The 111,408-nt window shown below is 42.7% G+C and overlaps 3 protein-coding genes across 9 annotated transcripts in view; 2 read left to right on the top strand and 1 right to left on the bottom strand.

Annotated features, from left to right (window-relative positions):
* The window catches only part of dgkza (diacylglycerol kinase, zeta a), a 92,585-nt gene extending 82,888 nt beyond the window's left edge, over nucleotides 1-9,697 (top strand). For all 6 annotated transcript variants that reach the window (XM_031852317.1, XM_031852316.1, XM_031852315.1 and 3 more), the window contains 5 exons: nucleotides 1,139-1,179; nucleotides 2,010-2,130; nucleotides 3,061-3,097; nucleotides 3,449-3,548; nucleotides 7,018-9,697. In XM_031852317.1, the coding sequence (XP_031708177.1) occupies nucleotides 1,139-1,179; nucleotides 2,010-2,130; nucleotides 3,061-3,097; nucleotides 3,449-3,548; nucleotides 7,018-7,134 (416 nt within the window). In that variant the 3' untranslated portion in view covers nucleotides 7,135-9,697. The remainder of the gene's footprint in view (nucleotides 1-1,138; nucleotides 1,180-2,009; nucleotides 2,131-3,060; nucleotides 3,098-3,448; nucleotides 3,549-7,017) is intronic.
* A 6,427-nt stretch (nucleotides 9,698-16,124) lies between these two features.
* On the top strand, nucleotides 16,125-46,583 carry mdka (midkine a). The gene is made up of 5 exons (XM_031851966.1): nucleotides 16,125-16,204; nucleotides 42,937-43,013; nucleotides 44,176-44,343; nucleotides 45,005-45,166; nucleotides 45,837-46,583. Exons 2-5 carry the CDS (start codon nucleotides 42,938-42,940, stop codon nucleotides 45,863-45,865), a joined length of 435 nt encoding a protein of 144 aa, XP_031707826.1. The 5' UTR covers nucleotides 16,125-16,204; nucleotide 42,937; the 3' UTR covers nucleotides 45,866-46,583.
* A 20,200-nt stretch (nucleotides 46,584-66,783) lies between these two features.
* chrm4a (cholinergic receptor, muscarinic 4a) lies at nucleotides 66,784-87,711 on the bottom strand. Of its 2 annotated transcripts, none has more exons than XM_031852063.1 (6): nucleotides 86,740-87,711; nucleotides 82,728-82,882; nucleotides 80,154-80,367; nucleotides 79,952-80,041; nucleotides 79,218-79,487; nucleotides 66,784-71,766 (listed from the first exon to the last, which is right to left on the bottom strand). In XM_031852063.1, exons 1-6 carry the CDS (start codon nucleotides 87,412-87,414, stop codon nucleotides 71,521-71,523), a joined length of 1,650 nt encoding a protein of 549 aa, XP_031707923.1. In that variant the 5' UTR covers nucleotides 87,415-87,711; the 3' UTR covers nucleotides 66,784-71,520. The 2 variants fall into 2 exon arrangements, with proteins under 2 accessions (XP_031707923.1, XP_031707924.1); XM_031852064.1 differs by having other exon boundaries at nucleotides 80,172-80,367; nucleotides 86,740-87,710.
* Between the last annotated feature and the right edge of the window lie 23,697 nt (nucleotides 87,712-111,408).

The following is a 111,408-nucleotide window of genomic DNA, read 5'->3' as shown; positions in this document are numbered from 1 at the left end:
CCCCCCCACACACACACACACACACACACACACACACACACACACACACACACACACACACACCCTCACACTAAGCCTAACATAACTGGATTAGGACTCAGCTATTCAGAGAGAGAGGAGTGAGAGCGAGTATTGAGGTCAACCTGATAAACATTCATCTAATATGTCAGCCTGGCTTCAGCAGTACACAGTAACTAATGGCATTAACATGCCATGTTGTCTGTGTTTGATGAGGACACTTTTATTGTCTTTCTCCAATTCACTAGCTGCTACTGTATTTACTATTTTAGTTCTGTAATGAATATTGTACATTACTTCTGGTGAGTCTCCACAAAATAATAAACTGAGCATTAAAGGTAGGATTTAGGAGACTTGTAGGACTGCAATAAATGACCATGAGCCACAGTTTCTTGTAAAAGACGATAATATCCATGATGGTAATGCACTATGCCTAAATCCCTGCTTCTGTTTGCATCTGTTTCATCAGAACGGATACTATGACTGAAAAAAAACCCATATCTAGTATAAGACTTAAAAGAGTAACTGCACGCTGACACACTGTAAAGTAAATGACATGACTGTACTGTGATGAAACGCATCAATGCTGGTGTTAATATTAACATTTCTTACCAATTGAAAATCCGTACTGAAAATGTCTCAACACAACATAGTCGGTCGGTATGTATCCAAAAATAGAATGTTAATGCCCGCTGAGCAAAAATGTGCCTCACACATCCATGTACTACCCCCCCCCCATCTCTCAGCCCCTTGCCCACTTTTTCAGCAATGTTTTCAAAATGTGCTGCATCATACTGTTGTGGGTGTGGTTTGACAGAATAGGATTGACAGTGACCAAACAAGACACCAACTGTCAATTGTGATTCAGAGGCTGCAAAATCCTGAGTGGTGCATGGAAGTACGTGACATCACCTATTTCCAAATAAAATCCCTGACAGTTGCCTGTGGCTTCTTAAAGATGCTCATTGCTGCCAGTTAGTCTGTTAAACTTGGAGAACAGAGCATTTGAAGGTTCCTCAGTGACACATGGAGCTCAGGTTACCGTTCAGTGATACTCTGAGATTTATAGAGTCCTGTGAAATAAACTCTATCTGTCTGTCTGTCTCCCTCATGATGCCAGAGATGTTGATTGAGTGTGTGAAGAACAAGGACGGCAAGAAGGTGAGCCAATCAATCAATAGAATAAATCGTATAATTATTTTATGTGATGAGTACCGTTGATTACCATTAATTGCAAATACTATAATTTGAGGAGAGTAAAGAGTTCAAGTGTAAGCATGCAGTCTGCTGTCACATATGGAAACATCTGGGTACATGTACATTTTTGTTTCTGGACGTTATCTTCCCTCAAATGAAGGTGGAATCCACAAACTGCAGACCACAGATGGCTGCCTCAATCAATTCAAATGTATTTATTGTAGAAAGGGTCCAGGATGCTTCCAAAGCGCATTGGATACATTGTGGGAAGAAGTCTGGATTTTGAGGGCGTTATCTTCACTTGATTAATCTGAAAGATGTTGCTTGTGACAAACCCACAAACTCTGCACAACGTTGAGCCTCTTCCACTGGTTTTCAATGAAAGCGCTCTGATGAACCCACTGCACTCTACCCGCTCAGGACCAAGCAGACTGGCTGGTGAACATAGAGGAACATTTAGCATCTAAAGAGCCAGATCTTTTCCTCAGGAGGTGGTAGAGACCAAAAACAGAGCTTAGAGAGACAATGTTTGACATAACTTCATCAGGTGAACTCAAACATAACTCTATGAATGCTAATGTTGCTCTGTGACTGCATGATGTATAAATAAGCAATTGTTTGGCTTTATCTGGTCATAGTGTTTGAACTTGTTCTGCTGGCCCTGAGTGGTAAAGATATACATAACAACTAGTACAGCTTTAAGTTCTTCTGTTCATTTTTGTAGTATTCAATCAAAATGTTGCTACATCTTCTTTACCTGTATAAAGCTAATTTAACTCCTATTTCACCAAAAGCTGCAGGAGCTGCACCTGAAGGGGGCGGACCTCACAGTGCTGGACTCATCCGGCTGCAGTTTGCTGCACCATGCTGCTGCTACAGGGAGCAAAGAGATGGTCCGCTACATCCTGGACAATGGTAACTGTAGCATACAACCAAATGTGTAATACTAATACACCAGGCATTTGGACCTCCATGAGAGATGTCAGAGTAAAACATGGTGTTTATTACAGTTACTTGGTGCACATCACATATTTACTTACACTCTAGATTTAGACACAATTCAACGACTGTAAATCAAGTTTCTATTGGTTTTAAAATGTGTTTGGCATTTAAAGTCATGGTAAAAGGTTCAGTGTATGGAATTCAGATCATTATTATCTCATCAAACAACTATTAAATAAAGATATAGAGGATATACCTCTGCAGAGAATAAAGTAGCTCTCCCTCTGTGTGTGTTGGTATCAGCTTCTCCTCTTTGTTGAAATACCGGTCCAGTTCTGCTTGTTCTGATGATATGAAAAGTTACTCCTCATTTTTTTTTTTATGCATTTTCCTCCCTATGAAAGTCAGAGAAGTTGGTGGTTTGGGTTAAAATAACCACAGGGTGCTGTAACTACAGTACGCTGGTTATGTGTCAAATAAATGAACGCTCTGCTCTCATACAGCGGTTACAGAACTCGACTGATAGGAAAGTAATACCAGTGGGGAAATACAAGATCAATGTTCCATGTGACAGGATCAATCAATTGTTAATGATGAGATATTTATTATACTTTCCAAATGCCAAGAACATGTATACATTTGGAAAATATAACTATGAACAGACTTTGTACAATATGTTGTTACACAGTAGGAATGAATGATTTCAGCATGATGATATTTTGTTTAGTTCAAGTTTTATTAATCACCATCTCATCATCATCAGTTGCCACCGTGGTAAGGAGAATGAATGGATTCAATTCATAGAAGAATACATTGATTGCCTTTGTAGTGTACCATTGACAGTAAGCAGCAATGGTCCGGTTGGACGTCTCTGTACAATAATCTCATCGGTCTGTTTTCCAGCTCCTAGTGACCTGCTCGATGTCACAGAAAAACTACAGTAAGTACAGTCATGGATACCTTTTATCCCCAGGCATTCAACAGTTTAAGGATGATTTAAACAAATGAGTAAAATGGTGATCATGAGGTTGTTTTGGTTTGACCATAGTTCATTTAGTTTGAATGGACACACCATAGGCTGAGAAAAACCTTGTCCTGTTACTGCAGCACCAGCTTTGATGTTGTTCCACTGGGCCCTGGTCTGTCTATATGTGCTGTGTGTACCAAATGTTAAAGAGAATAAACATAAAACACCAAACAAAAGCCGTAGGGCACCTGATCATCAATGCTCTCAGAAGGCCATGAGAGTTGCTGATATCTGATGCTCGCTCTCTCTGTCTCTGACCACCAGTGGAGAGACGGTTCTCCATCGAGCTGCATCTCTGTGTCACAGGACCATCTGTCATTATCTGGTAGAAGCAGGAGCCTCACTGATGAAAACAGACCTACAGGTAGGTTCTGATCACACTGTGTATGTGTGTGGAGTCCAATGTTTACAAGCCAAAATAATCCTTCCCTTTTTAAAGGAGGACAAGTCAGAGTCCTAAAGTTCATTGGTTGAACCCAAAGTATATGGTTTAGCAGTTTAGCTTCCTAGGTACTTTGTGTTTGGATACCTCAGCAACTTCCTTTCTTACAATTATCCAATAAATGTGATAAAACAAAAATAATCCGAGCCTTTTGCCCTCGTCTTCCGGTAACCTTTTGGAAATTGCTCCATATATGTGCTTGAGAGGATTTGAACGGCCAGCACTACTGAGTGCAGTTCATTCCATAGTGATTGAGCAGTGGTAATAGGATGATCTTTCTTTTGTAGCAGCTTTGTACCAAATAGTCCGGACTAGGGAGTTAACCTATGTCTTCACCAGCTTGTTTTATCTCTTGCCTCAGACTTGGTAACCATGTCCTCACATACCTTACATTGATAGCCCAGAATTATCATTTTAGATTGGGAAGAGAATGCCCCTCTCCTACAAGCCTAGTTTCAAGGGCAACAGATCATCCCCAGTGCTGACTTCTGGACCCAAATCTGCAAAAACATCTTCCTTATGTCTACCAACATAAATACACATTCAACACAAGATTATTCATATAGAAGATACAGTGAATGTTTAAAATGGGTTTTAAAGACTCAAAATAAAAATGACTACTACAAAATATAAATATTATATAATGGGTTCTGCACCTCGGGTTGGGAGGATTCCAGCTCTCGTGTTACACTGCTGCGATACCTGTACTTTGGGCTTGCTCCCATGATGGTTGATCTGGTGCCATCTCCATGGAGAGCCCACGTGACCTCCTCCATTTCCAAAGATACTAAAATCTTTGTCAGTTGCTAAATCCACAAAATCCAAAGCAGTGAAAGAGGCAGAACAAAGCTGAGCTGGGGCAATCACCTTTGCTGAGCATTGTAGCGATCACTTTCAATCAGGCATTCACAAACCAATAGTGTTATGTCTAAATATGTTTTTACTGCTGACTGCTGACTTACCACTTCATGGCAGTAACTGTATACGTAGGCTGGACCGGAAGATGTGCTTCTCATGGTATCTCACTACTCCACCTTCCTCAGCCTATGAGAGATGGCTGTAGTGATGTTGATTCAGGACAGATTGTGGAGCTCTTTGCAGGGTGACTGGAGAGGGAATCATGGGAGTATGTCCATCCAATCTGCATGACTTTAGAGACTGTGGCTCAGTGGTAGAGCAGGGTCGTCCTTCAATCAGAGGATCGGTGGTTCCTTCCTTCCTCCAATCCGTTTACCATTTATCATCTTAAATCCTAGATCTTAAGACCATCACGTGTTCATCATGGTATATTGTGAAGTGTGCGTCAAGAATATGGGTTGACGGGGCCATTTCTATGAGCCATCTGGTCCTAATATAACTGGAGCGGTGTCTTGTGCAATAAAAGTGCGCTCACGTTGGTCATTGGGCCTTGAGTTTGCACTGTGGGTATACTTCAACATGACTCTTAGAACCATGATGTCCAGTGAAGGTTCTGCTGCATTGGCTTTAGCCTTGCTCAGGTAAAGGTTGAGATTTCTTGCAAAGTGATATCTGGTGCATAAAATCCAGCATATGGTCTTGAAATCTCAAACATTTAGAATTCAGAATTGTTTGTTAAGAGCTCAGTGACTTTAAACGTGTCACTGTTATAGGATGCCACCTACTTATGGCAATAAGTCAGTTTGTGAAATGTCTAATAGATCAACTCTGGTTAACTGTAAGTGCTATTATTGTGACTAAGAACAACAACTCAGTCACCAAGTAGTAGACCATGTAAACTCCGAGAGCGGGGCCAACGAGGGCTGAAGCACTTATGATCTGTTGCGTCACTTACTATACAGTTCCAACCTCAGCACACACACACCGTCCATAGGGAGCTTTATGAAATGGGTATCCATGGCTGAGCAGATGCACGACAGCCTCCCATCACAATGCTCAATGTCAAGCGCCTGAAGTGATGTAAAGTCTGCCGCAACTGGACTCTGGAGCAGTTGAAATGTGTTTTTTGGAGTGAAGAATCATGTTTCACTAGTCTGATAGACGAAGCTGGGTTTGGCGGATGCCAGGAGAATGTTACCTGCCTACTGTAAAGATTGGTGGAGGTGGTCTGGGCTGACCCCCGAGTTCCAGTGAAAGGTCCTCTTAACACTACAGGATACCAAGACATTTTAGTCAATTGGACAATTACAACTTCCACCGGTATGTGGAAGACCCTTTGCAGTTCCAGCATGACTGTGCCCAAAGCAAGGGCCATGAAGAAATGGGAAGAATTAGAACGCAGATTGTCTGACCTCTCAAACGCTCTTTTGGCTGATTGGAAACAAATTCCCACCGACACACTTCAGAATCTTGTGGAACGCCTTCCCAGAAGAGTATCATAGCCAAAAAGGTGGGGGTCCAACTCCATATTAATGTCAATGGATTTAGAATTGACTGTCCAACACGCTCATATATGTGTGATGGCCAGGTCACTGACTTTGAGCCAGAAAGTCTGTGTGTGTGTTGGTCTCAAATATGCATCTTCTTTCATTCTTGTCCATTGTTAATTTTTCCATGGAGGATTCAACAGTGCAGATAAAGCTCCTAACTGGCTGGACTCAGCAATGACCTAGATACAGAGAGGGGGAGAGGGAGAGAGAGAGGGAGAGGGAGAGCTATGGTTTGGACATCGCTAAAGTACTCTGTTTTATCTTTACCTCTCCCTCCTGAAGACAAATGCGCACACACACACACACACACACTGGACTCAACTAATTAGAGTCTGTTCTAGACTCTGGAAGTGATTCAGCAACCCCTTACAGTAGAATGTGTTTGTGTGTGTGTGTCCTCTCAAGGACACAAGCTGTTCATTTCATTTTGAATGCAGTTGTTTGTCATTACCTCATTTGTATTAGTTGGAGACAATGCTACTTTAACAACAGCACTTTTCAGTCATAGAGGAGCTTAATGAAACACCACAATGTCTCTGGCTCAGAGGAGAGGAGAGGGGGAATAAGACTCTAGCAGAGACTCTAAAGCCCCGTGTTCATCGCAGCTCACAGTGCAAACGTGTTGGTACTGTATGTTGTTCATTCTGTCTATTGTTAGTCTTACGGTACCAGAGATCCGACTGTACAAACAAACATCAAGGTAACAACTGCTGTGGAAAAAGACCTTCCAGCATGGAAGCTCAAATGGGAATCAGCTGTTGTATTCTTATATTTTTGCATTAAGCAAAATGTTCTGTACAGATGATTTTGAGTTCTGCTGGGTTTTGACCTTGAATTAAAACGTTTTCAAAACAATTTCATTTTCAAAGATATGAGAAATTAAATATGTTGAGACATTTGAATGTCGGCTGTAAATGTGGCTGGCAGAATAGAAGAGCAGTTGAAATAATCTAAAAGTGTAAATCTTTGTTTGTCTTCATCAGGGTGAGACTCCTAAGAACAGGGCTGAGAAGGCTCATGACTCTGAACTGGCAGCCTATCTGGAGAACAGACAGCATTACCAGATGATCCAAAGAGAGGACCAGGAGACGGCTGTCTGAAGCTGTTGAACTCTTCACGTCTCCTTCCTCATCCTCATGAGACTCACAGAAGGCCTGGTGCACAAATACCAGTGAAGTGCATTTAATAAAGATCGAGGCTGTGACTATGATGATGGTTTAGAATCATTGTTATAAATGACACAATGATGGTATTGAGAGTGACACGGAGGGTTAATGAGGGGAAGATAAACAGTACTCGTGAAGTCATCCCTTTTCATTTTGAGTGGCACAGTAAAAAAGTGTTGGTGAAGTTGTGAAAACTGTTTCGGGAATGATCAGAATCTTGTGTCAGACTTTGAATAACAATTTAAGAGAGAAGTCCACTTGTGAGGACTTCTTCGTTCTCCAAAACTTTTTTGTATCAAACAAATTTAAAGGACTAAAAGTGATCACGCCATGTGTTGTGAGGTTGGACTCTGTCACTCGGTATCACAAAGTAAATGCTAAAGTCATGGTTGAACATACTCAGGAAATGTAATTAATGTCGTACAACCATGGAGTCTAAGGCCCAGTTACTGTGGCTACAAAGTGCATTACACACCTGTAATGCGCTAACTTTTTGTTTCCTTGACTTTATAGAATATGTTCTGTTTGGGGTTGTTGACATTTGGTATTTGAATATTTACAGTTAACGTCATGGAAACCCGACTGTTAGCTTTTGTAATAGCTTGTCACGGAGCAAAGTGTTGAACATGTTGGCCTGCTGGTGTTAAGGGCAGGGGGGGGGCATGGATATCAGGATCAGGTTTATGGTAATCCAGTAGTTGTAGAGAGATGTAGTCTAGACTGACGCTTAGACCAGAGACAAACGGGGGTTTGTTAAATGAATGAATTATTATGAATGATTATGAACCTGCTAACCCTTACCCAGCCATACCAATGCATCAATATACTGTACGTGCTTCGTTGACTTATATCAACATATTCTAGAGATAATTATTATTCATAAGTTATAGTAATAATAATAATCAAAGTGATGTATTTCTGGTGCCTGCGCTGGAGGATTGGACTTTAGACTCCACTTAAATCTTTCCTTTTGTGTCAAGTTAGATCAAATGGGTGTGTGTGCGCTTTAGAGAAAATTATATCTTCATATTTTGTTAAGATTGTTTTAGTAAAATCCAGTCTCAAATTATGGATTATTATAGTTTGTTGTGCCAAACATTACAGTGCACATAAATCATTGTGAACTGTGATGAGTTCAACATCAACACTGTGAGGAACTTTTGTGTTCGGCTCACTTTTGGACGCTACAGCTAAATTAAATATCAAACTCAAATCTCCATTTCGATCTCATTAAGTCCTCTGAAACTTCAGAGCTGTGAGAGCTTTTAAAGGCACAACCGTCAATCCAGATGGAAAGAAAAGAGTAGCCCGCCCCACCACAGAAAAGAGAAGGAACAGATGGAAAGCTGTCTTCAGGACTAAAGAATCACTCAGCACATTCACATCCATGTCTGTGTTTACGAATCATGATCTTCACCAGAGGATCACTTTCACTGCATTACTGCTGATCAGCTGATGAAGCAATCACCCTCACCTGTTCAGGTAACTCAGTCTGTAGTGAACTGCAGAGAGGCTGAGATATGGGCAACTCAAGGACACGCCTGGATCTACACGGGGCTGAACATCTGGACACCAACTCAACTAATTCAGAGAGAAATTCCTTCCTTCATGTGTGCAGCAAGAGACACCAAGAGTGGAAACAAGAGCTCAGAGACCTCCATGGAGACATGCTCCATGTGAACATCTTATGCAAATATGATCAGAACTGGTCATCAGTGCACATGTAACCACTCATTACATGACGAGGGTTTTCATACACAAAGCCTAGCATCTCTGCTCGTCTCATTCAGGAAGTCTGCATGCATTCTGCAGCTTTCACTGTCTGTCAGCTTGTAATGGCAGATCACACATTCTCTTTATTGATAATATTTGAAGAGATACATTTTTTCATTAATGTCTTTTGTTTGCATTTCCATTTGCCTGACAGCCAATTTCAGACTTAAGTGTACCAAAGAGCTTTGAAAATGTGTCCGTTCACCAGAATACACAGACTTGACCAGCTGGACGTTCAGACCTCTGCTCTGTACGAACTGTAGATTATGAGATGCTGTTTAGCAGCTGGACTAATGCACAACCCATTTCAGTCATATTGCAGGATATAAAGTTTCTGTGCAACAAGTCTTTTGAGGATTTGTGTCTTTGTTGAGTAAATGATTAGAAAGAACTCAGCACAGCCACTGCTGGAATCATTAGTAACCCAGAAAGACTTGAGACTCTGAATCATGCCTGTGATGTGATTTTCTTCAGTTTAGTTTTGAATTGACAGTAAACTCTTGCGTGTACTGTATTGCAGTGATGTAAAGCAGCTTTTTGTACATTTACACCTGTGGCCAGTCCAGTCTTTATTCTGTCATGTTCATGACTGTTGTCTGGTGAACACATGGGTGTGCAACTGTCTTTTCTGTCTTTCTATTCCTGCTTTTGTGGATTCAATTCTTTGGCATTTGTAAAATTTGTTTTTGAGATTAATATGAAGACAATAAAAGAAGAAAGTGTATTTGTTTCTTTTGTCTGTTTTTAGATTTGGGATCAAGCCAATTCAGCATTTAATGATTTCAGTTTTGAAACACATTAACATGTTTCTGAAAAATTCAGATCACAAAGCTCCTAAGATTCAGATGGTCACACTTCTGTGAACATAATTCTGTGCTGTACAACCTGAAGCCACCAGTATGGATGGACAAATGTCCTGCAGCTCTCTTTTTACATTTCAGTATCTGTACAAATACAGTGTGTTTCCAGCTGATTAGACCCATCCAGTTCAGACTAATCCAGTCTGATCCAACTGTCCTAAATCCTAGTTTCATGAAGGTCCTAATGTTGAAACAGAGAGGAGTTGATCCCACACTGTGCTTGTTTTGGAGGCTGCAGTTTGTGGGCTATTCTGTATTGTGCAGTAATGAGAGACTTCCCGTCTCAGTGTGATATCGCAATGATAACTATTCTACAGCAGGCTGCTCTCATCAGCATACAAGCTATACCTACGACAAATAGTACGCTGTCTTAGATAACATTCAAAATGATTTTGTGGGATATCTAAGGGATCATGAATGAGGAGGCATAAAGACCACTAAAGCACAAACGGGGGTCCAACAAAGACCGATGTTTGACCCAGAAGACTTGTTTGTTCCTCATGTGAAACTGGAAGTCAGCGTTGATTTATTCACATAACTTGCATTCTTCAGTAACGACACTTCAGCGGTTATTTTAACCCAAACCACCGTCTTTTCCTAAACCTAACTAAGAAGCTTCCTGTGAAGCCTGCATGGATGTAACGAGCGGCTTTCATAGAGAGGATATCATACAAGCCATTCTATGAGGATACGTTGCATACAGTACAAGGTCTTTTTCAATTTTGCCATTCCTAATTCATACTGATGATTGTAAATTCCTGTGTGTCCGTAACCTGTTGGCAATAATGTGGTAATGTGCATTCATGCTGCATAAGAAGTTACAGTAAAAAGTGCTGTTCCACTCTCAGGTGATGATAGGTGAGTCTTCTTTATCACAATCTGCTGGTGAAGACGACAATCTAATTAGTGAAGCTTTCCGTTATTTGTTTATACCTCTATTTTTTTCTAGTTATTCTTTGTTTATTTATGCCATATCTTGACGTTTTCTATCTGCCACTATGTATGTGCATTAATCCTCATAAAAACAAAATCGCCTCCAGGCCCACGTGTCTCTACTGTGGACAACTCACTGTGAGAAAACTAAATACCACTTGCCAAGAATAGCAATAGACTTCCTATTGATCTTATCCAGGATGGGGTCCACACGACACTCCCAATCAGGATAATAAGTCCAGATCGAATGCATTGATCCTGGTCTTGTTGTTAGTATACTTACATTACATTACAGTCATTTAGCAGACGCTTTTATACAAAGCGACTTACAATAAGTGTATTCAACATCGGTATTCAAGAGAACTACTCGTCACCAGAAGTCATAAGTGCATCTCCTTTTTTTAAACAAGCATCTAAGAGCATAAACCAGAGCAAACGTACAGAGACAAACCAATACGAATACAATAAGTGCAACAAACTAGTATGAATACAATAAGTGCTAAGTAGAAGGCTCAGGTAGTACTTCTTGAAGAGGTGAGTTTTCAGCCTGATGAAAGATGGGCAGCAACTCTGCTGTCCTGACGTCAGTGGGGAGTTCATTCCACCACTGTGGGGCCAGGACAGAAAACAGCCGCAACCGGGTCGATCGGCCGTAGGGACCTCTGAGCGACGGGGCAACCGATCGCCCCGAGGCAGCAGAGCGAAGTGGCCGGGCGGGGGTGTAGGGCTTGACCGTGGCCTGGAGATAGGAAGGAGCTGTTCCTTTCACTGCCCTGTAGGCTAGCACCAGAGTCTTAAACTGATTGCGAGCTCTTACAGGTAGCCAGTGTAGAGAACGGAGAAGGGAAGTTGTGTGGGAGAACTTGGGGCGATTGAACACCAGAGGAGCTGCAGCTTTCTGGACAAGCTCCAGAGGTCTGGTGGCCGACGCCGGGGCTCCAGCAAGTAGAGAGTTGCAGTAGTCCAGGCGGGAGATTACCAGAGCCTGGATGAGCACCTGCGCTGTCTCATCAGTGAGGAAGGGGCGAATCCTCCTGATGTTGTAGAGCAGGAATCTGCATGAGCGTGTAACCGATGCAATGTTTGCTGAGAATGACAATTGGTCATCCAGGGTCACACCCAGGTTCCTCGCAGTCCGAGTTGGCGTCACCACGGTATCATCGATGGTGATGGACACGTCTCGGTGCGGGCAACCCTTCCCGGGGAGGAACAGTAGCTCAGTTTTGTCCAGGTTGAGCTTGAGGTGGTGTGTCGTCATCCACTTTGAGATGTCAGCCAAGCACGCAGCGATGCGTGGCTCCACTTGAGTGTCACCGGAGGGAAATGACAAGACCAGCTGGGTGTCATCGGCATAACAATGGTAAGAGAAGTCATGCGAGCGAATAACAGAAGCCAGAGATGTTGTGTAGAGCGAGAAGAGAAGGTGGCCCAGGACTGAGCCTTGTGGAACCTCCGTAGTCAGCATACGTGGTTCCGACATGGCCCCCCTCCATGTCACCTGGTAGGATCGACCTGTCAGGTAGGATGCAAACAGGGAGAGTGCAGAACCTGAGACATCCATCCCCTCGAGGTTGGAGAGGAGGATCTGGTGGTTCACCCGCAGACAGGTCCAGGAGAATCAGGACAGAGGAGAGAGAGTTCGCTCTCGTGGCGTGAAGCGACTCTGTCACCGCAAGGAGGGCTGTCTCTGTCGAGTGACCCACCTTGAAACCAGACTGGTGGGGGTCCAAGAGGCTGTTCTGATGGGGATAGGAAGACAGTTGGTTAAAGACAGCACGTTCAAGTGTTTTGGATGGAAAGGGTAGAAGAGAAACCGGTCTGAAGTTCTTGACATCAGAGGGGTCAAGTGATGGTTTCTTCACAAGGGGGGTGACTCTGGCAGTCTTGAAAACCGTGGGAAAGCATCTTGAAACAAGAGATGTGTTGATGAGGTGGTGAGGAAAGGAAGGAGTTCAGTTGCAATAGACTGAAGAAGAGGGGAGGGGATCGGGTCAAGGGAGCACGTGGTTAGATGTAACAAGGTTGAGGACCTCGTTAGGGGAGAGGGGAGCAAGACAGGGTAAGATGGGGCATGGAGAGGGGAGGGAGAGCTGAGGGGGAAGAGCCGGAGGGGGAGAGGGTGGACAGAGAGGAGGATCTGATATCAGTGAAGAGAAAGTTTCGAAGAGTTTTTTAGGATTGGAAGCAGAGGTTAGGATTTTAGAGCGGAAGAAAGCAGCTTTAACAGTAGATAGAGAGGAAAACGTGGAAAGAAGAGAGAGGAAGTTAAGAAGGTCCTCCGGGAGTTTGCCTTTTCTCCATTTACGCTCAGCCTCTCTTAGGCTCCGTCTGTCAGTACACACTGAGTCCGACAGCCATGGGGCAGGTGGGGTTGGCTGTGCAGGCCTGGAGGTGAAGGGACAGAGGTTGTCCAAAGAAGAGGAAAGGGTGGAGAGGAGAAGGTCAGTAGCAGTATCAGGGGATAGGAGAGAGAAGGATTCAGGGTCAGGGAGAGCAGAGGTAACGGAAGAGGAAAGATCAGCGGGGGAGAGGGAGTGGAGATGACTACGGGTATAGACCATGTGGGTAGGTGGATGAAGTAAGGGGGGAGAGAAGAGGGAGAGGGAGTAGGACATGAAATAGTGGTCAGAGAGCTGGAGGGGAGTGACAGAGAGATTAGCAGTAGAACAGTGTCTAGTGAAGATAAGATCCAGCTGGTTGCCGGTCTTGTGGGTAGGAGGAGAAGAGGAGTGGTAAAGCTCAAAGGAGGAGAGGAAGGAAATGTAATGTAATGTAGTATACTTAATGAGCAGCTGTACTGTTCTCTGGGAACTCTGTACAGCTTCTGTTTTCATCTAGTGAGAAGTATTACACTGGAGTGGACTACTCCTATTCAAGCTCTCACTCTTTGTGTTTAGGACTAATTGCAGGAAAAATGTCCCGAAAACCTTTTTCTTTTTCTTTTCCAACGTAAATACAGCTTTTACGCTCCACAATCTCTTTCTGTTTGTATGGGTCAGTATGTTCCTCATAATGATCCCACTGAACAAAGCATATCAATAAGCATTAGCACTGAGAAGAAGAAAAGTAGTTCAAATGCTTCATGTCTTGATAGTGTGAAACATCTAAACCATCATGTTGTGTACATTTAAAGACAATGTTACAAACTGAGTAGATGGCAGACTATTGTGGATTTCTGAACGGTAACAGCAGCTGTTTGTACTTGTGGCAGTTCCAACTCAAAATATCTGGTTAACATTAAACATTAAAACTGATATTTATTACCAGCATGAATTCTTTTGTTTGAGTTTTTTTTTTTATCTTTTTGACCACTGATGCACCAAGGTGTAAATGTTTGGGGTCTCATCCTGCATTTACAGGCGAGTGTGCAAAGATAATCCAAGACTTTAAATTAATCAATTTAAATTAAGGGCCTGTATCCACACAGCATCTTTTTCTGAGCGCCAGCATCTTTTTTCAGTTGTTCGCAATGAGGAGAGGCCAAAGAAAAGGTGCTGCCCCCAGCATCTTCTTATGAGAGCTCCGCCTTTTTGGTGCGGCCGCTCCGAGCACTTCAAGTTGAAAATCTCTGAACTTTTCAGAAAAGCGGCAGTGACGTCGCTGTAGAAAATGGAGGAGAAGCTTGTTTGCTAGTGTCTGTCTATGCTATCTATTATATGTCACACAGACTTTGAACAAGACCAAAAATCACATTAGCGGCAGCAGACTGGCGGGGTGGAGACTGAATGTTGTGCTTTTATCACCGTAAATGTTGCCTATGATGGATCGTCTTCCTCGCTCTAATGTTACGACTCTCAGACTGAGTGGAGACAAGCTCTGCACAAAGTATGAAGCAGACAGTGAAAACAAATAGATGGTAGCCCAAATAGATAATACAAAGCTTGTTAGTACATGCAGATGTCCACTGGACATTGGGCCAATGGGTGAGCGTGGAGCTTGGAGGAAGGCCGGCACCGTTCATCTGATGTAGGGAGGTGTGTGAAGCCAGCAGCACTCTTCAGCTCTGTATCTCGCTAAACTATAAGCCCGCCCACTTTTTAGCCGTCCAATCAAATGTGAAGGCTTTGATTTAAATATTTCTTGTAACTGTGCAACGCTCAAATATTCCTATCCCTGAGAAATACGTCACTGGTCTTGTAACTCTGTTACATGTCACGATCATATAAACACAACCTTCTGTTACTTCAGTTTAAATCAGGCTGCTTTGTGCCACAGGGTTAGCCTATGCTAATGTTAGCTAGGGTTAGCTTTTGACAAAGCTGCACCCATTCACCCTTTGGTTTTTATATGATCTATACGTCTGCTCTTCAAGGCCCTTTGACCTTTGATGCTGCTTCCTCATGTCACGTAATCACTGCAGTAATTATGATAAGTAGAGAAGACCTAGAATATAAGTGTGTCTTTGTTTTTCAATTCATATGTAGAGATATACAGCATATTCTAACTTGGACTGTGACAGAGTTTTGAACGTAGATATTAGTGATGATATGAATAACTTACATGCCTTGGTTTGAGATTCAGGTTCAGTAAGGGAAGTAGCAATAGAACGTATGGCGCTCCATTCATTCCTGTGAAATCTCTATTCATTTTCTCATTGACAACTGCAAGCTAATTCCTCATGAATAATGAAGGCTTTAGTTCTGAGCTTATATTGGTGTCTTTGATCAGGGCCATGACACACTGCCAACTGCTCTTATGCTCATTTACAAAGCTTAATCAAACTCGATTATCTTGTGTGCAGCATGGAGCATCTACAGGAATAACAACCTCATGGCTCAAGGGTTATTTAGGTATTCCCAGTTTATGAACAGAATCATGACTCAGGTCACCTATTTTCCTTTGTTGGCTTTTACATTCATGTATTTAAGTGTCATCACGCAGATTTAGAATGTTTTTATTTGAGTTTGTGTTCAATTTGCCTCTTGGCTTGTTTAAATTCCATCAAAGCTTCTCTGATACATTAGAGCTTCAACATTGTTCTGCTCTCTGCTGTTATTTTTGCCTTCTGGTCTCCCTTCATCAAGATCAACTCCACATTATGGGTATAAGATGAAAGCAGAGACATGATAAGATAAGAAACACAATGATCAAAGAAACAACACAAGCTCAAGAAGAGATTCTCCTCGCTGCAGCTGTGGGGCTGATGTCGATCTGTCCAATCAGCAAATACCAACTAGAGAAAGTTTTGGTTGAGCAAATTTAAAAGTGTCTGACCTAATGACCTGCAGAGGGTCGTCTCATGACAACACATCTGTGCAGTTCTATCTCAGTGTGTGTGTGTGTGTGTGTGAGTGTGAGTATGGGGTGAATGGGGCTAATGCAACCAGAATGAACTGGTTTGAGAGACAAAGCAGGGGCTAAGGGAGGTGCATGAGTAAGAGGAGTCCAGACAGAGACACAACTTTCCCCTGAGTCTTCCTCCGACTGCCTGTTAACAAGTAAGTGAGCTCTACATTTCAGCTCATCTTCACATTACGTTTTGTAAACTATAATAACTTTTTAATGACTTCTATCAACACACAGAGAGATCCTTTGGTTTGGTCAAATTACATCGTTTGGTTTGTTCTACTCGGCGGAGTTCACCCTAAGAAAACCACATGAAACACTAGTTTTGCTAATCGCTCTTAAAGTACATTATATAAATTGAGATTTTGTTACATGCTTTTAACTTGTGCTTTCTGTGTTGGTGTATTCAAATTACATTTTTAAAAACACACACATTGTATTTATGTCTGACGTTGTACTGTACTCCACTTCTCCAACCATTTCTGTAAAGTGCTTTTCATCTGACGCTGGGTTTTATTAGTCTTTATGTAATCGTCCCATTTCTGTGCCAGATCCCGGCACTTTCCCCACATCTCAACTTTACAATAGTGCAAGAAAAGCTCTTCTATACACACTTTATGTGCTCTGTGTGTGTGTGCTCACACTGCAGGAGAGAGGCAGGGACATGTGGGGAAATGTGTGTGTGTGTGTGTGTGTGTGTGTGTGTGTGTGCTCACACTGCAGGAGAGAGGCAGGGACATGTGGGGAAATGTGTGTGTGTGTGTGTGTGTGTGCAGCAGTTAAGCTCTTGTAGCATATTTTATGGTTTGATTAAAAATGTTAGTAATGCATGTTTTTGCTTCCTGCTGATACAAGTAGCTTAGCTGTATTGTGCTGTATGTGGCACATTTCCAGTGTGTGGTGTATGTGTTTGTGTGTGTGTGTGTGAGAGAGAGAGAGAGAGAGAGAGAGAGAGAGAGAGAGAGAGAGAGAGAAGGCAGATGGGAGCAGTGTTGATTGACTTGGCTTTAACAGAACTGACTGGTGAACAGCAACCAGCAGGTGGTTAGAGAGACACACATGCAGCTCAATAAAAGCATTATTGCCCACATTGACAAGCATGCGGATCCCTGGAGCATAATCTTGCCCTCCTAGGTCTGCTGTGTAATATTATGAACATGTATATTAATTAATTGACAGGTAATAACAATATGAACTCAAATAATGAAAACAAAACAACAAGACTTTGACACTGTGTCTTCAGATCAGGTAATAAAATACGACCCAACTTGAGGCCCTCATCATGCATTTTCCATATTCACAGACACAATGATAATGATGTCCTTTGTCACACAGTAGACCTGAGGCAGACTCTCTGCAATGATGGAAGTAAAGTCTTTATTCACTCATTCCAGTCAGTTCAAAATTTCTTACACAGATGTTTCACGTTAAAAGCCTTCCAGAGGATCAAAGGGCATCATCCTAGTGCTGGGCGGTATACCAACCGGTATACCCAGAATCAGAATCTGAATCAGCTTTATTGGCCATGTATGCATGCGCATACATGGAATTTGACTCCGGTTACACATTACTCTCATCGTACATACACACATATGAAATATATACAATAAACAAGAGAAATATAAGAAAAACAAGGACATTTAACAGCTATATACAATATAAGTGGAAAAGAAAAGATGGTTATTGTAATGTTGTTTTTCCGTTCACTTGTTTTTCCGTTCACTTCCGGTTTGTCACTTCCGGTTTTGGTAGCTTCATTGGTTGAAGTCAAACAAAAGAGAGCCACATGCTCAGAGGTGTAATCTGCTCGCATCCTAGGAGCAATGCTTTTTCACCACACAACATGTTAAAGGAACAAAGTGACAGTAAAAAGGGTGAAAATTACTACGACTCTGTCTTCATTAACTGTGGTTTAGCTCGGTGTTTAAATCAGAGTTTCGACACACTGAACGAGAACACTACAGTGAAAAAGCAAGCGTTGGATGTTTCAAAGTGGTCAAGATGGCAGGCAACGACAAATCGTCTGTATCCAGTACCAGGAGTAGCAAGACAACAGCATCATCTGCAGGTGTGGCTCGCGCTCGGGCTAAAGCAGAAGCTGCTAAAGTGAGAGCAGCATATGCTAGCCAGGAGGCTAAACTGAAAATGGAAAAGGCTGCCAGAGAAGCTGAAAATCAGTTGGCAACAGCAAGAATAGACACAGATTTGGAAGTAATGATTCGACATCGAGAAGCTGAGGCGGCCATAGTGGAGGCTCAAGTGTTGGAAGACTCCGAAGGAGTGCAGGTTGCAGGTGGAGACAGAAAATCTGAAGAAGAAAGGGTTCAAATTGAACGAACCAGTAAATTTGTTCAATCACAAATTAATCTTCGGAATCTTGAGTTTTCCACTCCACTCTTGTCAGTCTTACCTGGTGCTTCCTCATTCCATGCAGAATCAAACGCCAGCTTTATAACATGGCATCCGCCTACGTCAGACATTTCACAACCTGCCAACAACAAGCCAAAGTCTGAAAAAGCTGACAGCAGGCCTGTAGCCTGCTGTCAGCTTTAGCTTTAGCATCAGCTGTAGCATACCTACACCAATTTTACCTGGTCAGACCATAGAGACTAAGCCTGATGTCAGAAGAACAAACCCTGTTGTGAATGTACATGCTCAGTCATATGTTCCAAGACAGATTCCTCCAGCTAACACAGCACCACCGTTAGAACCTTTGGCACAGTATTTAGCACGGCGAGATCTTGTCAATGCAGGACTGTACCAATTCGACGATAAGCCTGAAAATTACCTTGCATGGTGTTCCTCATCCACCAACACCACTGGCGAAGTGAACCTCACAGCAACCCAAGAAATGGACCTTATGACTAAATGGCTGGGGAGGGAATCGAGTGAACAGATGAAACGCATACGCTCCGTGCATGTAAGCAACCCCAAGCTGGCTTTACGCAAAGCATGGGAGAGACTGCGTGAGTGCTATGCCGTTCCCGAAATAATTGAGAGGTCTCTTTTTCAGCCATTGGACGCAGTCCCTAGGATTTCAGCCAAGGATCCCTCCAAATTACGTGAACTTGGGCATTTGCTCATGGAAATCCAAGGCGCTAAAGAAGATGGTTACCTCACAGGCCTGTCGTATCTGGATACTTCACGTGGAGTTGGACCAATCGTGGACAAACTTCCATTTGGACTTCAGGAGAAGTGGATGTCCACTGGGTCATGGTACAAAGAAGACAACCATGGGCAGTTCCCTCCCTTTGAGTATTTTTGTAATTTTGTGTGCCAGGAGGCAAAGAAGCGCAACGACCCCAGCTTCATGTATCAAAGTAGCATCATAACATCAATAAAGCCAGATAAATTCATTGTAAAGAATTTTAACGCCAACAAACACATCTCAGTGAACAAAACCTATGTTTCTCCACCCAATGATGACCCGAATAAGAGCTGTCCATTGCACAACAATCCTCATCTGCTCAAAAAATGCAGAACATTCAGAAACAAACTATTCTATGACAGGAAGACTTTCCTTAAGGAGAAAGGAATATGTTTCAAATGCTGTTCTTCGGTTTCACACCTTGCAAACGACTGCAAGTTCTCTGTAAAGTGCTCTGAATTTGACAGCCCCTATCATGATGCAGCCATGCATCCTGGTCCATCACCTCAAAACATCAGGGCTCCTTCACCATCACAAGAGGATGGCGGGGAGGGAGAAGATAATTCTAACACGACTGTGGTTAGAACAAGCTGCACAGAAGTTTGTGGTCCAGGTCAATGGAGTCACTCATGTTCAAAGATTTGCCTCACAAAGATATATCCAAAAGGTTCCAAGGACATGGCTGTGAAAGCTTATGTAATTCTGGATGACCAGAGCAATCGCTCACTAGCTAGACCAGAGTTTTTCAAACTTTTCAGTGTGAAGAGCAAACCATTCTCGTACGACCTTAGAACTTGCTCTGGCATTGTAGAAACATCTGGAAAGAAGGCAGAAGGATTCGCGATTGAGTCGCTGGACGGAAAGGTTCTCATCTCTCTCCCACCACTCATTGAGTGCCATGAAATACCAAACAATCGGTCCGAGATTCCAACACCAAACGCTGTTCTACATCAGCCTCATCTTCATCACATTGCCAAGCACATACCACAACTGGATCCAGAAGCACAAATACTCCTTCTATTCGGAAGAGATGTCCTTCGAGCACACAAGGTCAGGCAGCAAGTCAACGGACCACACAACGCCCCCTTTGCTCAACGGCTGGACCTGGGTTGGGTAGTAATAGGAGAGGTGTGCCTGGGTAATGCACATAAGCCAACAGTCAATGCGTTCAAAACCAACGTGCTGTACAATGGGCGTCATTCGATTCTTCAACCCTGCACAAACTTCATGCAAGTCAAGGAGACACAGCAGAGCATTAGTAGGCCTGACAAGATGACAAAGAGGATGCTGGGTGACACAGTATTCAATCGAACTGAGCACGACAACAAACTGGCTCCATCAATAGAAGACCTTATCTTCTTAAAGATGGTGGACACAAGTGTCTACAGGGACGACACTAACAGTTGGGTCGCCCCACTGCCGTTTAAAGAACCACGCCAGCTGCTACCGAACAACAGGGCGCAGGTGGTAAACAGGTTCGCATTGCTACAACGAACCTTGAGAAGGAAACCTCATGTGCAGGATCAGTATGTGGCATTCATGGAGAAAATATTTGCTAATGGACATGCCGAGGTAGCACCGCCACTGCGAGAAGATGAGGAGTGCTGGTATCTCCCTACGTTTGGGGTCTACCACACACAAAAACCCAATCAGATCAGGGTGGTCTTCGACTCCAGCGCCCAGTACTTGGGCGTCTCCCTCAATGACGTGCTGCTCACGGGTCCCGATCTCAACAACTCCCTCCTTGGTGTCCTGCTACGCTTCCAGAAAGAGAGAGTTGCAATTATTGCGGACATCCAACAGATGTTTTATTGTTTCTTGGTGCATGAAGACCACCGCAACTTTCTTCGTTTTTTATGGTACAAGGACAATAACATCAATAAGGAAGTTGTTGACTACAGGATGAAGGTCCACGTCTTTGGCAACGCACCATCTCCCGCTGTGGCTATCTACGGGCTACGAAGGGCCATCAGAGAAGGTGAGAAGGAGCATGGTGCGGATACTGTCAAATTTGTGGAAAGGCACTTTTATGTGGACGATGGCTTGGTTTCCCTACCATCTGAAGCGGAGGCAATCGACTTGCTTCAACGAACGCAAGCATCACTCGCTGAATCAAACCTCCGCTTACACAAGTTTGCATCAAACTGTCAGGCAGTTATAGAAGCCTTCCGGCCTGAAGATTGTGCCTCAGTAATCAAGCACCTAGATCTGAGCGGAGAAACAACACCCACGCAACGGAGCCTGGGTCTGATCTGGGAGATCAGGACTGACACGTTCACCTACTCTGCGTCGACTACGATTAAACCATTTACTCGATGAGGAGTTCTCTCCACAGTCAACAGTATTTTTGATCCTCTGGGTATGCTGGCACCTGTCACGATCCAGGGAAGAGCCCTCCTAAGGGAACATACTTCAGAACGGTCAGACTGGGACGCGCCTCTCCCAGAAGACAAACAAAGCAGATGGGAATCCTGGAGAGATTCGCTCCAGGACCTAAAACAGCTTCATGTTCCTCGTACATACATAACGAGCTCACCCACAAAAGCAGTGCGCAAAGAATTGTTTGTGTTTTCAGATGCATCTACCAAGGCCATCGGTGCTGTGGCGTACCTGAGAGCTGTTCAAGAAAATGGGCAAACTGAAGTAGGAGTTGTTATGGGTAAGGCAAAGCTAGCACCCCAGTCTGAGCCTACAATCCCAAGGCTTGAGCTTTGTGCTGCTGTCTTAGCAGTAGAGATGGCCGATCTCATTAAAGAGGAACTAGACCTAAAGTTGGATGCCACCAAGTTCTATACGGACAGCAAATTAGTGCTCGGCTATATCTGTAAAGAGTCGAAACGATTCTTTGCATACGTCCACAATAGAGTTCAACGCATCCGTCAATCGTCAAAGCCCGAACAATGGCGTTATGTACGTACAGAGGAAAACCCTGCCGACCATGCATCAAGATCTTTACCAGCATCCCGCCTTGTACAAACCTCTTGGTTCACTGGACCCTCCTTCCTGCATCAGCCATCTACAGAGGAAACGGAAATGAGTGAGGCATTTAAGCTATTTGCACCTGAAAGAGACTCCGAAATTCGTCCACAAGTACAAACCTGTGCTACTTGCCTGGAAGAACCAATACTAACCTCTGCCCGCTTCCAGCGCTTCTCCACCTTTGCATCTCTAGTAAGAGGAGTAGCATTTCTGGTTCACATCCTTCAAACATCCTTCAAGATCCTTCAAACACTTGAATCAAACCAGCAAATGCAAAGGTTGGCACACATGCAACTTACCTTGTACTCCAGAGGAATTGGACCAAGCAAGGAAAGTTATCCTTGAAGCCACACAAAAGGAAGTTTTTGCGAAAGACCTGACGGCTCTCCGAGTCAACAAAGCAGTATCCAAAAACAGTGCCTTGTTGAAACTCGGTCCAAACTTGGAGGACAATCTCATCTGCGTTGGAGGCCGGCTAAAGCACTCCAACCTGGCAACTGCAGAAAAATAATCCTACCCAAAGATAACCACATCTCCCTACTCCTCACCCGACATCACCATGAGCAGGTGAAACATCAGGGTCGTCACCTGACAGAAGGAGCGATCAGGGCAGCAGGACTGTGGATCTTGGGAGGCAAGCGGTTAATCAATTCAGTACTCCATAAATGCATAATCTGCCTCAAACTGCGTGGAAAACTGGAAGAACAACGCATGGCAGACCTGCCACCCGAGCGTCTCAGAACTTGTCCTCCTTTTACATATGTGGGGCTCGATGTATTTGGACCTTGGTCTGTCACAACCAGACGCACCAGAGGAGGACATGCAGAGAGTAAGCGATGGGCCATTATGCTTTGCTGTATGAGTTCAAGGGCTGTACACGTCGAAATAATCGAGTTTTAGACACGTCCAGCTGCATAAACGCTCTTAGGAGGTTCTTCGCACTGAGAGGTCCTGTGAAACAGCTCCAATCGGATTGCGGTACCAACTTTATTGGAGCGTGCAAAGAGCTTGGGATGGACAAAACGGTGCAGAAGTACGTCAGCGAGCAAGGGTGTAGCTGGGTATTTAACCCGCCACATGCCTCTCACATGGGAGGCTCTTGGGAGCGCATGATTGGCATCGCCAGAAGAATCTTCGATTCAATGTTTCTTCAGCAAAACACTCGCCTAACCCATGAAGTGATTTGCACTCTAATGGCAGAGGTCACAGCCATAATTAATGCACGACCACTCCTACCTGTGTCAACGGACCCAGACAAACCGTTCATACTCTCGCCAGCAATGCTACTTACACAAAAGATAGGAGTTCCACCTCCACCTGGAGATTTCTCAGACATGGACCTGTACACAAAGCAATGGAGACAGGTCCAGGCTCTAGCCAACCAGTTCTGGACTCGCTAGAGCCGTGAATACTTGCCTACCTTACAACACAGACAGAAGTGGACGGAGCAACGTAGAAACTTTCAAGTCGGAGATCTAGTTCTCCTCAGGGACAAGCAGACTGCCCGCAACTGCTGGCCTATGGCGAGTATCGCTGCAACATTCCCTGGAAAGGATGGACATGTAAGAAAGGTCGAGGTGAAGACAACTGACCAAGGCAGTGTCAAGACTTTTCTTAGACCAATTACAGAAGTTGTTCTACTTTTACCCAAGGACTGATTTTGAATGGTTGAATGTTCTTGAATCCTGCAAACTTGTAGTGACCTCACATAGGTCAGACGGGGAGTGTGTTGCCTTTAAAGGCGTTTTTCTATTTAGTTTAGATAATTTGTTTATGCTCATTACAAGACGAAAAGATGGTTATTGTAATGTTGTTTTTCCGTTCGCGTCATGAGATCACTTCCGGTTTGTCACTTCCGGTTTTGTCACTTCCGGATTTGGTAGCCTCATTGGTTGAAGTCAAACAAAAGAGAGCCACATGCTCAGAGGTGTAATCTGCTCGCATCCACCTGGAAGCATCCTCGGAGCAATGCTTTTTCACCACACAACATGTTAAAGGAACGAAGTGACAGTAAAAAGGGTGAAAATTACTACGACTCTGTCTTCATTAACTGTGGTTTAGCTCGGTGTTTAAATCAGAGTTTCGACACACTGAACGAGAACACTACTATATATATATATATATATATATATATATATATATATAAATATATAATACAATAGTGCAAACATAGGTAGTGCAATATTACTTATTTATTGTTCATGAAAGTGATGGCCAGTGGAAAGAAGCTGTTCCTGTGTCTGGTGGTTTTGGCGTACAGAGCTCTGTAGCTCCTACCAGAGGGGAGGAGTTGGAACAGCTTGTGTCCAGGGTGTGAAGGGTCTGCAGTGATATTTCCAGCCCGTTTCCTGACTCTGGAGGTGTACAAGTCCAGGATGGAGGGCAGGCTGGAACCAATGATCCTCTCTGCAGACCTGACAATCCGTTGTAGTCTGTTTCGGTCCTGTTTGGTGGCCGATCCAAACCACACAGTGATGGAAGAACAGAGAACAGACTGGATGATGGCTGAGTAAAACAGGATCAGCAGCTCCTGAGACAGGTTGAACTTCTTGAGCTGGCGCAGGAAGTACAACCTCTGCTTTGCCTTTTTCCTGATGGTGTTGATGTTGGGAGCCCACTTCAGGTCCTGGGAGATTGTGGATCCCAGAAACTTGATGGTCTCCACAGCGGACACTGTGTTGTTGAGTATGGTGAGGGGGGTAGTGTTGGGGGGCTCCTCCTGAAGTCCACTGTCATCTCCACAGTGTTGAGCTTGTTTAGCTCCAGGTTGTTCTGACCACACCAGAGGACCTCCCGTCTGTACGCAGACTCATCACCGTCCCTGATGAGGCCGATGACCGTTGTGTCGTCTGCGAACTTCAGGAGTTTAACAGATGGGTCCTTTGAGGTGCAGTCGTTTGTGTAGAGGGAGAAGAGCAGTGGGTGCTGGATGTGATTTTTCCCAGCCTCACCTGCTGCGTCCTGTCAGTCAGGAAGTTTGTGACCCACTGACAGGTGGAGGCTGGCACAGTGAGCTGGGAGAGTTTGGGTTGGAGTATTGCTGGGATGATGGTGTTGAACACAGAGCTGAAGTCCACAAACAGAACCCTTGCATATGACCCTGGGGAGTCGAGGTGTTGCAGCATGTAGTGCAGTCCCATGTTGACTGCATCATCCACTGACCTGTTAGTACGGTAGGCAAAGTGCAGGGGGTCCAGCAGGGGTCCTGTGATGTTCTTCAGATGGGTCAACACCAGTCTCTCAAAGGACTTCATGACCACAGACGTCAGGGCGACAGGCCTGTAGTCATTTAATCCTGTATTGGAGGATTTCTTGGGGACCGGGATGATCGTGGAGCGTTTGAAGCAGGAGGGGACTTCACATAGCTCTGGTGATCGGTTGATGGTCTCCTGTAGTTGGTGAGTACTTCCAGGCCTCTCCAAACTGACGAGGGGTCGTTGGCTGAAAACTTTTTCTCCAGCTTTTCAGTGTAGCTTCTCTTTGCTACCTTGATCTCCCTCGTCAATGTGTTTCTGGCCTGGTTGTACAGGATCCTGTACCCACCTTTGTAGGCCTCTGTAGGCCTCCTCCTTGGTTTTTCAGTAAACCAGGGTTTATTGTTGTTGAATGTGCAGGTTTTTTTCGCCACACACATGTCCTCACAAAAACTGATATATGATGTCACAGTGTCAGTGAGCCCATCCAGGTCTGTAGCAGCAGCCTCAAAAACACTCCAGTCACTGCAGACAAAGCAGGACTCTAGCTCCAGCTTTGCCTTGTTAGTCCATCTCCTCACAGTCTTCACCACAGGCTTTGCAGATTTTAGTTTCTGCCTGTAGGTCGGGAGAAGATGGACCAGACAATGATCAGAGAGTCCCAAGGCTGCACGAGGGACTGAGCGATATGCATCCTTTATTAGTGTTTTTGTCCCTGGTGCTACACTTAATATGTTGTCTGTATTTAGGTAACTGCCTAAATACAGACTTTGCTGAGGTTTGCTCTGTTGAAGTCCCCAAGACCAATGAGCAGGGAGTCTGGGTGTTTGTGCTCGGAGCTCAGTTTGTGTTTTGTGGGGCGACTGTGGCTAAGTGGCAGGGCAGTCCTTCAATCAGAGGGTCGGCGGTTCGATCCCTGGTTCCGGCTCTGCTAGTCTCATGTCGATGTGTCCTTGAGCAAGACACATAACCCCAAAATTGCTCCCGTAGCTGTGCCTACGGCGTAGAAATGTGATAGAATCTGAATTGTAAGTTGCTTTGGATAAAAGCGTCTGCTAAATGACTGTAATGTAATGTAATGCTCCATGTTGGTGATCTGCTCAGCCAGGTGTTGGAGCGCCTCACTCACACAGGCCTGTGGTGGGATGTAAACACCAACCAGAATGAACGAGGAAAACTCCCGCGGTTAATAAAAAGGTTTTCAGTCTATGAAAAGTGTTTCCAAGTGAGGGCTGCATGATTGGTTTGACACTGTGACATCAGTACACCAACCTTCATTAATGTAGAAGCAGATTCTGCCTCCCCTCGTTTTCCCCCGACAGCGCCGTTACGTGGTCCGCTCGGAGGAGTTGGAAGCCCGGCAGATGTAGTGCGCTGTCCGGGATGTGCTCACCGAGCCAGGTTTCAGTGAAGCACAGGGCGGCGGATCTGCTAAAGTCCTTTTTTAGTTTGTTGAGGAGCAGCAGCTCATCCATCTTGTTGGCCAGAGAACGAACGTTCGCCAGGTGAATTGACGGGAGCGCAGTTCTGAGTCCCCGTCGGCGCAGATTAACGAGCGCTCCTGCTCGCTTCCCTCGTCGGCGTCTCCGATAGATTCCGAGTAGAGCTGCTGCTCCCCCAACCAAAATCTCTGAAAAACTCTCTGGTTCTATGAAATCCGGCGAAAAGGTTTGTCCAGTGAATAGACAGATGTTAAAGAGTTCATCTCTACTGAATGTGATCAGAGAGGGAGAGCTGGAAACAGAAACAGAAAAAGTACGAGAGAGCGCAGTACCGAGGCTGCCATCCGCGGCGCCATCTTGATCTAATTCCGGTTTACCGGTTTTAATTTCCCGTATGATATGAATTTATCACACACCGTCATACCGGTGCACAGCCGAAACAACTGCTGTCACTCTTCACCAGGCAGCAGAATATATTGTTCGCCACTATGAGCGCAACAGTCGGAGCTAGTTGTGTTATGTGTATTGAGAGGGACCCTAATCATGGTTATAACTATATAACAACAATTAATAACCCACAACTAACGTTCTTTAACAGGGCAAACACCACGACACAACAGTTTGTGACAAATAAACAATTTGTAACACTAATAATTGTACATTTATAAAATTACACCGCCAAACGGCATGCTGGGTAAAGCTCACTAGCTAGCCAGCTAGCACAACAGTCTGCTAACAGTGGGGAGAGGCTCCGTCGCTACAGTAATGTTACATTAAAGAACAGAACAGAGCGATGCAGGATGAACAAAGACAGACCGGAGATGCACCGATCTGTGCCCAAGAGAGGAGCTGGGTCTGCTGTTTGGAAATGTTTGGTTTTATAAAAATCCAACATTTTGCGATTTTCTCGAGCCACTGCTGGTGGTAACATGAGCAACTTACTAAGCTCATGTGGTAACATGAGCAACTTACTATCACCTCAGCAGAAAACATGTGTTGGAATACCAAGAGTGTGATGACGGCTGTTGTAAAAGTGTTTGTTGTTATGAACATAAGTCAGAAGTTGCAGTTACGCTAATAAATTGTGAGTGTAGCAGCCGTTGAAGACAGCCTATTAATTAAAACTGATTCAAATCAGACGGACGCGAGACGGACAAAAGAAAGATACAAAAGGCTGTTATTTTCACTGTCTCCCTGTCTCCATTCTCTGCTGTAGTTAGTAGCTCATACCCATGAAATGTAATTTCCGCCTGGCTGCTTTTCAGAATCCCTAATTACAGAGTCAACACACACACACACACACACACACACACACACACACACACCCACACACACACACACACACACACACACTGTACACAAAGAACTGTACTGTTGTGTAGTAACTCCAGAATTGGATAACTAAGTATCTAACAAATGGTGACAAAAGGGAAAATAAAGAAAACACACATGACTAGCTGTGTTGTTTAGACACACACACACACACACACACACACACACACACGCACGCACGCACATTGAGCCCTTATGTCCAACCTCCCTCACTTCTAATAATTTGGTCAGAATCCAACTTGGGGAGGAAAATGTGTCTTTTTCACAGCAAATGGCTTTTCAGATTAAAAAGTGAACATCCCACAGAAATGTATACTGTCAGCTATTTATTATGAAGTGTGTGTGTTTTTTAAATAACCAACCATAACTCTTGGTCCAGTCAGATAAGAATACTGTGTCTGCTAATCGCCAGCTCTGCAGAAATGAAAATGAAAGGTTATGTGTTGTAATCCTAGACAGACAAAGCCCTCTAAAGCAGGCGCTGCCAGCATGGAGCAGGACATTACTAAAAGTTCTGCAAGGATGACTCGGAGGTACAGTTATCCCAGCAACGAGAGAGAAGGCCGAATCAGTAGTCATGGAAACCATTGTGCACCATCTCAGATTGAACACAGGGAAGGTTCACCTTGCTTTACTTTTACAAGTTTGACCACAGGAGTGGTTTTTCAATCAGTGTGTGTGTGTGTGTGAACATGATGTAATGTTATTGACAGGAGGCACAAAACATGCAAGTGCAAGTATTAGAAGATTGCAGAACATGATGATAAGAATATAATAGTGACAAGATGTCCCCAACTCACTGTGGAGGTTTTGAAACTCAATACAATTGAAACTGAAAGGTGTTTCTAATATTTTGTCCACCTCCGGTAACATAGCTGACCATAGATCCTTTTACAGTTTCTACACAATGATAACGTACATACAATAAGTGTGCCCACACAGTCACTGAAGTTTGGTGACGAGCCTCACAAAGACATTAACCACCACAGCTGGAGAGTGAAACCTAAAACCAAACAGTGGTAGTCAACACGTTTAGTAGCCTGCAGCCATAGATGCTGCTGGTGTTTCACTTTAAACAGGGACCATGTTAACTGGTGACTCTCAGCTGAATGCTTGCTCGCAGTGACAACAGGACATGTCGGTGTCCTCGCAAAAGAGCTTATTCAGTTTTAAATACACAGATCTTTGTTTATTATCTACAAACCATTTACAGAAGTTACTACGAGCAACCACGGACGCAAGTCACCAGGTTTTTTTTGACAAATGTTTTTTATTGTCTTTTCCACAATACACAAACAAGACAGAACAAGGCACATCAAAAGGCACACATAGGCACTTGGAGATATTTCAAATAAATATAACAATGGCATATGTTGATGTTGGGCGTTACAGCAGAAACAAAAAATAAAAATAACAGTAGAGGGTGACAAATATGTACATGCACAGATAGATACATATTATACCCCACAAATAGAATGCTCCCACATTCCCTAATGTGACCAGTGAGAGAAGAAAGAGAAAAAACCCTAAAAAAAGACGGGGAAGGGAAACAAAAACAAAAAGGAAAACGGTAGACTACAGGCTTACAACAAAATCTTCCCCCTCCAGAAACTCCATAAATGAGCCCCAAATCTTTGCAAAGATGTTATATTTCCCTTTAACTACATATGTAAGTTTCTCTAGGGCGAGGCACTGTATCAGTCCCTCTATCCAATTTCGTTAGCTCGGCCTGTGAACAGATTTCCAAGCCATTGCAATTTTATGTTCAGCTTCAAGAAGACAAAATATGACCATCTTCTTTTTGCTATTGTTAAGTGTACAGTTTACTGGGAAACACCCCAAAAGACAGAGTTTTGGACATAATGGTAGTTGTTCGTTGATACAAATAGATACAATTGTAATAATCTCTTACAATCCTGAATGAGGGTGCACTCCCAAAGGCAATGAGATAAGCTACCTTTATGTATACCACATTTGGCAGCATCCGGTGTATTGGGGTACATGCGATGCAGTAACTCTGGAGTAATGTATGTTCTCATCACCCATTCATACTGGAGAAGTTTGAACCTTGAGTTTATTGTTTGGACTTGACTCTGTAGACATATCTCCTGCCACTCTTCTGCAGTGATTTCTTCATTTAGGTCTGAACACCATGCTAGCCTTTTGTCATCTGAGGATTCTTTTGCTGCAGCTATGATAGTCTGATAAAACTTTGAGATCAGTCCAGCTGATCCATAATGGTTTAAAGCTATCTTTTCTAAAGAATTTAGAGAGGGGAGATTTACAGAATTCTGTGTCTTTGTTATGAAGCTTCTTATCTGGAGATACTTGAAAAAATGTTTTGTAGCTATGCTAAACTTTTGCTGGTCTCATTAAAACTTAAAAGAGTAAGAGTATCACAATCATATAAATCTGAAATCTTTCCGATACCTCTGTCTGCCCATAACTTAAAACCAGGGTTGTTAGTACCTGGCGTAAAGTTTCTGTTCCCCCAAATAGGTGAGTATTGGGATAGAGGAGTTTTTTTCCCCAAGATAACTTAACACCTCATGCCAAACTGTCAGCGTGTTTTTAACAAAGGGGTTTGCAGTGTATTTCTTGGCAAGTGGCTAGGTTTGCTGAATAGAGGTAGAGATACAGTATAAGGGGATTTTGGAAGTTGTGGTTTCCTCCATCCTTATCCAGTGCAGCGTTGACTGGTGTTCAAACCAATATGAGGCTGCTCGTAGTTGGGCAGCCCACTAGTATCCCTGGAGGTAAGGGAGTTTTAACCCACGTCTGTCATATGGTAAGTATAACAGGGTCATGCGCAGTCTTGAGCGTCTATCGTTCCAAATGTAATTACAAAAAAGCTGTTTCATTTTAATCAAGAAATTAGAAGGAGGAGCAAGTGAGATGGTTTGAAAAAGGTACAGGAATTTAGGAAGAATATTCATCTTCAGAATAGTAATACGCCCAATCATGGAAATTGGCAAAGATTTCCATCTATTAATAGATTCAACTACTGACTCAGTCACAGGGTTATAGTTAGTAGGTACCATGGATTCTGTTGTAGGCGTGATTTTAACACCGAGGTATGTGAAGCTGTCCACAATGTTCCTAAATGGAGTATTTAGTGGTGGAGTTTATCTCTCAGATTTAAAAAAAAATAGGATTGTAGACTTAGATGCATTAACCTTATAACCTGAGAAACTACCATATGTTCCTATTCAACTTTATAAAGAAGGTATAGATTGTTTCAAGTCTGTCAGAAAGAGCACTATATCATCAGCAAATAGTCCTATTTTATGCTCAATATCATTAATTGTGATACCAGTTATCTCACTGGTAAGTGCTGGTAAGTTTTGATTCAGTGTCTAAAGCTGTGGATGGCTAAAACTGTGGATGGCTGAGGCTAAACACATCTTCTGTTGACAATCTGCAGCAGTGAATCCAGGAAAGGTCAGCAAGAATAAAAGCTAACAAGCACTGAGTTTACTAACCAACACATGTGGCGATCCTCAAAGCCCCCCCGTGGTCTCCTTTGTATTTTTCGGCGTAAGGGAAGTGTTGAGGGCAGCAAGTCTGGGAGGTGGGACCAGCAGCAGCTGGATATGGGTTTGTACTGATTGTCTCAGCAGTGATAAGGTACAGTTACGGCGAATCCCGAGGGGAAACCATGATTAAGTCAGGCACCACCCACCATGCTTTGAGCTAAACTTCCAAACCCTTGTCACACAGCCAGTTAGTTTGGAAACATAAAAGCAGAGTAGGCGGGAAACGCAGCGACTTTTGTCATGTCGGACTTTAGAGTGCGAGCACACGGCTGTTTCCTGAGGCAGCTTGTATCAGTGCTGACCTGGAACATTTCTAAAGTCAGTCATGTGTTTCATACCGAGTAACTCATTACCAGTGGCGGGCCGTGCATTTTATACCTGGGCCTTCACTGCTGTCCTGCAGCTGAACGCATGTATTCATATTAAAAACCGTTCGGTACGAGGCTTACGAACCGAACAATACGTTTGAATAACACTGCAGTTTCCAAATGCAGAAGCTTAAATTGTAGGAAATATTATGTTTTCTGCTCTCATGTAGGAGACACCGGGCTGTGACCTCTGAACCCGGAACAAAAAAAAACTAAACAAAAAACAGCTGAGGCACCACACGTGTTCTGGGAGGCTACGCTAAACCAGCTTAACGGGAAAACAACAGCGGAACACGCATTCTGCTGCACTCAAGGGCCATTCAGATATTAGATGCAAAAAACAAACGCAGCTTCCTTAAGTTTCGTTTCAGATAGTCACACGCTCGCCCACTGACCAATCACAGCGCACGCTGTACCTCACTGCAGAGCTGCACCTGTGTAGCTCAGTTGAGCTACACGTAATGATGACGTAGTTGTAGGCCAGCTAGCAGGCTCTGACACATCAAAGAATACGCCCAACATGTCAAACTAAAGATCTGATTGGTTGAAGACTATGACAATCAACAATATCGTCCCCATTCACTTAAAGTGCAAAGGGATTCACTTGTGAGTCTGCAGGCCTCGGGCCTCCCTTCTTACCTAGAGACACAGAGGTGAAATCTGATTGGATAAAAGCTCTACTTAAAACAAGCTGCACTGGAAGCAGAGCAACTGAGGAAGACAGTAGCTGTGCAATGAGAACATAAGATAATGGGGAAAATATTTTTATAAATTATAATACATGTAGTGCAGAGGTAGCCAACACGGTGCCCACGGGCATCTGGTCGCCCGCAGGGACCACGTGAGTCGCCCGCAAGGCATGTTCTAAAAATAGTATTAGTCACCATGGAGCTCTGTCTAAAATTTTTAGTTGCTGTTCGTTTTTAATGAAAAACGCTTTCATGAATGTTGGTTTTAAAATGACAATATTTCTTGTCATAAGAGAGTTGGGTACCCAGAGGCGCACGGCGGACAGCCAGGAAGAGGCTGCCGTACCGCACTGGGTTTTCAGGTTCCGAATGCCGTGCGCTTCCCGTTGGCGCCGGATGCGCGCCGCAAGCGCACCACGTCGTCAGGTCCGTCAGTCCTCGGAACAGTCCGCGGGGCAACAACTCTTGGGTGGCAGGGGTAGAGGCGAGGCAACGCAATCCGACCCAAAAAAAGGCCCAGACTAGAGGTTTGAACGCGGGCGCCCGAAGATACTCGCGTGCCTCGGAGGGTTGGATCCAAAGGTACCATTAGAAATGGTGTCGGTAACAACAAACGGGGCTCCCGCCATGATGGGCCGGCATGCAGGCTTCATTGCGCAATGTAAAGGTGACCCAGACTTCCCAAAATGTCTACATTACCAGTGGATCATTCACCAGCAGGCGCTATGTGCAAAAGTAACCGGCTTTGATCATGTGATGACTCCTGTCGTGAAGATCATAAATGGCATCCGATCCAAAGCCAAACAACACAGGACATTCATAACTGATGATTTGTATAAACATGGGACAGAGTTGATTTGTTGATCATGATTTGTTCAAAAATGTTACAAAAGTAGTTAGTACAAACGAGACATGATTTGAAGATATGACAGTTAATGATTTCATTAAAAATGTTAGAAGTGATAATTTTTACAAAAATATAACAGGTGTGATTTTGAACCAAATGCTACAAATGTGTGTATTCATACAAAACTGTCAAGAAAGATATTTATAAAAATATCAGAGATGTGATATCTCTGACTTTCAAATGTTGAAACAGAATAACAGAAATATATGTTTAAATATATCTGTTTCCTACCATCATGTTGTGGAAATCATTGTAAATAATTATTGTGAGGAATAATTAACATTGACATGTGATCAGACAGTGTCTTCACACATATTATTATTATTATTAAAAGGTGATCTGTGCAACTTTGTTATTCAGGAAGTTTGTATCAAACAAGTAGCCCTTCGTACTACTCGGTACCCTTGAAGTAGCTCTCAGTTTCAAAAAGGTTGGTGACCCCTGATCTAGTGTATTTAAGAAGAATTATCAAATTATAAAATAGATATAACTTTGTGATTCTGTTTAGGCCAGCAGAGAAGGCCTTGAAGGCCCACCACAACTGCTCATTACTGACTGTTTGCATCCTTTCATTCACTGTGATCTCAAACAGCAGAGGGTTCACACTGTGTAATTACATGTCTGATTTCATTGACAGAGTGAAAGAACATAAAATGACCACTATTGAATCTGAGTCCTGCAGGAGGACAACACGACACAAAACTGAAGAAGAAGGAAAGCATTTCTTCATTCCACCAGAAAGTGGTTTCAGGACTGACGTACTATGTTTTTCTGTCCTGTCTTATGGACCTCTAGGCACTGACAGAGAGAATCAGAGCAGAGAGAAGACGGTCCCTGGAGGAGCTTTAGAGTCTCTGTGTTTTTGTCTCTGTGTTAGTGTAACATTCACACAGTGAGGACAGTACATTCATTCATAGAATATTCAGTCTTTAAAATCAATCACTCAGTTAATTTCTTTTTCTGTGGGAGCAAAATGGTTCTATAACCCTTTCAAACCTCAAGTATTTCACTGAGTCATTAAATATTCATTGCTAAATATGCAAAAATCAAAGAATTATTTTTATTTGTATTAAATTAAGAGTCAAACAGCATGGTTGTGATAACTGAATATAAACTAAGCCAGTACTGATACATTATATATACATGATATATAATATACAAACTAATCCTGCAGACGGTCCCCTGCAGAGGCAGCTGAAGCCCAGTCATTGAAAATCACTGTGCTTAGATACCAGGGTCCTAAAAGTCATATCTGTTTATTTAAAGAATCCAGAAGATGATGTGACCTAATGAAAAGGATGCATGGCCCAAATATCAAACCATGGTCTGGTTTAATATCTTTAATACAGATATTCAGTCTGCTTTAATATCTGGTTCACTGCAATATTTATGGAGTAATAAGTGAAATGTGCAGAATGAGCACAATCAAATCCTCCAGAAAGGAGATAAGACCTTCTGTCTGATTGTTTTTATGTTGCAGGAACACACACACACACACACACACACACACACACACACACACACACACACACACACCTGTGTGTGTGTTTGTGTGTGTGTGTGTGTGTGTGTGTTCATGGTCACTGGCTTCACTAACAATCAGACTGTGTATAATGGATTGAAGGGCTTTTTCTACATTCATTTTTCCTCACAGAATCCACTTGAATGACTTCTAAAGACTGCCTCCCTAACTTCTACTCTCTGTGGTTCATGGAAGTCATCAGCAGCATCCACAGCAGAGTGGACAGGTCATAGGTAGTGATTTCTCTCACTGTCTTCTTCTCTCTGGTCTCTTCTTGTGTTCTCCGTTCTCCTGAGCTCGCCTCAGTCTCGTGGGTGTTTTGACGCAGACTTGTCAAACTAAGAAGCAGGTTATTATTCTGCCAATTAGTTCAATTCAGGCTCTGAGATTTGTTTTTACAGTTATCAACATAAAATATTCATCATTCAATATAAGTGGTTGCATTACTCATCATGCACTGAATTTGCTCTTTTCATATGGTTTGCATTGCGTAGCATGTTTCCTCAGTAAACGCTGCAGCAAGCCAGCTAACGATGAGCCACAAGGGACGCTGCTGTAAAGGGCCCCACCAGAAACAAATACGCATGCATATTAATGAAAAGTGGCTGCTTTGGGTTTGGAAAGTTGATCATTTCACAGCTGAATACACTCTTTCCATGGATGTTTAAGGGGAGGCTCGACTAGCCAAGTCAAACTGCCAGCCAGAAACACAAAATATAAATCATAGCTGCTATCTGGACTCAATCAGAACCGTGGGGTCCGATTCAGTCGTGGCTCATAAGAGAATTGTGCTGTCACATCACGTCTTCTGGCCCAGGTGATCTTTTAATCTGCTGCGTCACTTACACTGTCTCTGAAGTGTTTACCTGTTTCACTATCTCCTTTGTGTCTCGTGGCTCATAGGGGGAGGGTTATCGGCCCTCAGCCCACCCCCCAATCAGGAGGACCAGGGGATCAACCTTAGTCTGACCTGCTCAGAGTGTCCCGACTTGGAGTACAAGACTCCAGCCGACGAGGCTGTAGGAGTCACGCAGACGATACGGTGGTGACAGCGTACTGAAACATTGATGATACAAAGAGCCAAGATCACTCGCTCTCTATGGAATGGTACCATGTGTTGCTGGAGGTGTGCTTTTTAAATGTCCATAGCTGTCTCAATGTTAATAAAATCCCACTTCAGCAAAGCTGTTAGCAGCTGTGAGATTTACTCTTGTACATCAAGACAGTCTGTGGGCACAGTCCAGTTTCACCATGCATTTCATCAGAAGCACAGGTCAAGGTGTCTTGATGTATGAGTCTGAGTCCAGAGATCTGAACTACCATTGAGAGTAGGTGATGGTTGAGTCATCAAGAAGTCAAAGAATTCATGGAGATGAAAGGGAACCTGTCAGTGATAGCAAGTTGCTAATTGCATAGTTTTAATTCAAAAACCTTCATATTGTCTTAAGGGAGGATCCCCAAACCTATATACAATACCTCCATGTATCTTTCATATGAACGAGCATCCAGACTGGAACACTGCTGCTAAAACCTGAATGAAGAGTTCACAGTCCGTCTGTCTGTCTGTCTGGTGTTGATTCCAGGCTGTTGGCATCCTATAATAAAATATATTATATAATATATTATAGAGCGATTCTATAGGCTACAAATAACACAGGAATCAGAATCAGAATCAGAATCCGTTTATTGCCAATGTACAGTATGTTGCACATACAAGGAATTTGTCATGGTGGGTGGTGCATAACATTAAACAATAACATTAAACAGTGCGATAAATAAAAACATATTAAAATTTACAATAGAATATAAAAGAATATAAAATAAAGTGCACAACAAACAGAAAATCTACTAGTACTATGATGCTTTGTTAATGAGCCCGACTGCCGATGGGAAGAAACTGTTCATGTGATGTGAGGTCTTGGTCCTGATGGACCGCAGCCTCCTGCCAGATGGAAGGGGCACGAACAGTTTGTGTCCAGGGTGAGAGGGGTCGGCTACAATCTTTCTTGCTCGCTTCAGGGACCTGGAAGCGAACAAGTCTTGGAGGGACGGCAGATTGCAGCCAATCACCCTCTCAGCAGAGCGAATGATCCGAATGATACCATACCAGACGGTGATGGAGGAGCAGAGGATGGACTCAATGATGGCTGTGTAGAAGTGCACCATCATTGTCTTTGGCAGGTTGAATTTTTTCAGCTGCCTCAGGAAGTACATCCTCTGCTGAGCCTTCTTGGTGATGGAGCTGATGAGGTCCTGGGTTTTGGTGGAGCCCAGGAAGCGGAAGGACTCCACAGCGTCGACGGGGGAGTCACACAGGGTGATAGGGGGAGGTGGGGCTGCATTCTTCCTGAAACCAGGAAGGCATGAGCCCCTGCTGAGCTGGGGGAGGGAGGCCTGGTGGTCTGGGGCTGGTTGATGGAGCCATGGGGGGTGGGGTCAGGACTGTCCCATTGTCTTTCAAATCTACACCCGTGGCCAAATGTTTTGAGAATGACACAAGTATGGGTTTTCACAAAGTTTGCTGCTTCAGTGCTTTTAGATATGTCAGTCCGATGTTACTATGGTACACTGAAGTATAATTACAAGCATTTCATAAATGTCAAAGGCTTTTATTGACAATTACATTAAGTTTATGCACAGAGTCAATATTTGCAGTGTTGACGAGAAGTTGCTCTCGGAGGATGTTTGGTACCATTCTATACTCATGGCTGTGTTCTGAGGCTACATTGTGAGTGAGCCCACTCCCTTGGCTGAGAAGCAGCCCCACACATGATGAATGGTCTCAGGGTGCTTTACTGTTGGCATGACACAGGGCTGATAGTAACGCTCACCTTTTCTTTTCCGGGCAAGCTTTTTTCCGGATGCCCCAAACAATCGAAAAGGAGATTCATCAGAGAAAATGACTTGACCCCAGTCCTCAGCAGTCCAATCCCTGTACCTTTTGCAGAATATCAGTCTGTCCCTGATGTTTTTCCTGGAGAGAAGTGGCTTCTTTGCTGCCCTTCTTGCCCCAGCAGCTGAATCAGCTTTATGAGACGTCCTGGCGCTTGCTGGACTTGCTGGGCGCCCTGAAGCCTTCTTCACAACAATTGAACCTCTCTCCTTGAAGTTCTTAACGATCCGATAAATGGTTGATTTAGGTGCAATCTTACTAGCAATTCATCTGATCACTCTTCATAACACTCTGGAGTATATGCAAATTGCCATCATAAAAACTGAGGCAGCAGACTTTGTGAAAATTTGTGTCATTCTCAAAACTTTTGGCCAAGGGTATACAGTAGAACTCATTCAGCTTGTCTGCCAGGCATTGGTCGTTCATGGAGTGGGGGGTTTTAGGTTTGTAGTTTATCTGTCTGAGACCTCTCCAGACAAGCAGAGTCACTTGCTGAGAGCTGGTGTTGCAGTTTCTCAGAGTACAGTTGTTTAGCGTCTCTCACCGCCTTACTAAACCTGTATTTATCTTTGTACAAGTCCTTGTCCCCACTCCTAAATGCCTGATCCTTTTTCAATGCCTGATCCTTGGTTTGTCATTGTTGTAACTCACCCTGGTGCTTGTTGCCACACAGCTGTCCTCACAGAAGCTGATGTATGAAGTCACAGCCTCTGTGTACTCATCCAGACTGTTGGTAGCAATCCTGAAAACGTCCCAGTCTGTACAGTCCAAGCACGCCCGAAGATACTCCAGAGCTTCACTGGTCCACTTCTTGAATGTCCTCACTACAGGTTTACAGAGCTTGAGTTTCTGCCTGTATGCAGTAATCAGATGGACCATGACGTGGTCAGAGAGACCCAGTGCAGCACGAGGGATGGCGTGATAGGCCCCGCTGATTGTGGTGTAACAGTGGTCCAGAATGTTCTCCTCTCTGGTTGAGCATTTAATAAACTGTCTGTATTCAGGGAGTTCATGACTGAGGTTTCCTTTGTTAAAGTCACCAAGGACAATGACTAGAGAGTCCAGGTTGGTCCGCTCCACACACATAAACAATAAACCCTGGAAAGAACTCAACAGTTGAGGTAACTGGTCCAACTGTTCCGGTGTTACGTCATGCTCGTAACACCCTGCGGTGGCATGTAAGAAAACAGTATTTACAACAAAAACAACACAAAACAATGAGCATCAACACACCGTAATACAATAAACAAAACAATAAGGTCACAACTGATTATGACTGGTACATTATACCATTTTTAAAGAAGGAATAAATAAATAGCAATAAGGATGATACGCATGCCAACATGTGAATAAGGGGTACTGCCACTTTTTCCACTTCAAGCTGTTTATGTAAAGATAGAGAGGAGTAATGTCCACATGAGCAGAGAATGAAGTCTCTCTCCCTGTGTGTGTTGATATCACAGCTTCTCCTCTTTTTGTTCTCAATGCCAGCCGGCCGTGTGCTTTCTTTACATGTTAGTGCATGTGAGCATGCTCTACTGGTTAGCTCATAGACGTCGCTCTGCACTGCTCTCATACGGCGGTTACAGCTGATAACGTCCAGACCGACGGCATCGTAGTTGAAGTGTAACAGCGCCCTCGGGTAAACACCGTTCTGTCAACACATTTCAGTTGTTTGTACTGCTCTGTCTGCACTGCGCTGTTTGCACCGTTAGCTGCGAGCTGTCGACATGTTGAGAGATGTTGAGAGGAAATGGAAATATTCCCAATCTGATGTTATGCACCTTTAACCTCTAACCTGAAACAAGGCTTGCTGTTGGTCATTCCTCAACATTGACTCACAATGACCTCTGACCTTCACTCTGAGCCTTAACAGGCTTCTGTTGTTTGAGGTGATGATAACAGAAGATTGATCATTCTTCTTTCATATGTATTTTTCTGTCATTGACAAAAATGTTTTAAATATGCAGTTTTAAAAAAGCAAAATACACAAAGTAAATGCTTGGCCTCATTTCGTCTTATCTTATCACAGTTATGGTATCAGCAACATAATTTAAAAACCCTTCTCTTCAGCATCTGATTACACATAAATGAGGTTGTGGTTGACCAAGGTCTTTATTTCCATGAATATGTTTTTATTCCCGCTGGTGCTATTCCGTTGATCCTGGAAAAGCTAGGAATGGTATCCTCATGGGATGCTGCTACGCTGCTGTTCAGCTACAGTCCCTGGACAGGTTATTAGAGCAGCATTGCAGAATTGCAGCCTGGCTGGTTTGTGAAACTCCCTCATGCTCCAGCTGTGCTTGCACTTTGTATTACTGAATTAAAAAGAGGAAGACCTGAGATTTTCATAAGGACACGTGTTGTTTGGAATTGTATTTTCCTTTGAAACATGTTAAACGAGTTTATACCGCTAAGCAGATAATCCCTGTATATCACTGTGTAACACTGTATAATATAGAGTGTATATTGAACCTGAATGTTCTGGACCTTGGATATAGCAGTTTGGCAAAACATTTTTATCAGGTCTGAGTTATGCTCACCTCATGTTCTCCATAATGAGAGACACAAGATGTGGTTGAAAGCTCTTGTGACAGATGAGTCATGTGTTGTTTATTTCAATTTTAATAGTCAATAGTTTATCTTTGTTAAAATGTTCTCTCTCATCTAAATAGTTTAATAATGAACAAAGAAAAAGAAAAGTAGATTGTGATCAGATCACCCGTGGGGGGAGTCAGAGAGGCAAAGCTTCAGATAGTTAATGATTTCAAGCTTGAAGTCCTCACTGGAAGATTAAAAACTTTCATGGATTGAAAAAAATGTGAAAAGCATCCATCTTCTGTTGGTCTTTATGATCTCATGTCTTACTAATGAATCCGTTCTAGAACTATGCTGCAAGACCTGAAGCTCTACAACAATGAGCCCTGGACCCTGCAGAGTGAACTTCATCTTATCGCTTTATGTCTGGTTGTTATTGGCTGCTCGCTGATGAATATGATGTTTCATGATCATTTGCTCCTGCTGTGTTTATGGCTGGTGTCTTCTTCTGTTGTATGCAGGACATTCATGTGTATAAGCTAAGTGTGGTGGAATGTCTTCACACCTATCTGTCAGGATCCAGGATCCCTGTCTGACCCGTTGTGTGTTACCTCTGTTTCCCCTGATCTCTTCTCCTCATGTGTCCTGTCATTCTCCTGTTTGTTATTGTGTGCCATGTGCTCTGTGTTTGTCCTCTGCCTCCAGACACCTCCCATGGCCACACCCCTGATTGTGCACAGCTGCGGACACTCCAGCCGATTACCTCCCGCAGGCTAACACACCAGACTCAGGTCCCACTAACGATTCCCCTGGCACTATATAAACTCTGGTCCTGCAGTCTGGGGTTGTTAGGTCGTACAGTCTTTCACCCGTTTCAACCCCGTATCACCTTCTGCCTCGAGCGCCTGCCTCCAGTGTCCGCCGGTCCGGGTATCCCCCGTGTACTCCGTTGTGTTAACTGACTACACACCGCCGCTCTGCCTGCCCTCCGGTGTCGAGCCACGACTCACCGCCGCTCTGCCTGCCCTCCGGTGTCGAGCCACGACTCACCGCCGCTCTGCCTGCCCTCCGGTGTCAAGCCACGACTCACCGCCGCTCTGCCTGCCCTCCGGTGTCGAGCCACGACTCACCGCCGCTCTGCCTGCCCTCCGGTGTCGAGCCACGGGACATCACGCCGTTGATCTGCCTGCCTTCCGGTGTCGAGCCATGGGACATCGCACCGTTGATCTGGCTGCCCTCCGGTGTCGGACCACGGGCTCCACACCTTCCTGTCTTTATTCTGGCTAAATAAAACCTGTTGGATCAACTTCTGTCTCCTGTGGTCTTGCTATTGGGTCCTAACTGTGAACTCCCGTGACACTGTCTACTTGAAACTTTGAAAAGCAGGGTGCAACTGTACAAAGACACCCCCCCCCCTTGTAAGTGAAAAAAAAAATGGTGTAGGTGTGTAATGTAATGTGAGTTATATAAAGGAAAACATCAGATAAATACCTTAAACATCTTTAGCATGTCGATAAAACCACAGAACTGCATGTCCTATTCCACCATGTAATTCTGGGCAAACACTTTCTAAAGCCGGCTGATTTCAAAGAACCGCCTCAATTCATCACCTCAAGTTAAATAAATTTGTTTAAAAAGATATTGGCAGCCTGGTATCCTAAATGTGTTGTTCCCATTCAACAAAACTACAGTGTTCATTTCATTCCAGAGGAAACATATTTGTTCCTGGATTACGTTTGTATTTGACACATCAAAAATGCGTTTAGTTAAAGTAAGTCTGCACAGAGAGGAGGTAGGGAGTGGATGGACAGGTCAAACACAGGACTATCAACCAGGACACTGGCGTTTGTGTCCCATGTGAAACTAGCAGTAACTAACTTACTTGAACCCAAACCATGATCTTTAACCAAACCTCAGCAGGTAGTTGTGTTGCCTAAACCTAACCGAACTGATGATGCAGTTTCAATGAGTGATTATTATAATATCGACATTAACTTCTCTAGAAATGGTGATATGACCTATATTTTTGTGTCGACATCAACATACCATGCCATGCCAACATTTTATTCTGGTAAGTGGGTTGTAACTGGCAATAGAAGCCTGCTGTATATGAACATAACCCGCAGCTGATGAGTGATGTGTGTGACATTTTCACTTCAAATTTAGGTTTTATAAAAGAATTGATGTTTTTATTTCTGGTAATAAGACAGCCGGTGTCGGCTTGTTCTGAGCTGTGATGGTGTGCTGAGAGGAGCAGATACAGATTTCACATGAAATAACCCCGAGGTGAGGGTCAACACTTTTGAATGTGCACTTTCCCTCTGCTGTGTGTTCAGGATGAGGGCTGCCCTGCTGCTGCTGCTAGTCACTCTCATCACGGTCAAAAGTGTAGCTGGAGGGAAAAACAAGAAAGGTAGGATTCTCTCTCCCTGTCCTGCCTGCTCTCTTCTCTTTCATATGTGTCATGTTACAATAAACTATATGTTCCTGCAAATATTGATTGCTGAAGCCCAAATCTCATTGAATGTCTCTACACAGCTGACAATATCTCCACATTTCTATTTTAGTGTGGGATGAATTTGGGATTTACAGCTATACACAGTGGAGCTGAGGGCATGGATTTTAATGTTGTACTGCATATTGCTACCTATAGGTCCATTGTTACAACATTCCATCATTCCCAAAAAGAAGAGATGAGACGATATGGCATGTGCCAAAATGTGCTAAACATTCAAGATATAGTATCCCAAACGTGTTATTAATGCAACTTTGTCTCCCTCCCTGTGAATAAGGCCGCTGTTGAAAGCAGCTTACAGTAATACTAATGCTAACTAACCCCAGCTGCCACAGGAAGCACATTCAGCAGGCAGATCAGAGTAATGAGGCGTTGTCACTGAGCAACGCTTTCTAACTGCTCACACTTTCAACTATGCTCTTCACAGAGGATTGGTTCACTTCTGCCTCAAACAGAAAGCCTAAGCAGCGCACCATTTGAAGGAATATTTCAACAATACGGTTACTTGCTTTGTTTTTGACTGAGATAATAAGATGAATATCAAAGCTGGAAGCTGGTTCCACAGGAGAGGAGCTCGGTAGCGGAAGGCTCTGGTTCCCGTTCTACAGCTCTCTAGTGGGGTAATATAGAACTAGATCACTTTAAGATATGAAGGAGCCTGTGCGGAGAAGGATTTTAAATTATATTCTGGGTTTTAGTGGGAGCCAGTAGGAATCATAGTATTTTATTAGTACCTGATTTATTCAACAAAATGAAACCTTTCGTCTATGAAAAGTTAAGAGACTAAAAGTGTAAATTAATCAAGTTTTTGGGTTAAAACGTGTTCAATCATTTCAAAGCTTATGTGACATTGCATAGTGGAGGTTGATGCATACAGTTCTTACACTTACACCATCTATCACACCACCAGTCAATAGGAGTCACAAGTGTAGTGGCAAATGTCTCTGGACACCTTGAGTGAGAAGCAGACTGGTTGAACCAGCTGGAGTAGTCATTGAATTTGTGGATTGCATGATGAAATAATATTGAACCTATGCATGTCTGATTATTCTATCCTCAGAGAAAAACAAACCCTCCCAGTCCGGGTCAGAATGCACTGACTGGCGCTATGGCAACTGTGTCCCTAGCAACGGGGACTGTGGAGCAGGGTTTAGAGAGGGGTCATGTGACCAGCAGAACAACAGGATGAAATGTAGAGTACCATGCAACTGGAAAAAAGAATTTGGAGGTAACGCACGCACGCGCACATACACACACACGCGCGCACAAACACACGCACAAACACACGCACACGCACACACACACACACACACACACAGTGCAGGTGAAATAAGGAAAGGTAGATTGTGTGTATTTCAGTAACATTTGCTGTATTTCCCAGGCCTACCACACACTGACTGCATAGTACAGAGGTAGTGGAAACAACAGCACACCACCTGGAACATATGATGCAATCCAGAACAGCAGCACTGCATGAATATAAATACCTCTGTGTAGCTATAATGATACCATTGTGTTGATAGTGTGTCAGCGAAGATTCTACTAGAAACAAATGTTTATGACATACTTTGTGGTGAGATGCCTGAAGCTTGTACTCTGAAGACAGGAAGTGTTTTTTACATGACTCTCTTAAAGGAGACCTGCACTGTTATTAGTATTAGTATTAGTCTCACATCACTATTAGTCGTATTAGTCTCACATCACTTCTGCAGTACAGTAACACTGACTATTTTACACAAGTTTGAGATGAGCTTGATCTTCAAGTTCTCAATTTTAAAACCAGAATCGGTAAAAAAGACTTGAAAGGCCTGAATCGGTGCTGCTCTATTGGAAACGTGTCTTGAGATAACTGTGATTCAGGTATCTCCTGTGTGACTTCTCTCTTCCAGCTGACTGCAAGTATCGGTTCGGTAGTTGGGGAGAGTGTGATCCAAGCTCTGGCTCGCGGACCAGAATGGGGACATTGAAGAAGGCTCTGTATAATGCGGAGTGTCAACAGACTATTTCTGTCTCCAAACCTTGCAGTGGAAAAACCAAGACAAAAAGCAAAGGTTAGACTGGCGAGTTGACGGCAGGTTGTTTCTTTACCTCTGGGAAGAAGAACAAACTGTGAGGTGATGTTGCTCCTTAGCAGCCATGTTTGAGCTTTTCTTGTCTTGGCAACATTCAGCCATCTCCACCTCTGTGGATCATGCATGAATGATTTGTTTCTACGGTGAGTCTACAGCCATGCTAGCAGCTCTGTGAGGCTGTACTGAGGCACAGTTATGCTCTGAGTCAAACAGCAACATTCTAACAGTAACATGCTGGTGTACAGCAGGTATAATATGTATCATGTTTACCATCTTAATTCAATTAACGTCTTTGCATGCTAACATTTGCTTACCAGCACTAATCACAGTAAAGTGCTGCTGAGGCCGACAGTAATGTCATCAGCTCTGCAGGTAAGCACTTTTACAGCTGAACACCACTTATAAATAGAAATATTTCAACATAGCTCTTCACTGCAACTCATTGAGCTAAATCCTGAAGATGAACCCTGAGAACCTTTGAGCAATCTTCAGTGTGTTCTGTCCAGCACTTTTGATATCTTAACTTTGGGGCCTCTCCTGAGGACCATTTGTGCAGTTTGTCACTTCTGTCATGTTCTTCTGCAATTACAGACCAGTATTTTGTGAATCAATGGTGTAATGTTTGTGCCTATGTTTCTCTTTTTTCCAGGAAAGAAGAGAAACGGCCAGGTCAACTAAAGGCAGGCTGTGGTAAAGAGTCTTCAGAGTCTAAGAAGAGTACTGGTCTAAACCAGCTGACAGCTGCACAGTGACCCCAACACTTAGAATTGTTGCCTAGACACTGTTTTGAATACAGGTTTCTTCAACCACTGAATCTCTATAGGACTAATAAAGTAAGCATGGCCTGGAGCATTATAACCAACTGCTTCCAAATCTAAGTGCATTTGGAATATTCATATTATACTTTTTTTAAACCACCATGTTATCAATTTCTTTAACTTTGAAATATTGTATAAAATGTTCCCCATCTCTATGTGACCGTCACTGCTTCCAAACCTTTTCTGGGCCTCCACTCCACCAGAGCTTCACTGGGAATGGGAGCTATTTAAACTCCCAGTTGTCTCAGCCGGTCTCAATTGTTTAGTTATTCTTGCATGTGTCAGTATCATCCACACACAAACTGTCTACTTTGTGTTTCATTGTGTCCTAATAAACGCAGCCATCCGGTTTTAATAATTCCAATCAGCACGGTTACTTGTAGATAAAAGTGCATTTGGAATATCAGTTTATAAATTTGCCTTAGGACACACAAGCCCACCGTTATACATTTCTTTCACTTCTTTCCCTTGTTCCTCCTACTAAAGAATAGCCTTTCCATTTCTCCTGTAGAAGGCTTGCTGCAACAGTAATATTTCCACTTTTCTTTTGTTTATTAAAGTTTCACAACATGGTGTGACATTGTGTCTTTTTTGTATTATTACAGACTTTTCTAGACCTGTAAGCACACTGTATCTATCTTCTTCTGAACAGGTTTTATCCATTATGGATCCCAGTACTGTGACTGGCCCAATGCACCCCTTACTTCTCATAAATAACTAGGGCCAGGGGCCATAGGGCCCCAATACCAACTTTAAGATCACAGACCCTCAGTAAGGGAGAGTAGCATTGAAATCTCCTTTTGCACTTGACACAGACTTGAAATGTTCCACATAGTGACTGTGAGATCCTTTCTTAAAAAGGTACCTGCATCACTGGTGTTAACACTGACAGAGGGTTGAGGTCCCAGGGTTGATACACATATTGTAGTTGACGAGACTAAACTAAAGATTTAGGTTTAGTCTTTATGTATAGCGTGGACTAATCTCAAGCTGGGTCTCGTCGGGTGGAGGGTAAGAAGGTCTGTGCTGTTTGGTTCAAGTGTGCCATGACCTTCTGACCTTGATATGAATTAGGTTTGTGAGCAGAGTCTCTAAAATAATAAACATTATAGTTAGATATTCATCACACAGTTGGGTTCAGAAGGACACTAAACAAACAAGAGGCTGATCTTCAGTGTATATAATGTCACAATAACATATTCCAATGCTGACATGCTGAGTCAGTTTTTTGTGATATATTTTACATGAAAAGTAGTTCGCAAGTGAGCTCAGATGTTTACCACTGTTGTACTTTGGTTTCGAACAAATTATTGAACCATATCTGCGTTGATGTAAGAATAATGTGAATAAGTTCAATATTAGATTCAACTCAACGTTTGGGATATTAGGCCAGTAGTTAAGCTCGGTTTTGCGTGCTTCGTCAAGTGTGTTGTGGTCATGGAGGTTTGTAACAGAGGTGGCGACTAACAGGATGTGTGGCAAGGAGGATTTTTTTGTTTATTCTATTAATTATATTTATTTATTTTCTGGTGGAGGAAAGCCGAGTGTTTAGACCATGTGCTGGGTTTGAGGAAGGTAGCGTGACGGTGAGTAGTCGTCTAGGACGGTGATTTTCAACCACTGTGCCCGGCACGCCAGTGTGCCGTGGGAAATATCCAATTTCACTTAATTGGTCCGAAAATATATATATACATATATAATTAATATACATATTAATTAGCTGCTGCAAATAATTTGCCATAGTTGAGCATCTGAGTCTGTGATATAGTGGCTATTAAGTACTCTTCCGTGTGCCAGTGTGTGGCGGTAGGTAGCGCAATAATGACGTTAATTTTAAGTAGAAATAAGTGATGCGCGGGAGAGGTTGCGGTGACAAGACGTTTGTTGAGATCCGGCAGAGTGCTTCGGATAAGCGATCGGAAATTTTCGGGCTGCTCTTGGACGGACGCATGGCGGAGTAATACGCACCCTTCCAAGGAAACCAAAAAGGTACCAGTAGTTGGGTTTGGTGGGAAGGACTTTGAAGGCGCTGGTGATGTCTGCCTTGGGTGACCGGCTTCTTGGCCTGCGAGGCGGATGGGGGGCGTGGCGTGATCAATTCTTATGTACTACATGGAGTAGTCCAGGCTGGGAATTAGGTGGAGCCTGGTGATGTCTGGGCAGGTGGGGAGTGGCTGTTTGAGTGCAGCAGTCGAACTTGGTTAGCAATTCCCAGGAGATGTGGGGATTGCCTGTGGATGGATCGATGATTGAGCGAGGTCGATGTAGTTACCGGTGAGAATCTGTTGCCTGAACGTGTGGCACAGGGGATGATCGAGCGGAAGCAACTGCTGTTGCTAAAGTGAAACTGGTAGGTGGGATAAGTCGGAAGGATGCTGGAACTGTCTACTGGCGGAGCTGTGTAAATGAGGAGAAGCATTTTAAGTGGGATGGGCAACGCTAGTCAGAATCAGAATCAGAATCAGAACCGTTTATTGCCAAGGAAGTTTGCACCTACAAGGAATTTGTCGTGGCGGGTGGTGCGTAACATTTAACAATAAACAATAACATTAAACTATCAACAATCAACACAGTGCAAGAAATAGAAACATATTAAAATTTACTAATAAAATATAAAATATAAAATAAAGTGCACAACAAAACAGATAACAGGACTGTAAAACAAGTGAAGTAAGTGAAATGTTAAAAGTGATGTGTGTTTAAATAAAGAAACAGGAATGTGCAGGGGAGAGACCAGAAGGAAATGTCCTGGGGATGACAGAGTCAGTGGGGGACCCGGGCTTTGTTAATGAGCCCGACTGCGGACGGGAAGAAACTGTTTGTGTGGCGTGAGGTCTTGGTCCTGATGGACCGCAGCCTCCTGCCAGATGGAAGGGGCACAAACAGATCATGTCCAGGGTGAGAGGGGTCGGCTACAATCTTTCTTGCTCGCTTCAGGGTCCTTGAAGCGAACAGGTCCTGGAGGGATGGCAGATTGCAGCCAATCACCCTCTCAGCAGAGCGAATCTCTGCAGTCTGTCCTTGGCAGTGGCTGCAGCGTACCAGACTGTGATGGAGGAGCAGAGGATGGACTCAATGATGGCTGTGTAGAAATGCACCATCTTTGTCTTTGGCAGGTTGAATTTCTTCAGCTGCCTCAGGAATTACATCCTCTGCTGGGCCTTCTTTGTGATGGAGCTGATGTTCAGCTCCCACTTGAGGTCCTGGGATATGATGGATGAAGTTTGGGGAAAAACATTGCAAGGTGAGATGTCTCTGGCACGGAGGGAGTTTGAGGTGGGTGGTATACGACCTGGCCCTCTGGAGGGACTGATATAAATGGCTGGGCTTCTTCGGTGCGTGCCTGACGTGGCGCGGGGAACCCGGAAGTATTGTGCTGCGAGAGCTTGAATAGTTTGAAAGTTGTGCTTTTTTAACAGACTGATGTAAAGGAATGCTGCGTTGGATGATTGCGTTCTTCAGTTGAGAGGCTGTCCACTCGGAGAAGTGGGATATGTAGAGACTGTCGGAGCATCGAAATGGTGAATGAGGGTCTCGGTGGTTTCACTGGTCGGTCGAGTGCCTGGATCTCCGGCGGTCGGGAGAGCGGCGTGGGGGTGTTAAGGGATGAAGGGGTGAAGGGATGAGGGGATTAGGGTCGAGGGATGGGATGCCGAAATCGGATCTCCCGGGCTGTTGGATGGCGGGCGACTTCGGAGTTGATGGAGAATGGTTATCGAGAGCCGCAGGGAACGTGGATGGCCAAACGCAGCCGAGGTTGCTGGCAATGAAGCGTGGCGAGAGAAGGAGGGAGCTCCGGGACTTCGGGATATGGCTGGTCTTCCGGAAGGTTGAGAAAGAGCCTTTGTGCAAGGCAAGCGGTTTTAAGATTTTGCTCGTCTGTCGTACGTCATGTTGAAGCTGAGTCAAAGAGCGTTTGTTAGGCTGTCGTGTTGAAGCAGAGTTGAAGTTTGTTTGTTTGTCTGTCGTACATCGTGTGAAAGCAGAGTCGAAGAGGAAGTGAACAGGAAATGAGCTGTGTTCAGGGCGTGGTCCATGTTCCGGAACTAAGTTTATAAAACTAAATTTAAACACCATCTGTGTAATGATTACAAGTACTTGCGCACGGGAACCCAAAAGCACGACACAGAGACAGAATACAAGTATAGTTTGATTCACTTGCGTTCAGGGGAGGGTCAAAACCTGGAGGTCAGTCAATAAGGCAAACAAATCCAACAAGAGGCAGGCAGAGAATCCAAGTCGAAAAAACAGGCAGGCAGGGTCGGAACAGGCAGATCAGATAAAACCAGGATAACACTGGAGAGCTTGGCAGTGACACACAAGACAATCTGGCAGGGATCAGGTGCAAGTGAGTGGACCTAAATAGTGATTGTGAAGCCCCTTGATTTCTGATATTGGGCTGTAGAAATGGACAATGGACAATGGACTTTCCTTCTACTGATTGTGATGTTGATGATATGGTGTCATGCCTCCTGTAAAACACATAGCTCATATGCACATCCAGAGCATATGAGCACAGTACATACACACACTTACACACACCTGTGTCACTCTGTCTTTGATGTAGGTTAGAGAAGAAAGCCTTCATCAATAAATAAACAGCTCCCTGCAGCAATGATTTATTGCTGCTGTCTTTATTTCATCCACAGCTTCCACACATGTAGTTTATCCTGATGTTTGTGAAGTCTGCTGAACTTTGTATTGTTTCACACATTCTCTTTTATTTCTTTAGATTTTGTATGACGTACCATCCAACTCACTCATAAAAAACCAGTCACTGTGTTTGATCCTCTTTCTGCATGCTGTGTCCCTGTTCTTTTCTTGATTCTACTTTTGATTTGTTACTATTTGGTCCTGAACTTCTAATGATCGCATTTGTCTTCCATGCATATATGTATTACATACCTTTCATTTTAACTGGTCACTACAAGTACACTCAACACAGTCTCACAGCAGTTCATGAAATAGTCACAAAATGCAACCTATTGGTTTTGTGCTGAGCCAGTCCATTTCTTTTGCGTTGCTAGGCATTACTTGTTTTTCAGGACGTCATACACTACAAAACAAAACGTAGGTTTAGGAACCGAAACCACTCAGTTTAGGAAAACCGCCAGAAACACGTCACTTCACATCGACGCTTTCAGATACCAAGTGTTGAACACCAGTCCAGTGTTTGTCGGACCCATTGGTACACTACAGATTTTCCAGTGTCTTCTTGTTGTATTGATAAGTTATTTATTCATTTTTCAAAAGGTTTGGTTGTTACAGGATGATAGGAGTTGACAAACATTTCTATGGCCTCAGTTTGAAAGTTGACCAGGTTCATAAGGTGAGGCAAGATGATGTGCTTTGTATGAAACCACCATGAAGACTGTAAGTGGAATGTTGGGCAACACCAAGAAAGTTACACACAATTACCCAAGCTCCAAAGCTCCCATGTGATTGTTCAATGATTAAACAAATGTATGTTTAATGTAAGGAAAATATCATATTATTCGATGTAAAAGTATATTTTAGTGGTGAAAAGAAAAGTATGTCCGATCACTTAGATACTGCAGAGATAAGTAGGTTCAATCTCCATAAGACGAAATGTTCATTCCTAAAATAACTGTGTGAGAACTGTAAAACAGAGCTTACTGCACTGATGAAGGAAAGAAAAGGCCGTAGGAATTAAGGAGGAAATGGGAAGAGTACAAAGGAAGATCAAAACCAAAATCAGCGAGGCAGCCCACAGGGATGAGACAGAGTCACACTCACAGAGTGACACAGAGTAACACAGAGAAAGCCTGGCAGGGTTTACACACTATTTCAGGAAAGAAACCCAAAGGACAATTTATCTCATTTACTAACGAGCAGGACCTTGTCAATGATTTAAAAAAGCTTTTGTTGTAGATTCCACACAAAGGACTTCAGATTAGAGCAAATGAGAGTAACTAGAAGAAAAGCACTGTATGTGCTTCAGTGTATATCAAACACATTAGTTGTATGGAAATCAGGGCGCTGTTTCAGAAAGCAGGTCTAACCAACTTTGAGCTGATGAAGAATACACATTGTGGCCAGACTTCCGAACCAAATGACGCCTAGGTGCTACTTCAGCCCCCCCCTGCTGTGTCGAGTGTATGTCCTTCCTGCAGGTCTGAATGTGAATGCCCCCCTTCCTGCCCTTTGTTTCCTAGTATTTACATACAGTCTGAACACTGCTGTCGCTCCCTGTATAAAATGCTTCTTTTTCATTTGTTCTGTCAACTCACCGGCTCAGATCTGCTCTGTGTCTGTGAGGTCACCAGTTTGCCAGCATGCTTTAATAACCTCACAACACCACAGCAACTTCTGAACTGGACTTGAATGATTTCTTAAACAGAGCCTAACCCTAAACTCTGAGTTGACTAACCTTGAGTTGAATAACCCTGAAATTTGAATTGAGTAACCCTGAACTCTCAGTTGACTAACCCTGAACTCTGAGTTGACTAAACCTGAACTCTGAGTTGACTAACTCTGAACTCTGAGTTGACTAACTCTGAACTCTCAGTTGACTAACTCTGAACTCTAAGTTGACTAAMYCTGAACTCTCAGTTGACTAACTCTGAACTCTGAGTTGACTAACTCTGAACTCTCAGTTGACTAACTCTGAACTCTAAGTTGACTAACTGAACTCTSAGTTGACTAACTCTRAACTCTSAGTTGACTAACTCTGAACTCTSAGTTGACTAACTCTGAACTCTSAGTTGACTAACTCTGAACTCTCAGTTGACTAACTGAACTCTCAGTTAACTAACTCTAAACTCTGAGTTGACTAACTCTGAGCTCTGAGTTGACTAACCCTAAGCTCTGAGTTGACTAACTCTAAACTCTGAGTTGACTAACTCTGAGCTCTGAGTTGACTAACCCTAAGCTCTGAGTTGATTAACTCTAAACTCTGAGTTGACTAACTCTGAACTCTGAGTTGACTAACCCTAAGCTCTGAGTTGACTAACTCTAAGCTGGCTAACCCTGGACTCTAAGGCAGTGATTTTCACCAACTGTGCACACCAGTGGTGACAAGGTGACATTGCTGTGCTTTAAACGAACAGCGATGGAGAAATATTTGAAAAGGAAAAATGCAGACTCTGAACTGAACCCTGGACAACATTGTAACCCAGATGAAAAGCCTAGTAAGGATCAACAAATTAAGTGACTTGTCATTAAATTGTCAGCATATATCAGGCATGTCAAACTCAAGGCCCGCAGGCCAAATCTGGCCCTCGGTACAATTATATCCGGCCCGCGAGAAAATATCACATGTTTATCATAACTGGCCCGCCACACCACAGACCTCTGGGACAAAAAGGGGCGATGTGAGCTGGCCTTTTTGTGCGACATAACGAAGCATCTCACTGTGCTAAACCTCCAGCTTCAGGGACGGGGACGTGTGATCACAGTGACGCCTAGGTGCTACGTGTGAGCAGCTTTTCTCTGTGATAAAGATGAACAAAAACCCACAAAGGAGTCGTCTCACTGATGCACCTTCACTCCATCGTGAGGGTTTCCACAGCACAGAACCTAACCCCTGACTTTAATGAACTGGCAGCTAAGAGAAGATGCCGGACATCTGGCTCTGGTACATATGCATAAAAGAATGTAGGCTATTTGTCCAATATCCCTTCTATCCTGTTTATTAAATGTTGACCCTGTTTGGCCCTCAACGTTGTCCCTCTCTGTGATTGAGTTTGACACCCCTGCATATCTGCTGTATTATGCTATGGTGTCATTTTGTATCTTTTTTGGTTGTTGGTGTGCCGTGGGATATTTTTAATGTCAGAATAGGTTGAAAAACACTGGTTTAAGGTGACTAACCCTGTCTGAGTTGACTAAACCTGAACACTTAATTGACTGACCCTGGACCCTGAATTGACCAGACCTGTTTAAAAAACAGTCAGTTTTCACAGGAATCACAGGAATCGTAACTGACAAGAGAAGTCGTCTATTGAAATGACTGAGACAATCTGGCAACTGGTTGGTGAACAGCTGGGATTTAAGTACTGGGGAGGTCTGATGAGCAAATGGAACACAGGTGCAGAACAAAACAGGCGGCAAACTAAACAAAGACAGGAAGTAAAGTAACCGAGGAAGCATGGATAAGTGAATGACAAAATAAAACAGGAAGTGAAATTAACTAGAGTTCATGCGAGTCGTCACAGCGTCCACAGCAGTGGTGGGCCGTCAGAATCACAAAGTTATAGCTATTTTATAATCTAATCATTTTTCTTAAATACACTACATGTATCATAATTTATAAAAATATTTTTCCCATTATCTAGCCCTAACTATAAACCTGAACCAGCCCTAACAATGAGCGTTATCAAAAAGGAAGTTCTTAAGCCTACTCTTAAATGTGGTGAGGGTGTCTGCCCCCCGGATTGAAACTGGAAGCTGGTTCCACAGAAGAGGAGCTTGATAACTGAAGGTTCTGGTTCCTGTTATACTTTTTAAGACTCTAGGAACCACAAGAAACCCTGAATGCGCCGTCTCTGAGCCGCAGCGACCTCCAGTCCAAGCCGCCGCCGCCGCCTCCATGCCGCAGCGACCTCCAGTCCCTGCCGCCTCCTCGCTGCAACGACCTCCAGCCCCTGCCGCTGCCGCCTCTGCGCTGCAACGACCTCCAGCCCCTTACCCCGCTGGGTCATCAGTCCATCCCCCTGAGCCCCACTCCTGTTACCCGAAGCCCCATCTCCGAGAGTCAGAGACCTCTTCCCCGTCTGATCTCCAGTCTCTAGAGCCCTGTTCCCCGGCTGATCTCCAGCTTCTGGAGCCCTGTTCCCCGTCTGATCTCAAGCCTCTAGAGCCCTGTTCCCCGTCTGATCTCCAGTCTCTAGAGCCCTGTTCCCCGTCTGATCTCCAGCCTCTAGAGCCCTGTTCCCCGTCTGATCTCCAGCCTCTAGAGCCCTGTTCCCCTCTTGATCCCCAGCCTCTAGAGTTCCATCCTCCGGACCCCCAGTCTATAGAGTTCCGTCCTCCGGACCCCCAGTCTCCCCAGTCTGGCAGTCCGGCCGTCCCTCTCCGGAAACCCCTCCACCCACCCGGTTGTGGTCTCTGACTCTCGGCTCTTTGGGGGGGGGGGGAGTCAACTGGCCAGTTTCTCAGATTGGAGTGAGATAAGGAGAAAAGGTGATGTCGTGATCTTCACAGTAAAACATCTCTGATGTGTCGACTCTTGGCCAATTAGCGTTAAGATGTCTACAGCGTCTTTCCCTCCGTTAAAGTTTAAGTTACGTCACGCTCCGTTCAGACTTGCTGGGTTAAGTTAACGTCCACTGCATGCGGAACTTTGTCGACTGTTAACGTTCGTCATTATCACGATTTAGGAGGAAAAAACGTAACGTGATGAAACATGCAGCCCCCCCGTCTTCCGGTTCAGTTCACTCATTAACGTTAAACCAGAACACCGGCGGATCTGGTTGCAGGTTGTTTGTTTTAACTCAAAATAGAATCAGGATGATACTGATGAGATGATGAGGTCAAAAGGCTTCAGGAAGAGGAGGCTGTCTGTAGTGCAGCTTGACGCAGGGCTGAGATGTGGTGGAGCTGGGCCTGGATAAAGGTGGAGGTCTAAACAGACGTGAGTACAGCTTCCTGCTGTCACAGTGTTTTAAATGCATTGATAAGGCAGGGTATGCTAAATGCAGCCTCTGCTCCAAGGAGATGAACTACAGCAACAAGGGCTCCCATGCCCTCTCATCACACTGTTCACTGTGATGACATTATTTGACGATTACCTCTTATCTCGTGAGCCTGGAAGTCATTCAAATCAGGGAGTAAAAACTAAAAACAAAAACCCACAATTGGGAAATAACATGTTTTTTCACAATAAACACTTGAAATGATGAAGGCACTTGCAAATCACAAGGTAGTAAATAATGTAAACCATACTTTGGTGTTTCATTTTTACCTCTTTACTTAAGATTTCATTCAACTTATTTTCTTTTTATGTGACTTGAAAAGGAGTGAGGCTTCAGACTAGTGGATCAGAGTTGACATGTCCGCTAACGTGAGTTAGCTTGTTAAAAACGCTAAGATGCCGGTTAGCCTTCTTCGAGCATGTATAGACTGAAGTTCCGTCAGCTCATGTGAGGGAACGTTGCCACGTTAAGGAAAAAAAATAAATATTTTTTACTACATTTACATCTAACTACATTTCAATCAGGAGTGACTTGTTTTATAATTTAACAATGATTTATTATACATGCATCAAATATGAAAAGTGCAAAGTCTTTGGCGATTGGACTCCATCCTGAAGTACTATCACCGAGGGTAGGGATACTGAGGTCCAATAGGCCTAATCCCCCCTGGAGTCCAGACACTGGTTGTGGTGGTGAAAGGAGTTGCTGCAATCTGATGATGAATCAGGAGCATGGCTGTGATGCTGACTGGAGGTGACTGGGTGGAGGAGGGTCGCGTCTGCTTAGCTGAAATGACAACCGACAGCAGAGAGGAGAACACTATTTAAAGTTTGACAGCAATGATATGATTGGCTTCAGGAACCGGTGTGCAGAATCTGGTTGGTTTCTTAAAAGTGCACGCCCCCAATCAGCTGATAGAGAGGAGAGACAGAGATTACTAGTGAGTGTCTTCCTGTCTGAACTTGTGCTTGAGCTACATGTTGCTGTGTGTTACATTACCGTTATCACAAAGTATCATTCAAATCCAAATGTTCTATAAATTGTTTTTACCCTAACCATGGCACGGAAGAAACACCAATGTCTCATGAACCTTCGTGATCCATGGCTCCTTAAAATGTTTTTAACATAACAATTCTCTAAAATAATTATTATGTGTATATATTGTGTCAGTTTTTTGTACTTTATTTCTTCGTTATAGCACATGAAAAAACAATATTTGAATGGGAAATGACTGTAGAAAGAATGGGTTCTTTCATAAAGTAAAAATAAATGCCCTAAATTTACAGACTTGTTTTAAAGTATTTTAGCACAGTATGTCTGTTTTCCCCTTTTAGTTAATTATCAATAATATATTGTAATTTAGTTCATTTTGGCTGTAAAACCTGCACTGTTGTCACAGGGCATGGTGGTGGACTCAAACGCAGACCAGAAGTTGAGTGAAAAGGAATTTAACACTTAACTTAGACCGTGAACACTACAAGGACACACAGGGAATCCAGGGACGAGACAAGAGGGCAAATCCAGCAGGACGAGACAGGGCAGGCAGACGTGGGAAACCGGGAACAGGACATGACAAACAGGCGGGTAACACAAACAATGATCTGGCAGTGGGTGACTGGGAGGCAGGGGTTTAAATAGTGGCAAGAACAGGTGAGGAGAGTTAGACTGGTGCTGAGGGAGTGGCTGATAGGTAGAGTGAGGAGCTACAGAAAGAAACACAAAGACACAGAAGGCAAAGCCTGATCGTGACAAGGGACGGATTCCAAATGTCCCACAGCAAACAAAAAAACATAAATTTCTTCCAAGGGAGGGCGGTGGGGGCCCAGAGGAGGGAAATAACTCCTCCGAGGCCAAGAGTCAGAGTCCACAACCGGGTGGGTGGAGGGGGTCTGGAGGAGGGACAAACGGACTGCCAGACTCCAGAGACTGGGGATCAAGAGGCGACTGCCAGACTCCAGAGACTGGGGATCAAGAGGCGACTGCCAGACTCCAGAGACTGGGGATCAAGAGGCGACTGCCAGACTCCAGAGACTGGGGATCAAGAGGCTATAGAGGGGGGCTATAGAGGCTGGAGACCAGACGGGGAACAGGGCTCTAGAGGCTGGAGACCAGACGGGGAACAGGGCTCTAGAGGCTGGAGACCAGACGGGGAACAGGGCTCTAGAGGCTGGAGACCAGGGCTCTAGAGGCTGGAGACCCGACGGGGAACAGGGCTCTAGAGGCTGGAGATCAGACGGGGAAGAGGTCTCTAGAGGCTGGAGATCAGACGGGGAAGAGGTCTCTGACTCTCGGAGATGGGGCTTCGGGTAACAGGAGTGGGGCTCAGGGGGATTGACTGATGACCCAGCGGGGTAAGGGGCTGGAAGTCGTTGCAGCGGCAGGGACTGGAGGTTGCTGCGGCACGGAGGCGGCGGTGGCTGGGACTGGAGGTCGCTGCGGCATGGAGGCGGCGGCAGCTGGGACTGGAGGTCACTGCGGCACGGAGATGGCGGCGGCCCAGCGGGAGCTCGCTGCGGCCCAGCGGGAGCTCGCTGCGGCCCAGCGGGAGCGGGGGATCTCTGCGGCCCAGCGGGTACGGGAGTCTGACCCTTCCTCTGCCTCTGTCTCCTTCGAGGGTTGAGCAGGCAGTCCCCAACACTTAACTTAGACCGTGAACACTACAAGAACACACAGGGAATCCAGGGACGAGACAAGGCAGGCAGATGTGGGAAACCGGGAGCAGGACACGACAAACAGGCGGGTAACACAAACAATGATCTGGCAGTGGGTGACTGGGAGGCAGGGGTTTAAATAGTGACTAGAACAGGTGAGGAAAGTTGTGCTGATGAGGGAGTGTTTGATTAGTGATCAGGGTCAGGTGAAGGGAGTTAGACTGGTGCTGAGGGAGTGGCTGACAGGTAGAGTGAGGAGCTACAGAAAGAAACACACAAAGACACAGAACACAGAAGGCAAAGCCTGATCGTGACATCTGTATTACAACATTACAGGCAATTACATGCAATTTTTTGGGACGGTAATTTGCTGTAATTTGCTGGTATCTGTCTGAAAAAATTGCTGTGGCAACGTTTGTGGCCAAGCATTCTCTTGCAGCAAGTACAAGTGTGATTTGCTGATACATTTACTGTACATGCAATGGAAACTTCATGCAGAGGATTTTAATCAGCCGCATTGAGGCAGGAGGCTGCGGTCCATCAGGACCAAGACCTCACGCCACATGAACAGTTTCTTCCCGTCGGCAGTCGGGTTCATCAATAAAGCCTGGGACCCCCACTGACTCTGACATCCCCAGGACAATGTCCTACCGGTCACTCCCCTGCACATCCCTTCCCTGTTCCTTCATTTAAATACACTCGACACTTCACATTACACTCCATCATACTTGTTTATAGTCCTGTTATCTGTTTGTTGTGCACTTTATTTTATATTCTTTAATATTGTATTGTAAATTTCAATATGTGTCTATTTCTTGCACTGTGTTGATTGTTGTTGATTGTTTAATGTTATGCACCCCACCCGCCATGACAAATTCCTTGCATGTGCAACATACATTGGAAATAAACGGTTTCTGAATCTGACTCTGATTGCACTTCCGTTGTTTGTGAAAAATCAACCTGTCAATCTAATATAGATTCCTACATGATTTCTGTAATAAGCAATTATTGGACTTCTGTATTACGACACCCCGATAGTAATTCATTTAAAATTGGACATACATTCTGCATAAATAATGACTTTTGTATGTAAGCACCTGCTGCTTTCAGGTCATTAGCATAACCTGCCTCATCAATACATTTAGAATATGTTAACTTACATCTATAATAATCAATGAGGAGCTCCCTCAATGCTGAAAATAGAAGAGTGTACAATACCAAACTAGCATCCTTGCTAGGCTCATGAGAGACCTGATACTAGCTGGAAAAAGCTACATTATATTAACAAATGCAGATTACAAGCCAATCTGATATTTACCAGAGTAAACAGACACAGTGTGTGTATCACACTGACAAACTGGTGGCAAATTACAGCTTCTGATTCACACACTCGCGTATGGTTTTGTTGGTACAATATTTAATTGAATAAACTGTCTCTGTGTGTGTGAGTGAGAGAGAGTTGACTCACACACAGTTTTCAAGTTACCATTTCGCATGATTATTCATCCTCATAACAAGACACAGAGTTGCTCAACTGACGATGATAATGATCACATTCTCACCATGGCAACACACCGCCTCTCCTCCTCTGTCTGCGTGAGTGACTTCTAAATACCAGAGACTTTGTTTGTTTGCTTTGTGTGCCAGTAAATAGGTGTAATGTTTCTCTCATTGTGCTCCATCAGGTTACAGAACATTTTGTCGTCTGTAGTAAACACAAGATTTCTGACCAGTACGACGATCCATGCAATTTAAATGCTTCAGCGAATGCTGAAATACTTTCTGAAGTGATCGTTTGTGAATATTGTATTTGTTTGATTTGATACATTCATTTGATTCTGACTCTCAACAACCTGCTCCTCCCAATCTAGGTCAGCTCGGATGTTCTGATCTCCGTGTTCCATTTCATGGGAATCGACGCTGGAATAACTGATGTGTGTAGTTTCTATCTGTGTTGCCATGGTTACAGTGCCAGTGGGAGGGGCTATCTGCGGTTTCCAACAGTGAGGCTTTCTTCGAAAAAAGGCAAAGAAATGTATTGAACAATAATACGTACACAACATTACACAAATTGAGCAGATACAATTCATTGATCTTAACTTGTTTAAAGTTGACTAAAGTCTTCACTGTCTTTATGTGATGTTTGAGCTTCACACTGAGCAGAATGAGTGTTTCACATTCATCATCTGTGGTCACATTAAATCCTGAATGAAGCTCACACTCGGAACCTTTAAACTGTCTCACTGAGGTGAAACCGAGAGGACTGTCTGGTGGACACATTCACATCAGAAGGATGTTTCCTTCTGTGATCAGTTGATTCATTTTTTGTCTCACTCCACTGCTGTTCAAAGCAGTAAACAAATGTCCTTCATTATCTTAAACAGACCCACTTCAGCAAATGACACATTGTATGATCCACTCACAAAAAAATTAAGAATTATTATGGGTGATTCAAGTTAAGTTAAATTGAAAAAGATGAATGTCCCTCCATCAGCTGATGCTGAGGCAGCAGTGGACACCATCCACTCCATTGTGTCTACAATACAGAGTCAACACCCTGGTGCATTTTTGGCTATTACTGGAGACTTTAACCACACCACTCTGGATAAAGCTCTGCCAACTTTTCACCAGTATGTTGACTGCCCCACAAGGAACAATACAACTCTGGACCTTCTATATGCCAATGCAATACATGCATACAGTGCTATTGCCCTTCCCCCCCTAGGCAGGTCTGATCACAACCTGGTCCTGTTAACACCAAAGTATGTTCTTCTGGTGCAGAGGCTGCCTGTGACCACCAGGACTGTGAGGAGGTGGTCTCAGGAGGTTAATGATGCCCTACAGGACTGCTTTGAGTCAACGAACTGGGATGTGCTGTGTGGACCACATGGGGAGGACATCAACAGCATGACGGACTGCACCAACAAACCACCATACCATCCCGGACTGCTTCCCCAACAACAAGCCAGTGACCTGAATGCTCTTCTTAATAAGAAGAAAGCAGCTTTCAGGTCTGGGGACAGGGATGAGCTCAGGAGAGTACAGCGTGACCTGAAGGTGAAGGTCAGGGAGTACAAGGACTCCTACAGGAGGAAGCTGCAGGTCAAACTCCCGCCTCCCTCACGTTGTTCTGGCTTCATAACTGGCTTCAAGGTTGGAGGGAGACAAGCAGGGGGCTCCCTGGAGAGGGCCAACAAGCAGGAGGAAGTCCCGGTGCTGTGGAAGACGTTGTGCCTGGTTCCTGTACCAAAGAAGACGACTCCATCTGGCCTCAATGACTACCGACCAGTTGCCCTCACATCTCATATGATGAAGGTGCTGGAGAGGCTGTCTTGGCCCACCTCCGGCCACAGGTGAAATCCTTACTGGACCCTCTGCAATTTGCATACCAGCCTCATGTGGGAGTGGACTACGCCATCATCTACCTGCTGCAACGAGCTCAGGATGGAACCGGTGGCTCTGTGAGAATCACTTTCTTTGATTTCTCCAGTGCAGTCAACACCATCCAACCACTGCTGCTGAGTGAGAAGCTGTGGGTGGTGGGAGTTAACGCGTCCGCTGTCTCCTGGATCACTGACTACCTCACAGGCAGACCACAGTTTGTCCGACTGGGCCGTGTGCTGTCTGAGGCCATATCCACACTACTCTGTTTACGTTTGGAAACACATATGTTTTGCTACGTTTACACTGAGCGGCCACACTACACCGGAGTTTTGGAGCACCCTAAACGGAGGAGTTTGAAAACACCCCCGAGATTGGAGGTGTTTGAAAACTCCAGGGTTGCGTTTGAGTGTGGACGGTCGGAAACTGATGTGTTTAGAAAAAAATGACATTTTCATGCTCGTATTTATCCCTCCTCTCTTGCCGTAGTTAGTGCCTCGTTTTTAGATTCTAATGAGAAGACACGCTGCACTAACGTTTTACTTCTTCCGTTTGGTAGCCTTGAGAGACCTTAGTCAGTAAGTATTTCTTTATGAAGCATGAAAAGATGTACGAAAATATATTCTATTCGCTCTTTTAGTATAGCATTTGTGTTGTATTAAATGCTAATCGTGGTTAGCATTTCTCCATTGGCGGTAATGTTAAAATTAGCTTGGAAGCTAGCTAGTCGGACATGTTACATGATGGCTAAGAAAGAGCAGAATAGAGTGAGGGACGAGTGAGACGTGTGTTGACCACATTTATGGACCATAATCTCGTAAATGTTTACGTGTTGATTTTAAAGTAAATTTGATGTGAGAGAGAGAGATAGAGAAAGACCCACAGTGCTGTAACTACATCTGAAAAATAAAACTTCTAAAACTTTCCACGAACTGTGTCTTTTTGAGTTTATAGAGGAATATTTTAGAGGAAGATCTTAAGTATCAAATACAACCTTTCATTATTAAAGACTACTTTATTACTCTGTCATATTTTTTAAAAGTAAGCAACCAATCTACTTCCTGTTTACACCGTCACGCGCATGCCCAGTGTACGTTAATGGTCACGTGCTGCCCGTCTTCGAAGGTTGCCGTGTGGATGCAGATCAATTCGAGAATGATGCTGAAATGGCTGTGTGGACGGAGATCGTTTCTATTTGACAAATCTGCTTCCAAATAGAAACGGAGTAATGTGGATGTAGCATAATACGGTGGTCAGTGACTGGAGCCCCACAGGGAACTGTTCTGTCTCCCTTCCTGTTCACCTTGTACACCACTGACTTCCAGTACAACTCGGGGTCATGCCATCTGCAGAAGTTCTCTGATGACTCTGCAGTGGTCGGGTGTATAAGGGACGGACGGGAGGAGTACAGGGCAGTGGATGACTTTGTGGAGTAGGCCGGTAGAAATCACCTGCTTCTGAGCGTGGTCAAGACCAGAGAGATGGTGGTTGACGGTTGACTTCAGGAGGAAGACGACAGCTCCACAACCGCTGAGAGTTCTGGGACAGGATGTGGACATGGTGGAGTACAAGTTCCTGGGTGTCTCCATCGACAACAGACTGAACTGGAAGACCAACATCAACGCTGTATACAAGAAGGGGATGAGTTGACTCTTTTTCTTGAAGAAACTTCGATCCTTCAACGTGTGCAGCAAGATGTTGGAGATGTTCTATCAGTCTGTTGTGGCCAGTGCACTGTACTTCTCCATAGTCTGATGGGGGAGCAGCATTGGAGCCGGAGACACCAACAGACTTAATAAACTGGTTAAGAAGGCCGGCTCCATCATTGGCTACAAACAAGACTATCTGGAAGAGGTGGTGGAGAGGAGGACACTGAAGAACTATTATCCATATTGGATAACCCGGACCACCCTCTCCACCACCTACTGTAGGGACAGCGGAGCACTTTCTCCAACAGACTCATCCACCTCACAAGGACCGATACAGGAGAACATTCCTGCCCACTGCTATTATACACATACATATTCTATTAAATTTTATTTCATTTTATAAATATTTACATACTGTATATACATATATAATGAGCATTGTTAGAGGGAGTCTGAGATCTTTCATTACCAACGAGTGCTTCTGTGGATCTGACTATGAATATCTTGAAAGAAAGGAGGTTGCTGAGTGAGCTGTCATTGAACAGCTGACGACTTCTCTTAACTCAAACAAGTTTGCTTTACATTGCATGCAGTTTTCAATATCATCACTGCAGGATACTGAAGAAACATCATCTTCTGAACTCTGAGAATTTTTGATTATTTTTAAATTTGTGTCCAAAATTTGAAATGACTTATTGTCCCCTCCTCCGTTACATGTCCAGAAACATGCATTTATTAGAGACTGTGGTACTCTGTTGTCCCCCTGCAGTGGGACAGTCAGCTGTCTCAATGGAACGTCCTACCAGAGGACATAACGACTGCTTTCAGTAGCTTTAAAGGGAAATAGAAACATCTGATTAAAGCTGCTCAACACATCTGGTGTGGAAACTGTTTCACATTCTCATCAATGAGAATGATGTGAAGTGTTCAATTCATTATCAATTAGTCATTAGAAAGGAACAACATGTACATATTAATAGATTCTGGGTGAAGGGTTGATGTTCTTTTAAGATTTTTAAAAAGGAGATTGAATTTGGGGAAATATATACAGTATATATATATATCATTTTTTCGAACACAATTAATTTTTTCTCTTCAAACACGTCTGGCAGGGTTCATTACAATGAGAACATTGACACTGAATGATACGGTTTGTATACAGTGTAAAGGCTGTGCCATCTTCACATCAGTTCATTGAATGTAGTTAGTGACAACACACATTATCCAACCTTTCAACAGTAGGTGTTTATTAGCATTACAGTTTTGTATCAACACAAGTTGCTTCTAATATATCTTCAATACATTTCATTTCAAAAGCTGTGTGCTGTGCATGGTGCGGCTCTATGTTGCTGTGAAAATGATGTGTATATTCCAATGCTGTTTCACATGAAAAAGTATAAGAGAAAGTACAAAGAGCCATTTAGCAATATACAGACAGAAAGAATCACCTGATGGGTTTCCCAATAGCCACCACTGGAAGCTAAGAAAAGGACCTAACTATAGTGGCACTCAATGTGTTAAAGAGTAAATCAACCGTGATTCATAGAGAGCAGCAGAATACTGTTACTCTGCGATCTGTAGGAGACAACAAATCATTTTCATGTACATGTTTAAGGTGCCATTACTTTACTGGACTACTTTCTTCCTCCCAACACAACCAAACAAAGAGTTTTATACACAGTTAAATAAGATACTACTTAGCAAGTAGTAAAACCTACTTTCATACTGCTTTACTATTTACTCCACTACATGAATCCTGAGTTACAGAGTCATTATTCATCTCACAGAGCAACCTAACTGCAGCTGAAAGTCTTTTTGTGTTTTTGTTGATCTTCAGGGGTTTAACTTCTCACTTTGCTGCTGTGATGTAAAAGTGTACCATAGGGTGTGTCAGTGCACTGTGACATGACTGGTGATACCAGTGGAAACAAAGGCAGAGCCTGGCTACACCTTAAGTTAAGGCTTGTTGAGGTCCTGAAGTTCGAAAGGCTTTTTTGTGTCCTGACAAAGAGACCCTCGTCTGAGCTCAAGGGTAGAAATGTTCAGTTGTGTGTGCACCCCTGATTCCAGAATAACCTGCTGTATTTAGTGTTGATTTACCCTTTAAAGAGTCATTCTGTTAGAGTCCCGTGGGCTGTTGGGAACCCAGTTCTTGGGGAGTTGCAGGTTCAGCATATACAGTACATATACAGATGGTTATCAACAAAGAGGAAACATTACATAGAGCTTATATTTCCTTCACTTTGACTTTTATATTACAGATTTACAGCTCTCAATATCAAACACATGTCATCTTAATGACATAAAAAAGAACGAATCAGTTGATCCTCCACAGAGTGAAAATGTGTTGTTGTCACTTAACTGATGCATTGAGCTGAAGTTTTAAAAGCAATACTCACGACTACAATTCACAATGTCTTTAGATCACTACAACATTCATGCTCTGTACATTGGGAGGTAAATATATTTCATATACTTTGAAAGAACACAAGGACCACATGTCCTCTCTTTGGAATGATTCAGTATGTGATATAGTATTATCAGTATTCATAATCATAATTATTGTGTTGTGTATTTACAGAAATGAGCTTAGAATTGACATTTGAACATACAGTAATGTTTCCTACACTAGTGACTAGTTACTACCTCTGAATATACATTACATTGACTTTAACATACAGATCTTTAACACGTGTGGACAGTGTTTCACAGTGAACTACCAAATGAAACAAAGTGTCTAATGAAGGTTTCTGTAGGCGCCTGCTTCAGTTTGGTACTTCAGTACAGTTCATCCCCAATTACATACAGACCATGTGATTTTAAATCAAACGTATATTCTGTTTTATTTTTTAAATCTTTAAGTCATCAAGTATCATCAGATAAAACATCTACTGAACAAGAGTGTGGATCCAGTGGTTCTTCAGACCTGCTGACCATGGAGACATGTGGGCCATGTGGCACCTTTGGTAAAGCATTCGTGATTCTCCACCTGCTGATTAAAGGATTTTCAATCATTTTATAATATCAGGGGTTCTCTTAGGTGGTGGCCTCAAAAATAGTGTTGCTAGTACAAGCTGCATGTACACACACAGTGTGTGCTACCATGTGGGGCTAAGGCATATGCAGCACCACGGACAGTGAGCTTCCTGTGGGGCTGCTGCATTGTTTTAACCCCAGGACAGATGAGAGAGAGAGAGGCTTGTTAATTTGCCTGTGGCGATCCTTACTTACAGTTGTTCTCCCTGCAGGGGGAGGAAGTAGGGGGGGGGGGGGGGCTGTGGCGGCCTCGTCACATTTATTATTGTTACTGTAGAGTCCTTTCTACTGCAATATTAAAAGTTAGGAGGTAAGTTGAAAAATGTACCTATATTTTTTTTAAACAAGCCTCCAGAATCACCCTTTGATTTGTACAACTTGGTTTTTATTTTGGCCCTCTGGTCATTGGTTCTATCCAGCCCATCCTCATTCCGAGGCCATCAAATACTGAAGACACTCTACAGTGTAACCCATCCACGTCTGTATTAGACGCTCAGAGAGAATGTGATGGGTCAAACAAAGCGTCAGTATGTGACGAGTTGGGATGAGAACAGCTATCATAATACTGTTCTCAGCAAAGTCATTGCTTTTCTTGGTTTTCCTTCATGCTGTAGAAAACAAGGTCACCTTTGTATGTACATTTTTACCAATGGTTTCTCCTCCTGCCAAAGGTGGCTGCTTCTCCAATCATGTTCTCCCCCGGTGCCACAGAGCTGAGATATTGTTTGCTACTTTCTAACTGTGCCTGGATGAACTGGTAAGGTAAAGGTAGACAGAGAGGAATCCAACAACTGCCTCAGCCATCAGCCGCCTCAGTAGGATTTCAAATCTTTAATATAGATTACACACACTGTGGTTGTAGGGATTTTAAAAGATAATTGCATTGTCAAAACTAACTTTGATGAATATGAACACATTTTGAGCATGACATAAGCCAAACTTAATTAACACAAGCACTTAATTGTTTCATGTTGTCTTAACACAGACAGGTAAAAAAATAAATACTGATTTATCTGGTAATATCTGATATGTTTTGGTGCAGTGAAAGCAATTTAGTTGATGTAAAGTATTGAGGGTCCAGCTATGAGCAACAACTCCTGGTAGAGGTGTACGATGGAAAACCAATCATGTGAAGTCTTTGGAGGTGGGAGGCAATTAGTTCCAATGTGATAGGAGGTGAGGGAACCTCAATCATACTTGTCAGAGCTAATGTACGCCCACAGCATCAAAGCTCTCCATGCTCCCTGTGGGTCTTCACCACTCCACCACCTCTGCTCTCTCTGCCGGGCTCAGAGGGATAAGCAGTCATGGAGCTGAAGACACCTCTACCCTGAAATACTGTGGTGTTAGAAGGCTTCTGAGCGCAGCACTAGCTCACAGACGGTAGGAGCTGACAGGACAGGAGGGCACAGACTCAAACAGGGGGGTGTGGTCAGTAGACGGTATGTGTCTTCAAACCCTAGACCATCAGGACCACCTAACGTTGTTCTGAACCAGGACAATGGTGATTCTCCAAGCTTAAGATAGTTGGTCTTCTAACCCTGATGATGAAGGTTCCTTAATCGTTCCCTAACCCAAGCTACTCATAACTGTAGTGGTCATATCGATCCTATTAAAAATGAATTTGGAATGCTTTTAGAGAGCACTGATGGAACAATGTCATCCTGCTGATTGGTGTGCCATATTATCAAGGAAATGAGAAACGCTTAGTTGAGTTTGAAGGGGCTCTGCACTGAATATAAGATTGAGGATATCAGTTCACCAGTAGTTTCATAGAGTACAAGAATTTGATAAATGTTTGGCATTCTTCTCTGTTACAGCCCAGTTTATGATGGATGGACCTCCTCATGAAAACCGTGCCTAGTGAAGCTTTCATTCTTCCAGTCAGTCTAATCTCCCTAAACTCTGCTGTCATCCTTTTGTTCTGAAATCTTGTCAGTTTAGTACGTCAGCTAATGATCCTTTCTGAAGTCTGTTGGTGATTGCCTTTGTTCACTTCCTGCAGGCTTCACTTTTCTTTCCACTTACTCTCTTTCTCCTCTATCTTCATTTTACACTGAGCAGCCATTCTCAAGTCCATTCAGGCTTTATTCTCATTGTGAGAAGACAAATAAAACGTTTTTTTATGATGAAATCTGAAGTTGAAATGGTGGTAGAACTTGAAGAAAAAAGTTTAAGGTGCAGAAAACAGAGACAGTCGGAGGAACGGGGGTTCCGATCATACATCGTAAATGTGTTTGTATCCAGGTGAACACTGGATGAAGACGGACATGGCTCCATGGAGATGAAGGCAGATGAAGGTGTTGCACTGTGGAGTAGTACTATCACTATGCAGTTATTACAACTTGGACAGCTGACATTAAGAACAAAAGTTCAGTCTATATTATCTGGAAATGTCCTGTTATTTTCGGAGAATTATTTTTCTTAAAATGTTATAATTTCAGTGTAATTGCTTGTTGTATTTGGTTATGAATGCTCCACAATAATGTTGCTAAACAAAAAAATAGAAATCCAACAAGAGAGAGAAAGCAAGTGAAAATGATCTGACTAAACGAGAGCAAAGAGCAGAATGATTCACCAAACGCTTGTGAAATGTTCCTGCTCGTCTCCAGTGTCTCACTGAGAACAACTACTGACAATAAAGGGAGATGTTTTCACTTCTTCTACTTGTTGTGATATCCATATTGTAAATGATTAGTGTTTAGAAATAAACAATGTGATGCAATACATGTCTGTACGAAAGCTGTGATTAGAACTACAGAAAATGTAATATGTGCACAATGTCGTAGAAAGCATGAAACAATGCATCCCATTGTGGCCTAATTTTCTTCCACAAGCTCATCATTCCTTTTTCCTAAATTTCTATTCCCCATCCCCTCTACCCTCTCCCTCAGTCATTTCCTCTCATCCAGATATTTTCTCTTTAGCATCTCTCCCCATGTTCTCTCCCATCCTCTTACTTTGTCTTTGGTTCCTTCCCTACCTCTATACCATGGGAGGAGAGATACATAAACGCTTCATTAAGTGTTAAAGAATGTGTGTTTAGATGGATTTAGTGACACAAATACAATAGACTATACAATACAAATCGTGTATTTATAGTTTTGAAGCTAGAAAGTGAATTTCATTAGAAGAGAAACTCATTGCATGCTTAGTGCAAAACAAACCAACTCAGTGACTGTAAAAGCTAGCTTAATGCTGTACACTAAATTCTCTAATATTATAAAACAGTAGAGGACATTCAGAGATCCAGTATGTCGGTCCTAATCTGAACCAACCATCTGATGTGACCACAGAATTAGTAAAGTCGATCTAAAACACGGAGGACCTGAACACACACATGCAGTAGCATGATGCTTCACTAACGGTCAGCTGTGGTGGAGAACAGCAGGAATACATTTCATTCATTTTTCCTCTGTCTGCCTCAAAAACATTTTTCTTTAGTTTTTCTCAAAATATGCCACATTAAGATTATCATCACAATAATCTCATTAAAGAAAAACCTCAAAGAAATCCACGTACTACTGGACTGATTTTAAAACACAATATGTGCTCCTAGTTTTAAATTAGAAATTCAGAGTATTAATATCTCATCAAACAAATATATAAAGATGTAAAGATATAGAGGAGTAATGTCTACATGAGCAGAGAAAGAAGTCTCTCTCCCTGTGTGTGTTGATATCACAGTGTCCCCTCTTTTTGTTCACAAAGACGGCCAGTCGCATGCTTTTAGTGCATGTTAGTGCACGTGAGCGTGCTCTACTGGCTAGCTCAGGGCGGTCACTCTGCACTGCTCTCATACGGAGGTTACAGGTGATAAACGTAGCATCCACCCTCTGGTTCCCCCTCAGGTAAACACTGTTAGCTCTGTTAGCGCTGTTAGGAAATCCCTCAATCATAATTTTACTCTGAATTTAGAACTTAACATCTTTAGCTATGAAACTGCAGGCGACGATAGGCAAGTAGCCTGCTTGAGGACACTGAGCTTAGCCACTACTGTTTCTAACCTCTATCGTTCTATAACATGCAAGTATGCAAATCAAATTCACTCAAAGCAAGACGTTGATAGTTGTCATACCAGATTGTTATTTGATGGTTTATGAACTGGAATGACCTAAACACAAACTGATCACATGATGTCATAGGGAAAAGCACTAATATGTCTCAAATAGGAGAAGCTCTGAGAGAGTTAAGAAGCACAATTAGCTTGTCTACAATTAGCTGCTATTGATGCGTTCCAACATGGCTGCCACAGTGTGTGGTATGCTATTTCAAACCTCTGTCCTCCACCATATCAACTGTTCCTTACTCTCCTCCCCTTTGCCTGGTCTTCAGTCGCAGTCAAAGTCTCCCAGTCATCCCTCCACTCCTCTCAGTGTAGAGCTCATCTATTTCTATTTTTTTGTCTATAATATAGAACCAATCACACAATTTGGAGTGTCAATCAGAATCGCAGTTCAAAACATTATAAAAATTATACATTTAGATAAACATCACCACCAGTTTAATTGCTTTCAAAGCCCTACACTTAAATAACAATGACCACCAAAAGGCCACAGGTTGTTGTTTTTTGCGTTCAATGGCAATACGTTTTGAGTTACCTTGCAATACTTTATGCATTCCATCTGATCCATAGAGGAGACTAACATGCATACAGCATTGATACATTATTTCATGGCATAATATTATGAATTATGTTTAGTTACAATTGAGTGTGAGTGCAAGTCTGAATCATTGCAGCTTATTTAAGATAGCCAGCAGAAAGCCTGTTATAATTACCAGGGCAGTGACACAGTGTAGACTGGAAACACATCTGTCATAGATAGATCAAATAACAGCATGGTGATTATTTCCATCAGGGATCAGGGCAGGTTAAAGAATCACTGGTTTACACTCACATTCCACTCTGAATCTATTCGTACCATGGGGATGACTGGCAATCATTTACAGAATAAACCAGAGTTGCTCACCCCCACTTCTCTTTAGATGGACCCCTTTAAGTTCTGTCATCCATTTCTCTTCTCCAGCTCCTTCAGCTCTCCTCCACTCACCTTTCAACAATATTTCCTCTCTCCTCCTCTGGCTCTTGCAGTGGTTTATGCCCTTCCCCATCCATCCCATCCTCAGTCCTCTCCTTCCATCTCATCTTGTACCAATATTTTTATACTGGCACAGAAGCAGGTTCTTGAATGTCTTTTTGAATGTGGCATTGCACAGTGCGTAGCAAGCTGGGTTGATAGTAGAGTTGACATAACACAGCCAGTAGCCAATAGCCCACACAGTGTCAGGGACACAAGACTGGCAGAAGGTTGAGATCAACACCATGACATTATACGGTGTCCATGTGATGATGAACGCCAGCAGGATGGCAAAGATAGTCTTGGTCACCTATAGCGAAGAGGAAGAAAAGAGAGAGAAGGAATATGAGAACACTGATGATCTTTTCTCGTCTCCAGGCAGCCGTTTGCTTTTATTCATTTCACTGTGGTATAAAATCAATTTGTTGAGAATTCAAACTTGTTTGAGGTAGTTATTCCATGAGAGTGAACATTTTCTCTCATGTTTTGTAGTCAAAAGGCTGAGTGTCTACTGGTTTGAAAAGTAAGCACTTCATTATAACACGGGAATGATGTTCACTCTGAAAGATTGATTACCTCAAGTCTTTTTAACACTCTGCAGGTTGATATCTAAAATAAACTGAAATTGTGGAGAGAAAATATAAGTATATCATTTAGAGAGTACTATGTGAAACAAAAAAGTGCACTTCATTACAAACCTTTTTTTCTAAAAGTACTGACTTTTTCTCTAACATTGACATAGTCATATAACATCAGTATCTAAGGCCATGTCCACACCACTACGTCTCCGTTTGAAAACGCATATCTTTTGCTACGTTTACACTGAGTGTCCACACTAGGTCGGAGTTTTAGAGCACCGAAAACGGAGGAGTTCAAAAACGCTCTGTGTGGACGGGTTTGAACGCATACGTAGACACCCGCGTTCGCTCCTTGATTGGGTCTTAAAAGTCAGTCATGACATTTTGTTATTAATGCTTATTTTGTTCTGCACAACTATTGTGAAGTCCACTCATCAACTGTAAAGGATCAAAAGCAGTAATTGCTCTACAGAGACTTCAGCCACCAGCAGAGCTACGAAGGTAAGACCAGACAACACTGAAACGAAGGACACGAGTGAGACACGTGTGTTGACCACATTTATTGACCCATAATCTAGTAAACTTTGATTTATAAGTGTTGATTTTAAAGTAAATTTGATGTGTGAGAGAGATAGAGCAAGACTTAACTAAGTCTGAAAAATAAAACTTCTAAAACTTGTCTGTTTGACTTTATAGAGGAAGATTTTAGAGGAAGATCTTAAGTATAAAGCACAACCTTTGACTATTAAAGACTATATATCTATAATATTATACCCTAATATTACTCTGTTGTATTTTCTGTAACTAAGCAACCAATCTACTGTCTGTTTAAACCTGCACCCGCATGCTCAGTGTACGTGAATAGTCACGTGATATTCGTTTTCAGGCTTGCTAGTATTGACAGAAATCTACTTGCAAACGATGCTGAAACAGCCGTGTGGACGGAGATGGTTTTTGTATTAGTGTGGATGTAGCCTGAGATCATGAACATTATTTATTGTCCAACAGGTCAATCAGAATTGAAGCTAATGTTGCTTGAAGAACATCTCTGGTTAAAAGGTGTATTATTCAGAAAATCCAGATCAGTCAAATCAGCTCCTGTATCATTTCCCTTTCTTTAGATTCTATGGTTGGACATGATTGTACCTCCTACTCTCTAAGCTGACTTTCAGGCAAAAACAATCCTGCATTAACACAATGATATTTGTTGGAGTGGGCATATTGTTTCAGTTACTGATGAGACAATGAAGTAGAAATCAGGAAAGTAGATCCATGAGCTTATCAGATGCCAAAAAACTGCACAGAGAATAGAATCTTAGATAAGATTTTGCCAAGTAATCATGGCAGCAGACATATTGTTGTAACAATTGTGAGGTAAAACATAGAAATACACTGTTCCTGTCACAAAGTAATGCTGGTAATGTTATTTATTTTGCCAATGCATGGCCTTCCAGAGGACAGGGCGTCTCAGGACATAGTCTGCTGTCAGCAGGGCTGGGGGTTTGATCCTCGGCACCTATCGATTTTTGACCATGATTGATTCATTAGCAATGAATGTTATCAGAATATATTGTAGGATTGCATTAATGCTTTGAACTCATATCTACACTGATTCTGACACACATCTACGTGATCTTTAGAGTTTCTTTAGAAGCACCAAAGCCTGCAAGAGGAATACCAAACTACATGTTTCAGTAGATGTTTCTGCAGCTTTTGTTCATTTATTTGAATCTTCAAGTCTACACTTTTATCTTTACTGCGAGTGGTGTTTGATCTTAAATGATTGAGGATGTTTAAATTGTTAAATAGGCCTAACCAATCACAAACACACAATAAACTCATTAGCAAATTATTCGTTTGCTTCAGACTGGCTGTCTATTGCAGTGTTTTTCAACCTTTTCTGAGCTGCGGCACATTTTTTACATTAAAAATTTCCCGCGGCACACCAGCAACCAAAAACGTTACAAAATGACACCTTTCAGCATAATATAGCATATACAGTATGCCAGGGGTGTCAAACTCAATCCCAGGGAGGGACAACATAAGAAATTGGGACTACGTTGAGGGCCAAATAGAGTGACCATTTAATAAACAAGATAGAAGGGATATTGGACAAATAGGCTACATTCTTTTATGCATATGTGCCAGAGCTAGATGTTTGGCATCTTTTCTTCTTGGCTGCCAGTTCATTAAAGTCTGGGGTTAGGTTCTGTGGAAACCCTCACGATGGAGTGAAGGTGCATCAGTGAGACGACTCCTGTGTGGGCTTTTGTTCATCTTCATCACAGAGAAAAGCTGCTCACACAGGTATGTGCTTCCAAATATGCAGAGCATTTGAGCAGCATGTAGGCAGAGTTGAAGCATCGTTTCGGGGATGAAGCTTGGAAACTGTGCAGCACCCTCAGAGTCATACTTTGCCTCGAGTGTGTCATTACACTGGAGGTCTATCAGCTCCATTTGGATGTGCACAGGTGCTTTTTCTACTCAACTGCAAACGGATTGCTGAGCAGTTCAAATTTAAATTTCTGAGCTACAAAGTCGGCAAATCGCAGAGTGAACTCTGTGCCAAGTGTGCCCAGTTTATCAGCAAAATGCGCAGTCGGGAACACAGCGGTGGAGACACGGTTTGGCAACACGGAAAGTGACCCAAGTTTCCTTGCTGCATCTGAGTCTCCCATAGGCGCAGCTTGTCCTGGAAAGCTCATAATGCATTATACATGTCTGTGATCATGCATGTCTGTGATCACACGTCCCCGTCCCTGAAACTGCAGGTTTAGCGCAGTGAGATGCTTCGTTATGTTGCGCAAAAAGCCAACATCACCACTTTTCGTCCCGGAGCTCTGTGGTGTGGCGGGCCGGTTATGATAAACATATGATATTTTCTGGCGGGCCGTTGTACCGAGGGCCGGATATATGCTGACAATTTAATGACAAGTCTCTAAATGTGTTGATCCTTACTTGGCTTTTCATCTCGGTTATTTTGTCCAGGGCCCAGTTCAGAGTCTGCATTTTTCCTTTTTCAAATATTTCTCCATCGCTGTTCGTCTTGTCACCGCAACCTCTCCCACACGTCATTTCATTCTACTGTCTTAAATTAACACTGTCATTACTGCGCTACCTACTGCCACCCACTGACATGGAAGAGTATTTATTACTTAGCCAGCCACTATATTGCAGCTCAGACGCTCAACAATGGCAAAGTATTTGCAACACAACTAAATAATATTTTATTGGACTCATTAAGTGAAATTGGACATTTTCCCACGGCACACCTGACGATCTCTCACGGCACACTGGTGTGCACAGCGGTTGAAAATCACTGGTCTATTGTATATCAACTGACTGATTTACATCAGTCAGTTTGTGTCACCATCATCATCATGACGGTTTGTGTCACCATCATCATCCTCTCCCTCCTGTTCTCATTTGAGGCTGCTATCATCTAGAAAGAAAGGATCACATTGATGAGTGTATAGCACTGTGATGGAGCTGAGGGTGAGGCTAAATCTGTAGCATGCTAGTCACCTAAGCCTGGTTAGTCAAACTCAATGGGTTCGACTAACCCATTGAGTTAGTAAGCCAATAATTGGCTTCCTGTGTCAAACTGTAAGCCAATTATTGGACTGACATGGGTTTTCTCTGTGGATACACTTCAAATACTTAATAATAATAATACATTTTATTTATATAGCGCTTTTCAAAATTCTCAAAGACACTTTAGAAACATTAAAATCATCGTAAAAATGCTAAACACTAAAAACATAGAACACACATTGGTCACACATTAAAAGCAGTTCTGTAAAGGTGGGTTTTGATCTGTGATTTGAATATGGAAAGGTCAGTGCTCGGATGTGTTTGAGGAGAGAGTTCCAGAGGGAGGGGGCAGCTATGGAGAAGGCTCTGTCACCCCATGTCCGGTGCTTGGTCCTGAGTGGAAGAGAGAGGAGGTTGGCATCAGAGGAGCGAAGCCGATGGGATGGAGTGTGGTGGTGAAGCAGGTCGGTGAGGTAGGAGGGGGCCTGATTATGGAGGGCTTTATGAGTGAGGAGAAGGACTTTATATTTGAAACGTTGTGGGCCAGTGGAGATTCTGGAGAACAGGGGTGATGTGATTATGGGAGCAGGAGTGGGTGAGCAGGCGGGCGGCAGAGTTCTAGATATACTGGAGTTTATTTAGGATTTTGGATGATGTGCCATGAAGAATGCTGTTGCAGTAGTCGATTCTGGAGGTGATGAAGTCGTGAATCAAAGTTTCAGCGGCAGATAAGGAGAGTGATGGGCGGAGACGGGCTATGTTTTTTAAGTGAAAAAAGGCAGTTCTGGTGATTTGGTTGACGTGGTGTTCTAAGGAGAGGTTGCTGTCGAACACGACTCCGAGGTTGCGGATGTGTGGGGAGCGAGACAGAGTCGAGTTGTCGATGGTGAGGCAGAAGTTGTGACTGGTTTTAGTGAGGGATTTGGGACCGATGATGATCATGTCAGATTGAGTTTGAGGAAGTTGGTTTGCATCCATGATTTAATGTCAGTGAGGCAGCTGGTGAGAGTGGAGTGAGTAGCAGTGGTAATGGCTTTTGTGGAGATGTAGAGCTGGACATCATCGGCGTAGCAGTGGAAGTGGAGACCATGTTGACGTATGATGTTACCAAGAGGGAGCAAGTAGAGGATGAACAGAAGAGGACCAAGCACCGAACCCTGGGGGACACCTTGAGACAGAGGAGCAGTGGAGGAGGTGCAGTTGTTGATGCTGATGAACTGTTTGTAAGATATGATATGAAGGCATCAACAAAATGTGTCAATTAGCGGCACGAGAGAAACCAAAAGTGGACGGCGAGCCCGTCTCCCCACAAAGTTCAGTCAGCCTCCCACTGCAGATTCACGCCATGCCAAGCACAGGCAGAGGCCACTACTTGGCTGTATGGGCAATATTGTCCTCCAAACAAGAGCACACATTTGCCCACTGAAAATTTGCATAAGCTTAGCTGGCAAATCAGGATCTGCTTACGCAAATACGTGCGGACCCCACAGTATATCAGGCAGCTCATATCGCTGTCTGTCAACATACACACCCACTTCAGCTAACAACGTAGGAGTCACAGGTTCCCCTCAGTGGAGAGCTCTGCCTATGCTTACAGAACTAGGGTACTAATATCGTAACCTTTGTTCCAACATCCCAGAGAGTCCGCCATCGACTGGACAAGGGATGAGGCGGAGAGGCAAAGGTGCGCAAAGCAACTTTCTTGGCCAAGGTACGTGTGCAAGTGCATCCACCCGCACGAGTGAATTGTCCTGCTGTGCAAGGGAGAACCACAGCGGGAAGTGGGTGATGAGCAGATCCACTTCCTTGTTGCCGAACCGGGTCCAAATCTGCTTCACGACCTCGGGGTGAAGCCTCCACTCGTCCGGTAGGGGTACGCCTCTTGACTTGAGATCATCACTGTTCTCCAGACTGTAGGGATGCTTTTCAAATCTCAAAAAAAATGTTCCTCTCTTATATCCAAAAAAGGTTAGTGTCTGAACTTAATCCATTCTCAGGACTTGGCCATGACAATGTGGTTGCTAACAGCCACACATGGCAAGAACCTCGAGTGGCCAGAGACATAACATGACCAGCGGCTGTTGCAACTCCCTGCGCTTCAAATTGTCAGTATGAGAAGGTGGGGCAGAGACAATAGGCTGGGAAGAGCACACCCAACACACCCAAACTGTTAGCAGATGCAACTAGCTGTGCCCACAGTTGGAATATTATACAAAATATTTGTAATGCAGCAGCGGTGGTAGAGCTTCCTGCTCTTTGAACAGCCGACTGACTATAGAAGCTTTAAGGTGCCCCGAGGTCAAATGTTACCGCGTGACCCTGCAACCTGAGAATATCCACCAAACCTGCAACCAGGGCTTTTTTTTCAATGGTGTGTCCATAGCAGCGTCGTAGCGTTGGTGGCTGTGACGTGGGGCCTATTCTGTTTTATGTTTATTCCTATAAATTCTGTGTGTGTGTGTGTATCAATAGGTTGCTGGTCCAATTGTAGTGGACATGATGTGCTTTGCTCTGTGTTGTACTGATTCCTCTCACCTGCCCAGAGACTGCAGAAATTAGCTGATAGCTATTTCTGGTACAAAACATGTGTTCTCTTTTTTGAGATAAATGTATTGTTGTACATGGTCCCTGATGTAAAAAAACCTAATAAACTAAACTCAACGATGTCGTCAATCTCGAGCTCACTCGAATCAGGGCAGTGATCAGCAGGCCGGGCAGGCTGGTTAGGGTTAACCCTAACACTCTCTGAGTGGTTTGCGCACAGGCACTCGAAGCAGGCAATGTGAAATTTGTGAATTTTGTATATGGTTCCACCACTGGTTTCTGCTATATGCAACGGACCGCATTCTGCAAAAAAATGGAATTTCTAATTTCTAACAACTTGAAGCATTCACAATACATAACAGATTTCTAATGAATTCATGAAGTTTAAAATGAGTGCTGCCATTAGAAACACTGCTGTGGGATTTTCTTAACGATAATGTTTGATCATGTATACAATAAATCTCCCAAAATGCCTACCTCACTGCTTCAATCGTGACTTGTGATAATTTAGATGGGTGCTGGACCAAAATCAGAAAAATGTGGTTTAAGATAATGCTCATTTTAAAAGCTCAGGGGAACATTTCCAAATGCCATCTGTCATTCTGATCACTAATGAAGCAAAGTGACAGACTCAACAGCAACTCATCAACAGCTGCTTCGTACCGTTTACAGGTAAACTGGGTAGTCCCACATGTAAACCAGCAAAATATTGTATGCTGCCATGCAAAACCCCAGTTTCAGCTTTGTTTGTTGTCATAATAAATGACACTGCTCTCTTCTGTGTCTGCATGATTACTGTGCTTTTTCACACATTTCAGTGAAACTGGACATTGTTATACTAACATGTTGTCCTTCGGATATTTTTGTTCCTTTGTCTGATAATCCAACCAATGAATTGACTTCATTGCAATGCAAACTATAAACATTTAACTGTAAAAATAATCTAAGATGATTTTACTGTCACTATAAACACATATCTGCCTTTGTGTTCTTCCACTATCATTCAAACAAGCTGCTTTTCATGTAATGCACATCTGTAAGTCAGCACACCGTGTATTGTTCATCCATTTTTGCTTCATGTCCGTGCAGTGTTACTTTAACATACTTTCTTTTCTCTGGCAGCCATCTGTCTTTTCCTCTTCACTTGGCTTCTAGCAATGCTTGCAAACTTTCTTGCCACAGTCCGAGGACGGCTGATTGGGATTGAATGTCTCTCGGCTCCCTCTACAGGGGGAACGATCTCTATAGCTGTGATGCATTCGTCCCCGGCCTGCTTCGTTACAATCTTTATCTTGGACCACCTTGAGGTGCAGTTGATCTTGGACACTGCAGGATTGGCAGCTGTCGTGGCAACTGGAATGGGATTTGCTGCAGCCTGTAACAAAACCAAGAGTTTTGTTAGGAACTTGTATAGCCATGGTGACCTGTAGGGTGCATGAAAGTGTATGATGTTATTGTATACCTCAACAAAAGTGCCAGAGAGTGTACAAACCATCTGGTATTCAAGTTTTTATCAGTTGCTTATTTGCAGTTTTAAAACACTAGGAGCAATCATCATTTTATACTGAGCAGTCCAACCATTATTGTCCTGCAAAAAGCCGTCACTTACAGGTAATTTCACCTGTGTCATATCGGGCCCTGCTACTTGGGTTTTCTTCTTCAATGTGTTCTTCATTAATTCATCAGTAGTTTTATTTCGAAATACTGGAGTTAAAAAAGAAACGTTGACAGCTCTTGGCTTTGGACAAAGTTGTCCAACTTTGTTGTCCAAGTAGTCATCTGTAGATATCAGTTGTATCCTTTTTGAACAAAACAAGTTATTTACTGTTGCATACCAACCTCAGATATCACCTCATTGTTGGTGTTGTCCTTTAGTTCGGTGGGGGGAATAAAAGCTGTGGACGAATCGTTGGAGCTCTCTTTTTCCTCCTAGGTAGGCAAATAGGTAGATAGGTAGGTACAGGTCGATAGAAAGAACACTAACTATGAAGCTTCAGATTAGTTACAGTTAACACTCAATAAATGTTAATGGAGATGTTACCGGTGTGCGAGTTAGCACCTGTGTGAGTCCTGGACTGGGTTGTGCTGGACCCTGAACAGGTTTTGGTTCCTCCACTCTGCCATTCTTCACAGCCTCCAGTGCAGTGGTAGTTGAATCTAGACTGAGTTTGGGAGAAGAGCGGGGACTGGCCTGAGGACTGGTCTCATTGTTATTGTTCTGCTTTAACAGGTGACTCTTCATCAAGCTGGGAGTTCTGAAAAAAAATAAACGTGACCATTTTTTTTTCAGAAAGCGTACACCATTAGAAAATCTCTGCCTATCAGGTGTGCACAGTATATACATCCAAAGATAGATATGAATCATTAATTGTGCACATAATTTGTTTTGCAACAAAATGGAGTATATGCTAATTAATGTTAATAGCGTGAGTGACACGCAACTGGTTCCAATTTTTGATTTAGTGATTCCTTTGTTTACTATTTTCATGCATCACTGAGCTTTGGAGCTTCGTGACAGGTGACAGTCACTGGTATTGTGTATTTAGCCCTTTTTTCGGGTAAACTGTTTGTTTGGAATACACAGGGCATTTGGTACTTTCTTCTGCTCTGACAATGGGTCATCATTTGAATCCCTTGATTGTGAACAGGGACAGGGTTCAGGGTAACCTGCTCCTACGAACCTGGCCACTGTCTGTATCCACAGAGGATGTGAGAAAAACCCTGATGAGAGTGAATATAAGTAAAGCGGCTGGTCCTAATAACATCCCTGGTCGTGTACTAAGAACATGTACCAACTGATGTCATTACTAACATTTTCAACATATCACTGTCACAGGAGAGAGTTCACTCCTGCTTCAAGACAGTAACCATGTCACGGTTTAGGCTTTGCCCCCTGTGTTCCTGTGTTCCTGTGTCTGTGTGGCTCCGCCCCTGGTCTCCTCCCGGCTCCCTCTGTGTCTCTGTGTCTGTGTGGCTCCGCCCCTGGTCTCCTCCCGGCTCCCTCTGTGTCTCTGTGTCTGTGTGGCTCCGCCCCTGGTCTCCTCCCAGCTCCCTCTGTGTCTCTGTGTCTGTGTGGCTCCGCCCCTGGTCTCCTCCCGGCTCCCTCCTGTGTCTGAGTGTCTCCTGATTGCTTTCATTCATTTCAACTATGCTCAATCATCTGCCACTGGCTCTTTCCTCTGCCAACCCCACACTGCACTCATTCAACTCACCTGCCTGCAACTCCCAGTTGGAGTTGTTTTGAGTTCCTGTTATTGACTGCGTGTCTGTGTCTGCGCTTGAGTCTCTGATCTGCCCCTCGGACGTGACAAACCATCGTTCATGTACCTAAAAGGTCTATCGCCCTGTGGTACTAACCCCCTTTCTGATGAAGTGCTTTGAGAAACTGGTTTTCCAGCAACATCACAGTATTGCTGGACCCTCACCAGTTTGCATACAGAACCAACAGATCCACAGAGGATGTCGTCTCCACTGCTCTCCACTCATCTGGAAAATAACAACACCTACATCAGAATGTTGTTTGTTGATTTCCACTCGCACTCTGAGCTTGAGTACCTCTGCAACTGGTTATTAGACTTCCTCACAAATAGAGCTTCCTCACATAATCGCCTCCTTCTGTTCCTGCAGAATTATTATGAGAGTAGACTCCAGTTTGCTGGGTTTTACACATTTTCTCATTCTCACAAAGACAAGGACTTGCATCCCATCTTAGACTCAAGGCAACTAATGTCCCTCACAGTCTCAGCTTCCCTCAACCTACAGAAGGTTATGAAATCTTTCTCCCTGTTAGAATAGTTTCAATTAGGCAGGTGGTTGGATGTGGCAAAGTCTCAAAGGTTGTTGGGTATATTTTCAGCAGCAGTGGGGTTGATCCCTATAGCTCTTCTCAGGTCTTGACCACTGCAGAGGTGGTTAGAGGCCTTCTATTTCCATCCAAAACAGGACAGGCGTGTGAAGCTTCAGAAGATGCAGTCTTGTACTGCAATGCACCCTTCGAAAAAAAAAGTCCCTTTAAACCCAAGGACTCCCTCTGGGGAACATTCCATCCCAATGGATTTTAGTGTCTACAGATGCCTTCCTGTCAGGTTGGGGAGCAGTCAAGAAAGGAAGGATGGTGAGGAGTGCCCACTTAGAAGGGCAAGAACATCAATGTTTTGAAGTTGAGACTAATCTACCTGGCCCTGGTAGGCCCCATCATCTTCCTAATAGGAATATATATTTCCTCCACTTTGTACCGCATAAATCAACAGAGGGGCACCAGATCCCTGAGCTGTTTCCAGGTGGCCAGGAAGCTCTTGCTGTGGGCCTTTCATCTAGGGTGGGCCCCAGTCCAGGAAAATGGAGGCTTCATTTGGTGGCTGTAACTCAACTGTCCCGATTTGGCAAACCATTGCGAGAGCTGGTTTTTGGGGTTAGGGAGCCCCACAGATGTTCTGTTTCACAATGTAATCCATTACAGGATTGCTACAAGTCAGTACAATATGCTGTTATTAGGTAATGGGTTCTAGTGCTCCTACAGTTGGCCTATGGCCATTACAGTTGATCTATGTTTCTCACATTAAGTTATTACTTGTTGTTACTTGTATACTTCCATTAATTTCATTTCATTCCTTACTTTATTCCCTTCTTCTCTTTCTTCTCTGGTTTGTGTTTGGAGACCCTACTCCTAGAGGCAAGGGAAATGTGGATGTACAGGACTGTCATAATAATGACAGGAAGATAGAATGCTGCTATAGCTGTCCCAAACGTCACTGCAGGGTTCGAAAGGAACTGTAAAAAGAAAGAAAAAAACTCTTACATGATCCATAGGGAATGTTCATACATATGCACTTTATACATACATTGATTTATTAATTTATTAGGTACATGCAATCCAATACTCCTGAAATCAATCCTGTCTTTGTTCATTTTTCGTTCACACTGTGTTGCTTGAACTGTATATTGTCATGGTGTCAGTTAGTGGTGATGTTGCATTGCACTGCATCATATTGAAAGTCTATTATTATGAATATCCATACATATACATTAGGGGTATTAGAGTAGTAGACATACTAGCACAGAGCAAAAAATGGAGGGTGGGGCTCCATCATTGAGTCAAGGATGCCGACTGGTCTTTAAAGAGTTAGATTTGCTGCTGGATGCCAGTCATTTAGCAGACACTTTTATCCAAAGCGACTTACAATTCAGATCTTATCACACCGTAGGCACAGCTACGGGAGCAATTAGGGGTTAAGTGCCTTGCTCAAGGACACATTGACATGTGACTAGCGGAACCAGAGCCGGGGATCGAACCTCCGATCCTGTGATTGAAGGAAGGCCCTGATCTCCACTTTTCCACAGTCGCCCTCAGATATGTGACATGGATGCTGGGTAACTACCATTAAATGGATGCTGGGTAACTAAAGTTAAATGGATGCCAACTTTATTATGAGATTTTTTTAGTCTTGCCAAAGGTTGTCTGGCACCTCCAGGGATGCAATCCAAGTGTTTCTGTGTTTGGTTGATATATTTGCTATATATTTGCTATATATTTAGGATCAGCCCATTTAAACAGCTAATGTAAGCATTTAAAGAAAAATAATTAGAAATATCATATAAGAGGTTTAGTGATTTAACCTTAGTGATCTAACGTTACAACTGGACTATTTTCCACTTCCCTGAAGTCAACACAATCGGATAACCAACTTGATGCAGATTTTGACCAGAATGTGTTTCTGGTGTAAGACTTGATACTAATTTACAATAACAACGGTACCGCTAGCAAAAAAAGTCTGCTAATTAAATCTATGCTGTAGTTTGCAGTTACTAGGTCTATTTAGAAATTAACTCCATTAAGGGCATTTCAACTCACACAGGCTCTGCCCGCTACTGGACTCTATGGGTAATTGTATCCTCCAGTCACGAGCATGCATTCACCCACTTAACATTTGCATAAGAGTAGCCGGCCAATCAGGATGTGCCTACCCGAATACCTGCAGACCTCACAGTACATGACGCAGGTCTGCTGTCCTTCTTATCTTTAGTGAACGGTGATTTGTCCACTGACTGCTCATCTCCACGGATGGAGCCCGTTATGTCTCAACCTCATCGCCGGGATGAATTTTCACCATGCCTGGTTTGATTGCCTCCAGGCAGACAACCCAGAGAGCATTGTTCAGAAGTAACCAGCCTGCCTGACCTGCTGAGTGCTGCCCAACATTCAACAGCAGTAGCAGTGGGATCACTTCTAGATAGCCGCAGCTGTTAATAAACTTGGGTGTGTTGTCCTCTGTCATCTGTCCAGCCTGTCCTGCCTCACAGAAGGACTGGGATAATCTTCTGGGAGCCCCTGTCATCACATATTGGCTCTTCTGATCTCCGATCTCTGATATCTGTCACTCAGCTGATGTCAGCCGCCATCAGCTGCACGCTCACCCTCGGAGGACAGCTGAGGCAAAACATACCAAGGCGACAGAGAGGAGGAGGGAGCAGTGGCAAGGCAAAGCCCCCATGCCTCTGGACTCCTTCACTTCTGCGTCAGCAGAAAGGTGCTGCTTGGAGCAGACTGACAATGACAATGGGAGGGAACGCCTCGATGGTGTGCTCCCCCACCCCTCCCTCAGGTGGTACTGCTGGGGCTCCTACACCTGTAGAGGTGGTCTGTCAGCCTTCGCTTGGATGCCAGGAAGCACAAGCAATTTTTGGTTCCCCCCCCCCCCCTTCCGTAAAAGATGACCTGTAAAACTGGGGATCCCCACAACACCTGTTGCAGCACACACTGCTAAGACATGTCTTGGTGTTCACTGATGTGCCCCTGATGGGGTGGGGAGGGACCGACAACCACACCATGGTGGGCATAGATCAAAAGGCAGGGCGGATATCAGTGCACTGCCCCGTTGAGGATGGCGGAGAGCTTCATGTTGTGGGCCTGAGAGCACCTATTGTTGTAAGTGAATCTGTTTGCCAACAAACGCAACACCCACTGTCTGCTATGCTTCTCCCTGGCACAGCAGGGCGATCCACTCACGTGCTGTCATCAAAAAAGCAGCTTGAAGCCTTTCCGCAGTTCCATGACATCCCCTTTTGAGAGAGTGAGGCAGGAGCAGTTGTTGGTCATTCTGGTAACTCCGTGTAGCCTCTCGGCCCAGTGGTATGCAGAAATGGCTCAGGTGATTGCAGCCCAGCCCTAAATGGTAAATGGTAAATGGACTGTACTTGTATAGCGCTTTTCTAGTCTTCCGACCACTCAAAGCACTTTAACACTACAACACTGAACCATCCCCAGTTCTTGGGGGCTCTGTCTAATGAGGTGGATGCCTCATTAGACACTCTAGGACCTCCTCTTCGGGCTTGGCCCCTGAAAGGGACAGGCTGAGAAGGGCAGGACTGTTTGTACAGGTTTTGCAGACAATCCAGGCAGCAAGAGAGGGATCCAACTTTATCTGTTTCAAGGCAAAATGGTCAAGTTTTCAACGTGTGTGTAAAGAAAGTAGGCTAAATCCCCTGTTCTGTGCAGTTGGGTCTATTCTCTCCTTTTTGTAGTGTTTTGTGGATAGAGGGCTGTCTCATGCCACTGTTAAAGTGTATGCAGCATCCATTTCTTCCTGTCACAAAGGTTTTTGTGACAGACCGGTCTTTTGCCACTCTCTTATGAGGCAGTTCTGGCAAGGGGTCAGGAGGCAATGTTGTACCAATAGAGTCCTGTAGAGGGTGTAGCCTGTGTACGTTTATATGAATATTACAATATTGTAACCCTAGCTCTGTAAAAACAGGCAGAGACCTCTACCTCCACTTTTTTTCTAACTATTTTCTAACTAAAACTATTAACTATTAATAGTAAAACTTTTATTACCTCACAGTGAAAGTTCTGTATATACATTTTTACTTCAAGTGAAGACAGAAAGTGATGCATTATTAGCACAATGTACCTACATTTACCAACATAACTCTGTTCAAGAAGAAGCTTTCAATTCTAATATGATGCTGGGTAAATACTGAAAAAATAAAGCATTATATTTGGTATTTATTTGAATCAATTGAGGGGCCTTTTCTAAGTTATATCGGGGTTCATTGCCTCTCAACATCATAATAAATCTATAACTCTTTGGTGCCCCTTTAGTTGGGGGCCCCAGGCAGTTGTCTATCTTGGCTAATGGTTTAGTCTGCCTCTAGTGTTTTTTCCTGTGAACCAGAGTGTTTTTCCAACATAGTCTAACGGCAGTTTGTGAAATAGTAACAAAAGTTTAATCTGTTGATTAGTTTACATGGACAAAAATGTTCAGTTTTCTTCCAATTACTCTGCATGACTTTCAAACTAATGTATTTTAATTGCAACTCTTTTTCGTTCCTGCACCACATTTTTTTTCTGGTGATTTGGGACGACATTACCCAACAAAATGGACATTGGGAAAAAAAAAAAGTTGGGCTTCAAATAAATACGTAGAGGTTTAGGCACAAAATATACGTTTTCGACATGAGCAACTTGAAAAAAAAGAAAGTTCTTGTCCATGTAAACAAATCAATAAATTTGAATGATGTGACTATTTCAACAACTGCCGTGAGACTGGATTGGTATTTCACTGCAGTTTCTGACCTTGAGTAGCTGCGACTCTGGTATGTTTTATTGGTTATAGTTTGAATTACTGTACCTGAATATAACATTCTCCAGGTGGCACTGTTCGCTGTCCAACGATGAACTGCCAGAACAAGATGGCAGGAGCCCACAAGACGAACGACAGGATCCATGCTGCTGCGATCATTAGTCCTGCCATCTTAGTTGTCCTTCTTGTCGGATACGATAGGGGTTTGGTCACGCAGAAATAGCGATCAAAGCTGATGATCAATAAATTCATCACTGAGGCGTTTGAGACAACATAATCTAAAGCTAGCCACAGGTCACAGACCACCGGACCAAGTGGCCAGTAGCCAACAATGATGTAGACTGTGTACAAGTTCATGCTGAAAGCACCAATGATCAAGTCAGCGCATGCTAATGAAAATAAGAAATAGTTATTGACAGTTTGTAGGTGGCGGTTTACTTTGATGGAAAGCATAACTAAAATATTCCCTGTGACAGTCACAAAGCTCAAAGATCCAGTAACAAGTGCAATAAAAAACATCTCCAGGGCTTTATATGAACTCCCAGCCCCCGCTTCTTCATCCACAAGAGAGCAGAATGTTGAATCATTAGAGGACATGTTGCATGAGGTGTTGGAAAACAGGTCAGCTGATTGGATGACCGATGACCCTGTAGGAAGAAAGAAAGAGATAAAAGCATGGTGAAATAAAAATACGAGGTGTACATCATCATCATAGTGGCACATGACCTGTAATTTAATTCTAATGCCGTGTTCACACCAGACGCAGTGCAAATTTTCAGCGTGAGTAGATTACATACAAAGTCAATGCACAGACGTGAGTAAACGTGAATTTGCGCCGGGCAGGGTGAATGAAGGGGCATTGAAATTTTTCAACTGCCTATTAGCGTTGAGATGCTCCTCCTGTCATCAGATCAGTGATGTCCTGCCGTTGTTAAATCAGGAAGAAAATATTGTAGCTGTAGGTGGGCACCCAGAGCTCTACGATACCTCATATTAGACCGGCTGAAACTAGGTGTATAAATGTATGTGTGTAATCCATATGGTATAAATAATGAAAAAGATCTTTACGCATATATGACGTTATGTTGAGTGTTGATGGAGCTGCTAGCATAGAATAGTACCGATCGATCCGAGCTCCATTGAGAAAACAAGTATTATAAAAGGTATTTGCTTGTCGTCTTGCGGAGAGAACTAACAAAAACAGGAATTCAGACTTTTTGCAAATCGGCATCATTATATACTTCTTTCGGCATCCATTTTTGTCCATTTATTGAAGTTAAATCACAGCAAAATCTGTTTATTTTGGGTTTATACAGCTGTAGTAAACCAGCCGACATGTGGCTTGCTAGACACCTCGATGAAATCCACTGAGCTCCTACAGATGAGGTTATGAACCCAGACAAGACGGCGTTTAGTTTCCCGGTATATCTGGGACTTCCACAACACGTACTAAGCAGAAATAGTGGTAATTTCTTCCATGGTTGATGACGGAAATAAACGGCTTAGTTGACTTCCCCAGAGATAAGCCACTCCCCCTCTCCGGCGCGTCTAGCGCGAATGACGCGAAAAACCATGAATGGTCCCGCGAGTAAACTGCCATGAGTAACGTAATGCGAAATTTCGATTCGCATTTGGTGTGAAGGCACCTTAAGGCAAGCAATATGCTGATGACATATAGATTGCATTTCCATTGGCTGCTTTACAATAAACGCCACTTGATCTTTTGCCAATGCATGACCTTTAATGTGAAGGAACAACAACAACTTATCCTTCACATTAAAACAACTCCTAACTTTTCCAATATGTTTGTAGAACAGGATAACAGTGATGCTGTTCTTGGATGATGGCATACAATGTAAAGGAAAGAAAATGTCATTACTTTTAAAAGGTGCAAAATCTGAGATTGGGAGCTTTTTTGTTGCCTCTCAGCCGCTCTCCACGTCTTCGGCTGAGCCGGCAGCTCACAGTTAACGGTGCTAACAGCACTAACGGGGCAAACAGCGTTAACGGTGCAAACAGCGCTAATGGTGCAAACAGCGCTAATGGTGCAAACAGCGCTAATGGTGCAAATTATGGCGAGAGTGCTGACAGAGTTTACATAGTTTACCTGAGGGGGAACCGGACAACAGTTAACGCCATAGACTATAGTTGTTTGTTGAAATATTAATGAACTGAAATTTAAATACAGCTCCTTTATAGTGAACTATTGCAAAGATTTCAATTGTATACACCATTTTCTCAGTAGATGGTATATACCATCAAAATGTATGTTTTAATTTCAATCTAAAGATGTTCAAAACTTTGAAGTAGATTTGAACTTGAAAATGATCCAACATTAATTGAAAATTTTATTGTGTTGCAGAAATATCCTCTACCCATCTTGTCTTGCGATACCTCTTGTGCCTCGATAGGCGATAATGAGTCACCGTAGCGTCCTGTCTTCAGTCTAGAGTACAAATAAGTACAGCTGTCCAGAGGGCTTGTCAATCACATTGAAGATACAGGGTCTGTGTGCATTTTGATAGTTTGTTTATTGGATTGAATCCAAAGTAGCAGAAACTGCTTTTTTTAATATAGCTGATGACTTTACAATACATTACAATACAATGAATCTCAATTTTTGTTGTAGACCCAGTAACAGACGTGAAAGACTGGCCTCTATTTGTTTGGAACATGTAGCCAGGTATTACACATTTGCACTTTTAAGCCAATGTGGCTTAAAGGGCGGCTCTGGCTCAGAAGTAGAGTGATCAGAAGAGTGAAGGCTCCTCCACTCTGTTATGTTGTTCATTCTGTACACATGACATCTATCACACTTCTGTCCATCCTGATAGTTTCCCTCCTCTGTTGATCTAACCTGAGGTTTCTTCCTTTTTTTTCCATGTTAAAGGTTTTTTTGGGGGAGTGTTTCCTGTTCCAATGTGAGGGTCCGAGACAGAGGATGTCGTATGTGTACAGATTGTAAAGCCCTCTGAGGAGAATTTGTGATTTTGTGCCATAGAAAATAAAACCAAATGTAATTGATTTGAACTGAACATTGTATTGTTTTCCATCTGGTCATTATGTTCAGGGATTTCAGGTATAGCTATTCAATGTTTCTAGATCTTTAAAATCTTTTTTCCTTTACTTGTTTTCCCTTTTTGTGTTTGTCCGAGTCACCGTCATTGTATAGTGGTTATATTACTTGATTAATATTCATCATACATACATGATATACAGTACATAATGTTCAGCAGTCATTCCGTTTAGCCTGGTTAAAAAAAAAAGAACCTTGTAAAAAAAACAGCTTCATATATTAGGTTTTTTTTGGCTGTCAAAAATATCAACAAAGAAAGGATCTTGTGAATTAACATGCATGTGATGAAGTCATTAACAGATAATAACAAAAATTGAGAAATAAAAAATGCCCATCACAATCTAATCTTAATGTTTATTCACACACACTCTCACACCGATGGCCCCGCCTACAGGAAACAGGGAACCACTCCTAGTGATCAGTTGGGTTGAGGGGCTGCTGGTTGTTTTAGGACAGCTTGTCTGTCTTCAGTTTTTCTCTGTAGTGTGCAGAGTACCTGCTAACTTTACCTCCAGACTGATGAGGAACTTTGCATTGGTTGAATGTGGACGTGTAGAGGGCAGGATGAGAGGCTAAACCAGCTGTGCACATTTACAGGTTGATTTGGGATTTATAAAAGGAAAATGCACAGAGCCAGGTGTCTCATTTATAAAACAGTGCGTAGGATCCACACTAAATGTTTCAAAGGAGGAAATGAGGAAACGTCAAAATATATTCAGATTTATAAAACCTTGTGTACGCTGCCAGTGAGCTATTTCCTTTTATAAATCCCAAATCAACCCGCAAATGTGTGCAGCTGGTTCAGCCTCACATCCCGCCCTCTACACAGTGTGGGCCGTCAGGGCCAGCAAGGCCTTCTTTGCTGGCCGAGACAGAATCACAGAGTTATAGCTATTTTATAATTTATAATATAACTTTTTTAATTAGACCTTGTCAACAAATAAAATCCCCAAGGACTGGAAAGCTGCTTTTGTTGTTCCCCTCTTGAAAGGAGGCTTTCCAGCGGTCCGAAACAAATATAGACCAATCTCTAAACTCTCTGTTTTGGCTCAGGTAATTGAATCTCTGGTCAGTGAACAAATAAAAGAGTACCTGGCTATCAACTCTATACGATCTACAGTCAGGATTTCACAAAAAAACATAGCACTGTCACTGCTACAATGAAGGTCATAAAGAATATAACTAAAGCCCTAGATAATGAGAAGGGCTGTCTTACTCTGTTTTGTTGACCACAATACTTAATTGGACGTTTTCAAGCTATTGTTTTTCCAAACATGCATGGGGGATCTGCCAATTATCTCATACACAGAACCCAGGCTTATTAGTTAGAGGTGTCACGATCAGGCTTTGCCTTCTGTGTTGTGTCTTTCTGTAGCTCCTCCCTCCTCACTCTACCTGTCAGCCACTCCCTCAGCACCAGTCTAACTCCCTTCACCTGCCCCTGATCAATAATCAAGCACCCTGATCAATAATCAAGCACTCCCTCATCAGCACAACTCTCCTCACCTGTTCCACTATTTAAACCCCTGCCTCTCAGTCACTCACTGCTAGATCATTGTGTTCTACCCGCCCGTTTGGCTTGTCCTGTTCCTGGTTTCCCCGTCTGCCTGCCTTGTCTCATTCCTGCTGGATTTTCCCCCTTGTCTCTTGTCTTGTGCTCCCTGTTGTGTTATGGTAACGATTCCTGTTTGTGTTTAATAAACACCTGCTTCACGCTACTCTGCCTGGTCTGCGTTTGAGTTCTCTACCACACCCCGTGACAAGAGGGTGCTACTTTGAAAGTTGCCAGGCCTCAAGGGGGTACCACAAGGTTTGGTTCTGGGCCCTTTATTATTTACTATATACTTAAATTGTCATGGGCAGAATATCCTTTCATTTCTATGCAGATGACACTGTTATTTATTTCTTTGCCCCCACTACTGCTAAGTATCTTCACTATGCATTCGAGTACAAGATCAAACTACACTTATTTTACTTTTTACTACCTCAAGAATGGTTAGGGTAACTTAACTACTTAGCTACTTGACCAACTTACAAGTGAATTCTTGTTGTACAAACAAATGAAAGAGATAAAGAACCCCTCAGCATGCAGCCACCATGCTACCAGACCGTACCGGTGCATTCCACCTTCAAGATGCATATCAGAAAGTGTTCAGCACATCAAGGCAAGGCAAGTTTATTTGTATAGCACATTTCAACAACAAGGTAATTCAAAGTGCTTCACATAAAACCATTAAAAGCATCAAAACATAAGGCAAAAGAAAAGGAGATTTAAAAACAATTAAGAACATTCATTGAAACTATAAAAACAATCATTAAAACATTAAAAAACAGTGTAAGAAATAAAATACAGTAGTAAAATGCAGAAATGCAGGAAATTGATTAATATATTAATTGAATGTGGTTCAATTAAAGGCAGCAGCAAACAGAAAAGTCTTCAATCTTGATTTAAAGGAGCTGAGGGTCTCAGCAGACCTGTAGCTTTCTGGGACTTTGTTCCAGATATGTGGAGCAGAAAAACGAAACGCTGCTTCTCCATGTTTAGTTCTGACTCTGGGAACAGAAAGTAGACAGGTCCCAGACGACCTAAGGGGTCGGGATGGTTCATAAGGTAGCAGCAGATTTTTTGGCCCTAAACCATTCAGTGCTTTATAAACCAACAGCAGGATTTTAAAGTCAATTCTTTGTTTGACAGGAAGCCAGTGCAAAGACCTCAGAACTGGAGTGATGTGATCCACCCTCCTGGTCTTAGTGAGGACTCGAGCTGCAGCGTTCTGAATCAGCTGCAGCTTTCTGACAGACTTTTTACAGAGACCTGTAAACACACCGTTAAAGTAGTCCAGTCTACTGAAGATAAATGCATGGACAAGTTTTTCCAAATCCTGTTGAGACATAAATCCTCGAATCCTTGATATATTCTTCAGGTGATAGTAGGCTGATTTTGTAATTGTCTTTATATGGCTGTTCAGGTTGAGGTCTGAATCCATAACTACACCTAGATTTCTGGCTTGGTTTGTAGGTTTTAACATCAGTGATTGAAGCTGAGCGCTGATTTTCAATCATTCGTCCTTGGTACCAAAAACAATTACTTCTGTTTTATCTTTGTTTAATTGAAGAAAATTCTGGCACATCCAGTTGTTGATTTGTTCAATGCAGTTACCCAGCCCTTGGATTATAGTCCCCTGGTGACATAGTTATGTCGATTTGTGTGTCGTCTGCATAATTATGATAACACACTTTGTTGTTTTCCATAATCTGTGCTAGTGGAAGCATGTAGATGTTGAACAGAAGAGGCCCCAGTATTGAACCTTGGGGAACACCACATGTCATTTTAGTCAGGTCTGATGTGTAATTAGCTACAGACACAAAGTATTCTCTGTCCTTCAAGTAGGATTCAAACCAGTTAAGTGCTGTGAACCAGTTAAGTGCTGACATCAGTCATTATCTGCAGTCGCAGCACGTTGGGCTGGTTTTCCTGGCTAATAACCTTGAAGTGGCCAAAGAACTGTCTAGAAAAGTCATAGAGAGAATAAAATAATAATACAACTTTCTGGTTTTCACGTGTCCATGTTCTGTGACACAGATCTTTCTATTGTGAACCAATTTTGGTTTATTTATTGCAGTTTCAACAGGTTCAATAGCTATACAGCTGTGAACTACATTTAATTTATCTATTTAGATTTTGTATGATGAAAAAGTTCATATTCCTGCTTTGCCTAACACCTGTAGAACACCAGCAGGCTGTGACTGCTAGCTGCTCACCGTAGGCCTGTGTAGTGTTATGTATTTTGTTTAGACTGTATAAGTTATCTATGAAGTTAGAAAAATGACTTTCTACTTATTCAAACTGTGACAAATAAGTCAAATGATTGTGCTGATTTACCTGTAAACGGGAACAGTAGCCCACTGTCACACTAAAGATGTGACGGGCTCCCACTCGGTTCTAGAGATAATTTTTCTGGACCTTTTCAAGGCGTTTAGTGACTATGTCGCTGGTGTGACAGACTGGGATCACACCATACACTAATGAATCCCTTTTTCGTCATCCATTATATATTGCTGCATGAACACCAATAGCTAAATAGCTTGAACACCATTTAACTTTACACTATCAAAATGCAAACCCTATACCATTAACTATTTAATAGCAGTTCATTGTCAGCTGAAGGACAATAGGAGAATTTAGCTGTTTCTGTATTTTCATTGACTAGAACATTATAGAACTGTTTTCCATGCCCCAGATGTGTGAAAACAACTTTTAAAATGGAAGGTGTCTCTCTGTTCAGAATGAAATATTGAGAGAACCAAGACGTGCACCAAAAAAGCAGAGGGTAAAATTAGAAAACGATATATATATATATATATATATATATATGTATATATATATATATATATATATCTTTACACAGTTGGTATTACAGCTGGTATCACAGCTGCCTCACCTGGCAGAAGCTGCCCCCTGTACCATCTGTGAGGCCATTGACATAAAGTCACTCTTCTGTCGATTGACCAGCGACACCTCAGCCTGACGCAGGAAGCAGCGTAAAGGAACTACCCTACTTTCTCTGGGCCCCTCTCCTCTGCCTGTCTGGTTGCACCATTGCTCACAGAGCTTTCTGAAATCTTTCTCCTCCCATCTGATGATGTCCGCGACCCATTTCTTGCAGGCCAGCCCTCTGACCCCTCTGACGCCAATGCTCTGCAGAGTGACTTCCCCCTGTTACCAACTTCATTCCCTTCCCTCTGCTGGCTGAGGAACTGGTCATTTCCAGTGAATCTCTCCAAGCTTGAGCTCAAGGTTTGATTTGTTTGTTTGAGAATAGGGAAAGATTGCGGTCATGGTTCAAATAAATTGAACATTGACTGACAGTGGTCAGAGGCCAATAATCCACTCTGACCCACACCAACAGGTTTTTCAACACATTCTCACTCCCTGCTCAGACGTCTACTACTGAGGAGGATGGCTTTACATTGAGTTAGTTGAAAGCCCAGTGCGCCTCATACAGACGCTAAAAGGTGCTTCGCTGCTTCAGTATCAGACGCCGAGTTCCACTGACCAAGCGCTGCCATTGGACAAGCTCAAAGTACCAACACCACATTGTAATAATTACTCCATTGCTTTCAGAAGTCCTGCATGATTATCTGGATAATCAGTCATGGACACTAATTCACCACATGTTATAATGTGCTGATTCAATTCCAGTGTACAAAAAGGAGAGAACAGACTGCTGTGATTATGATGCTACTCAGTGGTTAATGAAACAGTAAAAACCAGAGAGGGGTCTGATTAGAGGAGCTTAACAATAACCTTGCATGCAAGTAAAGTGGATGTCTACAGTACTTGAATAAATGTACATAATCGTATATTTTAACAACGTAAAGTGAAGAGAGAAAAGCTAAATCCTGGCCATGAATACATGGCTTAGTGGAAGGATTCTATGTGCACCTGTGAGCTCAATTTCAAAGTATTCTTTCTTAGCAATCAATGCCTACTGCCATTTTATGTTCGTCATGGCTGCAAATATGTTTGAGGGGAAACTAATCCAGTAAAATATTAAAGAAGTTAACACAATTAACATGCAACATTATGTTTGGATTATTACAGATTCTGCATGGAAGTTGTTTTCTTTAATGTCAGCTTGAATACATGCATGCTTCACATACATATTCAAAATGCTGTGACATCAATACATACATATTTCCATCGTACATACAGTTATGTAGCTGACCAGCACATAACCATGAGACACGTGTTTTATACACAGACACTCTCCTGGTGTTAGTTCAGAAATACCAAGATATGAGGTGTTTAAACATGTATGTAACGTATCTGCAGTGTTTGGATCATGTATGCATAACCTCCCTCTCTATGACGCCACATCGTTCTTGAACAACGATACTGTATATTTAGCCAACTGTGGTTCTCTTTAAATATTATCATGATAGCATGAGGGACACATACCACGAGTCACAGTTATAGTTATAAAATCAGAAATAAAGGAAGTAAGATTTAATAAAGGATAAGTAATGTATGAATGTATCATTACAGAATACAATGCTACTATATATATACATATTTACTGTATATTTAATGTTGTGTTTCCTGCATGTTTTAATTGTATGTATAACAGCTATATTGCTGTTTACAATTTTACATATTTTGTCTCCTGTGTGTCTTCAGTTGTTTAGCATGTATTGTGCATATATGTTCTATATATGTTGTTACATTACAGAATCAAATCACATCATAGTAAGGATATATTTCATACATTTAAATATGTTAATGAAATTTTTAATCTTAACATACATAAAAACTGTTGACAGTGTATTCTGATAAATATGGAAATAAACAGACTTTGTTTCTCAGAAAAACAAGTTGCTGTTTATTGTAAATATCATTGTCTGATCTCGTGAGCATGATGTTTCATTGCTTTCCATTGTGTTGGAGTGGAGGCAGATCTCTCAAAAACAGATGTTTCAAAATAAAACTTCAACTATTTGCCCATGGTAAATGCTACATGGAGGTAGGTCAGAAACATAAATATTTGTAATTTGGCCTCATACTCTACGACTACTACTCTAGAGAGAGACTACTACTATACCCTTTAGCAAGGCACTGAACCAAGAGGATAGACGCACACCAGAGTTATAGATAAAAGGCAAAGTGCAGCAGCTTGCTCTAGCTGGGGGACCTGGAATGGGGTGCTGACTAATGCTTTCTCTCTCTTCAGAGACGTATTCGCTTCACAATTTCCCGCCGGCCGTCAGGAAATGGATGATTACCAAATATGTTGTACTTCCGGGGGCGCTGCTCTGTAGCGATCAGGGCTCATGCTATTGTTACTATTGTTTTCTATATGTCTTTATGTTTCAACACAATCTTAAAAAACGCTTTGTGCTTGTGATTGTAGTGTATTGTCTGTTGACAACAGGCAAGCTTTGCCATTGCCATTCAGAACTTAAGGCCGTCTTAATCCTACAGCAACTGTGACAACAATGGTGTCACGCCTATCGTTACACATTTTACTGTTCGCCCTGATCATCAGCGACATTTGGAATAAGGACCACAACATGTGTGTTCCACAGATACAATAAAATATGACCACTTTAATTTACCGGCCGCAATCAGAGCAACACACTGGTACGTGGCCGCAATGGAGGCGACGGTGTGGGGAGGCTCCAATGAGCAAACCAGTAAAACCCTCATTAATCCTGAGACATGTTAGAAGGACGCGCCTTGTGTGAAGAAAAGGAGGTGTTCATTGAGACCAGACTCTATGCTCGATCTTAAGGGTTACTTGCTTGTACGAGCTGACCGCTCTGACGTGTCCGCCAAGAGGAACGGAGAGGCGTGTAAGTGAGCGACTAATGTTGCAAACAGTATAAAGTGAGAGACATCGTATGCAGCGCTGCTTTGTCTATCCATGAGACCTCATAACTGCCAAGGAAATTTGGCAATATTATCATTGGTGCTGTTTCTGTCCCATCTGTCAGCAATGCAGAACTGCTGCAACTCACACCTGGGGCACAGCTTTTCTTCTTAGGCAACTGTAAATCAGAGACTGTGTTGCCAAGCTTTGAACAATGTGTACGATCCGACACCCGGAATAACAAGATCTTAGTGAAGTCACAGGCTGTGTCTTTCCAACTCGACCACAGTACCTTACACCTACTTCCCTTGTATGGAACAGTTTTCAATTCAAGCCAACCTGAACACAATAGTGCTAATGTTTGGACAGATGATTCAATGGAGATACTAAAGGGGCTGTTTAAGTGTACAGATTGGTCCATGTTTCATGCAATAGAGCTGAATGAGGCTCCTAGTACCATAACTGATTCCATGACATCGACAGCGTGGTAGCCAAGAGCATGTCATCATCTATCCCAAGGGTCGGCAACCTTTACTATCCAAAGAGCCATTTTGCTTTATTTTTCACCAAATAAAATTTTTCTGGAGCCGCAAAAGCTATTTGATATCACAGCTTATAAAGTTTTGTATATAGTTATATTATATATACAAAAACTATAGTTTGTTGTATTTATGATATTATAGAACAAGAATAAAGACAATTCTTGACATTTTATTGCTATTTTACCTCTTCGAACAATATTAAACTAGTAGAGAGTTTGCTGCAGCAGTTGAGAAATCATCTCCAGCGTGATACTTTTCAGCACATGCTGTGTGTTTGTTCTGGAAGTGACATTCAACCAGTGGTGGGCCGTCAGGGCCTGCAAGGCCTTCTCTGCTGGCCTAAACAGAATCACAAAGCTGTATCTATTTTATAATTTAATAATTGTTCTTAAATACACTACATGTATTATAATTTATATAAATATTTTCCCCATTATCTTATTTTCTCATTGCACAGCTACTGTCTTCCTCAGTTGCTCTGCTTCCAGTGCAGCTTGTTTTAAGTAGAGCTTTTATCCAATCAGATCTCACCTCTGTGTCTCTAGGTAAGAAGAGAGGCCCAGGCCTGCAGACGGAGGCCTGCATCCACGTGCACTTTAAGTGAATAGGGACGATATTGTTGATTGTCATATTCTTCAACCAATCAGATCTTTAGTTTGACATGTTGGGCGTATTCTTTGACGTGTCAGAGCCTGCTCGCCGGCCTGTAATGACGTCAGCGTTAGTGCAGCTCAGTGTCTGCCGCGTGCAGAGTGTGCTGTGATTGGTCAGTGGGCGAGCACGTGACTATCGTGAAACGAAACTTAACAGCAGAGGCATGTCAGGTAGTGAATCACATCGCGTGATGCAGCTCAGCCAATCAAATATGGGCATTCTGACTGAGTGAGATGCACCATGACACAGGGGGCTGAGACGAGGAAAGACATTGCAGAGCAGTACGTTCAATGCTCAAGTTGTGAAAGTAAAATCATAAGATGATCTCTTTGGGCCGCGGCTTGTCATTAAGGAGTGATGGTGGGTCCCACAGCCAGACCAGCTGAGAACCGCTGTCCTCCATGAGCCCAGAAAACATTGTATTTTCCTGAATATAAGCTTCTGCATTTTCCAGATGCTCTAGTACTATTCAAACGTACTGCAAGTCTCGTACCGAACGTTACGTACATTTAATACGTACATAGTTACAGGCTTAGAAACTGATAATATCTGTGGCACCATCATGTGGTTATAAGATGGTATTTCAGCTGCAGGCAAGATCTTTAACAAATTAACAGAAAAAAAATATTTCTTCATGTTCAGAGATGATGTCTTCCCCAAATTGAAGTTGATACTCATGGGTGAGTTTGACTTTAGTTTTATTAGACTACTCGGTTGTTTCATCATTATATTACCAATTCCTAGAACTTGAATGCAATATTTAGCTTTTGCAATGCACAGCTCCTGAATGACCAGACGTATCGTCCTCTTGAGAATGTCTTCAGGGAATAATCTCAGCACTTCATTAACTGGCGTAGTGTCACTTAGTTACGGGCGCTGTATTGTTATAATAATAATAATAATAATAATAATATTATATCAATTTTCTATAGCGCTTTTCAAGATACCCAAAGACGCTTTACAAGGCAGAGACAAACAGAACAAAAAACAAATAAATAAAAAAAAAAAAAAATCTGTTATCTGTGACTTTTTCTATTGTTGAACAAACTTGTTAACAACACAATTAATTCTGGGCATTAATTGATTCGATTTATTTTGTATAGCCCAAAATCACAAATCACAAATTTCCCTCAGAGGGCTTTACAATCTGTACACATCGGAACAGGAAACACTCCCCAAAGCAGAGGAGGGATCCTCTATCAGGATGTCATGTGTACAGAATACATCAGTGTATTACTCCGTTTATTTACCTCTTCTTATCCAAACTAACTTTCATTCATTCATTCTCAAACTCCTTGTGATGAATCTCAAGTTTTACTGTTTTGTGATTGTTGTTTAAATAACAAACTAGACTTTCTTTGTAACATTTCTTGCAATTAGTATCATGTATGATCTGACAAACCACTTCCTAATGATATGTTTATGTGACTTGATTGTGTTTGCAAATATTAAATCTATTGGTGTCTATTAGTATTCCTGGTTAGGCAAGTAGGACATTAATCATCTGATAGAAGTCAAAATTCAAAGGTGAATGGACTGTACTTGTATATCGCCTTTCTAGTATTTCAACTACTTAATAAAGCGCTTTAACACTACATATATATATATATATATATATATATATATTCATATTCATGACCCACGAAATTGTCCCATGTCCCAACACTTTTTTTAGTTCAAGATTGTTATATGGCGACTGTGGATTAATAGCAGAGCGGGTCGTGGTCTATGTCAACGTGTCCTTGGGCAAGACTCTTAACCCCAAACTGCTCCTGTAGGCTGTGTCTGTGAATGGCTGATAGTCCAGCTGGCACCTTACATAGTGGACCCTGTCATCAGTGTATGAATGGGTGTGAATGGGTGAATGATTTCATGTAGTGTTAAAGCGCTTTATTAAGTAGTTGAAAGACTAGAAAGGCGATATACAAGTACAGTCCATTCACCTTTGAATTTTGACTTCTATCAGATGATTAATGTCCTACTTGCCTAACCAGGAATACTAATAGACACCAATAGATTTAATATTTGCAAACACAATCAAGTCACATAAACATATCATTAGGAAGTGGTTTGTCAGATCATACATGATACTAATTGCAAGAAATGTTACAAAGAAAGTCTAGTTTGTTTTTTAAACAAACAACAGTAAAACTTGAGATTCATCACAAGGAGTTTGAGAATGAATGAATGAAAGTTAGTTTGGATAAGAAGAGGTAAATAAATGGAGTAATACACTGATGTATTCTGTACACATGACATCTATCACACTTCTGTCCTGATAGATGATCCCTCCTCTGCTTTGGGGAGTGTTTCCTGTTCCGATGTGTACAGATTGTAAAGCCCTCTGAGGGAAATTTGTGATTTGTGATTTTGGGCTATACAAAATAAATCGAATCAATTAATGCCCAGAATTAATTGTATTGTTAACAAGTTTGTTCAACAATAGAAAAAGTCACAGATAACAGATTTTTTAATTTTTTTTAATTTGTTTTTTGTTCTGTTTGTCTATATATATATATATAACATGTCCACATTAATCTGGTAAAAGACATCGTAAATGTGCCATAATCTTTTCCCCCCAGACTGATGGACTTGTCTGAGGGTTGGTGATGTCCCCCTGTGTGATCACACCTTCTGAAGGTCAGTATACACGTCCAGTAACACGGGTTACTATGAAGATCTATGTCTATTCTGTCAGTCCATGTTGGGATCATTAACATGTATCAGCCCTGATCACATTTTAGTTTCATACTAAGTTGTAAAATATATATCTATATTTCTATTAAAAACAATATTCCCCTTAATAGACTGTCACATGTGTATATTTTTCTGTATAAAAAGGCTCTTGCCAAAAATACAGAGATCAAAAAGACTTCAAGGACAGACTCATCCACACAGAAGACTTGGCTTAGAGTCTGTATGAAATATACAACACAGGCCGACGAGAGGCACATTACTATTGATTTCATCAGCAGCATCTTGCACATGCATATATACAGTACATGAACAGCGAGCCAGCAACAAGGCTCTTGCCATCACACTGTTGCAACATTTATATCTCTCTAACATGGGCATACAGCCTGACGGTCAACAGACAATCAGCAGCCTGCCCTCTACTGAAATATTCATAGAAAATAGACATTAGTTTAAATTATACAACTGCAGACGTTCAGCGGTTTTATTCCTCATTTACCTTCTGCAGCTTTAGACCTTAAGAAGTCTGAATGTATGCTGAATAACACACAATGACCTGCTGTCAAACTGAACATTTCAAATGGAAATCCATTAGCACTGTGATGCATTCAAAGAATCCTGTGATAAACACTGTGCCACCTTGTCATTGTAACAGCCAGGCTGATTAACTGTATGTTATTGTTGGAGATATAGTTTGGTCTTGGATCGGATTTGTTTTGACATGTTGGGAATGCTTATGCTTGATGCTCAATGATTTCTCCCTCTTATACCTCACTGCTGAAATCAACATATACATGTTCAATTTTGAAAGGGAGGCTCAAAAAGAGGAAAAATCCAAAATGGTCCTGAGGGATGAAAGCTGGTCTAGCAGTTTCCCAGCAAACAAGGTTGTTTTGTTGGAAGTGTGGACGAAAGCAAACTAACACTGAACCCACAGGACCCATTGCACAGCCCACAGCATCAGCCTGGTTATTGGTCCATTGTGGGATTTTGTGTGCAGGCCTCACTGAGGTACTCAAAGCCTTAAAGACCAGTTATGCTTGTTATGTCAAGATCACAAAGGAAATGATTCTGCAATCATTTCAAACCAATTCAAAGTACACCTTACGTCTGGTAAAATAAATGAATAAAATAAGTCTTTATTCACAATATACAGCAACTTTGCTGTATATTGCTTTGGTCTTTATTGGTTAAGATACTATTGTTACAGATAGTTGGTGACCAAAGTAACCACAACAAAGCTGAGGCAAGTTGTTATTATCAAAACCGCTTTACTGAAATAACACAGCAGTGGTAAAGAAATGCCTCTGTAAATTGTAATGGATGGGTCTATCTCAAGGACCAGGCCTACCACAAGAGGACGCAGAACACAGATACATTCATGGCAATATTGAATACAGGAGAGAGAAAGAGGCAGTGATGTCAGGGATAATATTAGCATCACCCACCGACCCAATCAGCACAGTCCCACCTTCAAAAATACACTTTAATCAAGCCCCCAACCCACCAGCACCGGCAGCCTTCATGCATTATAGTAGCCAGATTGTGAGGACTGAGGTCTGAGACACGGAGAGAGACGGGCAGACTGGAGGGAATGTTTTTGAGTGTGTGTGTGTGTGTGTGAGAGTGAGAAAGACAGACAGACAGGACTAGTGCATGCAATGCTTCTGTAAGTTATTAATAACTTACTGACTTTTTGACCCATCCACCTGAACTTTTACACCTTTGAACGCAGTTTTGTTTATCTCGTGCACATACAAAAAGAAGCACGTGCATGTGCTGTGCATGCCAGTGCTGTGATACACATTTCTGCATCTGGTCATACTATTCCATCCTGCAGAAATGTGTAATGCTATCTAACACTCACATTCCTACTGAGCTATATTTTCCACAGAGTTCTTAATCCTCTCTTTATTCTGTTCATGCAAGTCCAATGACGCCAACTATCATAATTACAATATTTTTACAGATTCCTAGAGACCTTTCTTAATCAACAAATAAGACTATAAAGACGTTGGAGGTGCATGAGATATCAAACGTGATGAGATCAGCTAGATTCCAGCTGCACAGTGGTAATGAGCAGACTGGAACACGTACCAGTTAGTCTGGTAGACTTCCAACACCAGAGCCCCTCAGCTCAGGACCTGCCATGCAAAGTCATTGTCCTCTTAAATGTCTGCTGATGTATGTTGTATGTCTTTGTGTTTGCATGACACAAAATGTTTTCTACACCATGTAAATGCGTCTCTCTTAATATTAACAATTCTTTCTGCAGTCTCTGTGAGCCTCATGGAGCACTTGACTGCTCTGACATCCATAATCCCCCAAAGCACTGCTGTACCAACTGTTAGGCAATGTGGGAATCTCAAGAGACTTCCTGCAGTCAATGCAGCATTACACGGAGTCCAGTGATGTTGGGTTACTGTATCCCAAAAGAGCCTTGAAAACATAGAGTACCAGAGAACGAGGCAGAAACCAAGAGAGCAGGCCGAGCCCCTCTAATCAGAGACCTGGTTCACACTGGGGTGCAGTATGCATTTTGATTATTAATCTGCTGACCTTTGCATCCTGGTTGATGACAGCAGGACATCATCTCCTATCAGTGGCCTGTATGTAGCAGGGCCTGAGAATGTGGAAGCAGCCGATGCCAACATGGCTCATTACAATGCATCACTGCTCAGTAAACCTCATTAACAGATGAAAACCTTCAAAAAACACTATTAGAATGACAAATATAGGTTAGTGAGCAACGTCCAGTCATAATGATAGGACAAATATGTCATCATATTAAAAAAGTCTTGTTTTAACTAGTTACAAGTTTGTGCATGAATCAAAGTTTTAAACATGAGGACAAGATGAAATGGGATGTTTTCTTTCAGTTGTAGAATGGAAAAGGGGGATTTCTGTATTTCTTTATTTCTGCTCCGGGCCACAAGGTAAACTAATTCTAACATGCTGAGCTGACAGGACACTATGAGAAGGTTCTCTTCTTTATCTTAAAACTGGCCCATTCATAACATTTTGAGTATATATATATATAGGGCATTGTGCTTAATTGGGCAGACTGTCAGAGGTCTTATTAAAAACCCAAGTACCTATGACTCTGACGTGTGACATTGCTACAGTCTAAAGGCCATAACACACACAGTGATAAATGACATCACACTGAGAGTGATAAATGACATCACACTACAGGCATCGGATTTGAAATGCCAACACACAGAAGCAGCAGTGTTTCATGAAAAAGTTGCTATACAGGCAACATTTGTGTATTTTACAGATATTAACAGCTCATTTCTGCAATGATTGATATCATATGAATGAGAGTTTTAATAAATGTATATGTAAAGATGTATCACTCTGAGTTATTGGGACTACAGTGGTGTTACAGAGTGAAGCTTCTCTTACCTCAGACTGTCTTTGGCTGAGTACAGACACCTCCCTGCAGAGAGACAGACTACCTTAAGTAGTGAGGAGACATCTTAACCAGTGAAAGCGACAGCAACGGCTCCTTTAATGAAAACCCTGAGCGTTTTTATTCCTTTTGGCTCTTACCTAACAGGTAGTGAGGCTGCAGACAGAGGAGCTTTAGCTGCTGGGTCCTCATTAGACGCTCCAAACTCTAAACAAGATCCGAGTAGAGGCGTCAAAGCAGTTTGATGCCTTCTGCAATGCTGTTGGTACTTTCAGCCTTTTACAACAACAGGTGTACTTCAAAACCCCACAACGACTGGGTCCTTGCTTGAAGAGTGTTTTTCGGTCTTACTGTTTGGAAGTGTTAGGAATCATTGCCCTTGAACAAGACACAACCATGAGAACTGACTGCAGGCACCATCTTCGATGGATGCCCATTTCTAGAAAGGTGAAGATGAAGTTGTCTCAGAGGGATACTTTGATAATCCCAATAAAACAATATCACATTTAACTCAATTTGACTGAGGTCAAAGGAAATCTGTGATGCTCTGCTCCCTTTGTCTTCATCTCCCTCTTGCCCCCTTGTTTTCATTTGGTCATTCCACTGGTTTGCTCTAAGTGTGTGTGTGTGTACTAGCAGCATTAGCTATTCTTCTTGACACATTCACACTGTAATGGAGCTTCTCTTTCTAGCATCAGTCTGTCTCTCCAGCTCCATACTCCATCTTGCTTTATACGTTTTTTTTCTCTTTCCCCTTTATTTTGCTCTCGTTCCACAAGATGGCACGACACTAAATGGTATGAATCCTCAGTTTGAAATCACCCGTCACTACCACACACACACACACACACACACACACACACACACACACACCTTTGAACGTTGTTTTGAATGGGGTTCATCTATCTTATTGGCCTCTCATTGTCACACGATGGCCATCAATCTAATAGTTGTTGAGAGGTTTCAATCTGCAGCGGAGTGGTGGACCAAACAACCAACCGACCAACGCAGCATGGCTACAAACATGAATGAAATAGCACATAGCAGTGTCTCAAAATGTGAATAACCATAATTTGCAGCAGGGTCCGCAAACACAGGACCCAGCTCTTTCCTTGTTGATGACTGGCTCATTGGTGTGTGGGAACCCCAAACCCACTTCCTTGTCTACTTCCTTCCAAAACACACTGATGATCCCATAATCAACACATTTATAAAAATCAGAGAAAGATAATCAAGTAGAAAACAGCTCTGTCTCTGCCTTGCCATATGCCTGCTGTCTATCGGCCCATAGCAGGAGATCCTGGCTCACGGAGTACATACACACACATTGCACATACAGTGCACACACAGAAGGTGAGCGGGACACTGAAGCAGCATGCTGGAGGCCACATTTATTTTTGGGCCTCATAGTCTTCGTATTCCAGCCTCTGTTCCCTCTTCTCCTGCCTCTGTTTGATGACCTTTCGCCACTTTTAGACTTTTGGCTACTTACCTGTTCCATGTTGCTGATGCTTTTCCTGCTAACCGTGTCCCACATCCCCTGCACTCCTCAGTTCTCCAGTGTGCTCATGCAGCCATTAAGTGTCCTGGTGATTCTGGTTAATTAGCTGCTATGTTCTCTGCACATGTCTCTCGTCATGCTCTAGCTCTCTCAACCTCTTCCAGTTTTACATTGACCACAGGCCTGCCTCCCTGTGAGGGCAACACAAGACAATGGGCCTCATGCTGAAGAACCAATCATTGAAGAGAATTTGTGGCATTCATCGGCCTCCTTCTAATTAGAATATTCTCTTAGGTATAAACAAAATTCACAAAAAGGCAAACCCCATCTTACCTATCAGATCCCGGGCAAAAACACTTGTTTGACCGAAGAATTCTAATAGCGTCAACTGAATGCATTTGGAATTGAAATATACCAAAATAAACTAGATCAAATAAGTAGCTAAAGTAATGCGTGTTTCTCTCCTTACCAGATGTTGGCTGTGATGCAGTTTGTAAACTTAAAAGAGGGTGAAGAAAAAGAGGTTGAGCTATATGTATGTGCAGGTGTTTCCCTGTGAGAGTCTCTACACAAATGACATGGAAACACTTTCAATTTTCAAAGGCTTCATTCAGCTTAGTCCCAGGCTCAACACTGAGTGCCTTCACACCAGCTTCTTCCACACCTCGTTCACCAGAAATGTCGCTTCAGGTTAGGCTAATTAAGCACAATGATATTTAAAAAGCCACTATTCAAACATGTCCTGCTCTGTCCCTTCATCCTCTAGAGACATTTCAACAGGACACACCTAATGCTGTTAAAGTGTGCTTTGTGATTAACATCAGTAACAGTTACAGCAGTTCTGATGGGAAAGATTTTTGTTGCATTTTTTCCTCAACTAGATTCCCTCAGTGTCACTTCCACTGGAGCTGACCTCATCTACGTTTCATCAGCACTGTGGTGATGAAATATCATTTTCTGTCTCCATCGGTGCATATTTCTGTCTGTTTGCACATTGTACAGAGAAGGTTATTAGGCACCGTCTAATGTTCCCCCACATCTAGATGAGAACATTTGAATCTAGTGAGACAGTGTTTTTCAGCAGTTCAATAACATTCAGTAAAATAGGTCAGGTTTCAGTCTTGTTACAGTACGCAAACGATCTACTATAGGAAGAGTGTAGCATACTGTATATAGCATGTTGTAAATTCTCAATTCAGTCAGTTAAGATGGTATTCAAATACATGGCGAGCACGAACCAATAGCGTGCATGAACAATGTTGCAGAATGTCCACAGCATTGTGTCTGACTCATCACTTTGTAAAGAAATACTCTTTTCCTGCCCTCATCATTTCCATTTCAGTGAGGTTACATCAATGTAACGCAACATGTCTGATGTGCTGATGGATCTGATGCACATTTCACTGAACAGACTAGCTGTCCTCTAGCTTTGAACAGTTAGTAAATCCTCCTCTGCCTCTTGTCAAACCCCGTAGCCCCTAATTCCTCTATCGCCCCTCTGCATCCTCCCGCTCTCTCCAACTTTACATCCCTCTGTGCCCATTGTGATGCCAGCTCACAGGGAATGTGCCAGTTACAACATCTGGGGCTGACACATACACAACCACACAGTAAATACAACATGGCAACTGCAGTGTCCTGAAGAACTAGGCCATGACAGGGTAGAAAGAACTACGGGTTGTAAAGGATGCTAGTGGCACGGTTACAGCTTCATTAGGATGGTCTATTATTGTAACATGCAGACCCCCACCAGCAACAAATTAAACAACATTCTGCACTTCCTTTGAATACATTCTCTTCTATGTCCCCAGAGGACCCTGTTTACTAGCTCATGCAAACACATATGTTACTCATTAAACTCCAATTAATGTGCAGACTATTTCCATCTTTTATTGATTGTTCCTTTTGTCAATAAAAATATTTGAAAATAATGAAAAATACCTTTCAGTTGAGTGATCTCAAGGACACTTTCAGATATCTTGTTGTTGTTTGTCTGCCCAACTAAACCAGAAGATATTCACTTAATTCCTTCCACTGGAGAGTCACCAGATGGAACTGAAAACTGTCAAAACTGTTACAGTCCAATCGTGTACCCATCTCTCATGAATGCAAACACTTGACTTGACTTGATGTTGTGAAATCTTGTGCTTTTTGTTGTGCTGCCTTAATGTTGTGCTGTTGCTGAAGTTATTATCATATAGTGAACATGATATTATTCTCTGTTTACTACCCAGGAACCACAAATATAAATGAGCTTATAGCTAACTCTGGTACATCTAAGAAACTGTGCACTGTCCCCGTCCAATTAACACATTAACACATTCATAAATCAATAAATGACAACTTGCTAATGAAATCCAACCAACTTTGAATGTCCTTGTCTAACAACCTTCTGACAATAAAATAAATAAATGGATGAAACACAATTGAGCAAGTTACTTAAAATGTAATGTAAAGGAAAGAGATTAACTTCACTGGTTACAGTGGTCACTGTTCTACAAACATGTTGGCGCAGTTTAGATGTAAAGGAGCAGCAACATGTCCTGCAGGAGGAGTGGTGTCAGTACCCGATCGTCATAGAACCAGAGGGGGGTCAACGGGGTCCGCTCGCCATCTTACTTGTCTCTTGCTAGAGCCTGTAGCAGCATAGTGTGGGTAGTGCACAGAGGTGGATTTAAAGTTGAATTATGTTGCTTACTATTTAAACTTGTTATTTCTGAGTGCGATCACTCTACGCCATCTTTTGGTATTCATTAATCGTAATTAAACCTTATCATCTTTGTTTGCCGGTCTGGACCGTCTTCCCGGTTTTGACCCTTGCCCCCCTTAATGATTGCAATACCTGCCAGTAGAACAATATATACCTTAATTAAACTGCTGAACTGATCATGTCGGCTACTTTGTCTGCATTTGGGTCCCCTGATTGTCTGTATTCACCGTCTGTGACACAAACAAATGTGCATCCTTCAATGAAAATATATAAGATGTTTGTGTAACTGGGGAAATTGACTGATGGGAAAACCACCTCAGCTTAAGAAAACATACTCAAGAAAAGAGAAGCAGACAACTGCAGAATCTAGTGCAGCTCACAAAGTCCTATGTGAAACCCAAGAACAAAGAAACACCAATAATTGTTTTGGATCAGATTCAATCAGATGCATATACGTATATCGAAAGGTCAAGGAAAAAGTATCCAAACAGAGTACTGCCTGAGGTGACAGTTATAGTTGGAAGCTGCAATATCTCAGGGCTATAAATCCCAATCATCAGAGAAGCTTCAGAAACCTGTGTGATCCGGTGGGACACACTTTAAAGGTAATCTGTAATGATCCAAGTGAAATTCAAACACTTACCCAGAATTATTCATAAGTTTGCAGGTACAGTCACTATAGCAAACAAAAACTAATGTAATGTTTTCTGATGAAGAGCCGGCTAGATCAGTTTCATCATGAACCTAATTTCCTTCTATCTCAGCATCACTCCAGCTCAACGCCTCCCTCTCCTCCAGCCAGCTCTACAAATTGGCAGATCAAGCAGCCATCTGAGTAGTCACTACTCCGTGGTCACCCACATGGGCTTCATTTGGTCCCCCCTCCACGACTGCTTGAGGGACAAAAAGGGTCAGGAAATTAGGTCCTTCACAAGCTCCACAGCCTAGAAACTTCTCTTCTTCCACTCGTTCTCTAGCTAACATAGCCTCATCTGCTAGTCCAAGCCATCGCCAAAACATATTCATCTGTCGGTTTGAGAAAAGGCTAGAATTTGATTCTTATGTGGCACTTATTAGCGATCTCAAACACAAATATGAGGGGAATATTTTCCACAAATACAGATCAGATTCAACAACCGTGGAAATGAAAATCTCTCGATAGAGAGATTTTCATTTCCACGGTTGTTGAACTATAGTTCATTACTTGGTTCTACTATAATGTTTATCTTTTCATGTCCCTCCCCAGTATCTGGAGTAGCAAACAAGAACATAACCATTATTTTGGTTGATAAATGATATTGTGTGTGGAAATGTGAAACTTATAAACTCATGAGATGACCAGTTCACTGAAACATAAAGTAGGATATGTTCCCATCATTCATCAATTGATCTCTGCTTTAAAGAAAATATTAATAGTGGGATGAAATTGTTAGTGTGCCAGCCTGCTACAAAAATGTAAGATGGTTATAAGGAAATAAGATTCATAAAATCATTCATAAATTGATGTTAACCTCTGGATTTTTAAGAGTTATTTGGTATTGTAAAAAAATGGGAGACTTTAAGTAGTCTTGTAGCGTGGAAATAAGTGTTCAGGTTAGTATATAAAACAAGTGTGCAGGTCAGTATATAAAACAAGTGTTCAGGTTAGTATATAAAACAAGTGTTCAGGTTAGTATATAAAACAAGTGTTCAGGTTAGTATATAAAACAGCAATAGATGCATTTAGAAGATCATTTCAGTTAAAAATGATTTATCATTTCTGGTCTGAAAGAAGATGATCTCCCTGGTATTGTCATGGAGGTTCACAAGATGTTTGATGCAGTAAAGCTGTGATCCGGTGATAGAACAGTTATCATTCATCTGATTAGTTTTAAGCTGCTGAATATCAATCAATTTAGAATGTTTATTAAATGTAGCTTTATACTGGAAGGATAACAGAAATTATGTTAAAAAAAACATTGAAGGCTGCTGAGAAAATTACATTTGAACTAAAACAGAACATTGTAGAATTCCATCAATCTGTTTTTTGTAATTACCCTGAGAGGCCATTAAGTTTTTCATATAATAATGATATGAATTGATGAAGTCTTTTTTATATTCTTTAATGTTTTGTTACTTCTTTAGGTGGTAAGGCCTGCTGATTCTGCCCATGCACTCATTACTTGTTACCAGAGTTTTAGAACATCACATGTTTCAGAAGTAAACTATCAACCAGCAGAGGCAGTTAGCTGGCTCTGAGCAGAAGACAGCAGTCCAACACTGTGACCTCAGATGATTCATCTCGTGTTTCAATTTAGAAAACCATATTGGTTATTATTTATGTTCATAATGATCATTTTGGGGGCGTGTCTTTGGAGGGAGGTCTGAAGGGACGGACTGTCACTGTTGAAGACTTTGAGTCTTTCTTTCTAGATTTAGTGCTGCTAGCTTCAATCATTGGAATAGAGCTTTTAGGTTGGATCACTTTAAAAGCGTACTCTTGTTAGTTTCTCAAGATTAGAAACCCTGCCATTAATCAGACATTTTATATTCAAAATCAGGTTTCAGTATCAGGAAACCAGCAATATGCAATAATATCATTTATGATTGAGGTTCAAATTACGATACACAGATACAGTTTAAATATGGAAGATGTAAGAAATATATAGTTTAAATATGGAGGATGTAAGAAATATAGAGGTTAAATATGCAGGATGTAAGTAATATACAGTTTAAATATGGAGGATGTAAGTAATATATAGTTTAAATATGGAGG

The sequence above is a fragment of the Anarrhichthys ocellatus genome, unplaced genomic scaffold (genome assembly GCF_004355925.1).
Source record: "Anarrhichthys ocellatus isolate YVR2014 unplaced genomic scaffold, GSC_Weel_1.0 scaffold12, whole genome shotgun sequence".
Lineage (NCBI taxonomy): Eukaryota > Metazoa > Chordata > Actinopteri > Perciformes > Anarhichadidae > Anarrhichthys > Anarrhichthys ocellatus.
This window is presented reverse-complemented; position numbering and strand designations above follow the sequence as displayed.

Coding starts and splice junctions, on each gene's coding strand:
- chrm4a (XM_031852063.1), bottom strand. CDS start 87,414: ATGTGCCACTATGATGATGATGTACACCTCGTATTTTTATTTCACCAT. Junction 82,883..86,739: donor CTGGAGAATGTTATATTCAG/GTACAGTAATTC, acceptor TTCTTTTTACAG/TTCCTTTCGAACCCTGCAGT. Junction 71,767..79,217: donor TGGCTGCCAGAGAAAAGAAA/GTATGTTAAAGT, acceptor TCTTCGCTATAG/GTGACCAAGACTATCTTTGC.
- mdka (XM_031851966.1), top strand. CDS start 42,938: ATGAGGGCTGCCCTGCTGCTGCTGCTAGTCACTCTCATCACGGTCAAA. Junction 44,344..45,004: donor CTGGAAAAAAGAATTTGGAG/GTAACGCACGCA, acceptor TCTCTCTTCCAG/CTGACTGCAAGTATCGGTTC. Junction 45,167..45,836: donor AACCAAGACAAAAAGCAAAG/GTTAGACTGGCG, acceptor TCTTTTTTCCAG/GAAAGAAGAGAAACGGCCAG.